Source organism: Rhinichthys klamathensis, unplaced genomic scaffold (assembly GCF_029890125.1).
Source record: "Rhinichthys klamathensis goyatoka isolate OS25496 unplaced genomic scaffold, OSU_Roscu_1.1 h1tg000242l_1, whole genome shotgun sequence".
In the NCBI taxonomy this organism is placed as follows: domain Eukaryota; kingdom Metazoa; phylum Chordata; class Actinopteri; order Cypriniformes; family Leuciscidae; genus Rhinichthys; species Rhinichthys klamathensis.
The window spans coordinates 225,509-369,687 of record NW_026606764.1 but is presented as its reverse complement, the minus strand read 5'-3'; the positions used below and the strand labels follow the sequence as shown (position 1 = coordinate 369,687).

The window sequence follows — 144,179 nt, the reverse complement described above, 5'->3', positions numbered from 1 at the left end:
TTCACGAGTCCCGCAGCTCGAGTCCGAGTCGAGTCTGAAGTCTTTCGAGGACGAGTCTCAAGTCGAGTCTGAAGTCACTGTGTGTGGGACTTAAGTCGCACTCGAGTCCGAGTCTCAAACTCGAGTCCCCATCTCTGGTGCCAATCACAACACATTGGGCCAGCTAGCCAATCACAGCACATTTCGTATTTCGAAAGGAGGGGCTTCTAAACGGCGTGTCCGGGCCAGACTGGGGAGAGTGCTGTAATACTGTAAAATATATGACAAAGAATGTGTTTTTTGAAGAATCAAGCATGAACACATACTCTAGTACACCCAAAAAACAAAAAAAAATCAAGACTTTGTAAAAGGACTTCGACCCCTTTAACCCCCTTGGGTCGGCGGTCGCTCCGGTGATACCAGCTTGTTTTTTTTTTTTGTATCAGTGCAAAAGAGACTCAAAATATTCTGTTGATTTTGATCTTACATATAAGTGTTGTACATCATTCGATCCTGTTAAGAGACAATTTTTTTTGTGTATACTCACAATAAAAACAAAGTGTTGTGGTTTTTGCCAAATAAAGAAAAATAAACATGATGCGAGTTCGGCCTTCTCTCTGTCAGTGAAGTCTATTCCGAAAATGAAGTAACTCAGCGAATACTCAGTCACACAGGCACGAGAGATATGTCTTTATAAAGCTTGAATTCTCTTCTTTTAAATGAAGTAATTTATAAATAAAAACAAATATTCTCCGTTTATGTAATCTGTATGAAAAGATAGAGAGATGTCAGTCGTTCTCATTATCGTTCTCACAGCTCATTATCTGCTAATGTGAACACGCCCACGGTGAGCGCAGGCTATTCAAACGCAAATGATCTGAGGCAATCCATACAAACCTGTGAACGCCCACATCAGCTGGATAAAACACATCAAGTTGAATCAGCTTAATGTACTCTATGTCGTCTTGCTACATTGTGAGGAATAATACTATGTAATAGTAATCCTGGGAAATTTACCTCAGAAGTGCCGGTTTAGTTTCACTTCGAGGAGCAACGGATCCAGCTGAGAATTGATTAATGATTGATTTTAATTTGTTTGTTTTCAACTGATTTGATTCTATGATACCAAAATTGTATTCTTTAGCCAATGGTTTTTGTGTTGCACTTTTTGGTGAAATCAAATGCTTAGTAGTTGTTTCTGCATATTAAGATAGGATAGGAGAAAGTATTTTAACATCAAGAAAATGACTCATTGCGTTTAGGGCTATTTTCTCACTTGGTTTGATCACTTGGTCCGAACCCAAGTTAGATTCCGCCCCCTCCACCCCCTATATTATTTATTAGTTCTGAACTGCATGACATTTGCAGTACTGTACATCAAAAAAGTTGCACACTTCAGCTTAAAGTATTCAGACATCTCCAAAACCAAGTTCTCATATTGGTTTCGGTCATGCCTTCATTTGTCACAAGAAAAAAAAAATTGTCCTTTTGGTTTTGTCGCTTTCTGTTGAACCCCAAAAACAGCTTTATTGAGAAAAACAACAATAAAATCACAATGAAAACTTCCCAAATCTTTGAAAAAATAAATCATACATGGAATACAAAAGCAGATGGATGAGAAGATTGTAACCGTCAAGCTCCAGAAAGCTCATAAAAGTTTCATAAACGGAGTCAACTCGTGCTATCTTCTGAAGTAATTTAATCGATTTGAATGAAAGACTGGAATTTAAAGTCGGCATGAAACAGAAGTTGCGAGAGTCTTTTCTTCCCTATTGTGACGCAGATCCAAGTGAAACGGCTTTTTCGAACAATTACAAATAGGCGGGACTTGGTTTTGTCCATGGGAAATTGATAGGTGACAGGCTGTCTCACCCTTGTGCCAGTAAACACGTCATCAAAGATAAGATGATATGTCACTGCAAAAAGGGAGGGGAAATTTGAAAAGAAGATTATATGGGGAAAAATGTATGCTAACTTTAAGCCACTCATTCAATGCCAGTCATTCAAATATTATGCATTAATGATACATGCAAGCACTCGACACGTGTGAAGAACTGTGTGCAAAGTTCATTGGTTCCCACGTGTATTGTCAGTGCGGTAGATTTAAATGTGAGAAAGTAAATGAGATTTTAAAACTAGAAAAACACCACACAGTTTGAAAACCACTGCTTTAAGGGATCAGGGTAAAGGTGGTACCTCAATAGACCTTCTCTGCGGCTGTGTATTAATGTAAAAATGTGTTGAGCTGAGCTGAATATCCAGAGGATTTGTTTCTAAAAGCATAGAATACATTATAGTGCCTAAAAAAAATCTTATAAGATCAAGATCGACTTGAAGTGTTTTAAACCCATTTATTGCTTCATTCCTGAAACACCTTATTGTGTCAGTCAGTTGCTTGCACGCTTAAAAAAAAAAAAGCATATTGAACACGGCAGGTATTAACAGCTGGAAGTAGAATGACATGGTAGTATTTTTGGGGCGGGAAGCACAATGACAAAAATAGAGGCCCTTCAATTCTCCATCTCGGCGCGCTTGATGTCAAAAAATCCTATTCTGTGATGACTCACAAAAAGGAAGGCTTGTGTACAGGTGTCGAGTTGACAGACTGAACACGTGCAATCAAAACACACCCTTTCTTTTAGAAAAGCTGCTCACACGGGACGTGCTCCTGCACTCAGATTTGATCTGGAACACAACAGAATGGATGGGTCGCAGGGGTCTTTAACTACTGTTAACTTCGACATGGTGTCCTAAAAATGTGGCACGTGTGCAAGGTGTCCAACTGATGCTTTTGTACAACAATTAAAAAATAACCATGTAATGTAATATCGTTGAAATATATTCAGTCACTATTATAATATATGTATTATTCAACATTTAATGCAATTGTTTGATTGCTTTTTTTAATCTATTTTTATACTTTAAAAATGTAACTAGTAGTTCTGAATTGGATGTTATGTTTATCCTAATAGAAAGCAGATTGCCTCATCCGACAGGAAAATAGCTTGATTTGCAGACAAATTGTGGTACTTCAATAAACAATCATATTCTCTATCATCCACGTTACTGTCGTCATTACCATAATTGCCGTCATTTAAAACTCATTTGCACTAACACCAAGCGTTTTGTGGTCTTCCCATAAGGTTGCAATTCCCACAATAGTAATTTAAAGAAAATGTCCTCTCATTTGTGACATTGTTAAAAACAAAAAAAAACAGTCTCAGTCTGTGTTCTGCTTCCGTTAGTGTCCATATGACAAATAAAAAGAACGTAGTTCAGTTTGCTTGAATATTTCACAAAAGAAAGGTTTGTATATGCTACTCAGCTCAGCTTTACATACATGTAAATTTAAGAAATGTTTGAATATGCTAATTTGATACTTTCAGTTCATTGTTCCACCTCTGATGTTTGGCACATCATTAACTCTTCACTTCGTTCACTTCACATTACGTTTTAATTGGAGCAATAATTATTGTGAATTACAGTAATTACCCCCAACCCCCCTCCCACCCCACCCCACACTCCCACCCCCCAGCGATAATTCTTCACCATCACTGTACAATCACTGTCTCGTATTTGTTATGTGGTTGGCGGGGGCAGTGTGGCCAATTTTCTGTCTTGATGTTTGCTCAGGTGAGTCAAAGAAGATAATTGCAATAATTAATGTGCCCACAGAGTCTCTAGTTGACCTTTGGTGGGGGGTTCTGGCCCCAAAGTGTGTCAAACCGATTTCAGATTAAGGTATGAAAAATTGAGATGGGGCAATTATTAAAATTCCTTTGACCATGCAGGTTTCTTTCTCAAATTCAACAGCAATATACAAATGCAGGCTGTAGTTTACCCTAGCTAAGTCATTATTTTTACATTGTACCCTACTGTTCCTTAGGCTGCATTTTGTTTTCAGTAAACTATTGTTTTTCAGTAAATATTATTGTGAAGTATTATCACAGATAAAATAATTATATTTAAAATGTTTTTTTTTCCCCTGCAAAGCTGAATTTTCAGCATTATTACTCCAGTCTTCAGTGCCACATGATCCTTCAAAATCATTCTAATTTGATGCACAAGAAACATTATTATTATCAATGATGAAAAGTTGTCAAAAGTTGTGTTGCTTATTTGAGGAAACTGTGATTTATTTATTGTATAATTATTTGATAAGGACACACACACATAGCCACTTGTGATTATTGCATAATTGAATGCATTAAAAATATATATTAATCTCAGTGACCCCAAACTTTTGAACTGTAGTTTGTGAGGTAAATGTAGTTCCTATCTTCATTGTCCTGTGTTTCCTTCCTCTTCTCATTCTCCGACTTCCTGTTTGTCCTTCTCAGGGCAATACAGAATGTGTTGATCATTTTACAGGGTCACCACACACTGCGTCAACGCTACCATGGCCTAATTACTCAGCTGTGGCCCAAAGACAGGGAACGTTGTGATGTGCAAGCCAAACAGAGGAGCTGTAAAGTAGGCCAGTCATTTCTATGTTTGGAAAAGCAAGCACAGGGTCTTGTTTTGAGTGCTGTTTGCTATTGCTCATACCTTGAACAAACTCCTGACCCCAGTTGTTTGTGCTACAGATATGAATAAGACCTCAAATCATGTGCTATTTATTTTCTTTTGTGTTCAAATTTGGGATTGTACATTACACTGGCACAGCATAAAACTGATGTAAAAAAAAAAGATCCTTGAAGCATAGAATGAGGCACATGAGTCATGTCTAGACATCAGAACATCATAAATACTTAGGAGTGGACTCTCAAGTTGACTTTGGCCAATCTCAAGTAGCACTCATTTCCTTCAGAAAATGTACAAATCTAATTGTTTTCTGTTGAAATGGCTGCACTAGTTGGTAGCTGTGGGTCATAATGTGATATAAATGCAGTGCTGCCATCTTCTTTACCCATTTGTGTCTGATTAATTGTGTCCTGCTTCTCTTGCAGTCTCACATTGTCAAAGAAGAAAAGGTGTTTATACAGGTGTGGGCATTGAGGGTGATGGGGCTGTTAACATTTTAGCTTACTATGCGATATTTCGGCCTATTAGTACTTCCTCTGCAGGATTTTATCCTTCATTCTCTCCATTTTTCTCTTGCTCTTCAAATTTTGAGTAAATTAGTATACCTCTGAGATATTATGCTTGCAAAATGGGACAGTTTTAGGCCATAGCAAACTGCTCCTGGTGAAAAATAAAACTGATACAAAGCTCATTTACTTTACCCCTTTATAGGGAGATTGACATCTGCCCCATGCTAAACATTATTTGCGGACTAAGAACTAGTTTTCTAAGAGGAAAAAAATAGGTAATTTCCTAAAATAGCATTATGTATTTTTTTTTTATTATCTAGACAGCTGCATGTGAAAATCAAATTTTCAATTACCTGAGAAATCCTGCCTCTAATTCCCATGATGCCTTATTATTATTTTGAGGTATGTTCAGATTTGGTTTGCCATTCTGCTAGCTTCTGTACAATCCTCTGGAAAATGTCTCGTGACCCCATTGAAGAGGAGCAGGTTTCTTTGACCCAGAGACTGGGAAGAAAGCACACTCAATGCTAAAACATTGAATCAAAGAGAATTTAAAAAAAAGCCCTGTCATGCTCGATATTTTGGAGTGCTTTTGATGTTCTGGGTCAGCCTTGGAGAAACCTCAGCAAAAGATCTGGAACACTCTAGTGCCAGCCAAGCAAGCAGGGTATTTTTCCCGCTTCTTGCAAAGTACTATCAAATTTCACTTTCAAAGCGAGGAAATAATGAACAAGGTGGTAATTCCAGGCACCAGTCAAAAATGAAGGATATAATGACAGAGAAAGATAGAGTGAAAGGTGGTCGATAAACATTTTAAGCAAGCCTTTGCGTATATCGATACGAAGACAAGGCAAAGCCCAGATGAAATTCATACGGAGTTCTTCAGTCCTCTTTTTTTTATACTCCAAATAAAATGTTTGCAGCTCATGATTCCTTTGTACTACAGGCACAACTATGGTCTATAAGTAAACAACTGGCAGTTTTATTAAATTAATTCAAGTCATAAAGAAAAAAACTACAAAAGTTTGAGGTCAGTACATGTTTTTTTTTTATTTTTTTAAGGAAATTAAATTAAAAAATGAACAGAAATATTAACAGAAATGACAATTCTCAGAGTGTTTGACATAGTAAGGGTTATGACAATGTTGATATGTTTGGTCTTGGGGGAATAGATCTGCTACTCTGCTGCAGCTGTTGGTTATTGCTGCTGCTGCAGATTTATTGCCAAAACATACAGTATGAACTGCTGCTGCTCCGAAGAGCCATAGGAATCGTATGTGTGGTGAGCAGGACGGCCGAGGGACGTGAGAGAACGTCGCGAGGCCGGTGGTGCGATTGCTAATGAGCAGCACCTGGGAAGCACACCGGTCTCGCATCTCTCACGGAGGAGCGGAAGCATAAAGGAGGAGCGACGGAGTGGATGATGGAGAGAGGAACAGGCCTGCTTTTGTTTGTGTTTTATTTTATTTCTATTTTGGTAGCCAGCAGTCGTCCGTGAGGGGCTGCTGGCAGGTAGTTATATTTTATTTTGGGTAGCCAGCAGTTCCGTGAGGGACTGCTGGCAGGTATTGTGTTTATTTCATTTAAATAAAGTTTTAATTTGATTGTCCGCCGGTTCCCGCCTCCTTCTTCCCTGAACATTGCTACAGTATGTATGCTAGCTACGTGTAACTGGCCCTTTAGTTTTGAGTATGAGAAATGAGGCATATGTCTCGGCGGACTAAATCTGCCTGTGCCGCTGGTGCTTAATACTTGTATTTTACTCCTACAATGAATGCAAGACTGTAGATAAACTTCTTAAAAAACTATGTTTTAAAAAAAAAAAAAGGTTTATGTTTAGACGTGAATGCCCATATATAATTCTGCCGGAAATGCAGCTGCTTGCGTACTTCGTATGTAAATAAGGTGAATACATTGTTTGCATTTTAAATCATGATAATGTTCACATTGCATGATAATGTTCGACTCGTTAGCAGCACGACTCATCTCAACTCAATTTAGCAAGACACACAGTGTCTACGTCTGCTAGCGTTCTTTTGCTGTTGATATTTGCTAACATTGCAATCTGAATTTGTCATACATGCTGCAGCTGCTGTTCAAAAATACCAGGAATTGCTGTAGCTCCATTTGATATGCAGATACAAAAGTGAAAGACTAGTTCACTGTAGTTCAGCAAAGCTTTGTCTCTGTATCCTCATGGCAACTACATTGTCTGCTTGCTAGCTGCTAATTTGCTTAGTAATTCACTCTAAGCATTAAAACAGGACTGTTAACATGACACAATAATTAAACCTTGTTTATGGTTACTTAAGGAATTGATAAAGCAGACCACACAAAAACACATAGTGATATAGCATAAGAAAGACTGTTCACTTATCTAGATGTTGAATTTCAGTGGATTTTTGAAAGCACACTGCACTGCTACGGCAAATGCTAACCAGGGCTGAATCAGAAATCTCCCCCATACCCTCAAATAGGGTACTATTTGAAGGGACAGCCATTTGTAGTGGTGTCTGAAACCATAGTGGATGTTATTGAGTGCACTCATTCAATCCCACATTGCACCGCAATAACGAGTGTACAGCAGATGTACGTTCATCGGCTGTCCGAATTCGCTCACTCATTTCCATTCACTCCTTCAAGTGAACAATATTATAGACTGACGTAGGCAATTAGTGAATGAGGGTTTAGGGGGCGATTTTGGATTCAGCCCAAGGCTGAGCACACGAGATCATTGGCTACTGATACAGCAGGAACCAATCAGCTGTGCCCTATAGATAACGATGTGATTGCAAGCAGGTTGAGTTAAGGCCTTAGCCTGTGCCATCTAGAGAGAGGTCGGTTAAATCTTACCGACCCCAAACTTTGGAACAGTGCTATGCATTTTTATATTTTAAGAAGAAATTGTGAGGGGTGCTTGCAGGCATAATGCTAGTGTGATGACATTGGTTGCCAGGGCATTGGGGTTAAGGTGTTTTATGTGTTTTTAGCTCATTGCTATGCATTTGCTAGAGTGTGTTGTGCTGAAGGTTAATACTTAGGGTTAGGGGTTTGAATAAACCCCTAACCGAACATATGAGCAAAAAGGAAATTGATCACACTATGCATAACTGAGTGGAATGCACTTATTTCTGTGGTGGAAATGAGTTTTACTGGGGTTTTATTGTAGACTGGGGGATTTACCCTGTGTTCTAGTAATCCTGGTGGTCTTTCATGTCTCTTTGGCACAAGCGTGGCATGCTCACAGTGGTGGCACAGACTGTGCCCGGGCTTTCTGCCACTGTGAAACATGGCTCCACCAACTGCCTCATGCTCCCGGTGTTATTTTTGGGTGCTGCTTGTCCAAAGATTCATGTGCATCCGTGACCTGATACATCAAAGGGAGATGAAGCATAACATGACACCTGCCTCAGATCAGGAGATCTATTAAATCTGTTGACCATGACTGTACTTAGCTGGGTGAAAAGTTATAAAATGAACTGGTGTGTCAACATTTCTTTGAAATAAAAAAATGCTGACACAAACTGACTTAAGTCTTGTAGAGATCCAACATATGTAGAGGAATAAGCATGCCACTTTCATCAAAGTGCAATACTTTAATTAACCTTTCCAATGTCAAGTCATTTTACTGTCACTGTGAGTGATGGCTGCTGCATTTAAGACTGGACATGTCAACTACTGTACTTTAGTGATGGAAGACGAGTTTGTGTGTGATTGACATTGCCATATTTTTTGATGGAGAGATTCCAGAGTGGCTGATGAACTATGACAGAAGCACACAAAGAGAAATGTTGTTTAAGGCCACCTTGGAGATTTATTATTTAAAGGGATAATTCACCCAAAAATGAAAATTCTGTTATTAATTACTCACCCTCATGATGTTCCAAACCCGTAAGACTTTCGTTCATCTTCGGAATACAAATGAAGACAAATGAGAGCTTTCTGTACTCTCCATTGACAGCTATACAACTACCACTTTGAAGCTTCAATAAGAACATAAAGAGATCGTAAAACTAATCCATTTCAATTGAGCGGTTTAGTTAAAATTTTCTGAAGAGACTTGGTCACTTTATATGATGAACAGATTTAATTTAGGCTTTTATTCACATTTAAACATTGATCAGCAGACATCAACAGAAGCTCAACTGAACCCGCTTGATACGCAAGAACAAACCTGATTGGTTCTTGCGGAAACTCAAACGTGCTGTGTAACACACGAGAATGGACCTGATTAGTTCTTGCAGAATCTCAAATGTGCTGCGTAAGACACGAGAATGAACCTCAATGGTTCTTGCAGAAGCTCAAACGTGCTGCCTAACACACAAGAATGAACCTGATTGGTTCTTGCAGAAGCTCAAACGTGCTGTGTAACACACGAGAATGAACCTCAATGGTTCTTGCAGAAGCTCAAACGTGCTGCCTAACACACAAGAATGAACCTGATTGGTTCTTGCAGAAGCTCAAACGTGCTGTGTAACACACGAGAATGAACCTCAATGGTTCTTGCAGAAGCTCAAACGTGCTGCGTAACACACGAGAATGAACCACAATGGTTCTTGCAGAAGCTCAAACGTGCTGCCTAACACACAAGAATGAACCTGATTGGTTCTTGCAGAAGCTCAAACGTGCTGTGTAACACACGAGAATGAACCTCAATGGTTCTTGCAGAAGCTCAAACGTGCTGTGTAACACACGAGAATGAACCTCAATGGTTCTTGCAGAATCTCAAATGTGCTGCGTAACACACAAGAATGAACCTCAATGGTTCTTGCAGAAGCTCAAACGTGCTGCGTAACACACGAGAATGAACCACAATGGTTCTTGCAGAAGCTCAAACGTGCTGCGTAACACACGAGAATGAACCACAATGGTTCTTGCAGAAGCTCAAACGTGCTGTGTAACACACGAGAATGAACCACAATGGTTCTTGCAGAAGCTCAAACGTGCTGCGTAACACACGAGAATGAACCACAATGGTTCTTGCAGAAGCTCAAACGTGCTGTGTAACACACGAGAATGAACCACAATGGTTCTTGCAGAAGCTCAAACGTGCTGCGTAACACACGAGAATGAACCACAATGGTTCTTGCAGAAGCTCAAACGTGCTGTGTAACACACGAGAATGAACCACAATGGTTCTTGCAGAAGCTCAAACGTGCTGTGTAACACACGAGAATGAACCACAATGGTTCTTGCAGAAGCTCAAACGTGCTGCGTAACACACGAGAATGAACCACAATGGTTCTTGCAGAAGCTCAAACGTGCTGTGTAACACACGAGAATGAACCACAATGGTTCTTGCAGAAGCTCAAACGTGCTGCGTAACACACGAGAATGAACCACAATGGTTCTTGCAGAATCTCAAATGTGCTGCGTAACACACAAGAATGAACCTCAATGGTTCTTGCAGAAGCTCAAACGTGCTGCGTAACACACGAGAATGAACCACAATGGTTCTTGCAGAAGCTCAAACGTGCTGCGTAACACACGAGAATGAACCACAATGGTTCTTGCAGAATCTCAAATGTGCTGCGTAACACACGAGAATGAACCTCAATGGTTCTTGCAGAATCTCAAATGTGCTGCGTAACACACAAGAATGAACCTCAATGGTTCTTGCAGAAGCTCAAACGTGCTGTGTAACACACGAGAATGAACCACAATGGTTCTTGCAGAAGCTCAAACGTGCTGCGTAACACACGAGAATGAACCACAATGGTTCTTGCAGAAGCTCAAACGTGCTGTGTAACACACGAGAATGAACCACAATGGTTCTTGCAGAAGCTCAAACGTGCTGTGTAACACACGAGAATGAACCACAATGGTTCTTGCAGAAGCTCAAACGTGCTGCGTAACACACGAGAATGAACCACAATGGTTCTTGCAGAATCTCAAATGTGCTGCGTAACACACGAGAATGAACCTCAATGGTTCTTGCAGAATCTCAAATGTGCTGCGTAACACACAAGAATGAACCTCAATGGTTCTTGCAGAAGCTCAAACGTGCTGCGTAACACACGAGAATGAACCACAATGGTTCTTGCAGAAGCTCAAACGTGCTGCGTAACACACGAGAATGAACCACAATGGTTCTTGCAGAATCTCAAATGTGCTGCGTAACACACGAGAATGAACCTCAATGGTTCTTGCAGAATCTCAAATGTGCTGCGTAACACACAAGAATGAACCTCAATGGTTCTTGCAGAATCTCAAATGTGCTGTGTAACACACGAGAATGAACCACAATGGTTCTTGCAGAAGCTCAAACGTGCTGTGTAACACACGAGAATGAACCACAATGGTTCTTGCAGAAGCTCAAACGTGCTGTGTAACACACGAGAATGAACCACAATGGTTCTTGCAGAAGCTCAAACGTGCTGCGTAACACACGAGAATGAACCACAATGGTTCTTGCAGAAGCTCAAACGTGCTGCGTAACACACGAGAATGAACCACAATGGTTCTTGCAGAAGCTCAAACGTGCTGTGTAACACACGAGAATGAACCACAATGGTTCTTGCAGAAGCTCAAACGTGCTGTGTAACACACGAGAATGAACCACAATGGTTCTTGCAGAAGCTCAAACGTGCTGCGTAACACACGAGAATGAACCACAATGGTTCTTGCAGAAGCTCAAACGTGCTGCGTAACACACGAGAATGAACCACAATGGTTCTTGCAGAAGCTCAAACGTGCTGTGTAACACACAAGAATGAACCTCAATGGTTCTTGCAGAAGCTCAAACGTGCTGCGTAACACACGAGAATGAACCACAATGGTTCTTGCAGAAGCTCAAACGTGCTGTGTAACACACGAGAATGAACCACAATGGTTCTTGCAGAAGCTCAAACGTGCTGCGTAACACACGAGAATGAACCACAATGGTTCTTGCAGAATCTCAAATGTGCTGCGTAACACACGAGAATGAACCTCAATGGTTCTTGCAGAATCTCAAATGTGCTGCGTAACACACAAGAATGAACCTCAATGGTTCTTGCAGAAGCTCAAACGTGCTGTGTAACACACGAGAATGAACCACAATGGTTCTTGCAGAAGCTCAAACGTGCTGTGTAACACACGAGAATGAACCACAATGGTTCTTGCAGAAGCTCAAACGTGCTGTGTAACACACGAGAATGAACCACAATGGTTCTTGCAGAAGCTCAAACGTGCTGCGTAACACACGAGAATGAACCACAATGGTTCTTGCAGAAGCTCAAACGTGCTGCGTAACACACGAGAATGAACCACAATGGTTCTTGCAGAAGCTCAAACGTGCTGTGTAACACACGAGAATGAACCACAATGGTTCTTGCAGAAGCTCAAACGTGCTGTGTAACACACGAGAATGAACCACAATGGTTCTTGCAGAAGCTCAAACGTGCTGCGTAACACACGAGAATGAACCACAATGGTTCTTGCAGAAGCTCAAACGTGCTGCGTAACACACGAGAATGAACCACAATGGTTCTTGCAGAAGCTCAAACGTGCTGTGTAACACACGAGAATGAACCACAATGGTTCTTGCAGAAGCTCAAACGTGCTGTGTAACACACGAGAATGAACCACAATGGTTCTTGCAGAAGCTCAAACGTGCTGTGTAACACACGAGAATGAGTGGGAAAATGCTCAAGGGAAGTCAAGGGAAAATGCTTGAGCTTCCGTTTAGTTACCACAACCGATGTTGGAGTTGATGAATGTTTATATGTGAATTAAGCCTAAATTTAATCTGTTCATCATATAAAGCAATCGTGTCTCTTCAGAAAAATTTGGACTAAACTACTCAATTCATATGGTTTACAATCTCTGTATGAACTTTTTGAAGTGTCAAAGGTTCAGTTGCTGTCTATAGAGGGACAGAAAGCTTTCAGATTTCATCAAAAATATCTTCATTTGTGTTCTGAAGATGAACGAAAGTCTTGAATCGACATTAGGGTAATTAAGAGAGTAATTAATGACAGAATTACATTTTTGGGTGAACTATCCCTTTAATGGTTTCAATGAAAATAAGACCTTTTTTTTCATTCCTATGATGCATTGTGAATGACGTGGATGCCATTATTATATAAATATCTTGATTTTTACTTGTTGCAATAGACTATAGATTGCAACAGTGCCCGCCCACTTTTTCTGTGGTGTTGGTTCCAATATTTTTTCCATAGAGATTTTTAAACTATTATATAAAATTGAATACTATGGAGAAATAATAAGAATTTAAAGTAGTTGAAATCTTTTTCACAGCATCATGGGTAATGTAGTTTTTACCAGGAATGCTGCTGTTAAACACTATTCTTAAAAAAGAAAAAAGGTAAAATAATGAAAACTGATTGCTTCAACAAAAGCATATACCATTGATCAACCAGAGAGCTCACAACAGGTCTGTCATTAAAGGTTTATAATTTATCATTTAAAATATATTTCCCTATGGAGAAAATGCATGCACTCTATTGTTGACCACTCTGAAGGTAGGAGACAGCAGCATTGCTCAGAGCAAAGCTGTCACAACTGGATGCTGGATGTGAGAATTAGCATTTGCCCAAACTACAACATGCATGTTTTGAAATTAATGAAATATGAGACGTGACATCAAAGGTAATTATAAATGGCAAATTGTGATTAGAGAATTGCATACTAATGGGAAAAAAAATGCAAATTAAGCAAGAGAAAAATAGCAACACATGTTAGTGTTAGTACACTGGGATTTATAAGAGAAAAACAGCAGAACAAAAAAGGAATAAGGGGGATTTAAGAGTGACTGGCAGAGGCAAAAATGAAAGATCCACACAAGATGATTGACTGGCAGTTTTACACACTGCTGCACACCAACCAGAATGCTGCTCTTAAACCTCTTCACTCACCTCTTCTTTCTCTCTCTCCTCTTCTTTCTCTTGCAGACGTCAATCCGCCTTGTGTCGTCATGACCAATACTAACCAGCCGATCAGAAAAGGCCTTTAGGTGAGGCTTTATGTTACTTGCATCAGTGCATTCTAAAAAGTGAACAACTATAACAACTATGCATTCAAAAGACCCCATAACCACAGGGTCATTTGGAAACATTTGTGCTTGCGTTGCATTCAAATTCAGGTCCAGCTAAGTCTAATAAACACATAACAATTGCAATATGTAATAAGAATTACTAAATTCTCAAGTTATAAAATAATAGTGACCAATAGTGATTCTCTGAGCCAAACTGTAGGTGTATTAAGAAAAATATCTTGTGTTTATTCACACATGATAAAACTAACTAGATATATAAATACAGCATCGAGTATTTATATATAATGTGTTCAAAGCTTTGTGCTGGTGATGGATGGTAACCTTAACAACTTTAAGGAACACTTTCCCACTGCAACGAGGTTGGTCTAAGTAAAGAGTTTCTGTGGTGGAGTTGAATAGACTATTGCTCTCACTGGTAACCTCACCTTTCCTTTGGTTGATGTCGTGGAGTATGGAGAGGTGTTTAGTTTGGCAAAGGTGGCAGGGCCTCTTCAGGTCACAGTCTTTGGCCACGTGGCAGCATGCACATTTCCAGCAGTACCATGCGGTACACTGGCTGAGGTAATTTTCTGTACTGCAGTATGGACAGGTGGCTTTGGGCTTGTTACGTGCTTTAGGATAAACTGCCTTGGGTTTGGTTAGTGGTTCTAAAACTTGTCTCAGTTACACGCCATGCAGTATGGTGGTTTGTTTTCTTTGTCCCCGAATTGCTGCCCTTTGATCTCGCTGTGTGGCTCTTGTCTCGTCAGCTGGGTCAAATTTCATACAGATGCAGCCAATCTGCAAACGCGAGGAGGGAGAACTTAGTCTTATCTGGGTTTCTCTGAGGTGATGCATCCTGAATTGGGTTTGTTGTGAACGAGGAAGATGATTCAGAAGGCGTTTCACATTTGACCCACTGTGCAGTTCTTCAATCCCATCACCCTTTAGGGCTTTGAGCATGGCTCTCCAAAGTATCTATTTCCATAAGTACGGACTGGTAGGGCCGACCATACTTTCTGTCAAGGGCTTGCAGGCCATTAGTATAAGGCATGACTGACTCCGCATGTGCTAACACCAGTCTGTGAGCATTAGGCACCTTCAAATGCTTAAAAAGGATGGAGTACTTATAATGCTCTGCTAATTGTGAGTGGAGCAGGTTGTCCAGAGCGATCCTTAGTTCCACATACTGGGCTCTGTCCTCTTTAATGAAAGCTGGGAAGGTTGGGCCTTCTACTGTTGGAAGCCAGTATGATGAGGGATGGGGGGTGTAGGGTACAGCTGTCCTTTCTCCACTGATTTAAGAAGCTGGGTCCTAAGTGTCTGATGCCAGGATGATGCTTGTGAGGAGTGGGCGGATGCTTGAGGAGTTCTGTGTAGCAGGACTTTCTCCAAGAGTTATGTTTGACGTCTAGCAGTCTTGCTCTGTTGCTTGGTAATTTCCATTATTTGGAGTATAAAGTCCTCTGTTGAACCAGCTGTTCCGAATGGGTGTTGAGAGGAGATGGGGGTTGAAGTCACCATTTCCTTCTCTTTAGGTCTAACAGCCTGCCCGGATGGGTTCTCAGCATAGTCAACCACATAGTCATCTAGGTAGACAGGCCTCTGAATTGCTCTACGTGGATGTCAGGATGAGGCAGGGGCAGACTTTTACAGTTCAGACTCTGGGGTTGCCAAGATAACGACCTGGCTCCGGCTCGAAAGACCAATAATGTAACGAAAGTGGACTGGTTCTTAGGTAAATTTGGTCATCACCAAGCTTAATCAGCTTACAAGTCAACTCTGTCAGACATAAAACCTGACGGAGTTGACGTCTGATTGAGTTGACAAAACTGAATATTTTTCCACCTTAACCACGTGTTGTACAGTAGAACAAAATTTTTTTATTTTTCCCCCAGTTGTAGCTGCCTTAATAAACATAAAAAAATGCCAAGATTTATCCCACAACTATTTACAGAAACTATAGGGATGATGAAGTTGACATGTTAAAGCTGTGACTGCAGAGACTTGAACGTTGTCTGTATTTTAAAACAAAAAGTTAAAACTTTCAGGATTATGTGTCCGTTACTGTGAGATATGGCTCCATGGTAAAGATGTCCATGGCATTGCCTGATTTATTCAGAGTTATAAAAACTCCTGACGGAGCTGACGCAAAGTGAGGACACAACTTTGAAAGGCATTTTCTTTTTAAATGGAAAATATAATTCAAGATTTACTTTTTGTATTGTTTGATATATATGACAGATCTCTGCCTTTCAATTTAAATGTATATATTTTTTAATTTGTTGCATTTTTAAACACTTTGTTTGGCAGTTTTACATTGTGACCTCTTTCTGCGGACAGGTTAAATTACATGTATTTTCCAAGTATAGAGCATGTATTTAAAATAATATTAAATACATTATTTACAAATAAAAGCAATAAATGTCCTGAGTATCCAGATTAATAAATATAATTTTATAAAAATAATATGCCATATTTGGTATTGAGTAAGGGTCTGTTAGTGATTGGGATTTCCATTAGATGGCAGCAAAGTCTGTCTTTATGAGTAAGTCAGTAGCAAAGACTTTTATATTGAAAGGGACTGAAACAAGGTTGTAAACAATAAGATGTAACTTACAAATGCATTGACTAGCACTGTTATTAGAAATCAAAGGCTAAAGGACAAAGACAAAGATATCGCTTTCCTCAGCGGACATTCAAACTGATTTTGTGATTATGAATATAAGATTGACTTGAAGAATGTCAGCTAGATGCAGGTAATGCACTCGCTTAATCGATCTCTCTCATAATACTCTACATAATACAATAAGCTGCAATTAAGCAACTCAGCGTTCCTTTGTTATTAGCTCTAAGCCTTGGGCTCAACTGTTAAATTGTCAACTTGAGATTTGAATCCGTGGCGGAAGTAAGTGGTTCCGCTCAAAAGAGGGGTTTTAAAGACACTCCGTTGTTGTTTCTTATTCATTTAGACAGTTTGTGCTGTTTAACTGTTGTATAAATGCATTATCACACTGCGATATGGCTCTTTATCAGTATGGCTGTGACAGCCATGCTGATATAGAGGAGATGGTCCTCACTGCAGAACACGAAATCCAGGGGGAGGAGTTGCATCCAGATCCAACTCCTCCTACCTTACACATACCTAAACTACCCATCTCCGCCCCCTGATCCCTAACCCCACCCCTAATCCTACTCATCTCCACCCCCTGATCCCTAACCCCACCCCTAATCCTACCCATCTCCACCCCTTAGATCTGGATCCAACTCCGCCCCCTGGATCTCGTCTACTGCAATGAGGTGCTACTGATATAGAGTGACATCGCATGGCAACTTGTGTGATACATATATACATATATATAAGGAAGTGACGCATGTGGATGCCAGACCTCGTGTCTCTGGAGTGACTGAGCAGTACAGAGCACTTAGGCGGCTGCAGCTTATTACCTTTGAGTAATTGAGGCCTTGGACAGGGGGTGGAGAAACCCAAGAACAGAGAAATGCACATCAGAACCTAAAGTACTTCATGTGAAACATCTATGGGCAACACATGAAATAGCACAATAATTCTGAATGATTATGCAATATATATATATAAAAAAGTTCACTGGTGGCTGTGCTATGAGTAAACAGCACTGTTGTAACCTGAAAATTGGATGTTTTTTTGGGGGTTTTTTTACAGTCCATTTCAAATATTATAATTGATATTTTATATAATGGAACAGATTACATGAGTTGATTTCAAGTTATAATCCTGATTAAACAGGAACACAAATATTAGCGATAGGGGATGGAAGGAGTCCACCAATTTCGGTAAAATGCAGTGAATGTGTGTTGAACATTATACCTAAATCTTAGCCCAGTTCAATTTCAATCATTATATAAGTTATGTTGATTATTTGTTCGTGTGTATAATTTTGTCGGGATTTGGGGATTCCCATTTGGGGAAATTATCTATTCAGAAGGACAGATGTGGGTAAGAACATTACAGGGGAATGAAACTGAAAAACACAATCTCAGAGTTGCCAGCTTTATGTGTGCGTCATAAAGCTATTTTGATTAGCATCACAGATTTTATCTGTAATAACCAAAAATGATAGTCATGATAATTATATTTGTAGTCGTCATCATCATCATAACACCCTCACTACCATCAACATATTTTTTTATCAATTCTTGAACAATCTAATTAAGCTTACTCATGAACATTACAGAAACATCTCATTATGAAATCCTGCGTACATTTATTGAATCCGCTCCTAACAATTTATAATAACTTATATTATGTACCTGTTGTTAAATATACAGTATATAGACCAGTAGTTCAAGTGCATTCATAAGTGGAAAATATAAGGGAGGCCCGGGCCATATTTGCACAGGAAAGTTGTCACAACCCTATATCAGTAACTACAAGTCAAAAGCAAATTACACAAATGCCTGGTGTCTTTGTTGTTTCCAAAGGTCAAAGTTTTCCAGAAATATAATTTGGGGTAAGTTGGGCTATCATTGGGCTTTACTGTATGCTGTCTATCTATAGAAATTGAATTTCAGAAATAAATATATCCTTTGAAATATTCACAGTAAAAGTGCAACAACTAGCTCCAGGTTCCCCATACACACCAAAGTTTGATTGCATATCTATTTTAATCTAGGTATGTCAATGACATATTTAGCATTATTTAAAGTAATAATGATTTTATAATATTAATAAATCATAATATGATTTATTAATATTATAAAATCATTATTACTTTAAATAATGATTTAAAGTAATAATGACATTAAATATAATATTATTATAGCGAGTTACCCCATAACCTCCCCTTCATTTTCATGTAAATTTGCAGAATAAAGGAATCCTGTCATCGCCACTGCCCACGTGCAGAGCTAGATTGCCCGCTGCAGGCAGAGCGCGGGAAGACAGGGCGCGGGAAGCGCGCGGAGCTTCACACAGCAGGACGCTATGGAATAATTTACCTCAGCTGCCTTCGCTGCAGATGAAGCCAAACTAAATGTTTCAAGAGGGGAAAAATACTTATTGCTTAGTTTTTTTTTTTTTTTTTCGTAATTTGTCTCTGTTAAATAGGAAACCTGGACACTTATTCCAACGAATGAAGTAACATTTTCTAAGGAAAAAAATATGAGAAATTGTGCAAAACGGAACAGAATGGACGCTCAAAGCCTCAGAAGAGTTCACAGATGAAGCTCGGTGCTAAATAAGCTGTGGCTTTTATCTCAGAACACGAATCGGAGATGAGATCGCCCTTAAACATAATGTTACATCGCTGACGAAGAAAAAGAGAGAGAGAGAGAGAGAGAGAGCGAGAGAGAGAGAACACACTGATGCGCGCGCGCTCCCGGTGCGGCACTCAGCGCGCTCAACAGCTCGTGCCTCCTCCATCCCAACCCTCTCCGCCAACGCCGTCTCTCCAATCTCTGCCCTCTCCCTCCCTGTTCGCTTTTCTTAAAGCTCATTTCCGTGACGATCCGAAGCTTTTCACCGACACGATGAGAGACGCGAGCAGTGCAGCAGTGGGACAAATCGAACCGAGCCGCTTCAAACGGAACTGAGCTCCAGAACTGAACGAACCGGCATCACAAAATAGAACCAAAAAAAAGGAGATTTCATTCAAATCACGTCTTCATCTTCTCTCTTCTTGGTCTTAGAGAGAGAGCGAGAGAGATAGAGGAAAAGCACAGGAAATCTTTAAACTCGCCGTTGTCGGATTCTCCGTTAAAAAAGGTGAATTTTGAGCGTTTCAGATGTTCACATACTTTTGGAGACGAGAGAATGACCTGGGTGATCCACAGCAATAATCTCTGTATTTAATAAAATGATGCATTGACTTGTTTCTGATGTAACTACGCAGACTGCTTTACAAATAGTACCAGCTTCAAATGGTACTTTAGCAAACGAATAATAGTAAAAAAAAAAAAAAAAAAAAAATTAAAACAACCTAAATACTAATAATAAAAAAATCTAAATTTAGTTAAACATTGGAATTTTCTTTATTTATGCGTACATAGGGAGATTTCAAATGTTTCATTCCAATGCATGATTTTTTTTTTCATCTTTTTCTTTTTTTAGCCACCCATCAAAGGCAACCTGGGACCACCCGTCTCCAAACCCTGGAGATGTAAAGTTGGACACCGCTGAAACCGAGTAGGTATCCGCTATGTTATCACTTGGGAATGGAAGGACATTAGAATTGATTGCTAAAGCCAGGACACCAGAGAAGGGTGGGAAGAAAATACAAAGTGCGCTATTCATGGAAAATTGCTGTCTTTTCTGGACGGAAAACAAGGATCTTGCGAGAGCTTTTGGTTTTTTTTTTTTCCGTTCGAGAGCCAAGAGATCCGCAGAGTGTGGCACTCTCAGCAGCATTTGGCTCTGAGTTTCTTCACTGATCTTCTGATAACATCTGCGCTAATTAAGTGCGTTCAGACTGTGGAAAGCAAATAACCTCCGTTATGCATTGAAGGTCTAATTGGTGTTTTGGCGACAGTTTTAGGATGCACCTGTCATTGTTTTTTTGAAATGTTAAGTGGATGCAGTGGTTGATTTAATTTAAGTATGTATTTATTTTTATTTCATGTTTTTATTGATCTAATGCACTTGAGCTTTGCATGAACATGAAAAAGGCTGATTATTCAGAAGTAACAAAAGTAATATTTTGCCAAATGTTTCCTGTTCTGCACTGTTTGTATGTGTGTGACAGCTGTAGTGAGACTCGAAACAGACTGTTTTAATGTTGAAGTCCATTGAACAGGTTAAATGTGCTTTCTTTCATGCAGTGCTTAAAAACATTAGTGGTGATTATGCCCTTGAGTCCTGCTTTTGGGTGTAGTGTAAGCTATCATCGAGTGAGAGATGTCCAGTCCAACCCATGATAATGCATGATCTTTATCGTAAACATGCAATGATGTGGAAGGAGGAGGTTTTTTATAGTGCAGAACGCTCAAAGCATTGCGACTGTCACTCGATGTATGAGCCTTCTCATCTCACACGCTTCTCTTTTTTTCTGTTTTATTGCAGTGCTGTGAAGTGGCTCTCAGCCTTAACTTCATCAGGACTCGGCGGAAGGATGCTGTGGTTTACCCTGCTAAGCACAATAGCTTTAGGATGGACTACGCCGATCCCTCTGTTGGACGAGTCGGAAGAAATAGATGAGCCTTGCTTTGACCCTTGCTACTGTGAAGTCAGGGAGGGTATTTTCCACGTCCACTGCGACAGCAAAGGATTTACAAATGTCAGCCAGATCTCCCAGACATGGACGAGACCCTTTATACTCAATCTGCAAAGGAACTCCATGCGCAAGCTGTATTTTAACAGCTTTTTGCATCTCAACAATGCTGTGTCACTCAATCTGGGGAATAATGCGCTGCAGGACATACATGTGGGCGCGTTCAATGGCCTGAGCATCTTGAAAAAGCTATTTTTGCATGAAAACAAACTGGAGGTGTTCAGGAATGACACTTTTATGGGGCTGGAGAGCCTTGAGTATCTTCAGGCGGATTACAACGTCATCAAGAGAATAGAGAGCGGGGCGTTTCGGAACCTGCACAAACTCAGAGTACTTATTTTGAATGACAATTTGATACCTGTGCTACCCAATTTATTATTCAGGTCCGTATCGCTCACGCACCTTGACTTACGTGGCAACCGCTTAAAAATTCTACCCTATAAAGGGACTTTGGAATACATCGGTCGGAGCTTGATGGAGATTCAGCTCGAGGAAAATCCATGGAACTGTGTGTGTGACATTGTGCAGCTCAAAACCTGGCTGGAGCGCATACCCTATACAGCTTTGGTGGGTGACATTACTTGTGAATACCCATTTCATTTACATGGTAAGGACCTTCGTGAGATCAAGAGAAGTGAACTTTGTCCTTTACTCTCCGAAGCCGAGCTGGAGGCCAAACATGGCATTCCTAGATTACCATTTAATAACGACAATGTCTGGCCCACCAAGCCTTCGTCTATGTTGTCATCCTTTCATAACACAGCCTCCTCAGTAGAGTACAGAGAGAGACACGTAAAGCCGACTAAACGGCCCAGACCCACAAAAACACCACCCACTCCTCGTAGCATTTACCCAGGGTTGAATCAGCCTCCAATTGCTGCCTACCAGACCAGACCCCCTATACCAATCATTTGCCCGACAGGGTGCACATGCAATTTACACATCAATGACTTGGGCCTCACCGTCAATTGTAAAGAGAAAAGCTTCCACAACATTTCTGAGCTTCTACCACGACCACTTAACGCCAAGAAACTCTATTTAAGTGGGAATTTGATTCAGAAAATTTACAGGTCCGACTTTTGGAACTTCTCTAGCTTGGATTTATTGCACTTGGGTAACAATCGGATATCATATGTTCAAGAAGGCGCATTTATGAACCTACCTAATTTAAAAAGCTTATATTTGAATGGCAACGACATTGAAAGGCTCACTCCAGGCATGTTTCGTGGTCTGCAGGCACTTAGTTACCTGTATTTTGAGTACAATGTCATTCGAGAGATCCAACCGGCTGCCTTCAGCCTCATGCCAAACCTGCAGTTGGTTTTTCTCAATGACAACTTGCTGCGCACCCTGCCTGTGGATGCTTTTGCCGGCACTTCCCTGGCTAGACTCAACCTGCGCAATAACTACTTTCTGTACCTTCCTGTGAACGGAGTACTGGAGCATCTCCACTCCATTGTTCAAATCGACCTTCACCAGAATCCTTGGGACTGCTCTTGTGACATCATTCCACTCAAGCAATGGATTGAGAAGCTCAGCTCCGTCATTGTCGTTGGAGAAGTGACCTGCAAGACCCCAGACTTCGCCCTTGGCAAGGATCTGCGCACCCTGGAGGCTGAGGTTATCTGCCCTGAGTTGAAATTCACCGCTTCTTCTCCAGTTCTCCCCAATGACATGACGGCCACCAGCGGCTCTGAATTGGGACAAGCGCCGGGAACGGGAGCTGTCCCTCTCTCTGTGCTGATTCTCAGCCTGCTGATTCTCTTCATCTCCTCTGTGTTTGTGGCCGCTGGTCTCTTCGCATTCGTCCTACGGAGGCGAAAGAAACTTCCCTTCAGGAAGCGACAGGAGGTGGACCTAACTGGCATTCAAATGCAGTGCAAGATCTTTGAAGAAAGACAGTCTGCCTCGCCTGAGAAGCCACCCCGTCACGTCTACGACTACATACCCCATCCCGTTACTCAAATGTGTAACAATCCCATTTACAAACCACGAGAAGGAGAGATTGAGGGCGAGCAGTTTGCAGAAACCAAGGAAAATAACAGTAATTATCGAACTCTTCTGGAGAAAGAAAAGGAATGGACGATGGCGGTGTCCAATTCCCAGCTCAACACCATTGTCACCATCAATCAGTCCGGTGACATGACTGGCTTTCACGAGAACGGAGTGCTTTGCCCTACCGTGATTGACAGCCAGAGGCCGACACCTACGGTTGGTTTTGTAGACTGCCTGTACGGCACCGTTCCCAAATTAAAGGACATGCATGTTGCACATGCACATCCCCCCGGAATGCAATACCCTGATTTACAGCAAGATGCCAGATTAAAAGAAACATTACTTTTCACTGCGGGGAAAGGATTCCCCGAGCAAACCCAAAGTGAATACCTCGAGTTAAGGGCGAAACTCCAAACCAAGCCGGATTACCTCGAAGTCTTAGAGAAATCGTATAGATTCTAATTGAATAGAAAAACAAAAGAGTAAACTCACTTTCACAACCCCTCCTCGCCCAAAAAGAATACGTATCAAAAAAGAAGCATGGCAAAATTATATGTTTCACACACGTACACATACACACTCACACACACATTTCCCCCAAGTCGCTTTTGGAGGAAAGGCCATACTCAGATTTTTCAATGAAGTGCCTTTTTTTTCAGAGTAGCCAGCAATGTTACCACCCATTATTTTTGTACGGAACAGATTTGTTGTTGAACCTCCGGAGCGCCTGGCACAGTTTGTAGAATATTTGCAGTTTGCTGCATGCATTCGACTGCAGATGGAGGTCATTGATAAAAAAACTTCACCTGCTATAGAGATACAGCGACGTATTACCCATTGAGTGGTCTATTTAATTTTCTATACAGCAAAAGACAGAGTTCTATCTCAAGGACGCACCAGAGGATCAATATTTGTGAATATATAATGACGCTTCAAGATTTTATGGAGTTCAACGCACTTTCTTAAGAAAAATGCTTCTGGATACTATCACTAACAGCTTTTTAGGAAGCACTTTTAATGTTTTCTCTCTCTCACAAAGATTTGACAAAGTTAAAAATGTGCATATATTTATTCTGTAATTTCAGTGAAAGATTTAATTGTAAAGGTAATGTTAAATCAATGTATAGTGATTATGCGTCTGGTATAGCCTTCTTAATAAAAATACAAAGTCTTAAATAAAAAGGGTACCAATGCATACTGTTTGTGAGAAATAGACTTGACGTATTGGTATGGCGCTTCAAATGACAAATTATAAAATGCACATTAACCTATCAAGGTCTCATTGCTGCTAGAAGAGTCAGGTTGAGACAGTCTGATGGTCCTGCCTGTATGCATGTGTCATCGATGGGTTTGGACAAGAAAAGGAGACCTTGGATTAGATTCGAGTCTTTCTGTAAGGTATGTTTTTATACCTGTCCACTGCTTACTAAATTACACAACATTTGAGATGAATATTTAATGCAATGTCACTTTTACATGTGTCCACAAGAGTGAGATAGAGAGACACGCTCGCATCATGTCTGTGGATGGACAAAATTGATGTTTGATTATTTGAGGAACGCCACTTATTTTTTCAGGTATGATATACAACTTTGTGAAACATATGACATTTGATTATAAATTCTGCTTGTTTGTGTTGGGGGTCTTTAATATTTTCTGTCGATGCATCACTCAAGTGACATGATTACGAACTAGAAAGTGATCTATTCGACAAAAACTGATTTTCTACTCCCCATTCGACAACAAAATGGCTATTTTTTAAAACCAAATATTTTACGTCTGTTTGCCAGTCCCAGTTACCTTGAAGTTCTATCCATAACCATTTAATACAAACATTGAAAGACAGTTCATTGAAGTATGATTATTTTTCCCGAGGCTGTCAAGGATGCAGAACATTATTTCTTTATTTGTTCTTATTATTCAGTTGACAAGTGTAGCTTCTGTTTCCTCTGTTCAATACCCACCAATAATTTTATTTATATTTTGTCCCTACATTCATCTTTTACCCAGACTGTTTTGTCAATATTTCAATAAATTTTGCTTGGTCCATATTTAACAGCACTCCCTTTTTGTGGAAATCTGTTTCACATCAATAATAATGTTCAAACAGAGTACATTTTCGGTCAGAAATATTCATAAATGGTTGTTAGTTTGGTGCCCTAAAGTGCATGCAAATGCCATTTTTCAGTATCTTTACTGGGTTTGTTTCATCTCTGCATTCTTTTTAGTACTGTGAATTATTCTTCTGTAGAATGTGAGGTGTAACTGTTGTAAGTGAATGTGTCACTTATAGATTGTGTAGTGATAACTAAAGATGTGTTCAGCTTTTGTCTGGATTCCTCACTGTGATGAAGAACTGCTCAGGGGACAGTAACGGTCATAGGGACAATGTCACCTTGCTGTGGATTACATCTAGGTTGCCCTTGTCTCTATATTTCAATGTAATGATCTTTATTTTTTGCTAAAGGGTAGAGAAGCTAATGATGGATGACGGTGGTGTCAACAGAGTTCTTTTTTTGAACGAATGATGTTCCATAGAGTTGACCTGGGTGAAATATGTAATTAGAACTGTCATTTTTGTCATAGCAACAAATAGTTGTTATTGTATTTTTTTTTAATTGCCTCCCTTATTGGTTGCAGTAATCTATATAATATACAACTCCAAAACAAATTAAGGACAATACCTCAAAAGAATTAAATGCACCGTTTTAGAGACTCAAGGGGAGTCTGGGCCATTTTATGACCATAGTTTTACATGTACTACCCAGATCAAATTTGCTTTTTGCTACTTTGTCCTTGCCGTCTTTTGCTGAAAAATATTTTTTTATGCTATGTTATTGACCTTCATTGCTTTTAGCTGTTCCTCTACTTGCAAATGTGTTTATTTCCCCCAAAGTCTTTTAATACATTCCCCTGAGGTCAGTCTTTGCTTGTTGGATTTATACCAGGGCAAATGATTATTTGGTTGGTTAGGGTTTATGTAATCTATACTTGACTTATGTCAACACAACGTAGCTCATTTGTAGTATTGAGCGATTTCCTACATCGATGTCATTGTTTTGTTTTGTGGCTTGGTCCTGACGAACCATCGACATGGCTGCCGTCCTTGGCTTGCTTGTTTTTTGATGTGGTCTTTGCTGTGGGGGTTTGTTGTGATTCATTCTAATTTCACTTACTTTCTGCCTCCTCTTGATGGTTTGTTCTTGGGCTTTTCAAAGGGCCTAATTAGCTAAAAATTATCAAAACCCAAGGAGGTGGATTGAGGGGGAAAATTAAAAAGGAAACGGGGTAGGAATATAAAGTTGAATTTAAACAGGCCAAGCATGTAGAATCAGATAGTATCAGATATTCTGGAATGTACCCAAAATTGAAAATATATTTGTTGGAGTGCAGTTGAATGAAGATCAATATGCAATCGATATGCAAGCGTTTCTGGGTTAGTTTTATTCTGTATGACATATTTCTTACTTTTTTACTTTTCTTCATAACATTCATTGCTCAATGTCTTTTAATAAGCTAGTGTTTTGATGATTTTTAGTGGAGATTTGAAATCAGTTCACCTTAAGTTCATACTGCAATGTAACAACAGGTGTAGTCACATTACCTACTGAGTGAGAGTTACATTTAATAGCAAATACAAAGTGTCAACATACTTTTTTCATGTTCCTAACAAAACTTGTTTTGTGATTTATTTTCCTGTTTTACTTTACTTAAAGTGTGTGTATGCCTGCTGGCTTTAAAATAAATGCCAGTTGCTTTGATATTTAGTTATCGAATACAATGGCATTCAGACATTTTAAGTGGGGTTTAAGTGTCCTTCTGGGGGTCACTGTAAATCTGTGTATATTCCTGTGTGAGTTACATGGATGCTTTTCATTATTTGCTGGCATTTTTAAAGATGTTGTCAGAATAGTGAAGATGGCTTCAGAGCCAGAGGGAATAGAGAATGTAATGACTCGTGGCAGTGCCGAAGGTTGCTGTCCAAGGTGCTGAAATCAATTTGCATGCAAAGGGAATGAATATAAATTAACTCCAGCTCTATCCCTAGGATTGTACTGTTTCAAAGTTTGATTTGCATCTGGTAAAACTCTGTATGTGAAGTCTTTAATTTAATTTCCCATTACCAAACAGCATTTAAATTCTTCTGAATTATGAACTGAGAGCTGAAATGTTTCAAATCCCATTATACATTCACAGTATTAATAATGCACATTACTTCAGTGCAAAGTTAATTAACGGAAATACAGCGTCATTTACTGTATATGAAAACAGTGTTTGTTTAATGTCAATGTATTAATTACAATTTTTTTTTCTGTGCAGCGGTGCAATAAGTCAGAGCTGATAAATATCAAACCTCCCCATGTGAGCAGCCGTTCACATGTCATGTCTATACGCATGTGAGAGTTTAGTTTAAAAGAGGATAGAGACAGTAGGAGGGAGGCAGAGAATTGAATACTGTGCTTGTGAAAAAAAGTCTCTCCCTGATTTTCGTTGCAATTGCAAGTATTGTGTTAGACAGCATTGTGTTCTGGCTGATATTAAGGTGTGAGCAGACAGCAGTTTTCTTTTTCTTCTTTTGTCTCCAGTTTTTTTTTTCTTTGCAGCTCGTTCATGTAGGACAAAGAATGAGAGCAGATAGATAAATGGAGAGAAGTGGGGGGTGTCATCCGCCGCGTGAATCTGCGGTGGCAGCAGTGTAAAAGCATTCGCACGTACTTTTCTGGATTCTGCTCTTGTTACAGGGCAACCTATGATGTTACTGACGCTTTGCCAATGTACATTTTTTCCATGTCAATACAGCTTAAATGGATGGATGGATGGATGGATTGTAGGTACGTTGATGGATAAATTGGTAGGCTAATAGATAGGCCGATCGATTGATCGACAGGCAGACAGACAGATGCTCATTTATGAGAGACGCGGTGCTGAATATTCCTGGAAATGTTCTGATCACATTACCAGGCGTTCTTGTGCTATAATGCATCAGAGAGGTTTGTGTGAATGCTGGAAAGAGGGTGTTGTGTACTGTATTGTAGCAGGCAGTTAACTTCCTTTGGCTCTCGGAGCTATTAGAATGCACCTCAGAACGGTACAGACACAGCTGAGTGTATCGATCCAAGCTGGCAGCGCCTGCCACCGCTCAATAGAAATATCTATGCAAGCACTTGATCGTGACTGTGTGTGTGTGTGTGTGTGTGTGTGTGTGTGTGTGCACTTTCTTGTGATGTAAGTTCTTATGGTGGGAGGGGGGAGGGAGGTTTCAAACTCATTGCATCTGTGCAACACTGAGCCAGGGTTGTGCAGTTTATAGCTGTGTTCGCGAGTGGGTTAATGGTGGAAGTGTTGCATAAGCAAGGTCACTTGCGTCATATGTCATTAGGTGATGATGAAACCCACATCAATCATTTTTTTCAGCGAACCCTTTCGTACCTGCTTAATGCAAATCAGAGCATTGTTTGTTTACATTTGCGTGCGACAGCTGCACGTAGCCGCATCATTAATAACTGCAACGCTGACATTTACTCCTCAATCTGGCACTGTTGACTTCCTCTAGACGGTTAGCATGCAGCGGATGCACAAGCGGAAGTGTTGTGTGCTTGTGCGTTTTGTATGCATGTTTTTTTTTGGGGGGGGGGGGGTTGTGCACACGCATGAGGTATTCTACAGAAACAGGACTTTATGTATAGAACTTCTCAAAAAGGCTCTTACGAATATGGTAAAGCTTTGAATTGAGTGTCAAAAAATTCTTAGTAAAAGAGAGCTAAGCTAAAATAAACTTTCAGAAAATTCTAAGAATGACTCTTGGTGCTAAATGAGGTGGCACTCAGGACACTACAATGATGTCAACCCAAAAAGCCTGGAAGGGTACGGTAGCACGACACCAATCATTTGATGGAATTATAATAAAATCATTATTATTATCATTATCGTAAGACACCGAAACATTTAATATTTCAATTTATTTTAGATAATTGCATTGTGCAAAATTATCACGGATAAGTATTGATGATGTGGAATCCTTTTCTATTGATATATGTCTCCTCAAAAAGAATACCTTGGCGATCATGCTTGTATCGTTTTATTAAATCCCTGTCATCATAACTCCAATACATTGTCTTTTTCAGAAAATGTGTGGTCTCCTCCTCTCTGCTGCCATCTTGTTACTCGAGTTGAGACCTCGTCTTAACACATAGGAACCTTTATGAATCACACGTATGCTTAAGTTTAGGAATAAGACTAAAATTACATCATTCTTAGAATTTTGACACGCTTAAGAAGACAAAAATTTTACTCTGAGAAGCTTAATACAAATGGCAATATTCCAACCTAAAATCGAAAGAAAAATTATTAAACAAATTTTGGGATATTTTTATTTTGTTTTTCAATTTTTTTCTTCTTTTTGGGGGTCTTATTTATTGGGATGATTTTCAGTTTTTTAATGTACTGAAATAATGTAATGTACTGTGTAAAGATTGTTTCTTCAAACATTTTGTAAATACTGCCACAGTGCATACATATTTTATCATTTAAGTAATATATATATAGCTTTAATAATTTATAATAGCCAAAAAATAGGTTATATGATTTATTATTATTATTATTATTATTATTTTGGGGTGAAATATGACACAGACATAGTCTTGACAGGATTTGTCAGATTCACCCAGAGGGGTGTGTCTGTGTGTCTGTGTGTGTGTGTGTGCGCGCTTGTGTGTGTGTTAAAAATAGGTACCTAAAATAGGTAATAAAAAAAGCTGCTAAAAGGAGCTGCTTAATTAATTTTTTGTCCTGTTAAATTATGCTGTAATCAGCTCTGGTTCAGCCTAAGCATGTCAGATCTTATTGGTGTTAAGTTCTGTGTTTGGTTGATTCATAAGTGGAAACAGTTCTTCTCTGAAAATCTGAAAAAGGACCTGCAGGTTAATTAACACAAAAACACTCATATTTCACCCGTCCTCTCGAATCTCAGGAGACTTAATGGAGATGTCAATTATGTTTTATTTAAAGGGGTCTTTAGCAGATCGAATCTTAAGCCAATCAGGACACGGTGCGTTTACACCTGTCCACATCAAGTGGTTTCTGTATCTGGATAACAGATCGGTTCTCGCATTCCCGCGAAAAAAGAAAAAGAAAAAAGGATGGCTCCGGTGCAAAGTCAAAAACAGTTTTCAGTCGGGGTACATTTTACAAATCTCGCAAAATGAGGAGGATGAAGAGGCTGCACGTACTAATAATGTGGATGCCATAATGGACACGGTACAGAAACGTATGGAAAAATGCGTGTTCTTTACAGAAAATGAAGGATTTTACAACTTTAGGGTGCGTAAGCAAACATTTCAGTATATTTGCGATGTACTTTGCACTCGACTGTATAGTAAAACGGTAAACCACACAGCTACGTGCAGCAACTCCTGGAGAGAGGAGGTGGAATAATGACAGTGGGCCGGGTTTTGTGTGACGTCCACCTGTGAATGCAGACACGTTGGCTGGATTGCGTTTACATTACACTGAGATCCGATCACAAAGTGTCCTCGACTACCTCCGAACCCGGACACGCTGATCGGATAAGATTCCGATCAGAAGCGCGTTTACACTTGTCTTTTCAATGTGTATGTGGACAACATCCGGATACAGGTCGCTTGTTAATGCCAAGTGTAAACGTAGTCTAATGTGTGAGTGGCTTCTCTTTTGTGAATATGAGGATGTTCCTGCTGCCACTTCAGTGACGTCAAAGCTGTTATTATTTATTTATTTTTCTCCAAAATCTAAGATCAGGAGGGTTTGAGTACCACCACACTGAGCGTAACCAATGTACATTGTAATATTTTCAGTGAGAGTTTTACACACCATTGAAGTAGAAAAACTATGCAAACAAGCAACTAAATAGTTATTGGTTGAAATAGCTTTTCTGTTTTCAAGCTCTAAAACATTCTCTTCCATGTGAAGTGTACAAGCAACATAATTTTGTAAATGGACGTTATACACTCGCAGTCAAGTGTTTACAACGCTCTTTGGTTTTGAAGCACTTTCAGGAAAGATCTGTTATTGCACATGCCACAGTCAAATTGAAGGTGGGTCTTACTGAGAGCAATATATGTTCTTTTTCATAATGCAAAAATAACAGTTTCTAAACTGAATTAACTGAACCTAAACTGAGTTTAGGTCATTCTTTGCAAAATGAGAACACTTGAGACACTTTTATTTGTTTAACTAGATAAAATCAGAATATGATATGGTGGTGTGTTTTTAATGAATGATTCAGTGTGATTTTTATGTACATGAGATGTACAGTGGCCACACTTAAAGTATGTATGTCATTTCATTAGATAATAAAATGTCAAAGGAAGTGACATTTTCACTTGCCACTTGATTTCGTATTGTATTGCATTCATCTAATGCAATGAAATTCATACATTATAGTGGCCTGAATGTCCAAACACTTTTTGGGACTGCTTTTTATTGTAGCATTGTTTAGGTTTAGTTTTACACAACACCGTTTTCAACTAAAAATTGAACACTTTTTATGCGTTTTGCCTGTTCATTTACACGACAATTGCGTTTTGGGAGCCTGAAAATGCAAACATTTGAAAACGCGTTTCAAAGTGGATGCGTTTTGCAATAGCGTTATCGTCTTCGTGTAAACTACAAAAACGTGAATTTGTGAAAACGGTGACGTCATGTAGGCTATTACGTGCTCAGTCTGTTGGCACGTAGTGTTTATTTACAAAATGCATAATACAGTGTTTTTTACAGATCCGTGTGAACAGGAATCGTTTTGACAACTTTGCTGTTTGTACGCGTATAACGCAAAGGAAAAACGTTTTTGCTTTTAGAACATTGTTGTCGTGTAAGTGTACCATTTAATTGTACCATAATTTTGTGTGCATTTCCTATTCCTGTGACAGAAAATGTACAAGGATGACTGACTGGCTTCCTTTGACAGAATGAGAGATTATCTCATCATTTGATTTAATTGTAATTAGCGAGTGTTGCTCTTATTAACAGTATGTTGTTTTCACAACCTAATATGTGGAAATGGGAGCAGAGATCAGGCGTTAGACTGCAGCCGTCTGTCAGGTTGTGTCATCATGTATGACTGAATTTGACCCCCGTACACTAGGATTTGGCCAATAGAGTGCCGAAGTGATGACGTCACTTAGGACAACTCGGAAGCTAGCGGCGCATGGGTTCCCTCGATCGAAAAGCTATGCATTTTCCCCATAGACTTTTGGAAAATCGCAAAAAAAATAAGATCTGTGTTTAACAAAGAGTTGTGACCCTTGCATGTTTTGTCTATCAAGATAATCTTTACAAGTTAATCCAAAATTTATACATTTTGAAGCCTATATAAAGTTTTTAAAAAACACAAGCAGACACAATAAAGTTTAAAAAAAACACAAGCAGGTTATAACTCTGTGTTCTATGTCATAGATCAAAACGTGAAAATATTTAGAGCCTTTGTTCACCACAGACCTTATTTCAGGTCTTCGATTTAGCAAAAATCCCATAGACTTTAGAGCGTGGGAACCGGGAGTGCTAAAATGCTAACTCACTTCTGCGTTTTGGCCTACAGAGTGACGTCGTAACTTCGGCACTCTATGACTCTTGAGTCATTTCTGCAATAACTCACAATGATGACCTTTCATACATTTTGCAACGTCATGTTAAAAGTTCCACAAAAGGGGAAGTCACTGGCATTATATCCATTTCCATGGTAACAATTACTTCTCTGATTGTAGGATGTCACTTTTGGGATTCTAGGTTAAGCAGTTTGGGAGCATGAAAGGGGTCCTTGATTCAGAAAGAGTTTTAAAAGCCCTGCCCTACAGAGAACCTTTACTTCAAACTCTACCATATTTTAGTGCAAATTCATGCATTGAATAATTCAGGTGACAAAATACACAGGTTGTGTGACTTGTTTGTGTGATGAATTATTTGCCGAGAGCATGCAAACATTTAGTATGTTTTGCCAAATTTTCTATTCATCGATGCTAACGCATTAGGTCAGTCTTTTTCACATTTTGGTGACCTATTCAGTTCATGCTTATGAGTCATACAGATCTAGCTCACATCCTCTGCCTCTCTGGCTCTGTTTAAGGGCTGATGTGGACAGTGAGTGTATCTGTTTGGGGTGATTCATGACTCCAGGCCTTCCCTACTGACAGCCTTCCGCTGCCATCTCTCTCTCTCTCTCTCTCTCTCTCTCTCTCTCTCTCTCTCTCTCTATCCTGACAGTAGGCTTTTCTGAGCATACTTGGACGCAGCGTACCAACATTTCCATTGCCGTCTGTGTCCGTGGGGTCAGCCAGGCACCCACCGATCCCGCCGTGATCTGCCTTACTGATCCGCTTCTGTCGGCTACAACGGTTTGTGTGTGCGCGAGGTGTGTGTTTAAGTGTGTTTCATTCACCATCTGCTTTTCTTTTTCTCTAGTTGACTCACTTGCCTTTCATTTCAGGAAAAACTTTTTTTTTTTTCAGCGTTTTAGTGTGGGATCCTTTGATGTGTGTGTTTGCACAATTCTGTGTCAGCACAAGGTTGTTGTTTTTTTTACTCTTGAGGCCACAGACAGCTGAAAACTTTGCTGTGTTTGCGTATGTGTGTGTGTGTGTGTGTGTTTGCATGTCTCAGCACACCTCAATGTAGAGCTGGTTGCTTTAAGACTTCACGGGATGCACGGATAGCAAGCATTTATTTATTTATCAATGACATCTCTGTACAAATATATTTATTACAAATAATATATTATATAAATATCTTCACTCCTACAGTAACTCTTTCCCCGGCATTGACGGAAATTTCTGTCTATGCCCTATTTTAACGATCTAAGCGCATGGTCACTTAGGGTGTGTTCGAATCCACTTTTGCTAGTTTAGCGACGGGAAAAAATGGTCCGTGCCCGGCGCATGGTCTAAAAAGATTGTCCTGATTCTCTTAATGAGTAATGGGTGTGTTTTGGGTGTAACGTGCAATAAACCAACCAGAGTCTCATTTCCCATTCCCTTTAAAAGCCAGTTGTGCTCGCGCCATGACAGATTGCTATTTACATGATGGAATTTGCAAGCATAAAAACTGAACTCTTCTCTCTAGCGAGGAAACAGATCTGCTCGTGCACGCGGTTAAAGCACGCATATTACTAACATGCTCTTTAAATAACAAAAAAATAATAATATTGCACCATTGAGTTTAGACCAGGTTTTTGTTGGTCAATGGCGCAGTCTATTTCAGTTGCCTCAAAATAGCAACGCGCCAACAATGTGCCTGAAGTCAAGTCATTCAAGTCACCTTCATTTATATAGCGCTTTTAACAATATAGATTGTTTCAAAGCAGCTTTACAGTGATAATAGGAAATTAAAGTAACTGCTGTTTTGGCTTTACAGCAGCTCTAGAATGAAGTTATTGTCCAGCTAAAGTTAGTTTTGATTGATTCACTTCCGTGGCAAAGATCATTAGTTATTAACTTAGCGAGACTAATATTAGCATAGATGCCATTCTTCTTATGATATAACGAGTACATCAGGATTTTTTTTAATTTATGAACACACGTTGTTTCAGACCAGCACGCGCATGTGCGCGCAAATGGGCTCAAATGCATTTGCTATTTAACAAACGATAACTGCGTCGGGCTGAAACTAGCAAAAAAAAATAAAAATTGCATCGTGCCTGGCGCCGCATTGCGCTGGGTGTATGATAGGGCCCAACGCTTCACCGCCATTGACTGAAATTTTCGGCTTTTCGGTGTTTTCACTGTTATACGGTAGGGTGCGCCATTAGGCATCTTCTGAAAGAGGACTGAATCTCCTGTTTAAAACACAGGCAATGAAGAAGCAGAAACAAGCGATATCATGTAAGCATATACATGTAAGTCATCACCATTAAATATTGGTTAAATAAATGTGTTATATGTAATTTTTTAATATATATATATATATATATATATATATATATAATGAGGAGGGCGTTTTAAAATAATACAAATAAAAAATTTAAATACTTAAATAATATATCTCAGGACATATTTGTCATTTATAAGTTTACATCTGTGATTTTCTTCTTGAAAAGCAACAGCTGTAACTGCTCAAGTCTTTTGTTGACTGATCATAACTGCAGTGATGTACATTTGTGTGCCATTTTATGTTAATGAACATATGCAATCCCCCCCCCCTCTCTCCCCCCTCTCTCTCTCTCTCTGTGTGTGTGTGTGTGTGTGGCTGCTGTGGAGTGGAGGCTGTTTCACTCTTTCTCTCTTGCTCCAGAAGAGCAAAGAAATGTTGCACTTTGATCCACCTCCATCCTACTGGTTTGTGTCTGTTTCTTTGATTTGTCAGTCTTTTGGGTTCTAGTCTGCATGCATGTCTGTGTGTAGATATACAATGTGTGAAACTAATGGTTTATCCTACTTGTAAAGGCCTGTAGGGAAGGTGACATCTGAACTGAAAGCAGCACGGGGTGGGCTACTCTCTGGAACTGGAGGCTGCCTGACCTTGTAAAGGGGGGATTTGTAGCTTCAAAGTGACCAGAAGTCATTCAGCTTCAAAGAGAGTTGGCGATTTGAGATGCCATGAGGTGACAGCAACCATTGGCAAAGTGACAAAGTTCATACGAATGCACATCAATAAGGCGACAACCATTGGGAGCTCAGAGTGAGTCCATCATGATCCACCACAATGATACAAGAATTGTCTCAATTTTGATAACAAAAAAAAAATAATCCCTTAAAGGATAATAATTGAATAATTTTGGTATAAAGTTGTATATCTTCCATGAAACAAAAAATAAGTCCAAGCTGCTCTTTTTCATCCAATAAAAGTGAATGTTGACTCATAATGACAAGCTTCAGAAATTACAATAAGCCATACAATTACTAGAGGTGCATGACCTGAAATATAGTGTCAGTAATATGGTGCTATAATCTAAGTCTTCAGAAATGTTTGAATATATTTTACACTCACAAGTTGACGTTGCACATTTGAGGCTAAAAATATGTTCTACACACAGAGTTGTAATTTTCAAAAAACGTTGGATACTTTTCACTAGTCATATGGACGTTTGGCATTACTTTATAATAAGTAAACAGTAATAAAGTATTTAAAAATCATTTGCAAACTATTCGTTTATAGTGAATTCATAGTTAATATATTGTAGTCTTTACATTGTTAATATATGAATAGGCTATATACAAATACTGAGTTCTTCATTTATCATCACAATTACTCAAATGAATATGCTTTAAATAAATACTTTAAACCAACCTTAGAAATGTATTGCATTGGTATTAAGTGTTTCTTTGTTTCTTTAATATATATATATATAAACCATTACGCCTAATTTATTTGTAAACATTTTAAGGAACACTGAATATGAATGCAATTAATGTCCATTAAAATGACAAAAAAAGACATTTTCCCATTTTCTGTAACCTAATTTAAAGTGAGATCTTTTTACTTCTAATAAACCATTATCAGGACTCTTTATCTCATAAACAATAATAATTGTGTGAATTAAAATGAAAAAAGAATGAAAAACTCTTATTAATATATTATTAATATATTATAATCTTATTAATATATGAACCCCAAAGAAGAGACTACAATTTATAAATTATGAATGAATACACTATAATAGTTGTATTAATGATTTGTAAGTACTTTATAATAACTGTATGTTTATTATAAAGTGTTACCAGAGTGGGTCATCATTTCCAGTTACTCATATTCATTCAGTCTAAAATAAGTTGTCATGCTTAAAATACATTGACCTGCCCTTTATTTCTTGCTCATTATATTGCCTTCAGGTTATCCTTTTGAATTCATCCTTCAGTTCCTCCGACTTCTTCCGGTTCTCCCCTCTTCCTGTCCTTTGTGCGTAATACTTGTGTCCCATTCAGTGTCAGATGGGCTGCGCTGAAGTGGGTCACCATAAACACTGAGGACATCAGAACAAACCTCTCTCAACGCAGTGTGTCACATCTCAGTGACAAACAACAGACGCCACACCATAATTCATTAGCACCATAGTTCATAACTGCTGCATCATCTTTCAGCTCGTACGTGTGGCACAAACGTTTGTGTGTCCCGATGTGAGTGGAGATATGAAGATATTGATCCTGTAGAGACTTCGAGGCTTTGATACCGGTATGATCCTTCTACAAAACCCTTGATAAAATCTAGCCAGAGATGCTCACTAGGCTCAGAAGTCTGATACCTCTAGTACTTTCATTATTATTATTATTATATTATTATTATTATTATGCCCCTTTTTACAAGATAGTCTCAGGTGTCCCCAAATTGTGTCTGTGAAATTTCACCTAAAAAAAGCCCCTACACGTCTAAACTTCTGATATATGTTTTTTTGAGCGCACACATCCGAAGCATGCGAACAGAAATCGATGTCAGATGGCACGTGAATGAATGTGAAGCTGCGTCACGCTGCATTGCATGCTGGGGCGGTACCGAGGATCGCTCTCTGCTACTGGTACTGAAATTAATACGGATACCTGTTTACCTTTTGTTTTGTTTTTGACTTGAAGTTAAATATTCACATTCTCCATGGAAACGATGCCATGGAGAATGTGAAAAGCTCTTTTATCACATTGCTTGATCATTTGATGTTTTCACTGAATTCCGTTCACATTGTTGATCTGGTTACCATGAAACCATGTCACACGCTGGGCGCTCGCTGCTGCTTCATCCATCATATGGTAGAAATGAAAACACCATCAACAAGCTGATAGAAGTCGATCCATTTCTTTGTAAACGTGTAACTGAAGTTGTATTGTTGTCATTTGTAAATATTCACTTTCCCATATGGCCAGAGAGGGGAATCAGAGATTGTGGGTCACATTCAGCGGACAGACACCGACACACTGTATTTTTTGGCATTTATTTAAACAAATGACAACCAAAATCAAATCCATAGAAGCCTGTGAACAGTTTTGCAGTGGTTGCATGCAAGTTCTACTAATTCACAAGCCGAGTGAGACTTATTCATAGAGTCATAGTTATTAAACCAAACAAAATACTAAACTTTCAAAAACACTCAGCAATGTGATGTTGGGTTTTATCAGTGACTTTATTACTAGATTTGCAATCCTTGCTTTCTTGGTGTTTTTACGAAATGCGGAAAAAAAACATTACATTGTCCAGTTTTCTCTCTGAATGATGATGTGAGTTACTATGGCAATTCTCGATGCCGCATGAATGACCTACAATGCCAACATTTTTCACAATCACGACAGAAAATCTAAATACTGCCCCTAAACTCAATAGCTGAAAGTGCGATCCTCCCAGTATGGAGGAAAAAAATAAACAAAGCAGTTACCCAGAGGTGTGACGTCAACTTCACATTCTCTATTAAGAGACTCAAACAGTATGTCGGTTGAGCTAGAGGTCAAAGCCCAGCTACACAAATAGGACCAGTGCTTGTAGAGCAGGGATGTTCAAGCTATAAAATCTGGCAAAGGTGGACGGCGAGGACCAGCCGGCCGCCGCACAGAACACCTTAGGTACATAGCCATGTCTTGGTTTGAGGATGACTTTGCAGTAGTTAGGCCCAAATTCAGGGCAATAAGCACTCACAGAGAGCACTTCCAAGTCGCCCACTCGCTTGACTGGCTGGCCACAGGAGCGTGGAATGCTGCTATGGCCGCCACACAGACCTTGAGCGTGGAAGGGGTGTGACCCTTGTCCACCAGATCATTCCTTTTTCTTGGGAAAGGAGGTCCTTCCTCATGGGAATTGGCCACAGGGCTGCTGTCAGCAGCTGCATAAATTCTGTTGCATTTGTTGAAACCACCTTCCTTCTGGAGACCATTCCCAGGTCTACGCCAGATTGGAATCGACAAGGGTCCTTCCAAGGGGCCAAGGCCATGATGCAGGCGAGGTTCACCATGATACGGAGGCGTTCGTGACGCCAAGCTCCAGTTTCAGATTCAGCAAGTACTGTAGGGGCCGCATGTGTAGGAGGCCCAGCTGAAGTAATGCTGATACGGAGGCCATAAGGCTCAGCATCTCCTGAAATATTCTGAGGGGGTATGAAACCCTGACCTTGAAAGATGCCGCGAGCTGATAGATCCCCAGAGCTTGCTCTGGCGTAAGCGCGGCCCACATTTGGGCTGAATCGAGAACTGCTCCCAGGGACGAGATCCGCTGGCTGGAAGACAGTGAACTCTTGGAATCGTTGACACTCGTTGAGTCCAAGGCATTCCAACTGGCTGAGGAGAAAGGATCTGTGAGCATCAAGCTCGGCCTCCAACTGGGCTAGTACGAGCCAGTCATCGAGGTAATTCAGGATGCGCACTCCCTTCTGTCTCGGGGGGGGGGGGGAGAGGGCCGCATCCATGCTTTTCTTAAAAGTGCGTGGTGACAGAGACAGTCCGAATGGAAGGGCCGTATACTTCTCAAGAACGGTCTGTGATGGGGGGCTATCTGGATATGAAAGTAGGCATCTTATCCACTGAGGAAAAATCCCCCGGGCACACTTGCGAGAGGATTTGTTTCAATGTTAACATCTCGAAAGGCCGTTTTTTATAAGGGCATGATTTAGATGCCTGAGATGGAGGATGGGCCTGAGGCCGCAATTCCTTGTTTGGCACGAGTAAATGGAGAATGTAAAAGCCTGACTCGCTGTGGGTCGGAAGAACAGCTTCTACAGCCCCTTTCGCCAGTAAATTAACACATCTTCCCAATGCGTCTGACGACACAGTACGAATGAACCGTATCGATAGGGAACAGCATATTAGATTAAATTTTAAAATGTTTTCAAATGGTAAGAATATATACTGTCATCCAAAGGCAAGGTGCAGTAACTACACATTTAGTCAAAATTGAGTTAACCCCCTGGGGTCGGCTATCGCGCCGGCGCGATTGTCTCGCTTTTTTTCTTATCAGTGCAAAAGAGACTCAAAATACTCGGTTGATTTTGATCTTACATATAAGTGTGATACATCATTAGATCCTGTTAAGTTTCTATTTTTTTTGGTGGATACTCACAATAAAAACAAAGTGTTGTGCTTTTCACCAAATAAAGAAAAACAAACATGATGCGAGTACTGCGTTCTCTGTCTGTAACGATCACCAGCTGGAGTGCCCTCGAGAGCCACCAGAGGGCGCTCCACAATAGACTATGATCACTTCCTCACAAACTACATTTCCCATACTCACTGCCTGGACTCATCATCACTGATCACATTCACCTGTACCTCATTGTCACTGATTGTATTCACCTGTTTCTTGTCATCCTGCTAGTCTCAGTCTATTTATACCATGTTCATTCATTCACTCACCGCGAAGTCTTGTTGTACTGTGTGTCTGCATTTCCGAGCGTTTTCCCGTGCTTGTTTTTCTGTTTTTGACTTTGGATTGTTCTTGGACTCTGATTCTTGCTGCCTGCCCTGACCTCTGCCTGTTTCTTGGATTCTCTCTGTGTATTCTCTATTGTCCTGTTTGCTGATTCTTGACCCTGCCTGTACGACTATTCTATAATAAAGCTGCATTTGGATCTTCACCTCCAAGTCTCGGAGCAGTTCATAACACTGTCAGTGAAGTCCATTCTGAAACGCTTCCTAAAATTAACTGTAACTCCGCGATTACTTGTCACACAGGCACGAGAGATTTTTCTTTATGAAGCTTGAATTTTCTTCTTTTAAATGAAGTAATTTATATAAAAAACAAATATTCTCAGTTTATGCAATCTGTATGAAAAGAGAGTGCTGTCAGTATTTTTTTTCCCAGCTCATTACACTTCATTACGCGTTAATCTGACACGCCCACGGAGGACGCGCGCTATTCAAACGCAAATGTCGAGGCAAGCCATGACAATGCCCACATCAGCCGTTCCACCGCGGCGGTAAAATGTGTGGTGTATTTGCTGCCTTTTACCGCTAAGAGGCGCTACAATCACAGACTCTGAAAAGTGTTCGTTTATTCCGGTTTATTCTCTCTAATGCGTAATCTGCTGCCGCACCGCGGCTGATTCAGAGCGATTGAAAGCTGGTAGCAGATGAATTCAACAAGTGAAACGTAGTTAAAATAATTCATAATCACAATACTGAAATCAGGCTACTGAAATGTAATTGAATAAATAATGAAAACATTTCAACATAAAACATTGCAATAAAAACATTTAGGCTACATCAATGAGGCTTTACAACTTTAACAGCGTACAGACGGTAGCTCAGTGATCAACGCAACAACACGAGCTTCGAGGAGCTTCAATCGACCCGAGATCGAATCTCACTGCACAAACGACAAAAACTGATGAAGGAAGATTGTCAGCCGATTGCGTCAGAAAATGAAAATGAAGATGCTCGTCTTTAGTCTGCTAAATTATTGTGTAATGTAAAAGAACACTAAAATTACTTAAGTTTGAAACCAAGTTCGAACATTTCAAGGTTTAAATAAAGTGTCGGGACAGTTTTTTTAAATTTAAAAAAGGGTTCCATCGGGTTTAGAGTTTATTTCTTTTGCGATGCAAAATAAGAAACACTAGGCTAATCTTATTCTTGCGACATTTTAAATGTGTATTGCCAAATAAATTACAGCTAAATTAAACAATTAAAACAGTACAAAACGAAAATTGTCCAAAGAAACATAATTAAATTAAAAACATGCGTTTCTCTTTGCCTCTCTCGCGCTGGATCTCTTTTTAACAAGTTTATTTAGTCTCCCTCGCTGCGCGCGCCGGGTCTCTCTCGAAATTAAAAATTTCAGGGTAAAAACACATCATACAGCTGATAATACTGTATATGTCGCTGCGTGTCAGCCATACAAATCACGAAAAAATTATTTAGCCATTAATTGTTGCTTCAAAGACACAGCATGCCTTGTTGAATTCACCTTACAATAACTTCAATTGAAATTTTGTGTGAAAAAAAACTTTAAATAGGCTACAATAAATAAACTACAATATTTATAATTTAATAAGACATTTGGACACAGATTTATCCTTACAATAATTTTGCCTGCTCATCAGGCTGGCTATCCGACACTCTCCATATGAAAGAGGAACATTAACACCTTTGTCCAGCAACTGTCCCTCCAACCCCCCCACAGGCTATCGGAGTCTGAGGCTGACTTAACACAAAGAGAAGTCGCAATTCACACTTAAATCGCTATTTTAGACAGTGTTGATAATGAAGGAATTAAATGATTTAAGTTACATGTAGCCTAGTGATATTTCTGTCATAAAAGTTTATTACTAAATATTTCATTATTTCAATAATTGATGAAATAAAACTGGTTTGGGCCAGCTTTTTCCAAGCAAAACTAAATATAATCTGAAAAAACGCATGTTAATTTGTTGTCATGAACAAAATGTTCAACTCAATATTAAAGTCTACAGGGATCTTTGGATCCTTACAACCAGGCATGCAATTTGTGAATTAAGTTTTTATTTTATTTTGTATTATTCAAATAAATATCGAAACACAGTGCTTCGTGGTAATGCTGCTAAATTAAATAACATTTATAGAATAATTATGAACTTAAATGAAACAATATCGCAACATTTCGACAAATACATTATTTGATCTGTTTTTACATTTTAATTCAGGGCGATTTAGCCTACATTTAATTAGAGCGAGATTTTCACCCTTGTCTTGTCATTTTCTCTTTGGGAAGCGCTTACATTACATGTTTGAGTAGATCCTCTGTACCTCTCGTTTTCATATGGATTAGCCTACATAATCAGATAACATTTATTAGCCTAAATATTTAGACATTTAAAGGCTTTAGACATAGCCGATTTCTTATCGTGACTGAGCTGAAGTGGCTTTCGGTTCATTTTTGTGACGCGAGGTTCCCGGAGACAGAGACGACAGATATACTGTTTTTGTCGTTAGCCTAATATGAATACAAGTTTACAGTTTTGAACGATGTAAGCTACTCTACTCTTATCTGTATGACCAAAAAATTACGGAGTCGCCTATTAAGTTATTTTAGCTGTAATAATGAGAAAAATAAATTAATCTAAATGAACGCGCCGCCGCGTTTGTCGAACACTAACTCACCATGCCAGAATAAAACCCGACTTTAGAAAAATGCATAGGGCCACTCGGCGTGGTGTGCCAAAACACTTAGTTATAAACTTCAATATTTAATTCAAAATAATCTCAACACGCTTTGTGAAATTTTGAAAAGCCGTGCATGCATTAGGGCCACTGGAACTAATGAACAACTGAAACGCTGGTTTTGATTTTATTGTTTGTCGTTTAAACGTGCCTGTTGCATATCTCTATTTTATATATTTGATATTGGTGAAGTAGCCTATAGCATTGATTAGCTGTGGAGGGAGGGGTGTGGGGATTAAAATAATTCAGCAGAAGCAGGGATGTTTAGACCAGAAGGAAATCCTAGTCCCCCCTGGCAAATCACACTTTACTTAAAACTATGTTTTTAAAAACTATAGGTTGTAGGGAACAGACCTCTCTGCCATGCTCGCGCATGGTTTGGAGCACAATATCTGTCTCGCATGCACGCTCGCTCTAGATATATTACGGGATATTTTAACTAATTTGCGGTATAACTAGTCGATCACGAGTGGCTCAACAGGTAGATCTATAGATAAACTATATCTTTTAGGAATTTGACCGACCGGGTTGACACTTCAGCGTGAGAAATCGGGTGTGTGGCGTGAGAGCGTGAGATTTGGGTCAATTGCGTGAGTCTCACGCTCAATGCGTGAGAGTTGGCAGCCCTGAAAAAATTTATATATATATAGTATATATATATATATATATATATAGGCTATATATAATTTATTTTTTAAAGAACTGCTTTTGAAATTACGATTGGTAGCCTATTATTATACAGATGCAAAGTCGTTCTGTTGCATACTATTTTGTTCCTTAGTGTAAAATGGAAATGCATGATAATTGTATTTTATAAATATAAGCAAAAAAACTGTATGGTGTAACAGAGTTTTAGAGCTAGACAAATCTAAATAAATATAAAACTTACAACAGACCATGTTTGTGTGGGATTTGAACCCGTGTCATCTTGATTATGAACCGGCTATGAATTCTCTCACTGAGAAATACCCAAACGTCCGTTTCTCACATGAGCGAGGAAACGTTTTGTCTTTAGCCTGTGAGTGTAGGCCTATACTTTAGCCTTTTACAGTTTTAAAAGATTATATCTTATCTGTATGACCAACAATTACGGAGTAGGCTATAAATGTTTGTTGTAGGCTTATTTGGAAATTACCATAACTTGTAGTATTTCATCCTTAGGCTACAGACATTAGCCCCACTTACGTTTTGCTAAATGTCCCTTTGCGCCACCTGGCGGTCATTTCGTGAACGACTTTGAAATGCGACTGGTTTATTTTTACCGCGGTGGATGGCTAAAAATGGTATGTGGATGGCTAAAAGGTGTGACTAAAAATGTGCTTTTGGCTTTCATTTATATTTTGATTGTTTGTATATATATATGTGTGTGTGTGTGTGTGTGTATAAATATTTATTCATTTATTTATATATTGTCCTTGCATTCTTTCTTGTGTGACACCCCTGAATGAAAGGCTCATTAGTATGCAGTCTGCTCAGGTGAGAACTGCCTAATTATTCAAGAGGGGGTTGGGCCGTTCCGCCCATCCGCATATTGCCTTTGCAAACAACATTTTTTTTTCACAATTTAAAACAATCTATTGTTTTATGTGAATGATTAGGCAGAATGATTTTCAGATCAATTTGAAGCAAAAACTCTAGGCGACAACATCCACTAGTCAAAAGTCTTGTGGACAGATATTTAGTATGTTATTTGTGGCCTTATATTAGAAACTTTATTTTTTAGTTTTTTCAATAACCACGCATAAACAATATTCTCTCAAAAATACAAACATGTACATACATGTTGCTCACATATTACGGTAGCCCTGTTTGTGCTATATAGAGTGTAATTTCACCTGTGCCATTAATATGTTTATAAGCAACTGAAAAAAGCAGAAATGTCAGAGCATGCCAAAACATCTCAAGGACCCCGAAAACACCTCAGACCCCAGAGGGTTAAGGCCTGAAATGGACTTTATGAAATCTGTTCTGCCTTGTGACAAAGTTTCATGATTCAATTTTGTTCAGTTTCAGAGAAACGAAGGTTTCAAAATTGCAGTAACTACAAAATCCATGCTAATACCAAGGCAAACTGCAGTAAGTGATGTTACTGCGTTCTAGCTTTGTTTTTTTTTCGACTACCTGAAGATACTGCGGTCTGCCTTGGTAGCCTTATCCCAGAAGAGGATTGTGATACTGTTTGCCCGGATCGTAACACTCACACAGAACCAACAAGCCAACCACAATCGCTCGGCAAAATGATGGTTTAACTCGCGTTAAAACCCAGATATTCAAAGACGGGTAAGGAAGATAGCAAAATATTAACTCCTAGCAAGGCAAATGACAGATTTATAATCAGTTAACATTAACTAGACAGCCGCTAGCAAATTAGAGAGACATTCACCTGAGCTGCTCCATTGAAGGAAATATCTACTTGACAACGTGATGATGATACGAATTATAATCGAGTTGATGTTTGTTGATTCCGAAATCTCTCCTCGCTTCAGCTGTGCACCCGGCAGCAACAGAAGCAGTTTTGAAATAGCTGTCAAATCCGCCTGTGCGATCCGCAATTTGCAAACCACGTTAGATCACATGATTGAGATAGAATATTGTTAGCTTTCTTGATCACCAATGAAATTTAAGGGTTGCCAACCATAGCTATACATCTCATATCAATGGATCACATGCATTTGATGTGAGTGAGTCAGACAGGAGCTCAGGTTCTGCCTGATGTTAGCCGGAAAAATCCATTGACTTGAATGCATCTACCCTTATGAAAAGAAAATATATTTTCCCTATATGAATGATCAATATATTAAATGGTTCAACAGTATATTTGAAAATATACAGCGTAATACATTGTGTTAATATATTACAATATATTGAATTATACATAAGGAATTTCCGAACCACAGGCTCTACTCTTCAGCACAATGGTGACCCGAAAAACTCAGACATAAAAGAAAACCTTTTAAATTCCAAAATATTAGAACATTAAACACCAACAGATCTCCCCCTACATTAATAATTGAGCAAAACACATCAAATAACACTTCATTTTAACATTTGCTCTTCTTTAACAGTCAGAAGCAAAGCATGCTGGGAACTAGAAATATGTTGTAACTCATTCCGTGAATGTGTATGTATGTGTGAACATACATTTACATTTATATGGGAACATGTATGTGCAATATGTACACAATGAAGGATACAAACTTTGTGAATATTACATGTAACGCTATTTTTGTCTTCATTTATACATATTGTATATGTATTAATATATATCCATACATGGTCATGCATATACTGCAATATATTGACAAATATAAGCACTAGTTTCTCATATATGGAAATGTATAATGTAATATATCGCATTATGTTTTGCAGTATATTCCCATATATTTTTGTTCCGTAAGGGTACATGCCCAACACACCTGTTTTGGTTAATATCATGCCATGTCAGCCTTAAATTGACATCAATAAAACTATTAAAGTTATTAAAATCTATCAAAATGTATAAGAAAGTTGGATAAACACCTTTAATTTGTAGTTCACATGAACATCAGAGACAGAAAATGTTTGAGGCAAATTCAAACACTAAATAATTGATTAATGACTATAGACAAACATTTAAAGAAAAAGAGACTTTCGATTACTACCTGGAGTGCTGAGAACAGTGTGTGTGTGTGTGTGTGAGAGAGAGAGAGAGAGAGAGAGAGAGAGAGAGAGAGAGAGAGAGAGAGAGAGAGAGAGAGAGAGAGAGAGAGAGAGAGAGAGAGAGAGAGAGAGAGAGAGAGAGAGAGAGAGTGAGGGGGAGGGGGAGGGGGAGGGGGAGGGGGAGGGGGAGGATTGTATCCCTGTATTGTGAGACTAGTACAGGAGATAATTAGCTGTCAGAGTGTATTACTGCTCTCAGCTGGAGCTGATAAACACAGGAGAAGAGCTCTCACCTACACAGCCATACTCTGTTTTCATACTGTGAACACACAGAGCATCCAGAATTAACACTTGCCAAGTGCCAACTGCGAGTAAAATTTGTTGTTGGCAAGTAAATATAACATTACCAGTTGGCCAGAAACTTTTTATGGTTTAAATTGCAATGTAAGAGACATATTTTGAAGTTAACAACCCAATAATGTTTAAGAAAAACAGAGAAGACATTTTCTAAGACTATAGTGAGACTTTTTAATGATCTGGTATATTTTCTCAGATATTAAATATAGAGTAATAGTAAATAAATAAATAATAAATTAAGTTACATTTATTTAAAGTATGGGGTCAATAAGATTGTTAATATTTTTGACAGAAGGCTGCAGTTATTTGATAAAAATTACAGTAAAATCAGTAATATTGTGTAATATATACTGCCCTACAAAGGCAAAGTGCAGTAACTATGCAAACACTGAAACTGAGAAAAATGTCTTTAAAGTTTGTACACTAGCCAGTCAAGCATGTTGTGGGTAGTGGTAATGCTTTCATGTAATGCCCTCTTAGGAAGAATTGACCACTGATGTGACCTTTGACCCCCAAAATGCAGATATTGCACTCTGCCTTTGTATGACCTTAAACAACGTCTCGGTTACATATGGTAACCCTCGTTCCCTGAGGGAGGGAACGGAGACGTAGGTCAGACTGACCAATAGGAATCTCGCTAGAGAGGCCAATCTACTTCGAGTGAAACTAAAACAAGCCAATGCACATTGGCATGCAATCATTTGCATCAGCTGCGCGTCCTCGTCAGCGCGGGTATTTAACAGCAGCTGTTATGATTGCACGCTAGTTTTTTGCTGAGGAGCCAAACCTGAAAAAGCTGGCCGCCCCAGCGGGCGGCAGCAGATGTGGCGACGGGACCTACGTCTCCGTTCCCTCCCTCAGGGAACGAGGGTTACCATATGTAACCGAGACGTTCCCTATCGGTCAGTCACTACAACGTAGGTCAGACTGACCAATAGGAATCCCTACCAAAGCGCCACAGCTGCTGCACCCCATCCAGCGCCCCATGCAAGCCTCTACACCTTCTTGCCTAGAAGGACGATAGGAGGAGGCTACACACAGAGTGTATCTGTCACTGTTGTTCCGTAATAACCCATACAGTGAGATTATTGGATAACACTGGGAAAGCGTGCCCTTCAGTTAGGAAGGAGGACGCTGCGGAAGCCACTTACTTCAAAGAGTTATGTGGGGAATACATATGGACTAGCCCGAAGGCTGTACTACATATGAGATAGTGGGTGACTTAGCCCAAGGGAAAGACACGGGCTTCCGTTAGGAGCAGCCGTGGAAAATATACACATATGGGATCCCCGTAGGGTCACACATATGGAACCCAGCCCAGATCCGGTTCTCAAGGATTCAGCGGATAAAGGCCTGGCACCTGGACGCTCCGCCATGTCCGGGCCGAGGGGTTTTTGGAGGACTCAACAGGTTTTTCACTCTGGAGCAATAAGGGTGCACAGTAGGGTGCAGCAAGCCGACAGAGCCGGGCCTCTCGGTGCTTCTACCCGTTTAGGGTGAGAACACGGGAGGAGACCGGCTCTACACGTAGGCTATAATATCTAGCGAACGTGTTAGGTGTCGCCCAGCCCGCAGCTCTACAGATATCTGTTAGCGAGGAGCCACGTGCCAGCGCCCAGGAGGATGCAACGCCTCTCGTGGAGTGTGCATACAACCTGAGCGGGCAGGGCACGCCTTGAGCTTGGTAAGCCAAGGCGATGGCATCCACTATCCAGTGGGCCATCCTCTGCTTGGAGACAGCCTTTCCCCTCTGCTGGCCTCCGTAACAGACAAAGAGCTGGTCTGAGGTCCTGATGCTTTGAGTTCTGTCCACGTACATACGCAGAGCGCGAACGGGACAGAGCAAAGCCAGGGCTGGGTCTGCCTCCTCCAAAGGCAGCGCTTGCAGGTTCACTACCTGGTCTTTGAAGGGAGTGGTAGGAACCTTGGGCACATAGCCAGGCCGGGGTCTAGTACCACATGGTTGTCACCCGGCCCGAACTCTAGGCACGATTCGTCGACCGAAAATGCGTGCAGGTCTCCTACCCTCTTGACAGAGGCCAGTGCAACCAGTAGCAAAGTCTTCATGGAAAGAAGCTTTAAGTCTACTGACTGCAGAGGCTCAAAGGGAACATCCTGAAGTGCTCGAAGCACCAGGGAAAGATCCCAAGAGGGTATGGAGGGGGGTCGAGGTGGATTTAATCGTCTCGCCCCCCTAAGAAACCTGACGACCAGGTCGTGCTTCCCCACTGTTTTGCCATCTATGTGGTCGTGATAAGCTGAAATAGCGGCAGCATGTACTTTGAGGGTGGAGGGAGACAGCCTTCGCTCCAACCCTTGCTGCAAGAAGGAAAGCACAGACCCTATCGAACATCTCCGGGGGTCTTCTCGGCGAGAAGAACACCACTCGACGAACAGGTTCCACTTCAGGGCGTAAACACGTCTCGTGGACGGCGCCCGTGCTGAAGTGATGGTGTTAAGTACCTCAGGGGGTAAGTCACCTAGAACCGCCGCGTCCCGTCCAGGGACCAGACATGGAGTTTCCAGAGGTCTGGACGCGGGTGCCATAGGGTGCCCCGTCTCTGAGTCAGAAGATCCTTCCTCAGAGGAATGGGCCAGGGAGGGACTGTCCCAAGGAGCATGAGTTCTGGGAACCAAGTCCGGGTGGGCCAATAGGGAGCCACCAGAAGGACCTGCTCCTCGTCCTCCCTGACTTTGCACAGTGTCTGTGCAAGTAGGCTCACTGGGGGAAACGCATATTTGCGGAGGCCCCGGGGCCAGCTGCGTGCCAGTGCGTCCGAGCCGAGTGTTCCCTCGGTCAGGGAGTAAAACAGCTGGCAATGGGAGGTCTCTGAAGAGGCAAACAGGTCTACCTGAGCCTCTCCGAACTCTCTCCAGATCAGCTGAACCACCTGGGGGTGGAGTCGCCATTCTCCCGGAAGCACAGCTCGTGATAGCTCGTCGGCCACACGGTTGAGCACGCCAGGGACATACATGGCTCGAAGCGACCTCAGATGCTTCTGACTCCAGAGGAGGAGATGGCGGGCGAGTTGCGACATGCGACGGGAGCGTAGACCACCTTGTCGGTTGATGTACGCCACGGTCGCAGTGTTGTCCGTACGGACCAGCACGTCCCTGCCCCGTAGCGGCCTTTTCAGGCGGCTCAGAGCGAGATGTACTGCTAGCAACTCGAGGCAATTGATGTGCCAATGCAGTTGGGGAGCCGTCCACACCCCTGACACTGCATGCCCGTTGTACGTGGCACCCCAGCCGGTGGCAGAGGCATCTGTGAAAACCACAGCATGCCTGGAGACCTGTTCCAAGGGGACTCCTGCCCGAAGGAACGAGAGGTCTGACCACGGGCTGAAGGTCTGGCGGCAGGCCGGTGTGATTGCCACCCGGTGAGTGCCATGATGCCACGCCCATCTCGGGACTCGGCCGTGAAGCCAGTGCTGAAGCGGTCTCATATGAAGCAAGCCGAGCGGAGTTACCGCTGCTGCCGCTGCCATATGCCCCAGGAGCCTCTGAAAAAATTTCAGTGGGACCGCTGTCCTGCCTTTGAACGTGTTCAAGCAGTTCAGCACCGACTGAGCGCGCTGCTCTGTGAGGCGCGCTGTCTGTGCGACCGAATCCAACTCCATACCGAGAAAAGAGATCCTCTGCACAGGGGCGAGTTTGCTCTTTTCCCAGTTGACCTGAAGGCCCAACTGGCTGAGGTGCGTGAGCACGAGGTCCCTGTGTTCGCATAACTGATCTCGAGAGTGTGCTAGTATAAGCCAGTCGTCGAGATAGTTGAGGAGGCGAACGCCCTGTTCTCTCATGGGAACAAGGGCCCCCTCCGTGACTTTCGTGAAGACACGGGGAGACAGGGACAGCCCGAAGGGCAGGACCTTGTACTGATATGCTCGACCCTCGAACGCAAAGCGCAGAAACGGCCTGTGTCGAGGAAGAATCGAGACATGAAAGTACGCGTCCTTCAGGTCGATCGCTGCAAACCAATCTTGGGGACGGATGCATCCGAAAATGCGTCTCTGCGTGAGCATTTTGAACGGTAGCTTGTGGAGGCTCCGATTCAAAACTCGCAGATCCAAGATCGGTCGTAACCCACCACCTTTCTTGGGTACAATGAAGTAGGGACTGTAGTGCCCTGACCTCATATCGGCTGGAGGGACCGGCTCTATCGCGTCCTTCGCCAGTAGGACTGCGATCTCCGCACGCAAGACATGGGCATCGGCTGCTCTCACTGTAGTGGAGTGGATGGCCCGAAACTTGGGGGGACGCCGGGCGAACTGAATCGCATAGCCGAGCCTGATGGTCCGAATGAGCCAGCGAGACGGACTGGGGAGCGCTAACCAGGCTCTCAGAGACCGTGCAAGCGGGACCAATGTGACTGTAGGCGTACCCGGAGTGGGGCAGCGAGGTGGAACACAGGGACGTGGCTCGGGAGGCTCTCTCTGGGAGGCGGCCCGTAGCAGGGTCTGTGTGTGCTGTGCAGCACTTACCTGGTTCCACGGGGCAGGAGGTGCAGGAGGCGGCTCGGTGGCGTTCTCGAACTGCACACTGCTGCTCACTGGCGACAGAGGAGGCGGATGAGAGTGGTGAGGATTCTGTTCCCCCACTGCTCTCCGGGTCCTCTTCGGACCCAGAGATGGTAGAAACTGCTCTTTTATTGAAAATTTGGGTACCGCTGGTTTTAAGGCCAGCGGCGGAACAAAACGAAACACAGGATTTTCCACCCGGCCCTCTTCCGGGGGAAGGAGCGATGCGGTCATCGTCTCCTGGAGAGCAGTCCCTTCCATCTCCGGGTCGCCCGTCCTGGGGCCGCTTACCTCTGGCTTTGCCACCCTTCTTGGCGGGGGCCTGGACGGGCGGGGCGGCCTGCCTGCGACTGGCTCCACGGCGCCGTTTAGGTGGAGGCTGCTGCTGCAGCGCGGGAGCAGGGGCAGACGCAGGAGGACGCCCCCGGCGACGAGCAGACTGAGGAGCCGCAGGTGGTGGGTTGGAGGCAGCAGCTGACCGCCGCGGCAGGATATGCTTGATGGCCTCAGTCTGCTTTTGTACAGCCGAGAACTGCTGGGCGAAGTTCTCGACCGCGTCGCCGAAGAGGCCGGTCTGGGACACGGGGGAGTTGAGGAACCGGAGCTTCTCAGCCTCACTCATGTCTGCCAGACACAGCCAGAGATGGCGCTCCTGGACCACCAAGGTGGACATCGCATGACCCACTGACCGCGCGGTGACCTTCGTCGCACGAAGCGCGAGGTCCGTTGCGGCACGAAGTTCCTGGAGAACTTGTGGATCATGACCACCCTCGTGCAGGTCCTTCAGTGCCTTGGCCTGATGGACCTGCAGCAACGCCATGGCGTGCATGGCAGAGGCAGCTTCCCCACAGGCCTTGTAAGCCTCGTCGAATAGGTCCGACGAGTACCTACAGGCCCGGGAAGGAAGACACGGTTCTCCGCGCCGAGTGGAGTTAGGGCACAGCTGCATTGCAGCGGCCCGCTCCACTGGCGGGATGCGCGTGTATCCCTTAGCTGCCCCGCCATCAAGGGTGGTGAGGGAGGAGGAGCCACCGGAACGGTTTCTGGCAGTAAAAGGTGCCGTCCACGTTCCCGTAAGCTCCTCATGCACTTCCGGGAAGAAAGGCACTGGGGTGGGTTGCTGAGAACCAGCGCGCGCCACCCCGAGATACCAATCATCCAACCTCGAGGGTTCGGGACACGGTGGAGGATTCCACACGAGCCCGACCCCGTTGGCGGCCCGGGAGAGCATGGCCATCATCTCCGGGTCCGTCTCAGGCACCACTGGCACCCCCGAAGGAGGCAGCGGTGCCGAGTCGTCGTCCGCAGAGAAGTCTGACCCACCCTCCGATGCAGCGATCGACATCTGGTCACTGGGAGCCCCAAAGGAGACAACCGGTACACACCTCGAGGATGGTCCAGCTTTCTCCAATGGAAGCTCAACTGGCTGCGGAGCATGAGAGGGGTGAGGGCTCCTAAGGGGTTGGTTCCCCGAAGGAGACGCGCTCACCGTGATCCTCAGGTCACCCGCGCCCCCGCCCGAAGCAACCCTCTGAGGAGGATTGGAACGAGGCAGAGGCACGGGGACTCCGCCCCTTTGCAGGAACAGGAGTCTCGACCGTAGCTCCGCGATGGTCATCTTCCCACAATGGGTACATGACTCATCCACAAACGCTGCCTCAGCGTGTTCAATGCCCAGACACACGAGGCAGCGTTTGTGACCATCCTGTGAGCCCAGGTAACGACCGCATCCAGAAACACACAAATAGAAAGTCATCTTTTTCTTTTTAAAAGACGCTCTCTATTTGTGTAAGCTCTTTTAGGGACTGCTCTCACTGGTGCTGAAACACGCAGGGGAACAGTCACTGCGAACACAGACAGGAATGTGCACCTGTCTGTGCGCGATCTCTCTCTCTCTCTCTCGCTGTCTTACCAGCTGTGAAAACAGCTTTTGAGCGCTCGTACGGCGCACCTTACCAGCTGTTACAACAGCTTTTTGGTTTGCTCAACACCACAGACAGGAGAGAGAAAAAGACGACTGTTCGCGCTGCCGTGCTGTAACGCCCGCACCGGGAAGGAGAGGTCCAAAGAAGAGGCTCGCTTAGTAACACTCTGTAGGTTTAACATGAAGCGTTTGGCTCCGAAGCAAAAAGCTAGCGTGCAATCATAACAGCTGCTGTTAAATACCCGCGCTGACGAGGACGCGCAGCTGATGCAAATGATTGCATGCCAATGTGCATTGGCTTGTTTTAGTTTCACTCGAAGTAGATTGGCCTCTCTAGCGAGATTCCTATTGGTCAGTCTGACCTACGTTGTAGTGACTGACCGATAGGGAACTAAAACACTACAGCAAAAGCAAAGTGCAGTATCCATTAGTTACCCCCTGAACACCTATAAATCACATTGTTTTACACTGAAATCCAGGTGGCACTTAGAGTTGGACATTTAAGAAAAGTAACAGACACTCTTTTTTTTTTAAACGTGAGTTCACTTTTAACGGTGACCAATGATTACGTGAGCCAAAATGATCATAATTATAATATGATAATTTAAAATGAATAATAATAAATAAATAAAAAACTTTCTCTGCAATAGAGTGGGCTCAAGGTTAATCATATCTGCAAGTGCAGAAGTGATAGAGCCTTATATGAAAAATTTACACAATTAGACCTTGGCCTCTCTAAACACACCATGCATAGAGTTCAACACATACATATATTAAACATTACTATGGATCCTAAACATACTTTATACTGCCTCACAGATCCTTTTATAAATACTAAATAAATCACACTCAATGTCTCATTACCCCGTTTAAAAAAAAATCGTTCATGTCATGTTCATTTTGATATAACCTTGTGTGTATTTGACAGTTTAAGCGCAATAAGACGTGAAAGACAACTTAGTTTAATGTCGGGCGTTTACCTCACCCTACCTATTCTTCCCTGAGATAACGGGAACGAGTACTGCATAACTTGCCATGCTATCAAGCAGCAAGACTCGACGTTTGTTGCTTCTGTCGAATTGTCCTGAGTTCCTATGACAGAATGCCCACAGTATATAGAGGGATATCCCCACCCATAATGGCGGGCTCTGGCTTTCATATATATACAGGGTTTGAAATTAACACCCGCCAAAATGCCAAATGCGGGTAAAAATCAACTGTGGTGGGTAACGCTCTCAAATCACTAGCCAATTTGGCGTGTTATTATGTTTACTCACTTTGTTGGGGAAGTTCATGTAAGCCAAATCTGCGCAGATTTAGCGCAAATACTCAACTTGTGAGTCATCATAATAAATTAAATGCAGCGCATTGCGCAGAATCTGTGCATATCTAGCTATAACGGCACACGATTCATTTGCACTGAAGCAATAGCAAAGATTTAAAAAAAATAATAATAATTTGGCGATACTTCCCGCAGACCAGAGTTCACACAGTTCACACGCAAAGACCGAGCTGAAAAACTTACTGATATGGCTGAAGATGAGAGCTCTGAGGACATTTGACAGAGGATAAAAAAAAATACATTTTTGGTGAAAAGGATGAGGATGAAAAAGAAAGGGAGGAGATGGCTAGACAGGATTTTGGTTGAATAAGGAATCAATGTATGAAATTCAAATTGTATATATATATATATACTGGGCAACGATAATTTTTTTTTAATCGCGATAAATCGCATGATTTTCTTGCGATTAATCGCATTGTTACGCGCACAATTGAATAATGAATTCTAAAGTAGTGTATTGCGCACTTTTGATTTAAATGTACTGCTATATACACAAAAGTGCAATAACATGTGGTTTGCAAAAACTTTAAACAAATAGCCTAATGTGCTTTTTACCAGCAGTATTCCCTTTACACAGTAGCAATAAAATATTTATTGTAAATCTTTACTTAAACATTAATGTAATCAAATCAAATATTAAACCAAAGCTATTTGTCACTGCCAGGGCATTACCTTTTATCTAGCTTGTTAAAACAAGTTACCATCAGAGTCCTTTTTTCTTGTTTTTTTTTCTGAACCGGTATCAACAGGTATCTTTTATCAGGGAGCAGCAGATACAGTCTGTGTTCAGTAGCAAGTTTCCCTGTTAGAGTGAGGTGAAATGGTCGAGCAAAAGGTGCAGCGACAAGCGGGTGTGTTCCCATGAAACTGTCACACGCCCGCCCACTGCCGAAGTTCAATTGTCTTGAACTTTTTGTACACAACGCGCAGCACAAATCATTGGAAGAGAGACTGATAAGTTAAAAAGGCTGCAGCTGCGCACTGAAGCCGTTGCCATGGTTACTATCTATAGAGCGCCTGCCGTTCACTCGCGGAGCGCTGTCTCCCTTTCTGTTCACCTGAGAGAACCTGCCGAGGCCTCCCTCCACTGCTTGGCTATTTGCTGGCTGACCAACATCCCACCCCTCCTGTGACCCATGGTTTGATTGTAGGCCTATGTGTATTCAGAGCCAGTGAGCAACGGACTTTCAAAATAATAATAAAAAAAAACTGCGTTAGCGTGCGAAAAATAAATTGTCGGCGTTAATTAATAAATGCGTTAATGCGACAATAACGCGTTAACGTGCCCAGCCCTAATATATATATAAGATACAACGTATAGTTAATCTGGTTTATTTTTTATTTTTTTGGCTTGTAGAAGTTCTGAATGGCCGGTGTGGCGAGCAGGACGAGGTCGAGGGACGTGAGAGAACGGCGCGAGGCCGGTGGCTTGATTAATGATGAACGACACCTGTGAGACGCACCGGTCTCGTATCTCTCACGGAGGAGCGGAAGCATAAAGAAGGAGCAACGAAAGTGAAGGTCGAGAGAGGAACAGGCCTGAACTTACGTTGTGTTTTGTTTTATTATATGTGACAGCAGTCATCCGTGAGGTGCTGCTGTCTTTTACTTTCGTTTTGTATTTGTTTTATTTTATGTTATTAAACTTGTTGATTGTTCGCTGGTTCCCGCCTCCTTCTTCCCACAACAACAAACCTCGTTACAGCCTGTAACTTACAAATTTAGTATATATATATAAGCCAGGTCGCGGTCCCATGGCCAAATAAGTTGATAACCACTGCCACCAGAAGATAGAGTCCAAGATAAACTTTGACAGGTGGCTTGCATGTGATTTTATTGTATTATACACACGTTGTACTATTATAGACACTAGCATTATTGTTCTATCATGAGCTGATAAGGAAGGTTGTATGTGTTTATGCAGGTACAATTAAGATTAGGAGGTGATATAAACATCAGTCAAGTTCAGGTTAGAAAATGTGTCCAGGATTTTCCTGTTGGAAATTAATTATCTAAATTTTATTTCTAATGAGATTTTCTTATTGGATGCTAACATAACTCAAAATAAAAACTTATAAAAATAAATCTTGTATGATTCTTTTGATTTTTTAATAGAAGAAAATAGTTTTTTAGGGCATCAAAAGGAATGTAAAGAAAATATTTTATAGGATTCGAAAACTCCAGTTATCTAATACAGTTAGAGCTCTGATTAAAATGACACACTATCCAAATAAATTATTTTAATAATCAAATAATAATAATAATAATAATAAATGTGTAGGAATCTCATATGTGTCACAGCTCTTATTGTGATGTTCTGTTTTTTTTCCTTTAGTTCCTGTTTCCCTGCTCTGTTTAGATTTGGTTCCCTATCACTGCAACGTAGGTCAGACTGACCAATAGGAATCTCGCTAGAGAGGCCAATCTACTTCGAGTGAAACTAAAACAAGCCAATGCACATTGGCGTGCAATCATTTGCATCAGCTGTGCAGCCTCGCAGCGCGGGTATTTTGATTGCACAATAGCTTTTTGCTTCGGAGCCAAACGCTTCATGTTAATTCTACAGAGTGTAACTCTACGAGCCTTCGTTGGATCTCTCCTTATCCGGTGCGGGCGTTACAGCACGGCAGCGCGAGCAGTCTTTTGTGTCCTCTCTCTTCTGTCTTTGTCTGTTTTTGTTGAGCAAATTCACAAAAGCTGTTGCAACAGCTGGTAAGGTGTGCAGTTGAGCGCTCAAAGGCTATTTTCACAGCCGGTAAGACCTGCCAGCGAGAGAGAGAGACAGCGCACAGACAGGTGCACATTCCTGTCTGTGTTCGCAGTGACTGTTCCCCTGCGTGTTTCAGCACCAGTGAGAGCAGTCCCTAAAAAAGCTTACACAGATAGAGAGCGTCTTTAAAAAAAAAAAAAAAAAGATGACTTTCTATCTGTGTGTTTCTGGATGCGGTCGTTACCTGGGCTCACAGGATGGTCACAAACGCTGCCTCGTGAGTCTGGGCATTGAACACGCTGAGGCAGCGTTTGTGGATGAGTCATGTACCCATTGTGGGAAGATGACCTTCGCAGAGCTACGGTCGAGACTCTTGTTCCTGCAAAGGGGCGGAGTCCCCGTGCCTCTGCCTCGATCCAATCCTCCTCAGAGGGTTGCTTCGGGCGGTGGCGCGGGTGACCTGAGGATTACGGTGAGCACGTCTCCTTCGGGGAACCAACCCCCTAGGAGCCCTCACCCCTCTCATGCTCCGCAGCCAGTTGAGTTCCCAGTGGAGAAAGCTGGACCATCCTCGAGGTGTGTACCCAGTGAAGAGCAGATGTCGATCGCTGCATCGGAGGGTGGGTCAGACCTCTCTGCGGATGACGACTCGGCACCGCTGCCTCCTTCGGGTGTGCCAGCGGTGCCTGAAACGGACCCGGAGATGATGGCCATGCTTTCCCGGGCTGCCAACGGGGTCGGGCTCGTGTGGAATCCTCCACCGTGTCCCGAACCCTCGAGGTTGGACGATTGGTATCTCGGGGTGGCGTGCGCTGGTTCTCAGCAACCCACCCCAGTGCCTTTCTTCCCGGAAGTGCATGAGGAGCTTATGGGGACGTGGACGGCACCTTTTACTGCCAGAAACCGTTCCGGTGGCTCCTCCTCCCTCACCAGCCTTGATGGCGGGGCGGCTAAGGGATACACGCGCATCCCACCAGTGGAACGGGCTGTTGCTATGCAACTGTGCCCTAACTCCACTTGGCGTGGAGAACCGTGTCTCTCTTCCCGGGCCTGTAAGTACTCGTCGGATTTAACCGGCAAGGCTTACAAGGCCTGTGGGGAAGCTGCCTCTGCCATGCACGCCATGGCGTTGCTGCAGGTCCATCAGGCCAAGGCACTGAAGGACCTGCACGAGGGTGGTCACGATCCCCAAGTTCTTCAGGAACTTCGTATCACGACGGACCTCGCGCTTCGTGCGATGAAGGTGACCGCGTGGTCGGTGGGTCGTGCGATGTCCACCCTGGTGGTCCAGGAACGCCATCTCTGGCTGTGTCTGGCTGACATGAGGGAGTCTGACAAGCTCCGGTTTCCCAACTCCCCTGTGTCCCAGACCGGCCTCTTTGGCGACGCGGTCGAGAACTTCGCCCAGCAGTTCTCGGCTGTGCAAAAGCGTCCTCCTGCGTCTGCCCCTGCTCCCACACCGCAGCAGCAGCCTCCACCTAAGCAGCGCCCTGGAGCCAGTCGCAGGCAGGGCGCCCCGCCCGTCCAGGCCCCCGCCAAGAGGGGCAGCAAAGCCAGGGGTAAGCGGCCCTAGGACGGGCGACCCGGAGATGGAAGGGACTGCTCTCCAGGAGACGATGACTGCATCGCTCCCTCCCCCGGAAGAGGGCCGAGTGGAAAATCTTTTGTTTCGTTCCGTTTGTGTTCCGCCGCTGGCCTTAAAACCAGCGGTACCCAAATTTTCAATAAAAGAGCAGTTTCTTCCATCTCTGGGTCCGAAGAGGACCCGGAGAGCAGTGGGGGGACAGAATCCTCACCACTCTCATCCGCCTCCTCTGTCACCAGTGAGCAGCAGTGTGCAGTTCGAGAACGCCACCAAACCGCCTCCTGCACCCCCTGCCCTGTGGAACCAGGTAAGTGCTGCACAGCACACACAGACCCCGCTACGGGCCGCCTCCCAGAGAGAGCCTCCCGAGCCGCGTCCCTGTGTTCCACCTCGCTGCCCCACTCCGGGTATGCCTACGGTCCGTTTGGTCCCGCTTGCACGGTCTCTGAGAGCCTGGTTAGCGCCGTCTCGCTGGCTCATTCGGTCCATCAGGCTCGGCTATGCGACTCAGTTCGCCCGGCGTCCCCCCAAGTTTCGGGCCATCCACTCCACTACAGTGAGAGCAGCCGATGCCCATGTCTTGCGTGCGGAGATCGCAGTCCTGCTGGCGAAGGACGCGATAGAGCCGGTCCCTCCAGCCGATATGAGGTAAGGGCACTACAGTCCCTACTTCATTGTACCCAAGAAAGGTGGTGGGTTACGACCGATCTTGGATCTGCGAGTTTTGAATCGGAGCCTCCACAAGCTACCGTTCAAAATGCTCACGCAGAGACGCATTTTCGGATGCATCCGTCCCCAAGATTGGTTTGCAGCGATCGACCTGAAGGACGCGTACTTTCCTGTCTCGATTCTTCCTCGACACAGGCCGCTACTGCGCTTTGCGTTCGAGGGTCGAGCATATCAGTACAAGGTCCTGCCCTTCAGGCTGTCCCTGTCTCCCCGTGTCTTCACGAAAGTCACGGAGGGGGCCCTTGTTCCCATGAGAGAACAGGGCGTTCGCCTCCTCAACTATCTCGACGACTGGCTCATACTAGCACACTCTCGAGATCAGTTATGCGAACACAGGGACCTCGTGCTCACGCACCTCAGCCAGTTGGGCCTTCAGGTCAACTGGGAAAAGAGCAAACTCGCCCCTGTGCAGAGGATCTCTTTTCTCGGTATGGAGTTGGATTCGGTCGCACAGACAGCGCGCCTCACAGAGCAGCGCGCTCAGTCGGTGCTAAACTGCTTGAACACGTTCAAAGGCAGGACGGCGGTCCCACTGAAATTTTTTCAGAGGCTCCTGGAGCATATGGCAGCAGCGGTAACCCCGCTCGGCTTGCTTCATATGAGACCGCTTCAGCACTGGCTTCACGGCCGAGTCCTGAGATGGGCGTGGCATCACGGCATTCACCGGGTGGCAATCACACCAGCCTGGCGCCAGACCTTCAATCCGTGGTCAGACCTCTCGTTCCTTCGGGCAGGAGTCCCCTTGGAACAGGTCTCCAGGCATCCTGTGGTATTCACAGATGCCTCTGCCACCGGCTGGGGTGCCACGTACAATGGGCATGCAGTGTCAGGGGTATGGACGGCTTCCCGACTGCATTGGCACATCAATTGCCTCGAAGTTGCTAGCAGTACATCTCACTCTGAGCCGCTTGAAAAGGCCGCTACAGGGCAGGGACGTACTGGTCCGCACGGAGAACACTGAGACCGTTGCGTACATCAACCGACAAGGTGGTCTACGCTCCCGTCGCGTGTCGCAACTCGCCCCCCATCTCCTTCTCTGGAGTCAGAAGCATCTGAGGTCGCTTCGAGCCATGTATGTCCCCGGTGTGCTCAACCGTTTGGCCGACGAGCTATCACGAGCTGTGCTTCTGGGAGAATGGCGACTCCACCCCCAGGTGGTTCAGCTGATCTGGAGAGAGTTCGGAGAGGCTCAGGTAGACCTGTTTGCCTCTTCAGAGACCTCCTATTGCCAGCTGTTTTACTCCCTGACCGAGGCAACACTCGGCACGGACACACTGGCACACAGCTGGCCCCGGGGCCTCCGCAAATATGCATTTCCCCCAGTGAGCCTACTTGCACAGACACTGTGCAAAGTCAGGGAGGATGAGGAGCAGGTCCTTCTGGTGGCTCCCTATTGGCCCACCCAGACTTGGTTCCCAGAACTCATGCTCCTTGTGACAGTCCCTCCCTGGCCCATTCCTCTGAGGAAGGATCTTCTGACTCAGAGACGGGGCACCCTATGGCACCCGCGTCCAGACCTCTGGAAACTCCATGTCTGGTCCCTGGACAGGATGCGGAGGTTCTAGGTGACTTACCCCCTGAGGTACTTAACACCATCACTTCAGCACGGGTGCCGTCCACGAGACGTGTTTACGCCCTGCAGTGGAACCTGTTCGTCGAGGGGTGTTCTTCTCGCCGAGAAGACCCCCGAAGATGTTCGATAGGGTCTGTTCTTTCCTTCTTGCAGCAAGGGTTGGAGCGAAGGCTGTCTCCCCCACCCTCAAAGTACATGCTGCCGCTATTTCAGCTTATCACGACCACATAGATAGCAAAACAGTGGGGAAGCACGACCTGGTCGTCAGGTTTCTTAGGGGGGCGAGACGATTAAATCCTCCTCAACCCCCCTCCATACCCTCTTGGGACCTTTCCCTGGTGCTTAGAGCACTTCAGGATGTTCCCTTTGAGCCTCTGCAGTCAGTAGACTTAAAGCTTCTTTCCATGAAGACTTTGCTACTGGTTGCACTGGCCTCTGTCAAGAGGGTAGGAGACCTGCACGCATTTTCGGTCGACGAATCGTGTCTAGAGTTCGGGCCGGCTGACAACCATGTGGTACTAAGACCCCGGCCTGGCTATGTGCCCAAGGTTCCTACCACTCCCTTCAAAGACCAGGTAGTGAACCTGCAAGCGCTGCCTTTGGAGGAGGCAAACCCAGCCCTGGCTTTGCTCTGTCCCGTTCGCACTCTGCGTATGTACGTGGACAGAACTCAAAGCGTCAGGACCTCAGACCAGCTCTTTGTCTGTTACGGAGGCCAGCAGAGGGGAAAGGCTGTCTCCAAGCAGAGGATGGCCCACTGGATAGTGGATGCCATCGCCTTGGCTTACCAAGCACAAGGCGTGCCCTGCCCGCTCAGGTTGCATGCACACTCCACGAGAGGCGTTGCATCCTCCTGGGCACTGGCACGTGGCTCCTCGCTAACAGATATCTGTAGAGCTGCGGGCTGGGCGACACCTAACACGTTCGCTAGATATTATAGCCTACGTGTAGAGCCGGTCTCCTCCCGTGTTCTCACCCTAAACGGGTAGAAGCACCGAGAGGCCCGGCTCTGTCGGCTTGCTGCACCCTACTGTGCACCCTTATTGCTCCAGAGTGAAAAACCTGTCGAGTCCTCCAAAACCCCTCGGCCCGGACATGGCGGAGCGTCCGGTACCAGGCCTTTATCCGCTGAATCCTTGAGAGCCGGATCTGGGCTGGGTTCCATATGTGTGACCCTACGGGGATCCCATATGTGTATATTCTCCACGGCCTTCCCTTGGGCTAAGTCTCCCATTATTCATATGCAGTACAACCTTCAGGTTAGTCCATATGTATTTTCCACATAACTCTTTGAAGAAGTGGCTTCCGCAGCGTTCTCCTTCCTAAATAGAAAGGGCACGCTTTCCCAGTGTTATCCAATAATCTCACTGAATGGGTTATTACGGAACAACAGTGACAGATACACTCTGTGTAAGCCTCCTCCTATCGTCCTTCCAGGCAAGAAGGTGTAGAGGCTTGCACGGGGCGCTGGATGGGGTGCAGCAGCTGTGGCGCTTTGGTAGGGATTCCTATTGGTCAGTCTGACCTACGTTGTAGTGACTGACCGATAGGGAACGTCTCGGTTACATATGGTAACCCTCGTTCCCTGAGGGAGGGAACGGAGACGTAGGTCCCGTCGCCACATCTGCTTTTTCAGCTTTTTCAGGTTTGGCTCCTCAGCAAAAAACTAGTGTGCAATCACAACAGCTGCTCGTTAAATACCCGCGCTGCGAGGCTGCACAGATGATGCAAATGATTGCATGCCAATGTGCATTGGCTTGTTTTAGTTTCACTCGAAGTAGATTGGCGTCTCTAGCGAGATTCCTATTGGTCAGTCTGACCTACGTCTCCGTTCCCTCCCTCAGGGAACGAGGGTTACCATATGTAACCGAGACGTTTTCTGGTTTACTGATTATATCCTCGTTTGTTTCTATGGCTGTTATATGTTCAGTCCCTTGCCAGTCTTCGTTTATGATTTTAATGTGGTTAGCAGTTATCCCTGACTAAAGCCGCGTTTCCACCGCAGGAACTTTCCCCAGGAACTAGGAACTTTGGGGTGGTACTCCGTGTGTTTACACCGCAGGAACCAGGGTCTAAATGAAGTTCCGGGTAAAAATTTCCCCCCCAGAAAGTCCCTGCTGGCGAGGTAGTACTTTTTCAGAGTTCAGGAACTTTCGGGGTGGGACTTGTGCGCTGAACATGCTGATTGGTTCTTTTACCTTGTTCTCTCTGCCGGATGGCGCGCGTTCGTCCCATCCATCTCACGGTCATGCCCGCTATAGCTGATGTTGTCTAGTAAACCAATAGATCGCTCACAAAAACAGCACAGCTTGAATCTCCTCAATACTTAAAACTCAAAACAAGTACGCGCAGACTGGGAGGAGCAGTCGCATGCAGTTCAACGTCACCAGACTAATCTTCCCGGTACTTTAGTCCACGGTGTAAACGCAGTGAGCAACCGTTCTGGGGCAAAAAAAGTTCCTATGAAAAAAGTTCCTGGGACAAATAGTTCCTGGTAATTGCGGTGGAAACGCGGCTTATGTTCTCATATATTTTGAAACAAAGACTGTCTAGTTGGTTCTGCTTCTTGCGTGCTTATCACATCATTACAATAATGATTTCCATTGCGTTTCCTCAAGATGATTATGTCGTTGTTGTTATTATTATTATTATTATTATTATTACTACTAAGATTACACATGCACAAAAGAAAGGCTTTTCATAATAAACTAATCAATTAAGATCACAAAATTTACAAATAATAAACTAAGAATAACATTTTTTTGTAGGAATCTCATTTTAATTTATATTGCATTCCTACAAGATGAGGACTGGCATCCTTACATTAGATTTTTTGTAATATTATTATTATTATCATTAATAAATAATTTATCTCCACATTTGCCACACACAAATGTATATAATATTAAATGACTGAATCTGTATTTCTAATGTTAGTTGTAGTTGTTGTTAGCAGCAGTGGCGTGCATGGGGGGGGGGGGGGGGGGGGGGGGGGGGGGGGGGGGGGGCATTTTGCCCTTTTCTGATAATTGTAAATAATAATAATAATAATTATAAATATTATACTAAATAACAATACACTTACACACCCTTGCCACTAACAATAATAATACAAACAAATATTATATTTAAAAAAAAAAATAGCGGAGAAGTGGTAGGCGGAGTTTCCTTTGCAGCGCCTCGTACGCATTTAACGGTTCTGGTAGCTACGCACTATGCAGCAGTTCGCGCGAGTCTTCAAACGAGCAGCAGGTAACGTTAAAGCTAAAACGGAAAATTACATTTATTCTACGATCACCATGCTACTCTAAAAGTTGCGGCAGCATGCGAGTTATTCTTAACTATAATAAAAGTATAACTCGATTTCAGACGCATTCTGAGTGACAATGTTTTTCGTTTTTATCCAAGGAATAAAAGTGCAAGGGGAAATACATCTAATTAAATGAAATCTTAAGTCAATGTCCAACTCTAAATTGCAAGGAACTTATATCTTTGATTTCATAGTAACGCTTTACAATAAGGTTCATTTGTTCATTACTCATGTATGAACTAGCATGAACTAACCATGAGCAACACATTTGTTACTGTATATCTTAGTTAATAATACAACTGTTAATTGTTTATTCATGTTATGTCACAGTCAGTGCATTAACTAATGATAATAAATACAACTTTTGATTTTAATGTTTTAGTAAATGCTGAAATAAATATTAACTAAGATTAATAAAGGCTGTAGAAGTGCAGTTCATTATTAGCTAATGCTAACTAATTTAACTAATGAAACCTTACTGTAAAGTGTTACTGATTCATGATAGCTAACACTGTCTTTCATACATATAATACATACATTAAATTTACATCAACAAAACTAAAAATTAATTTTCCATAAAATTATTAATTTTACCTTCTTGATTCTCACTGTTTTGTTTGCTAAAGTAAATAATATTTAGTAATATTATCATAATTTCCCTCTTTTCATTTGATGTGTTATGCATTCTAATAATTGTAAAAACATATTTTCTTAGAATGCCAAGGAAAGAAAGAATAAAAAAATAAAAAAATCAAGGAACTCTCTGATGCAGCCAAAGGAAGCATCCCTCTCACAAGTTAGCTGAATAGAGAGAATAAAAATCCAGGTACTGTTAAATTAAATAAAATAAAAAAAAATAGTGCCCTTTTTGGTCCCTCCGCCCCTGCCCCTGAGGAGGTCTGTGCACGCCACTGGTTAGCAGTAGTAATAATTACTACTATAAGTAGTGTGTCTGATTAATAATATGTAATCAGTTATTATATTTCTTATATTCTGGGATGTTGTCTCGTCATCTTCCATTATTATCCACTGCAGTCTCCGCACACAATGCAATTTGGCTGGATTTGTGAATTGTGAATCTGTTTCAGTTTTGCTCCGCATCTATTTTCCCACAGCCGACTCCAAATCTATTCTCTCACACATTGGACCTGCAGCTCCAATCCAATTCTAGTACCTCAAAGTAGAACTGGCAATTCAATCCCGAGGTATTGATTCCTTCAGTTGGAACCAGCTTTCAGCTCTGATAGCTGCTTGCGTTGCTCTTAACCTGATATGGCCATCAAAGCTTGACTGCGGGCGTATAGGCACATCTGGAGAAATCGCAATGCTAGCTCATTGTGGCTCATTGTGCTAGCGCTAGAGAAAGCATGATGCAGTCAGCACTAGCTCTGACTCTAAAGGTATCATCACCACCAAGTAGTTTTCAGTGAGGTGAAAGAGAGCTATTATACCTGAGAGTTTGCTTCAGTTTCGAGTGCTAGCACGCAATAGACTCTACGGGTCAGGTTAAGCAGAGTCCCTCACGCAATGCTTTTCTGTAGAGCTGATAACCCATGGTCTGAAATAGGTAAACAAGGGGATCTATCTATCTATCTATCTATCTATCTATCTATCTATCTATCTATCTATCTATCTATCTATCTATCTATCTATCTATCTATCTATCTATCTATCTATCTATCTATCTATCTGTCTGTCTGTCTGTCTGTCTGTCTGTCTGTCTGTCTGTCTGTCTATAAAAAAAAACAGACAGGCAGCAAGTAACAAAACACCTTCAAAAAGACCATTTTTCATGCATGTCTCATCTCTTTCAGCTCAAAGGTCAATCCTCAGATCATAAAACAATCCAACTTAATAAAGTCTTAAAGAAGCCCATGAATGGCACATGTAATTGCTTCATTAAAATATACTTATTAGTCAGAGAATAATTGTATGTCTCTAAGCTCTCATTCAACACATCACTGAAAGGAAATCGCACATTTCGAGCTTAAATCTGAACGTCTCATGAAGCCAGTCTTGTCTAATTGCTTCTTTGAAGCAGTTTGAAAGTTCATGCAATATTTTTGGAACGGAAAATATCTTGTAAAATGATTTTTATTCAACACAGATGTGGTGCTAAAGACTTTCCGTAACAGCTCGTTCATTTGACAGCTAAATTCGGCATGGGGATTTGTAAAATGTACTGATAAACAATAATAGTAATAATAAAGTGCCCATTAATATCATTGCAGGTGAATGAGATAATATAAACATCATCAATAAAGAAGAAATGCTTTGTCATGTTTACATAAACTAACAGCACAGACTTAGTAACATCTTGTTAAGTCATTGTCTGTGAATGATTCTTGAATGGATACAAAGACACTTGTCTCAAGGAGCACTACTTTATAACCACGACCTTTGGTAGAGGCCAATCAAGCAAAACAAATCATAGTTGTAAAGCTGTAAAACACAAACACACCTACTCAGGATTTTAATTTCATTCGTTTGCAATATAAAGCAGACATTCCAGCTCTGCTCTTCTTTAGTGTGCTCTGACTTCAACTGCACACACAGGACTGATAAAGAAGGAATTAACAGCAGTGAATTTCCAACTAACAACAGTGAAGGTAAATATAATATATTTAAATGAAACATTTTGTAAAAAATCATTGAAATTTGATATATATTATCAACTACTTTAAGATGTATAAATTCAGCTGAAATACATAGCTGTCGAAAGATGATTTTTGTTATTTCATAGGCCATTTGCTGCATGTACAAATGTTCAGTTGTTTAGCTTGACAAGAATGCTTTCCAAAATTTGTATCTCGATAGGATTGTTTCAACCCACAAGCTGCTGTGAAAATGAAAAAAAAAACAATCAATTTAACTTTGAAGTACTGAAATTAAATCGAGACTGTTTGATCCATAATAACAATTTTGTCGCTATTCTTTTTTGTCATGCAAATCAATTCAAGTGAACAATATTTTTTTAAATACTGAAAGATTGGGTGTTTTGTTGAAAAAGACAGAGTTGGGTTCAAAGAAAAGAAAAGACAATACAAAGTGTAGATGGTACAGTATCAAAACGAAAACAGATTGTTACTGATGCAGCATGAAGTTTCTCTTTTTGAACGAAACAAAGCAGAAAATGGAGAAGAAACACCATTTCTTCTCCATGCTAAACACCATTTTGGACAACATTAACAGACTGAATGCAGAACTGACAGAAAAGACAGTGTGTGTGTTCCAGATGTTTCTGAATGTTTTGTCCTGTTGTTGTTGGATGTTTCACATCTTTAACCCTTTCATGTGCAAGAATACATCTCAAAAAGCAGTAACCTTAAACTTAGTGACGAAGAAATAAAATATGGCAAAAGTGAAAAACCTTTTGAATATTATTCTCTGCATTTCATACACAGACTCAAGGACATGCACTGCGTATGTCAAAGACGTGCAGGAAGATGAATTACAGGATGATGTTTGATTATACTTTGTGTGTGTGTGTGTTAATCAGATGGGAAAGCGACACTTCTCAGGGTTGGAGGTGACCCTGATGGTGTTGTTTTCATTGGTGCTGGTGGTCGCTGTCGCATTGGTCGTTGTACTGGCCACTGGGGAACCAGGGGTGATGAGAGAAGGTAGGTGATGGGATGCCAGTATTATCTCTTTGAATGACGAAATGCAGAGACACGAGCACACATGTATAAACTATGCATGGATTAAAAAAACAAATTGTTCAATTATTTGTGCTATTGTGACAAAATAAATAACCAATATGATTTCCCACTTTACAAGTTGAATATTTCATTCAATATAGTACTGTGATGTTTAACAGAGATATTACACACACTTTATTACCTCAAAAAAGTATTGTGGATCGAGGGCGAACATATTGTCCAGTGGGACTGCTGCTCTCGAGGAGTAGTTTATTAACAACAAAAATCTGCGCCCACTTCGTCAAGGACAGTGAAAAATGCTGTTCCACTAAAAAAAATAAAAAAATATCCACCCTGATTGTTATCAAGGACACCCAGCAGTGAGAAAACCAAAAGCAGAGACAGTATACAGAGACATTGGTGAATGGCTCACATGGGGACAAGGACTCAAGCACGCACAGACAGGGCTATTATGACAGCTGTCACTCTCAATTTCAATTTACCGCCCTGATGTTGGTCAAGTAGTTTATATTTAAAGGGAACAAATTGAGCCTAGGACAGAGGGGGGAGTCTCTATTGTGTCATGCATATGACCTTGTTTTAGGGGTACAGGGTACTGATGGAGATCAGGTTACAATAGCAATATATACAGTATATGCATATATATATATATATATGTATATATATATACACACATATTTCTTGTAACATCATGCAGCTAATTTAGATAAATGTGGTGTTTGATATATGATTATCAGATTGCATACTGGTCAATGATTACACAATAATATCTGTTGGGTTATGAACTATGTACGTTTGAAGAATTCTGACCTTGTAAATGTGTGTTGTATGGCAATAAGCCAGAGTCTGGTTAGTGATTTGTGCAACGGTTTAAGGAAGGGGTTTAAAGACATTCGTGTTAAAACAGCTAAAAGATGTTTACGTTTGCCTTGAAAACTGTGGTATTAACATCAAATTCAACTGATGTTTGGTCACAAGTGTTTTTATTTGTTTTTATTTATTTTTATTTTATTATTTTGACATATAATGAGTAATGTTTTTTTAGCAGCTAATCAGCATATAATAATGATTTCTGAAGCATCATGTGACACTGAAGACTGGAGTAATGATGCTGAAAATTCAGCTTTGCATCACAGGACAGCTAACAGTTATTTTAAATTGTAATAATATTGCACAATATTACTGCTTTCACTTAGCCTGGGAAAACCCAGACAACTTCCGGCAAATTTAGATTAGTTACAACTGAGAATGGTCTGGTTTTAACCAGGCTAGCTTTCACTGTATGTTGCTTAAAATCTGTTATAAATAGACCATCAAGTATATCATGATGGTCATTCGCTATTTTTTATTTGTCCCCAACTTCAGATTCAGGATCAGACATCGTCCCGGAATGTCCCAAAATTCCAGATGGAGAGAGAGTGGACTGTTTTCCAGATGGCGGTGCTTCCCAGGTAAACTGCAGTGGACATGGCCTAGGCCTACTACATTCCATAAAGACTCCCAGCATGCTTTTCTGAATCCTCCTGTGTGTCCTTACAGCAAAAATGTTTAGAAAGAGCATGCTGTTGGAGCCCCCTGAATGAGACTAACGTCCCCTGGTGCTTCTTCTCCAAAAACCACGGCTACAGCGTGGTCAGTGAAAACAAGCCTGACAGCACACGTGAGTTCAGCCTGAACTGAGACATTGTAATACAACAATATGACACGTATCATTGGAGATAAGTCTTTTGTTTAAGTTTAAGATAAGTCTTTGTAATACCTCTTTTGTCACGAGCCAATTATACGGCTAATATTTTAAAATTGGGAGTGGTGTGGAATAGTGGATGTCATCATGAGATATCACCATTGTACCCTTGATCAAGGTTATATCCTGTGGAACAGTCTCTTATTCTCTTATTCTTATTCTTATTCTTATTCTATTATATGTAGATATTGTGTGAATCAAATTCCACTGACCCTGGTCTTGTGGTGATAAATAAAGATCATTGAGATATCTCAAGGCTTAAAAGAAGGCCTTTTTTTAAGCAGTGTTTTCTTACCATGACTGTTGCTCATAATACGGGTTTAGGATACACTCTGTTATACAATTTGTAAACATTTGTATTATGGACACAAGTGATACATCATATAAAATTCCATTGACATTGAATGAAGGACCTGAGCCACACACCTTACATTTTCTTCAGAAAATGCACAAATCTACTTTCCATTGCTCACTGATTTTTTTTTTTCGAAATTGTAAATAAATAAAAAATATATATATATTACAGTAGTTCATGTTAGTTAATACATTAACTAATGCTAACAAATGAGACCTTATTGTAAAGTGTTATCAAAAATATTATTTAAGTTTTCTACTTGGTTTAATTCAGTGTTTCTTTCCCATTTCGTTGTAAAAAATTAAAAAATAAAAATCAGTGTGCTTTGAAAAGTTTTTATTTGACCATGTAGTAAGTAAAGCAGACGATTCACCAAGACCTCATTGGAAAATGTTTTGCTGTAGATATTGAGGCCAAGCTGACAAGAATGGATGCTCCATCTCTATTTGGAGCTGATATTAAAGAGTTGATCTTCTATGCTGAAATGCAGACAGAAAGCCGCTTTCGATTTAAGGTCTGTTTACCAACTGACACATTTAGCCACGACATCATGTCAGTGTAAACATGTTTAATGGCATTTAATGTTCTCATGTTTCCAGATCACTGATGCAAAGCAAACCAGGTATGAGGTTCCTCACGAGCATGTGGAGAAGCTCCCTTCCAGTCCTCCCACCGGCACCCTGAAATACAGAATAGAGCTGATCCATAAGCCCTTTGGACTGAAAGTTTGGAGAACAACTCCCGAAAAAATCCTGTAAGTGGCATCCACTTGGGAGCTTTTTGTCTTTTCTCTTCCTTTTCACAGATGGATTATATGTTGACTCTTTGTGAGCTCAGTGCATCGTTAACAATACAGCACAGAATCATTTTAAAATGTTTCTTTGACTATATAAAGAGCAATCACAATAACACCAAAAAAGACAGAAATTAGAAGCATGAATAGAATGAGGGAATCCGAATAGGTCTGAAAGAAGCCTGAAGCAATGCAAACAAGCTTTTTGTAAAGGAGCTGGTCTTCGTCTCGCTGTCACAATGCCGTTTGATGGAAATTGTTTTGTTTCCTTTTGTTATTGTCTGCCGTCATCTGTGCGTTTTTTTTTTTTTTTTTTTTTTTTGTAAACTGTTGAAAAAGAAATGCAGGAAAATGGCCAGTCCTGATTTCTAGTTCTTACACGTGTTCAAGTCGAATTTGATTGTTTGTAAGTCACAGTGACTATCAGGCCAGCTTTATGGATGTTGCATCTGTCACATAAGCAATGTATATTCAGTTTGGGGGCCTTTTTAAAGCAGAACTCATTCATATTAAAGGGTTAGTTCACCCAAAAATGAAAATTCTGTCAGTAATTACTCACCCTCATGTTGTTCCAACCCCGTAAGACTTTCGTTCATCTTCGGAACACAAATTAAGATATTTTTGATTAAATCTGAGAGCTGGATCACTCCTCCATAGGCTTCTTAACGGATCGAAACTGACCGGCCCAAAAGTTATGAAAGACATCGTTAAAATAATACGAGTGACTACAGTGGCTCAATCTTAAGTTTATCACGCGACGAGAATACTTTTTGTGCGCAAAAAAACAAACAAAAATAACGACTTTATTCAACTATTCATTTCCTTCTCTGTGGGCCGTGATATTTCACGTACACTGTAAAAAGTAATACCTAGATCTAACTTATAAAAAGTGAGGCAAGTGGCTGCATTGGATGTTTTGTGTTGATTCAACTTGCAGCCTTTTTTAAGTATATTGAACACTTTAAAATTACTTTATACAAACGCAACAAAATCAAGTTGAGTTAACTAATAGTACTAGTATTACTCAGTTAGATAAACCTACTTTTCTTGGTACAGGTAACTTATTTATGGGTTGCTACAAGTAACCTGTACTCATTTTAATTAGGTTTTATGAACTTTATTTTCTTAGTAAAATTGACTTAATCATATGTGAATAAACATTTTAATATAATTTTTTTAATTGTCAATAACAATTACAAATTCAATTGAAGAAGAAAAAGATGAGAAGATAGATTGAAGACAATATTCAATTTATTCAATGTCAACCAGTGTCACTTTTAACAGTGACTACAAAACAGCAAATAAATGTGGCCGCACATGTACACTCTAATATAAAACAAACACTGTAGAAGTGTATTTTCAACCTGTTCTGAACAGTACAGTGAAATATCCAAACTGCCCAATCTGAAATGTTTGGATCAAGGTAAATGTGAGCCATAACATCACATTGTATCACACTGGAACTGCAATGTCAAAAATGACATGATGATTGTTTAGGACGCACAGGGTCCAATCCTACAAAAAGCCTCTGATATATCTCAAGTATACACCAGTTTTGAGGGAAACTAGAGGTCGAGAGGCAAACAGGTTAAGTTCAAACAGGAGGCAGCATGCTTTCGACAGGTTTGGCACACCTCTGACCACGGGCTGTCCTTATATGATAATCCCAATCGTGTCGGGGTGATGGCACATGTACATTTTCAGTGGGCAACTCCCAAGCTCAGCGTGCACCTCTGTTTCAGCCCGACTCTATTGGTGGAGACAAAAAAGAAACAAGAGTTTGGTCAGACAAATAGGAAATGAGATGAATATAGCAGACAGGTAGAAGAGATAAGACACAAAGTCCAAATTGTACTTTTGTTGCTAAAGGTGGTGGATACAAGATGGATACTGTGACTAGAACATGTGGCCAGAGTGAAGTCTACCATGACAATGCCATAGAGTGTGGGTACTAAAATATCATGATAGCATGAGTGTTGTATTTTTCTGGTTCAAAGGATGCATTACAATAAAACAAATGCAATTGTCCTTGCCTGTACCTGATTGGTCATCACATTACTGTTAATTAAGCTACAGAGTTTAAATATCTTTCGAGAGCAAACGTAATCACCCCATATCAGCACAATATTAATAAACCCACAAAGCAAAATTATGTCCAAAAGACATCTTTTCGACGTCTTTGTCACAAAGACGTACATTGAAAAGACGTCCACTGAGGAGCCAGAATGAAAGTTTTTAAGACTTTTTTTGAGGTGTTCTGTAATGAACGTTCACGGAAGCTCCATTCAAGGTTGAAAACTAGTTCAGATGTGGACAATGTGGACAATTTTCATCATCATTTAAGCTCTCATTTGGACAATTTATACTTATTCTAGACCAAATAAACACTCTCAGGATATATTAAATTAAAACTCACATTTATTTCAATGTAATTTCCAAAGCAATTCTGCAAAGCAATTCACAGACAGTGAAGTTTCTTTTCATGATTTTTGGACAAACACGCACTGACACCTTTAGACAGCTTAGCATCTATAATTTATACATATTTGGATCGTGAGAGAAATCAGATTCGAACCAGGGACCTTAAGCTGCCTGCCCTAAGTAGACAGTAATGATTTCATGATTTTTGGACAAACACACACTGTCTGTGAGTTGCTTTGCGATTAGAAATTACGTTGAAATAAACATGAGTTTTAATTTAATGCATCCTGAAAGTGTTTATTTGGTCCAGAAACAGTTTAAATTGTCTAAATGAGACATTAAATTACATAAAATATGTCCACATCTGAACTAGTTTTTAACCTTGTATGGAGGTTCCCTGAACGTCTATTGGCGTTCAGGCGTTCAGAACACGTATAATCTGATCAAATTGTAATTGAATCTATTCTGAAGTTTGTCTTACCTGGATGTGAAGCTTGAAGACCCCAGGTAACAAAAGTGCTTGGGTATCTAAAGACCAGGAAAATGTTAGATGTTAGAAATAAGGTTAAAAAATCAGTTGTAAATGTAACTTCTTTAAGTAATAGGTTAGAAATAGTTTAAAAATCTAGACCAAAAATCTGTCATTAATTGACTATGCAGCATTAAAATAACGTGGATCAAATCTCTAAAATCAGACAGACTACTAAACATACATCTCTACAGTCTAATCTGTGCATCTGCTTTAGTAATGCAAAAGTATAATAACATATTCTCTGAGTCCTGTTTTCCCTTATTTTCCCGCACAACTATTGCCTGAAGGCTCGAGAAATTGCGACCGTTTCGATCGCATATGATCCCGCAATTGAATCTGTGCAATCTAAAAATATAACTGAGGCATTTGTGCAACTAATTATTACATACGTAACTTGCTGTTGTCTGCCGATCGACCACACTGTGCAGCCATCTTAGCTTGTGCAGGATAGCTAGCTATACAATTAGCAAACCTAACCTCAGCTCCCTAGTGGAGTAAGCGATTTTGCGTGACTTTAGTTTACATCACCAGTCATTCGGCTAAATTTGCTCAACTTACCGTGTTAATCAGACCCTGAAATTCAGATCCGCTGCAGCGACCAAACAGTTGAAGTGCCGAGGAAGATATTGCATCTGCCTGGAGTCCCCGCCAGTGGAAAAGGGATAATGCCAACTTATAAAATTTAAAATATTTACGTTTGATGAACACACCTGTCACATCGACAGCTGCTCAAATAAATTGTGCATTGTCAACTCACTTTTATAACATTTATTGTACACAACAACCACATACAAATAACTACCCAAATAAATTGCATGGGTTTTATTTAAAATATATTGTTATATAAAAACTGATATATTTTAAGTAAAGAGGAAGTATTTTGATACTTTTTTTGTATAAAACCAATAAAATAAACTAGATTAGAAATATTTAAAATATATTAAACCTACTTTGTGGGTGTAGCACTTTTTACAGTGTAGTGGAACTACGCAAAGCTTCTAGGTTGTACGTCACGCATCACACACATGACCAGCGCCGGCCAATAGTGAGCCTACGTGTGATGTGCAACCTAGAAGCTTTGCGCAATATCACTGCATGAAATATCACAGCCCACAGAGAAGGAAATGAATAGTTGAATAAAGTCGTTATTTTTGTTTGTTTTTTTGCGCACAAAAAGTATTCTCGTCGCTTGATAAACTTAAGATTGAGCCACTGTAGTCACTCGGACTATTTTAACAATGTATCTTATAACTTTTGGGCCGATCAGTTTCAATCCCTTAAGAAGCCTATGGAGGAGTGATCCAGCTCTCAGATTTAATCAAAAATATCTTAATTTGTGTTCTGAAGATGAACGAAAGTCTTACGGGGTTGGAACAACATGAGGGTGAGTAAATACTGACAGAATTTTCATTTTTGGATGAACTAACCCTTTAAGTAAGAGAGCATAGAAGAAGCAGCAAGGCAAGGGCAACCTTTTAGTGCACTGTATACTAAAACTGAGTGAGAATGCCATTTAAACTTTGTTGTCAATACATTTTTGCAGTACAGACATGCAATACATGATGCTTAAGTAAATTAATTGACATTTAAAAATGATAGTTTACAAAAAAAAAAATGTATTAGTTTTCAAACTGACAACCATTTCATTATTTTTGGCATTAATCAAAGGAAATCCTCAGTGTAGCAAGCTAGACATCAGTTTATTTCCATTACAAAGCTACATTTCTGTTTTACGCTGTGAAAGCTCAATTTGTGACCGCTGTTGCAATGCTCAAACACTGCAGATGCAATATGTGTGAAACGGACTTTATACGTACATCAAATGATCCGAATTAGATGCTTCTTTCTTTATTAAAACTTTCAATAGCAAGATTGCCCATTGAGAAATGGGCCTTATTTCCAAAGAATAGGGAACCACAGTCAACAAAAGCCACATTTCCCTTTACGTACAATTTTCTTGTTGTCTGTATGCTGCAAAACAATAAATGATCAGTAATCTTTTATCTTCTGAATTGTATTACTTTAAAGCCTAATAATAATGGCTTTAATCATAGAAATGCATGATTCATATAGAGGTTTCAGCATATATTGGTATTTCATAAGACGTGTAGTTGCGTAATATGCTGATTGCCTTATCTTTAGTGATATTATTTTTAAAACTCCAAGAAAAAGTTTAGATAAGAAGATGTGTTTGTCACAGAAAGATTCTTAGCAGTCAGTTTAGATTTGTTTTTGGGAATAGGCAGTAATTTTCCTTACGCTACAGAAGATGATCCTTCCGATCCTATCAGTCGATAGTTGTGTTTTCATGTGTTTTGGACGTGCATTCTCAGTGTTTTTGGACCCCTCTTGATGACATGCTGAAAGGATGAATCTGTACACATGTTCTTTAAAGGGTTTTATGACATTCACCCACAACATGAACTATAAACTTACTATTTACAACATTTCTAAAACTCTTGCTCCATCAGGTTTGACACAACCCTTGGGCCGCTGGTTTTTGCTGATCAGTACCTTCAGCTCTCAGCTAAACTCCCTTCTCACAATATTTATGGACTTGGAGAGCATGTCCATCAGACCTTCCGCCATGACACCAACTGGAGGACCTGGCCTATCTTCACAAGAGATGCTTTTCCCAATGGCGTGAGTCACAATATTTTCACCATTCCAAACCAGTATGACTTACTTTCTTCACTGGAATACAACGTTTTAGGCAAGTTTTTGAGGGATATCCTGGCCTTTCTGGAATGAACGACTAAGGATGTCAAGCTTCAAAAAGGATGCAAAAGCATCATAAACTAATCATAGAAGTAGTTCATACACATCATGCAACATATTCCAAATATTCTGAACTGAAATTAAATTTTCATTGTTCACTGATAATTGCTGCAATCGGATCAGTGAGTCAGCGTTGAATGTAAGAAATGAATCAGTCTGAACAACATAGCTATTTTTCCGAGATCTAGGGCGGATATCAATATTTTCAGTGAATTACAACTTAAAATTATTGTATGATATCAGAGGACTTAAAATATACAGCATAAGTTTTATATGTCTTCCAGAGAAGAAATTAGGATGACTAAATGATGTCTTTTTATTGGTTAACTTTACCTTTAATGAGCTATTTGTAACTTATTCATATAAATTACTTTTGTTGGAATAACCCAATGTAATCAAGTTCATTTAGTCATATTACCATGAAAAAAAACAGTTAATTTAAATATTTAACATGAAGCACATTGTTTAGGTTACTTAACAAAACTTCTGTGTGGGACTAACTTTAGCTGGAAATAACATTATTCAAAAATCGCTATAAAGCCAAAACAATCTCTGTTACCGTAAATTGTATGTTTATCTCTGTAAAGCTGCTTTGAAACAATCTCCATTGTTAAAAGCGCTATATAAATGAAGATGACTTGACTTGACTTGACTTGATTAGCCCTGGCATTTGTGTTCAAGACAATGCAACATACAGTAAATGTTCTAAATTGTCTGATCAACTGATAAAAGGTTGAAATTTGCCATTACAAACACTAATGCCTTTTCCTACCCCAGGGCACACACAACCTGTATGGACACTACCCCTATTTCACATGTCTGGAAGATGGGAGCGGCCAATCCATTGGAGTTTTCCTCATGAACAGCAATGCTATGGGTAAACAGTTGTTTTATTTTGTCATTGCCATTGCTTTTTTTTGCATTCCCAGTCACACACATGAGCTTTGCCGTGGGCTAAAGTCATAATCTTTAACAACATGATTTGTAATGTCTGTGCACAGCATATATAGTGCGTCTTGATGTGCTTGTGTGTTTGGATGGCTGCTTTTGCTTAAGGTTAGCAAATTAGGGCAATTTCAGTTTTTTTATGTCTGTGTGCAGAGGTGACTATCCAGCCTGCTCCGGCTGTAACCTTCCGAACTATTGGGGGAGTTTTGGACTTCTATATCCTGGTTGGAGACACACCGGAGGCAGTGGTGGACGAGTTCACGAAGGTGAGCGTTGCTGTCGCATATAAATAGAAACACTAATGACACTTGTTGACGAAATTGTCTGCATTTTAGAAATGCTTTTACATGTTAGATAGAGACATGGCGAGGTAGGGCAGTACACATGTGGGCAACCCGAGTCCGATCTGAAAGCAAAAAAGAGAAAGTGGTAAAACTTTATTTCGATAGTCCACTTCAGACATTCTACTAACTATAAGTAACTTTGCAACTACATGTCAATTAGCCATTAGTCATTAGAGGATTAGTAGACTGTCTGCTTAATATCTGCTAATACTTTATTTCTTGTACTAAGAAATGTTGCAAGTACAACTTATTCTACTAAGCCTAACCCTAACTTAACCATCTAATACTCTAATCAGAGTTAGTTGAGATGTAGTTGCAAAGTTATTTATAGTTAGTAAAATGTCAAAAATAAAATCTAAAAATATTTTTTAAACATTTCATATTGTAACAGAGTCAGAAGTTGAATGCATCAAATCTTGTATAATAATAATACCTTTTATAGATTGTTTATCCATTCATATTTATGAATTGTTACATATTTTTTACTGTGGAAATATTTTAAACAAAATACTAAAATGTATTATGTAAAAATACTGATTGGTCAGTTATAGTATTCTGCAGTCAATTATTTATTTATTTACTTTTTGGAAAATGACAGCTAAACCACTATATTATAAATTATAAACATTATAAAAAAAATATTTAAGGAATGTTTTATTTTCTATTAAATTTACAACAAAAATGTATTACACAATTTTCTGGAATAGTTGATTCTAATTGGCAATTTGCTGAATGGTGCCTTCACATGTTTTTGCACAGTATATAACCATTAAATGGTATGTTATTAATTACAAATATTATTAAATTCAAAGATAAAACAATAATGAAATATACATAATTTATTGTCCTCCCTATTTCTCCACACTCTCTTTTTGCTCACACAATACAACTATTTCAAATCACATTGACATTTCATGACCATTTCAGGGTTGTTATCATTAACAAAAAATAAACGTAAAACTAAAACCATTGAAAAAAAAATTGTTACTTGAAATTAAATAAACATAAGCTGATATATAAAAGAAAAAAAGCTTTTTTTTCAGCTAGCTGCCAAGACATAATTTTTCATGTTCTTTGTAGTACTCAATCTGAAATAAAAATGGATAAGACCTATACAGTCATATATATATTAATAATAATACTAATAATAATAATGACAAAAACACACAACAAAATCATTAAAACTTTAACTAAAATAAAATGAAAAATATAATAATGAAAACTAAAACAGAATGATACCAAAATAACACCTGTCCATTTATTTTTATTTATTTTTTGTTAAGCAGCCGTAATAAGTCATTGCAAAATAAACTTTGACAGGGTGACCAGGAGAACGCCATCAGTTCTTACCAAAACCTCATCCCTGCTAATTGATGTTATCCCGTGCCGAAGTTTAACCCTTTCATGCATAGTGGTCACTACAGTGGACAGCTATTAAAAAAGCGTTTTCTTGAATTTGCAAGGGTTTTGATGGCAAAGTTGCACATCAATCTCTTCAGTGGACCCTGGTGCATCATCCTATACATTGCAACCAAGTTGCAAGCCGTTGTGTTTCGAGTTTTTCCCCCTCCAAACCAAGATGGCCAATGGTCAGTCAGACATGCCAAGTTGCTCCGGAATATCCACCCATTCCTTCTATCCTAGGAGACTCTTGTAGGTAAAAAAAATATTGCAGCATCAAGCAATATCTAATGAGTCATATGACAGTAAAATTTTCCAAGTTTTGATTTTAGATTGGGAGAAAAATCTGATGAATCACCTGTCCACTATAGTGGACCTCATGCATCAATGGCTATATTTCAGCTAATTCATACTTATACTGTGAATATTGTTTTTGAAAATACTTAATCTGCAGTGACGTTTTTTTACTGTAAAGAAATGTATTTGTATTATTAGAATGTTAATTTCATTGACATCGAAAAAAGTTATGTGATTACATAATTTATGTGACTTATGTATTACTTTACTCATTTCATCAAAAAAGTAATCTAATTATGTAATGCATTACTTGTTAGATCAAAAAGTTATCTGTTTACGCAATGAATGTTGCTTGTAATGCATTTATTTACTCGTAACATCAAAAAGTAATCTGATTACGTAATGCATGTTACTTTTAATGCATTACTTTACTTGTTAGATCAAAAAGTAATCTGATTTCGTAATGTACTATATTGTAATGCTTTTCTTTACTCGTAACACCAAAAAGTAATCTGATTACGTAATGCATGTTACTTGTAATGCGTTACTTTACTCGTAACAACAAAAAGTAATCTGATTACGTAATGCACATTACTTGTAATTAATTACTTTACTTGTTAGATCAAAAAGTAGTCTGATTAGGTAATACATGTTACTTGTAATACATTACTTTACTCGTAACATTAAAACAAATCTGATTATGTAATGCATGTTACTTGTGACACATTACTTTACTTGTAACATCAAAAAAGTAATCTGAATGCGTTATGCATGCCCCAACACTGCTAATTTCAGATGAGATTGAAAAATACGTATCGCTAGGTTTTCTCAGAAGAGGCCTATGCTAGAAATGTGTCTATCTTGAACATAATCAGAATTATCAGCTAATAAAGGTAAATTGACATACTCTGGCACACTGGAGGGAGCATCTGAGTGGTTTCCACTGTTGTACCTTGACAGGCTGTAGAAATTTCTGATGGAATCACGTCCTCATGTTCTGATATCAAAGATACACGAAGTGCAACTTGTATGAAGTTCAATTGCATTTGCAATATTTCGGATTTTTTGTATATATTTTATAGTTTTCACATGATTTGATATAATTGTATTGATTAGTTTGTTAAATACACATACTTTATCTGTTTGATTATTGTATTATGTTTAATATAGTATCTCTTCAGTTTAAACCATAAATGCATGCTGTCCACTCAAGTGGACACCTGAAAATCTCTTTGGAAAATTTGTAAAAAAAAAAATTCAAAATCAAATCTTGTTTATCATGCCCTAAGAGCAATAAAAACACATAGGAAAAAAATCCTGACTGAGGTTATCATAATTCATGCATGAAAGGGTCATATAGGCCCAGATGAACCTTTCGCCTGAGGGAGTCCAATGATGTTCAGCGTGTTTAACATTGCTTTATGTGTCTCCAGCTGATTGGCAGGCCTTTCATCCCTCCATACTGGTCTCTGGGCTTCCAGATCTCTCGCTGGGACTACGGCAGCCTGGAGAATGTGAAGACAGTCGTGGAGAGGAACCGACAGGCCGGCCTTCCGTATGTAAGTGCCAGGAACAGAAGGAGGGGTCCACGCTTTGTTCTACAAAAATTTGATTCCATCCTGCACTTCAAAGCCACGATCGGGAGCACGGAACAAAGCTTTATAAATAATAACTTCACATATGTGAATTTCACCTGTATACGCAGTTAGAAACGTTTAGTACCTTATGGTAGGGTTTTAATTGCCGAAAGATGTATTGAAGCTCAATGTTTGATGTAATTCGAACAAAGAGGGCATTAGCATGTCAGGATATTGCATCTCCGCCTGATCAGCATGAGCAAATTACTGGCAGGAGAATCTCACCATCTGCTGATGTTTGATGGAAGTCAAGCCTTCAAAAATCAAAAGTGACAACAGTGAATGGGCAATGTTGGCATGCAAAAGAGGCATAAAGGATTAGTTATGGACAAGACTTCAGCGAAGCTTGACACAAATATTAACATTGACAACCTATTTAACATCCATGATTTGATGCTGAAGTGAAACAGGACGTTCAATGAGAGAAGAAAACTTTGATTTTAAGGGCCAACCCATTATTTATGTCCACATGTTTTGTGTTTCAGGACGCCCAGATCACTGATATTGACTACATGGAGAACAAAAAGATCTTCACCTATGATATGGATAAATTTAAGGAGCTGCCTCAGTTTGCTGACTACATGCATGATAAAGGGCAGAAATACATCATCATACTGGTGAGCCATTGCTATCGAAGTTATATTTATGCTAAGGTTTAGAGTTTTATAGGTTGGTTATTTCATATTTTTGGACAGTAGGCAATTGCAAGTTTTGAGTCATATATTTCAGTGTTTTCAGTGTTTTTTGAAAGTGTTTAAAAGTACCCTTTTTGGTAGGATCCTGCTGTGTCCACAAGTCCAAGGATAAATGGACCCTATGAAACACTTGACAGGGGACATGAAGCTAAAGTTTGGGTTACTGAATCAGATGGGGAAACAGTTTTACTGGGAGAGGTAAGATCCTCCAAAGATACTCCTGATCGTGGTATTTTGTTGCTTAATTGTTGCGAGGGTTGGAATTGAAAACCGGCTCTTATTTATAAAACTTACTGAACTGAATGATTTTTACGATGTTTGGTTTTAGTAATTGGACATCTGCATTTTTACTCGAATGGGCACCGATAACATACAGGGTAACCAGAGTAGTCTGATCTCTGACAAATTTTTGGTGTATTGGTAAAAAAATATATATATATACATATATATTTTTTTTTTCAAAAAAAATTTTTTAGCATGGCCATGCATGCATTAGGAACTCGTTCCCACGAATTAAGAATTTGTTCTCTCGTTTTAGTAAATTATATAATTCATATTAGAATCATTTCTAAAGGATCATGTGACACTGAAGTCTGGAGTAATGATGCTGAAAATTCAGCTTTGCATCACAGAATTATATTCAATTAAAAAAAGTTATTTTTAATTGTAATAATGTTTCACAGTTGACTGATTTCACTGTATTTTTAATCAAATAAATGCAGCCTTGATGAGCTTAACCCTTTAAGGTACTACTCGACCATTTGGTAGACCACACTTAAAGTCACTATATTTTATTGAAAAATGCATCAAGCTTAACTCAACCTGAATGAGCCATCTCTACCGTTTGGTGTAGTTGTGCAATGCTAAAAAAATCCACTAGATGGCACTGTGTCTGTGAGCAGCATGCCATTTCAGTGTTCCTTCAAACAGCACATGACACAGCGAAAATTTGCTCCTCTTTTGATAACGCATATCGGCGGGACTTTTAAAGGTAAGACTATTTGGTTGACATATTATCGTTTCAGAGGAGTTGTTAAACAGAATTATGTAACTTAATTAAACAAAAATAAGTCTTATAAGGGTCAAATAATTTTGTTTAAACATGCTCTACCAAACGGTTGAGTTGTCCTTTTAAGGTAGTAAAAATTAGCTAATAAAATTAGCTAATGTTGGTAAAATTAGCTATTTACAATGAACAAAAGGGTTAGTGTTGTTAAAATGATTAATTTTAATATTATTCAATTACATATTTGATAAAACATATTTGATCAATATCATTTTTTCAGCATTTCTGTACTGTATTATGGTAAATATCAAGAATACATTTGAAGAATTAATACCAATTCTGGTGTTACTATTAATTTCATAATTTAAAATTGACTATGTTTGTGTATTACTATATGACTAGCATTGTAAGAGCCATCAATAGCAGCCATCAGATTTTTTTATTGGTCAAGAAAATGCACTTAATATGACTTGTTCTGAATGTTGTTCTTTTATTATGAACAGACGTCTCAACCGTTTGGTAGAGGATTGTATCTAAAATACTGTAAGGTCTAATTAAAATTTTTTTTTTGATTGTTGTTATTGTTATCATAATTGAAGAAAAAATGCAAAGAAATAATTTTTCCTTTGCTTTTTTCATGGTGCGTACCTTAAAGGGTTAAGAGACTTATATATCTTCTTTCTCTATATACTGTATATTAAGTATAATTATCAACAGTTTACGTTACAGTTTTGTGGTGGAGGATTGGTACTACAGTACTTACTCAAAAGAACTAAAAGCCTGTAATCGTCAAGTTGGATGCGGGGCCGTTTACGCAACACTGTTTTCAACAAAAAGCTGAAAACTTTTTATGCGTTTTAGCCGTTCATTTACACAACAATGTCAAATGAAAATCATTATTGTCTCTGTGTAAACTACAAAAGTTTGAATTTGTGAAAAGTTGACGTCATGCGCATGTATATTACGTGTTTAGCATACCTGTCAACACTCCCGTTTTTCCCGGGTTTCTCCCGTTTTTTAGCCCTATCTCCCGGACCCCTCCCGGTTTGTTATTTCTCCCGGGAATCTCCCGTAATGTGCATGTCCCAAACTCCTTTATGAATAATCGGACGGACCAATATGTTTGTCTAATGTTGACCAGTTGCCAGATCTTGTATTAAATGCATTATATTCACACAATCCACACACCATATACAATTTCAACCCGTTTGTCATCTCAGCCTGGCAACCTATACCCCAGTTGCGCAGTCACGGACCGCTTAACCCGAAAGCAAGCACACACAGACACACACACACACACACACACACCACCACCTCAAATCTCCCGGATTTTGAAAACCAAATGTTGACAGCTATGGTGTTTAGTCAATAGGCATATAGTATTTCTTTACAAAATGACATCGCCAACAACATTTTTAATCCGTGTGAACGGAAATCGTTTTGACAACATTGTCGTTTGTACGCGATAAACGTAAAGGAAAAACTTACCATCCACCTTTTAACCCATTAAACATGATTCATTTACCAATTCTATTTTAAGAAACGATTATATTGTATTTACTGACTTAGTTTAAGAATTGATCTTGTGGTGTCATGTAAAACTTTAAAAAATTAGAATAGGTATTTATAATGAAGTAGAATAAGTAAAGAGAAATCGAGTAAGTGAAGGACATTTGGAGTTACCATGTGATAGCCATGAGAGCGGCCATTAATTTAACATCTGTAACCTTGAGTTAGATCATTTATTAACCACCCCTCAAGGCAACAAGACACATATCACATGGCAATATCACTTGTGATTATTTAGCCGATTAGGCAGAGGCAGATGCTAATTGCTTTTTTATAGTTTTATTTCAGGTCAATGTGTGCATTGATTTTGCATTAGAGTTTAATATCACGCTTTCATGCACCTCAGAGCCATTTGAGATGAGGAAAAGAAAAGAACACAAGAGGAAATGGAAACGCCAGTGGCTTAAAAACAAAAATACATAAATGAAAGGAAAGGGGCAGTGCTAAGTGTCATCTGTGAAAGATTGTGATGTTTGTGATTGAATTTCCTAAAACATGGACATTTTACCCAAATAACCCAAATAAATAGTATACTTTTAATAAATGCATATTTATTTATTTACTCTATAATGACAGTTAAGCATATTTCCTCCTCCCCTCTCTCTCATGTCGCAGGTCTGGCCAGGGGAAACCGTGTTTCCTGACTACACAAACGAGGCTTGCATTGATTGGTGGGTTGATGAAATTTCGCGATTCCACAAAGAAGTCAAGCATGATGCTCTCTGGATTGTAAGTAACCCACAGAGATCATTACCCGTGACCAAATATTGAACTTGATCATTTTACGACTTGGTAGAAAGGTCGTGAAAGGTCATGAAAAATATTCTGATTCCTATCTCCAGCTTCCTACAGTCTCCGAATCAATATGATATGTCACTGACTCAATATGTATTAATCATGATGTTCGAACACAGCAAAGCTCTATAAACATCGCTGTAGGATTTTAAACTCCATCTGATTATACAGAACAGTATAAACTGCAAAAGCTTTAAAGTCAACATGATATCAAAATTTCAATTAATGTTTATTTGTATAGCGCTTTTTTCAGTATACATATTGATTCAAAGCAGCTTTACAGAAAATGCATTTTCAAAAATATTAAAATCTAGAGGCCAGTGAAGACACAAACTTTACACCATCCAATCAATTCCTGGTTGATAAAATCAAGTTCTGCCCATCTTGTTTTTTTCCTCACTAAATATTCTGACTTGCATTCTGAAAGTAAAATGGTTGCGAATGCCATTTCATGTTGACTTTAAAGCCTCCCTAAAGGGTGATGCTTTAATCTCGAGATAATTAGCTGCCTGAATTAGGGAGCGCTGATCTAATTGCTGTTTTATTTCTAAGGACATGAATGAGGTGGCCAATTTTGTGAAGGGAGGCATTAAAGGCTGCTCTGATAACAAACTCAACTATCCGCCATTCACCCCACGTGAGTCTGAAATGCATCTACTGTTAGATTTATTCATAGCAGATTCATATCAGCTAAGCATTTCCTCACCACCTGTAAACATCCGGACTCTTTATTTCCATTCGGCTCTAAAGATGTCCTTGATGACCTGATGTACAGTAAGACCTTATGTATGGATGCTAAACAGAAATGGGGGAACCACTATGATGTCCACAGTCTCTATGGGTACTCTATGGTCCTGGCCACTGAGAAGTAAGTTTTGTTTTTTTCCACACTCTATATGCTAAAAAGCAACTTTAATAGTGAGAATTGGACCCTAAACTAAACCAAAATGAATTGAACCATCTTTTGCACAATGTTGCCTCTGTATAACAGGCTAATTTTCTTAATTTTGCAAGCATGTTTTTAAAGTTGGAAATAAAATGCTGGGACTTTCTTGATCATATACCCTTGATGTCATTTTTAAGATCTTTTTTTTCTGGCATGAGACATTGTGGAGGATCCAAATTTTTGCTTCAGAAATATGATTCACATTTTTTTTTGCGAGTACACATTTTAAAACAGCTGGAGTCATATAAATTATTTGTGCATTATGGGGAATTGCTTAAATGTCTTTGTTCTCTTAAAAATTGTGTGGCAGTGGAATAGATATGAATCCTGTGGATATGGATGCAATGATTGCAGATGCTATAGAGAATATCAGAGTTATGCAATATTGTTGTTATTTTTTTTTTTTAATCCATTGGTAAATATCTTTACCTACTATTTTAGTATTTACTTTACATTTAAATGACAAAGTTAAATGGTAATAAGTTAATAATCATTTTTGTGTCTCTCAGCAAAAAACTTTAATTTATTTCCAAAGAATTTGCAAAAAAATGTTTTAGGATCTCCAATGGGCTATATGCACGCATAAGTTCCGCGTTTGACGCAAGGATGCTCGTGCGTTTCCGGTTGGGGAGATTTAAAGCGGAGGAAAACCGAGGAAAACGGGATTATGGCAGAGTCTTCAACATTTACTGTCCTCTCGTCTTTGAAACGAAACTTTAATACGTTTAGATGTAATTTTATATATAGTTATGTTTTTTCAATATAATAAACAAAGAAGCATAAACAAAATGAGGGGTGTCTGTTTTGTCTGTTTTTGTGACTAACGTTTCTTTAGTATAGCAATAGAGTATAAAAACCAATATAAATTCTCAGAATAGCATTGGACTCTACGATCGGCGGAAGTAATCCAGCATCCTTAGACCTTCACCGGAAATACCGCCGTGCATAGAGCCCATTAATACAAGAAAACAGAACCATTTATTTTGTACATAGTGTATATGAATGCAAGACAATCGAATCCATTTTTTTCTTTTCGAATGCAAGCAATAGGGAGAATTAAGAAAAAAAGTGAGTGTGTGTGTGTGTGTGTGGGGGGGGGGGGATTATTTATTTGATGAATGTAGGATAGCACACGACAGCTCTGAGTCAGCAGTAGTGACTCAAGTAGCATCACGTGTGACTCAGTGTTTCACTGTCATATGGCAGGATGCTTTCCTCAAAGGGGGGTGAAGAGAGTTGAGTTGTAACATGCTTGCTCCTTTTATTTTCAGCAGGAAATCTGTTTTACTCATCTTGTAATTTCTACATCATTGATTTGTTCCACTCTCATTCCTTTTCGCCCCCTCTCTCATTCAGCTTAACTCCCACTTAACTCCTGCTTGCATGTCTTTTCATCTCTTATGGTTTCCTGGGCCACCCTACTTGGCGTTGTTTCTTTTAAATGCCCTCCTTTGTGTCTTTTTATTCTGGTGCCAACACTCCCTTTAGCTCTAAAATTGTGTTTTTGCTTCCAGGGCGGCGAAAGCAGTGTTTGGGAACAGCCGTTCCATGGTCTTTACCCGCTCTTCCTTCCCCGGGGTGGGCAAATACGCTGGGCACTGGTTGGGCGACAACGGTGCCAACTGGAATGACATTAAGTGGGCCATACCAGGCATGCTGGAGTTTAACCTCTTCGGAATCCCTTACGTAAGTGGTTTCATTCAGTTTAAGTGTCCAAATAAAATGACTTTTCAAACATGGGTAATTGATTGTAGACACCAGTCTTTCTTCAAAACGCAACAGCCCCACTGAGAGACATGGAAAGCATTTAGAGAAAGCTTTTGGTTTTGATTGTGTTTCCATGAAACGCAATGAGAAATTGAATGGGCGTTTGGACTCAGTGTTCAGGTTGAATTGAGTTAACATTGACTGGCTGAATCAACAGTCAGATCCAATGAATTCATCATTGGACGGATGATGTAAACATCTCTTGCTATTGCTGCGTTTAAAAAGCAGGCCTTGCACAATATTATCTGATCACCAAACTTACTGTGATTTGTACTTTGAGGTAAATCGTTTTTAAACCACTTATTTTTATTGTCATTATAACAGTATACTTAACTGGCCCATATTGCCCAGAATTTGATGTGAGTTCTCAAATAAAATGCAGTATATTACAGTATATTGCATTTTTATTTAATTATCTACACTGTCTCAGATGTTTCTCAACAAATTCCAACTAAACTAAACTTGGTTACTAAAAGTAGCCACAAATTACATACATTAAGAGTGTAAAGTAGAAGAGCATTAGAGTTGCTAATAGATTTTTAAGATGAAAAATTAACGTGGAGAGCATCTCAGATCAGTTGGGCTTGATGAGAAATATTTGATCACATTGAGATTTCTCATTTTCGATTTCAGACTTTGTGTCTTTGCAAATCTGAGCACTGTTGTTAAGATCTCTTATGAAGAATCGTGAGTCTTTTTCTCAGTAGAAGCATCTAAGAACTAGGAGACTTCAGCAAAACTCTCCACTTAATCTCAACTGAGATTGAATTTTTCTTTCAAAGATCAGGAGATATTTTGCATGTATGTGAAAAAAAAAACCCCGGTGAAAACGTGATTGAATGCATTATGAGTGATGATTCCTATTAAAAATATCGAACGTTAGAAATTAATAATTTTGCTCTCCTGGCATACATTAAGAAATTAATGTCACTGCAAACCAGATTTATCATAAACAGTGGTCAAATATTAAAGCTGGAGTCTTGAATATTTCTAATGCTGCTCAGTTTGTCTAGATCAAGTAAGAGTGTGATGTTTTAAAGGGTAGTGAATGTTGAACAACAATAATCTGGGGCCGTCTGTGATCTTTGCCGCGAAAGGGGTCAAGTAACTTATTTTGAGAATCTGCCTCTCTGAAAAGTCCATAAGCCAGTCAAAAATAAACACAAATGAGTCACTAATTTTATAATAATATCTAAAGTTGACTATCTAAGAAAAAAAACCTTCTAAGAAAAAAAAAAAGATTCACTTATGGCGCTTTTCCACTACACAGTACCAGCTCGCCTCGGCTCGGCTCGGCTCGGCTCGACTTGACTCGCCTTTGTTTGGTTTTCCACTGTGTAAAAGTTGTACCTGTACCTGCTTTCGGGTACTTTTTTTCGTACCACCTCCGGCGAGGTTCTAAGCGAGCTAAGGCGATACTAAAATGTGACGTGAAAACAATGCCGACTGCTGATTGGTCACAGAGAATCTGCGTCATCATTGCACGCGCCAGATGGAGTATCCAGAATAACCCCGCCATTTTTAAATAGTTTGGCCAGAGATAGTTACTAAACTTACTACTATTATTATGGCAACTCGGAAGAATACGCCGTGGTCAAACGAGGAGGTGCAGACATTCCTTTGTTTGGTTGCCGAAGAGAGGATCCAGCGAGAGCTTGATGGGGCAACGAGGAACGAAAGGCGTCGCTATGACGACCGGGTACTATTTGTGGCGGTACTTTCTGCAATGGAAAACGGAGCGAAAAGCGAGCCGAGTCGAGGCGAGCCAAGGCGAGTCGAGTCGAGCTGGTACTGGTAATGGAAAAGCGCCAAAATAAACACAAATGAGACAATTCGGTCTTGGAATGAGTTCATATTTGAGGCTTTTAATAGCAGACTTTGGTATTTTGGCAAAAAACAGCACATTTTTGAGCTCTTTTCTTATAACGTTACTCTAGTGAGACGTTTAAGAGTTGACTGGTGTCTTTTTCATAAAAAAAAAAAAATGTAACCTTAAATTCTCAATTTAATCACCTCTCTGTTCTGGAGAAACTGGTTTCTCTGTTCATTGTGATTTTTCTCTCCTCTGGAGAGATGCTGAATCTCATGATTGTATTCGACAGAATGGAGCGGACATCTGTGGGTTCTTCGACGACTCACCAGAGGAGCTTTGCAGACGTTGGATGCAAGTCGGCGCGTTCTACCCCTTCAGCCGTAACCACAACGCACAAGGTTACAGTGTACGTCCCGGCCTCTAAATACCAACAAACGTTCAGTCTAAGTGTACAAAGCGTCTTCTCTTCTAACAACTCTGCTATGTGTTACTAGCCCAACGGCAATGCTCGGAATTACAAACGTGTCCTCTCTCTTTAAATGCTATTTGTAGAAGATTTATTTCTCTAATCATCATTGTGAGATTGGCGTGAGAGAAGCAATCAGACCTCTGGAGCGAGAGTTTGAGAGGGCAAATGAGGATGAATGGAAAATGATATTCTTGGTGAAATTAGATGAATAAGATTTGACCTTTTAGTCAGAGAGTAATCATTCCTCGGCTGTCTCCGGGACCGATGGCTCTCCACCATGATGAACATATTATCAGTATCCACACAGTAAAATCCATTTACCTCTCAGTCTCTCTTTGCTCTTCAGCTTACTCTCCATGACTAGTTTGATGTCCCTTTTCTAACAGGACCAGGACCCTGCGGCATACGGCCTCGACTCCCTCTTGGTGAACTCCTCCAGGCATTACCTTAACATCCGATACAACCTTCTGCCGTACCTCTACACGTTGTTCTACAAGGCCAACGTTAATGGAGAGACCGTAGTGCGTCCCTTGATGCATGAGTGAGTTCGTTAGCATGTGCAAACAGTGTCAGCCTCAACAACAAACATTTGTTTTGTGTTTATTACCTTCATTTACTTCTATATGCGATCTCTCTTATAAAAAAAGAGGTGTGTAGAACTTAAAACTAACGCAGTAGTGTGAATGCCTTTGGGTTTAATTCATCAACTTAATTATTTTAAGTAAATACACAATCGTTTAAATGTTTGCAGTCAGTACTTACAAAGAAACTTTTATTTAGTAAGGATGCATTAAATTGATCAAAAGTGACATTAGAGACTTTTACCTTGTTACAAAAGATTGCTATTTCCTATAAATGCTGTTCTTTTGAACTATTCATTTATCAACAAAAATCCTGAAAAAAAATGTATCACAGTTTTCAAAAAGATATTAATTAGCACAGCTGTTTTCAACGTTGATAATAATAAGACATTTTGAAGACTGGAGTAATGGCTGCTGCTAATTTGGCTTTGACATCACAGGAATAAATTACATTTTTATATTTTCAAATAGAAAACAGTTATTTTAAAACGTAATAATATTAATAAATGCAGCCCCAGTGAGCTTAAAGCTGCTGTCCGTAACTTTTTTGGGTTACAAATTATCCAAAATAATAATAATTAAAAAAAACATAACCAGCCAGTGTTCAAAACTATCTGCTTGCTTTTGCCCGATTCAAAACGGTTAGCTTGTAATAATGATTTTAATTCCAGTGGTACTGGTGGATTTCCGCGGGAAATTCGAGCATGTCTTTGCGTCATTACGTCACATCTGTACACATAAAGAAGGCGTCCCGGCTAGTCGGCTATATTGCGTGAGGATGTTGGAGGTGGACATTTTTAGCCTTTTCTCACAGCATTAAATAATTAAACTTATGGCGGATCCAGAAAGGTTCAAACGACAATCACCAGTGACAACTGGACATTCACCACTTGTAAAACCCCAAATAATTCGGACTTCGGAGTGGGTAACGTTAGAGAAAAAAGAGACTGCAACTGGCCCACGCGAAAACAAGGATAAACATCGGTTCAAAACGGACGCAGAGACGGCTTTTTTTCTTTTAGGACAGGTAAGACATTTCAATAGTTCAATCGTGTAACAGTAGCACACTTGTTCGCTTTATTCACACAGTTACGGAGTTTCCTGTCTTTATTCGTTTAGCTATTATGGTAAATATTTTGTGCTAGCTATGAGAGGGAGCAATTCACCTCTACTCCAAGCAAACCAAACCGGCCTCCTCCGAAATTATATATAGTTTTAAATATGCATCGGATTACAGATACGTGTTTTTTTTTCTTTTTCTTTTCTCAAAGAAAACCAGTAAAGAAACATTAATTTATTGGTATGACAATTAGAAATTAGACTGCACAGAAATAGAAACTGAACTACAGGGTAATCATAATACACATTAAATGCAGTCACAATGCTGATGTTGATAATTTGAGAACAAAGTATAATTTGAAAGGTTTGACGCGATCGTTATATTTAATCAGCACGATTTACTGCAAGGCTTTCCCCCCTTAGTTGATGTGGATGTTACTTACTTGTTCAGATGACATTTTCCGATGAAAATTCGTATGTTGTCATGGTCATACTGTAGGCCTACTTCCAAAAGTAGAATGTGTGATTCTGAATGCCAGTTTCCACATCGGCGCGGTGACTGACAGACTCGCAGTCTCAAAACATTGTGTTCATCCGCGCTGTTTCATGCCGATGTGCAACTCACGCAAAGTTAATAATTCCGCGAATAACTGCAATTACAGATTTCAAACAGAGATGGCGACAAAGAGGAAAAATGCCGGACTGCAGCTTTAAGAGACTAACAAACATTTTAAAATCTTACTGACACCAAACCTTTGAATTATAGTGTATATTTACTGGTTAAGTTTTTAAACATTCTTGAAATTACCACATTTTTTTTCAAACAGTTTATGTATGTATACATGTATGCATGTATGTTTGTATCTATGTATGCACATATGTACAGTATGTACGTATGTATATACAGTATGTATGTATATGTATGCACATATGTACGTACGTATGTATGCATGTATGCATGTATGTATTTGTGTATGAATGTATATAAAGTTGTATTAACCAGTCAGCATCCAGGAACTAACTACAAACTGCTTTATAAGATAGTTTTGTCGCTCTGCAGGTTCTATTCCGACAGTGAAACCTGGGCGGTGCACAAGCAGTTCTTGTGGGGAGCACACCTTCTCATCACACCTGTGTTGGATCCTGTGAGTGAACACACACACACACACACACACACTAACTGAGTTGTATGACTTCCTGTGAGCACATGCAGATGACCTCCTCTGGGACAAATGCGAGGAAGATGGGACTTTTTTCTCACTCTTTTCATTTCCATCTCCTCCTTTTCTCTCTTTCTAATGAGTTCGTCGACCTCATTATGAAGAAATTAGAACTGAATATAGATCTCGGCCATGTGAAAATGGGTGATGAATTGTTTGAACAGGCTTCGTGAATTTTATCAACAATATGACTGAAACCCTTCATGTTCAAAGAGCTTCCCACGAGAACATGGCAAAAGGCCCGTTTTGAGAAAGTTTGATGCGCATACGTCAAGAGACGAGAGTGTTGGGTTTATTTAAAATCTTTAGGGAGTGCATGTGATGTAAACACTTCAATCAGCAGCAAAATCCATATGCATCAGATGCATGAAAATGATAATTACTGGACCATGTGGTATGAAAAAAAAAATGTTGTTAGGCGCTAAAACAAGTTGCGGGGAAGAAAAACTGCTGTTGTTTTTCATCTCGCAAGCATTAATTTAATGACACCCGACATCTAACTTGCAGATCAGTTGAACTTTGATCTTCTCAACATGGGTTTTGACTAGGGAAATCTATTCCCACCTTCAGAGATTTTGTCATCTTAGCCATCTTTTTTAAGTGCTCAAATGTTCTCGCTCATCTTCGCGCTTTCAATTAAAGAGTCAAGAATGTTGGTGAGCTTCAAAGAGGGAGAAGCCACCGCTGTGTGGGGGTCAGGACTGCTCTCAAATGTCAGATAATAATAATAATATTAACATATAAAGGAAACTAATTTATATATATAATAACACAATAATATATTATATAATAATATTTAATAATACTAATTATTATAAATATGTATATATAAAAATCCGCTTTGCATCACAGGAACAAATTACATTTTAAAATATATTGCATAATATTTCACAAAATTAGTTTTTTAGCCATCACAGGAATAAATTACATTTTAAACTATATTCAAATAGAACTGTTATTTTAAATTGCAATAATATCTCACAGTATTACTGTTTTTACGGTCAAATAAATGCAGCCTTGGTGAGCAGAAGAGACTTAAACAAATCTTACAGTCCAAACTTTGTAATCATAGTGTATTTATTTATTTATTTGTTTGTTTGTTTGCTTGCTTGTGTGTTTGAGTTGTTTTATAGTTACCCCTAGGGTTTAGGATTAAGTTAAAAAGGACAAAATAAATAAATAAAAATTTAAATAAAATACAATTTCCATGGACCTTCTGCTGATTAGTTTAGTTACTACCTGTAGGCTGTTTATGTTTCCCAAGTGTTTACATTTACAGTGGCGTCAAACGTGTTAATCGGGTTAATCATTATTTGGAGTATCTCTCGTTTTAGGAAACACTGTTCCTGTCTTAAAGTCACCCAATTCCTCAGTTCAGATTGCTTTCAGCTTGATATGAATATCATATTAGAGTGCCACCATCAGAAATGTACAGTTGGTTTTCCCTTAGGCACAGGCATGAATCATCTTTTCTTTTGGTTCGTTTGCTGCTCCTCTTTCTGTCAGCTTCTTTCTCTCCAGTATCTCGCTCGTATTCTCTCTTTCTGAAGCTTGACAGGAGGACCAAATCTCTCGGAAAAAAAAACACCATCCCTGATGGCCTGCCCATTAGTTTAATGAACAATGCTCATTATTAAACCATTAAAATCTTTTCTGTCATTATGTTCAACATGCACATTAGCATTTACGTCTTTAACATGGCTAATTCTTCTGTTTTAGGGTGTTACGACTGTGGAGGCCTATATCCCAGATGCTATCTGGTATGACTTTGAGACGGTAAGACCATCATCAAAATTGTACATGTTTGTGTGAATTATTCCAGTACAATCTGTGCTTGAAACTTCCTCTAGAGGTTTTCGTTTAAGCCCCTCTAGAGTGTGGTTAGTGCTCTAGCCAGATCAACTACGAGCGATCAGATCACTGATAGGATTGGTCCCTTGCGTCTATGTGTTGTGCGTCTCAGAACGGGTCGATTACAGAAGTCGTGATTGGCAAAGCAGGTCTTAAATGACCCTGGCAGAGGAAGAGAGAGTTTGATGGAGAGGAGCTACACGGAGAACCTGATTGGATCTGAAATGACTTATGGATAGAGCGGAGACTCAATGTCTGTCTCGGCATTGACCTAGTCGCACAGTCAGAGAGAGAGAGGGGTGGAAGAGACGGGGAACTCAGCCAGTGTGAGACGAATCAACAACAATGAAAACCATGATGAAAATAAGCATGATAAGCTCAGTTTCTGCTGTAATATTATAGTGATAACAGTTATTACGGTAAAATCAATAATAAATTAATATGGGATCTATGTCAAATAGTGTAAGAAACTTTTTATGTCCTTTTTATGAAAGTGATGGTGAATACCAAGTTATGTATAAATGATGACTCTTATCCTAAATCTAATTTGTTGATTCTTAATAAATCTATATTTTAATTAATACCTAAAATTAATAAAAATATCTTGATGTAATTTCAAATGTATTACTTTTGTATACATATTTTACAGTTAGGTAAACACTGTAGTCGCCATCATATTTTTTTGTTTGTTTTTTTGTTTTTAAAAATAATTTTAAGACTATCAAAAATTATTATTTATCATTTTTGTCTAAATACATTTGATTCAAATTTATTTAAATTCATGCATTTAGTTGCTAACTAAATGTCTGCTATCATCTGCTTAATAAGCTTCAGGGACAATTACAATATTTTGAAATTAATAGTGATTCATTTCAGTGATTCATTTTTTTAACAGTGATTAAAAAAAAGAATGAAACTAATATACCATTCAAAAGTTTGGGGTCAAAGATTTCAATTTAACATGCTGGTTTGATGCGCAAGAAACATTTCTTCTTATTATTATCAATGTTGAAAACAGTTGTGCTGCTTAATAATTTTGTGGAAACCATGATACTATTTTTTCTTTGATGAATAGAAAGTTTAGCGGAATTTGTTTTTAACATCATAAATGCCTGCCAACTGCCTTAACTTTTGAACGGTAGTGTATTATTTTTATAGTATATTTTTTGTAAAATACAAGATTATTTTGTACATTTTATATTATATATTTATAAATATATATAGATATTTTGTAACATTCATATATATATATATATATATACATATACTGTTTATATTTACAGTGCAATGTTTTGATTTGTTCTGTAGGAGACAAAGATTACAGAACGCAAAATGAAAGTTAACATGAATCTGCCCGAAGATAAACTTGGTTTACACCTGAGAGGCGGAGCCATTCTGCCTGTTCAAAGACCAGATGTCACTACCACATACAGGTAATGACGGGTACCTCAAAAAAAAAATATATATATATATCTGTAGACTTCACCTGAAAATACACAAAGCATTAAATGGCAAAAAAAAAAAAAAAAAAAACTCATATTAAACCACTGTAACTAAACTATATCCATGAAAATACAGCCAATTGCCTTTCAGTGAGTCTTTTAGCCCCACCCACTTTCATCAAACACATCTGATGCCCAGTACAATAGTGTCCATGTTTTTTTTTAATGTTTTTTTTGTACATTTACCATTACACGGCCATAATATTATTTAAGTTACCTTAGCATATGAATATGATCATCATTTTGCACTATTGTAACATGATTTACAACATCACCATAATATGATTAACAGTACAATGTTTATTATACATACAAAAATGTTGATGTTTTTTTTGTGCACTTGCCTCTGTGTGTTTCAAACACTGTGCATCTTTTTTTATTTTTCCTCTCAGAGGTAGCTCTGTGTTTTCATTCATCTCATTCCTGTTCATCTGCATGAGGCCTGAGTTTCCATTAAACATTAGGGAAAATTGTTCGAATTTCTCTCAATATATTATCCCTCTGAATATATTACACCTTCAACAATAGACATGGACATGTTCTGAATCTTTCAAAGTATATTTTGGGGTGTGCTTGCACAAAAAATAGGGGTGACACACGAAGTCCTCACAAATACAAGGTGCAGTACAACTTATTTAAAATTCATCCCGCTTTGCTGTACGGTGTCTGTGACATGTTATTCACAAACAAGAATCCCATCTAAACTTCAAAGGATCCGTTTTCTATCTGCTTTTCAGTTTCTGGTAAAAAAAAAGAAAAAAAAAAGTTGTACGTTTGTGTGATGAAAGTTATGTGTTCCCTCAGCCGACGTCATCCCATGGGACTGATCATCGCTCTCGATGACAACCAGGCTGCGTCAGGCGAGCTATTTTGGGATGACGGAGACTCTCGAGGTATTTTTGAGGGACTTGCTATTAATTAGAAGTTGTTGTTTTTTTCTCTCTGACAGTTCACTGTCAGAAACAAAAATCTACCTTACAGAGGGCTCAATAATACGGATGATTTTCTGCAAGCCCGGTTAAGCCGGAAGTTCAGATTTATACTGATACTTCCAATATTTTCACTTAAAAATTATTTAATCCTTAGCTACATTTTTTCTTAATCAGAACAAAATGTATTTATATTTCATTAAAAGTTAGATTTTTACTTTGCAAGAATATCTATAATTTAACCCCATGGCAAATATAAATTCATACAGTAAACAAACATTTTGCTTGGATTCATCCAAGACTTGTACGTCACCTTGGTTTTTACATTAGCAGAATTTGCAACATCCGAATGTTCAATTAATTTACAGTGCGGATAAAAACAAATGTTAGAGTTTGCAAGGCATAACAATACATGGATATGAGCAACAAACTTAAGAGCATCACTGGCCTAAAACGAATTCAAATTGATCTACGCTAATGTTTCTTGAGAAAACAACAGATAACTCTTGTATGACTCATATTTATGTTTATTTGTCTCTCATAACTTATCTTTTTCAGATACTGTTTCATCCGGCTCCCACATTCGCTACCAGTTTTCAGTGGATGAAGTACGTCATCGTAATGTCACTTTTTTTTGTCCTTTTAGATGGCATTATAGTGTACAGTATGTCCAAAAAACAACATTTAAGTAATTTTTTTGAATTACATATTGTAAAATTATAATCTGTATTAATATCTGATATTTTTCTGCTGGATCAGGGTGTCTTGTCAATGCATGTTGCCCACAATGGATACACGGATCCAAACAACTTGAAGTTTGAGAACATCACTGTGATGGGAGTGAAAACTGAACCCGTTCTCGTGCTTGTGACTGCCGGTTCCACTAGTAACCCTCTGTTGTCGTCCCAGATTCACTACAATTCTACCAAACAGGTAATCATATAGTTTTAACATCAATGCGTTTCCTGTTCACCACCAAAATCAAAATGAAAGTGTTTTTATGAGCAATTACTATTTTGATTTTGATTCTATCTATCTATCTATCTATCCATCTATCCATCTATCCATCTATCCATCTATCCATCTCACAAATACCACCATGATACGTTTGCAATGAAAGTAATGGTATTGCAATATATATAATACTTCCATTAAAAGCCAAGGTTTTCTTAATAAAAAGACCTCTGAAAATAGCTGTCCTTCTAAGGGCATCACAGAATTCTCAGAAATGTATTAGCTAATTTGACATTCGTAAAATATCTCTAAATGAAGTAAGAAAATGCAAATTAACAAGAAAAAAACTGTAATTTTGACAGTGAGCCAGTCCAACAAACCATGTCCACAAAACAGAGCCTGACTTGTGTTTAATACGGAGCAGGATTCCCTAGGGTACTAGGAGAAACCCTGTCATTCCAAGTGAGTGTCTAGGTATGCTCGCGGACCAGTGATTGAATTTGTCAGGGCTCTCAAAAGCACATACATATTAGGCTATGATGAAGGGCATTGCTTTCTCCCAGAGCTCTAGGTCTTGGAATGACAACACGAGGACGTGTGGACTTCGGTCTTAAACTACATAACACATTAATATCAGCTGCTCAAAGTAACACAAAGAGACTTAGTGAAACGGTATTTGTTATTCGCATCCTTTAACTAGAGGAGTCATTGGCGCCGGCTAGGATTCTGATGTAAATACACCGGCTGTCTTTTGTGTGATATAAATCATTGGGTGTTTGTGGTCTGCTAGGTGATGTATTTGAGGAATCTGGAGCTGGAGCTTGGGAAGAGCTATACAGTCAGCTGGGATTCCACATCCACTGGAAATTTCGACTGCCACCCTGAATTTGGCGTCGATGAGTCCAAATGCCAAGCCCGCAACTGCATCTGGCAGGTCAGAGAGAGATGAGATTTTATATTTAACTCTATTGTTTTCAAAGAGACTGATTGGTCTGAAGTCTATATACAGAAAGGCTATTGTATTTCCTGTTATTGTAGTTTTTCTGCTTTTGCTGTCATGTAATTGCTCCATATGTTTTTACTCTATTTTGTAGCCTTTCAATTTTCCCAAGTGTTATTACGCCGAGACCCACGGCTACACATCCAGCAATGTGGCTAAAACAGAATCAGGCATCAGTCTAGATATTGACATCAATAGTGCTTTCTCAAGTCAGCGTTCTCTATCTCGAGACATCACCAAGCTACGTGTGGAAATCACATACCTTAGTGAACACAGCCTACGTTGGAAGGTATGGTTTTAAATTTTCAGATTAAGACAAAGACAATGACTAAACATACAATTTAAATGCATGCATTTGGCAGACTCTATTATCCAAACAACTTACGTTGCAATCAAGAAACACTGTACTTTGTACATGCGTTCCCTCGGGTATTGAAGGAAATACCTTGGTGTAACCACGCTCTATTGTTTTTTTAACAAAAAAAAAAAGAAAAACAATGCATATATTTAATATTAAGATAAAGACTAAGATTGTTTTGGTCCTGTTCATGTAGATCTACGACCCTGCCAATGCACGCTATGAGGTCCCCATTCCCCTCAATCTACCAGCTACACCAGAGACAGAAGAAGCCAAGAGAATGTATGAGGTCAACATTAATACCAACCCATTTGGGATCCAAGTGATCAGAAAAAGCACAAGAGAAACTATGTGAGTAATATCCCTGAATTACTATGGTAACATGGAGTCCAGAGAGGTTCTGGCATGTAAATCAAGACCAAGATTTTAGTTTAAAATTGATATAAATAGATAAGGGAAAGTGTATATTTGATCTGACTGGACGTCACTCTGTAATACATTTATTTGTATACATTTTGCATTTACATTTATGTATTTGGCAGACACTTTTATCCAAAACGACTTGCATTGTATTCAGCGTATACTTTTTGTCAATATATCATGCATTCCCTGGGAAATGAATCCATGACCTTGTTTTTGCTAGCCCACTGTTTGAGTCAAATAAATTGCATGATTTTACTTTTTTTGATATATTCAATAAAATGCATTAAAAAAAAAGAAATTATTTATTTTATATATTATTTTAAAATCATACATACAAAAAAAAATAGTTAAATGCTATTTAAAATCATTTTAGATTGAGATTATCTTGTCAAAGTTCCCAAAGGTATTACAGCTGCAAAGTAATTGAAGAAAGCAACAAAGAAGCAGTTTTGTAGATGAGCACAGGAGTTTAGTGCAGAAATAGCAGTGCTGATGATGCACTTTTTTAGGGGTTTCTGGGAGTTTTAGGACTATAAATGCACAGTTTGCTTTCTTAATGAAAGGAACTTGTTTTTTCGGAAGGCAGAAAACATCTTGAGTGTTCTCGATCTTTTGTTAAATCTCATTTTCTCGCTAGATGGGACTCTGCCGTGCCAGGCTTTACATTCTCCGATCAGCTCCTTCAGATCTCCACACTGCTCCCCTCAAACTATGTCTATGGTTTTGGTGAAACAGAGCACCCCAGCTACAAACATGACCTCAACTTTCAAAAATATGGCCTGTTTGCGAAAGACCAGCCTCCAGGGGTGAGTGTCAGAACCAGTGGTGATGTTTTACAAGCCTTCCTGCATTGATATGCCATCCACACTTCACACATCACTTTACTCAGCTGACGCGAGTGTATAGCTTGGACCTCGTTTAAGGCCAATCATATTAAACCCAATATCAAAAGAAACATATATATAATTTGCATATAGATAAATGAATGTAGATGAATTTATTTATAAAGTAATGGAATCTACCTCGCTCAGACAGAATTGTTTTAATGTGTAGGTCAAACATGCGCTGAATGGGTTTGAGAGATTATTAAAGTTCAGCACGACTCATGTTAAATTTGTATATTAGTTGTCTGTTTGCACAACTGATTATGTCAGATTATTATTTTAGTTGCTTTTCATATTAAAGTTATTATTAATATCTGTTCTTTAATTTAGAAAATGTAAACTAATACAATTAATACAAAAGAAAATGTATATCATCAAAGCTACTTGTATATGTATGTGTCTATATAGTAACCTTTAAAAATACTTTTATTCTGCAAGGATGCCTTAAATTAATCAAAAGTGACCGTAAATACATTTATAATGTTACTATTTAAAATAGCCTAACACTGTTCTTATCAAATTTTTCACAAAAATCAAGCAGCACATCTGTTTTCAACATTGATAATAAGAAGAAATGTTTCGTGAACATCAAATCAGCATATTAGAATGAAATCGTTGACCCTAAAACTTTTGATCAGCAGTGTATATTTCGCAATCAGCATATTAGAATGATTTCTGAAGGATCATGTGACTCTGAATATATATATATAATTTTTTTTATTTTTTTTATTTGAACAATATTTCACAATATTACTGTTTTGACTGCATTTTATATTAAATGGAAGACATGGATCTGCCCTCTGATAAGCAGTATCTCTGCTCCCAGGAGTGATCTTAAAGGAATTGCATTTGACTCATATAAGTAGGTTTTAAAAAGTGACATACAAATTATTCACTCCATTGCAGTGACATTTTTCCATCTCTCGGCTGAGGCCTACTAACCGCCCTGTTATTGTCAGGGTTATGTTTGGTTTAGTTGTCTCATTTGCTGTGTCCGAAATCACGTACTGTCTGTATGTGGGACTCATATGGGTATGAAATGGGCTGAAATTTGGGCCTCGTATAGGATTGCCTGCGGGTTCCATAATGGCCCCATGTTAATTGCCCATATGGATTTCATATAGGATTGCAGTTGCCACTAGGTGGGACCCAACTGGGCAACATATGCAAAACCCATCTCGGTCCCAGCTTTATTTGAATTTGAGTTTACTTTGCAGCCGTTTAAAAAGTATGCTCTATATAGTATGAATATAGGTAGTGTGAATGAAATTCGGATGTACTACATCCGCCATGTTGATACCGTCACGTGACCTACCAGCACCAGTTGCGTCGCTTCACTTCCATTCATAAATCTCTCCTGTAGCCTCATGGGATAGTAAAGTGTCCATCGAATGTGCACTTCAGAATCTCGGCAGAAGAAGTATGTCATCCGGAGACTTCACGCCTGCTGTTTTTCGAACTCTTTGTATTTGTATATTCTACTATTTTGGCGTAATGTTTTTCGCATACTAGCCTATATAGTAGGGAAGTATTCCATTTTGAATGCAGCGATCGTTTCTGTGTTTATGTTTCTTGTGCTTCAGATTAGTTCTCTTTCATTGGTTAATTATTAGGTCCTCTATATTTACTTATTAGTTTTACCTGTGTCTAGTTTGGTTTCCTTTGTTCTTGCGGTGCATGTTCACGTCATGTTGAAATTACCGTAATTTCGAGGTTTAAAATGCGCTCACGTCTTGTACAGCTCATAATTACAGCTTGTAAATTGGGACTTTTCTGAGAGCTCCTACTTGACCACTGCAGATTAATTTAGCTATTGATAGTGTCACCATAGAAATGCATAATTCCCAGTCCGAGGATGTGAAGTGAACAGCTCAGAATAGAATGTCACGTGTTGTCATCTCAAGCCTAGGGTGATAACGACAGGGCGTGATCGCAGTATACTTTGCACAGTATATATAGTCCTGTGTTTTCAGTTGTGTTTGTCGGTTCTCGTATTTTTCTAAGGAGTATGCTGCTTGTTCATTAAAGGCTATTTGTATTCATTGCCTGTGTAGAGCGTGTTGGAAAGCCACACTACAGAACGACACAGTTATTGGTTGTCATTCATCCATACTGGACACACTAACAGCCTTAATCTCTGACTCACTTCATGACACAGAGAAAGGGAAGTAAAAGAGAGAGCTACATGAAGGAAGAGAGAGAGATGCAATTACGTTAATGAAAACAGAGAGATGGGATTTGCAAGGTTCATTCCTTTAAGCCAAATAAAAATCTCTCATTGACACTTAATTGTCTGTTTAACACTAAGAACAACTGAAATCACATCACAAACTCTAATCTCTTTCTCCTCATCTATAGTATAAGCTGAACAGTTACGGTGTCCATCCTTTTTACATGGGTCTGGAGAAATCAAAAAATGCACATGGTGTCCTCCTGCTCAACAGCAATGCCATGGGTGAGTACAACCACATATACTAAACATTTGTGTCCACTTGGACCCACCAGCCACAACCTGCGTGTTTTTTTTTTTTCTGCTTGTAGGCTGAGACTAAGCTAAGCCTAAAATGGTTTGCTAGTTTAAATTTGACTAATTGTTCCCATTTAAAAGCACAAAAACAAGACTATAGTCTGATCAGAAAACCAATTTAGGCTAATTGGTTTATAGGCTTTGTTTTTCAGATGCAAATTAAAATTAGAAAGATGGATAGATAGATAAAGATATAAACTATGTTCCTCCACCTAGTGTGCAGAACGTAAGGGATTATAGACACACTTCCAGTACTAAATTATGTTTTATTAACAAAGTTCAGGAGGAGCACGTTTAAATGCATATATATAGATAGCCGACTCACCTCCGTTCCTCGACAGTCTTTTCTGCATCCCTCCGCCACCCTGACTCCTCACTCTTGGCTAGTTCTGATCCCAGCCAGGGAGACAGGGGAGTACTCTGGGTTCGGGCCACATTCCGAGCTCGGAGCCCTTCCCCGGACAGCACGCCAAATACATATACTATTTTAATCTAAGTGTTATGTAAACTCGTGAAATCTCTTTCAAATAATCTGACGCAGTATTATGATGCTGTAATATACCTCACTGAGAAGACAATCCCACAATGCATTGGGATGAATCGAGAGAAACGATTAAGTTTTTTTTAATGTATTAACCACTGCAATTGTAGAAAACATCATTTGAATGTGCCCTTCAAATATATTTTTATGTAAAGAGCATTACTGTATGTCCGGGAACAATGTTTTTATTGCCTATTTATGAGTCTAAACTTGGCCAGTCGGCCACTAGCTGCATCTTTAGTATTGGAGCAAATAAATTTGACGCTCACCACTGGCTCCAACACTGACGGGAGTTTGTCAGCAGGTCTTAAGGTCGTGATTAGAGTAGGTGCTATTTATCAGAGGCGAGAGGCTGTCGTTGAGCTTTTGTGTGAGAAGGTTATGATGATTGCAGATCTTTCTCTTGAGCTGCTTTCACATAATGGTGGTGCTACAGCGTGGCTTTTAACCGAGTTGTGCTCTCAGAAAGTGTTCTGCATTCAACTGCTGTCTCACAAGTGCTCACACGTTTTAATTCTTACATAAACGCACACACACAGGCAGTAAATGAGCATCCTGAAAAGCGCAGCAGGATAATAGCTTTGATGCGGTTCACTTTACCAAGAGAAGTGCCCTTTAATTTGAATGCAGATGTTTAATTCCTCACTGCATACATAACAACACAGAAATGGATAGTAAACTTGACGTGAACTGTAAAGTTGTCCCTCAAATCTGATTGGTTGATTGGAATGTTATTCCAGGATCAAAAAAGATGTCGATCCAGGAACATGTTGTACTTGGTGAAATCAAGTTTACCAGAAAAGGAAGTCTGGAATGTACATATTGAATATTTTTAATATAGCCAATAGTGTTTAGTTTATCACAGTCCAGTATAGTCACAATTTGCAGCTTGTGCATGACAAAAGCAACTTTTAAAATGAATAACTTACAGCCAGTTACTTTACAACTAATTTGTGGTTAGAAAAGAAAATAATTTAAAAATAATTTTCTCCTGTAACACATTACAGGATAAATTTGTTACAAACTTAACTCCTTTTCTTTAATCAAAATATAATTTGGATTTATGATTTTGGGGTGAAATGATCAACTCAAATTGACAAGAACTTAAATGGATAGTTCACCCAAAAATGAAAATGTTGTCATCACCTACCTCAAGTTGTTCCAAACCTGTATGAATTTCTGTCTTCTGCTGAACACAAAATAAGATATTTTTAAAAATATGGGTAACCAAACAGCTAATGGAACCCATTGACTTTCATAGTATGGAAGAAAACATACTATGGATGTCAATGGGGCCCATCAACTGTTTGGTTACCCATATTATTCTAAATATCTTCCTTTGTGTTCAGGAAAAGACATAAATTAATACAGGTTTGGAACAACTTGAGGGTGAGTGATCACATATTTTTATTTATTTTTTTGGCTGAACTATGCCTTTAAAACAACAAAACATCATCATATACTGTGTTCAATGTGCTCTGTGATTTACTGTGATTGCTCTGGTATAATATTGTTAGAAGGAATCCACCAACTATTGCCGTTAAGAGATTGCAAGTGTAGGTGGGTAAAAAATGAGATGAGGCGACACATTGAGTCACAAGGATGATGTAATCTCTCTTCTTTTTTTGTTGTTGCTTGTTTTGCTCTTAGATGTGACCTTCCAGTCTACTCCAGCTCTGACCTACCGCACCATTGGAGGTATCTTGGACTTCTACATGGTGATAGGACCTACTCCAGAAGATGTGGTTCAGCAGTACACTGAGGTGTGTGTGTGTGTGTGTGTGTTATTCCTGGCTTTATGAGGTTTAGCAGCTGGAGTCTCTATGCCTCATTGCCCACAGTGTACTCAATCTAAACACACACACAAAATAACATCCAAAAAACTCACATGCATAAATGAAATACATAAATATTTATCTAAAAGAAGCTTGCTTGTCACATAGACAGAAGGGGCCATTAGATTATCTTAAGCCACTTGAATTTTTATGTTCTAAAATGTATTTGCATAAAATGTAAAACATTTTTCTCTCGTTTTGTGCATTTTGTCTGACAGATGATTGGCCGCCCGGTTCTTCCAGCCTATTGGTCGCTTGGATTCCAGCTTTGTCGCTACGGCTACGCCAATGATAAGGAGATCGCAGATCTTTACAACGACATGAAAGCTGCTGCAATTCCTTATGTAAGCAATCTCATCTTTTAGTGTGTGCATGTGTGTCTTTGATTTATCCCCCTGAACGCAACAATAAGCACGGTTATGTAACTCTCGCCGACCTTCAGAACTTTCATTAGAACTTCAGGAATATTACGTTTCTTGCTGTAAATATCTCAACCAGTTATTTGGCTGTAATGTGCAACTTGAATGACAACACATAGTAATCTGTGACCGTATTAAGACTAAGGGCCAGAATTACAGCTTGCGCCAGCACAAACCCTCTTTTGGCATTAAAAAAAACGACTGTCCGTATTTACAAAAGACATCCAGGGCAAAATTAGCACTGAAAAGGTGTTGACTGAGTTGTTTTTGAGGCTGACCTTTTTGCATATGCATTTGTAGGAGTTTCCCGTTTAGATGCAAAATTTATGGGTGGAGAGTATTTAAATGCAACGTGATTTACTAATGTTTGCGCTAGTCAATTTACTGGTATTTGCGCCATTATTTAACACCTCAAAAAAACATGTCTTAACCCATTTTGCGACATGGCTGCAATTGTTGCTGCTAAGAGGAGACACCGCAGAGAACAGAGAGCGCGTGGTAGAAATTATAAAATAATTTCCACTCGTATTAATTTCTTTCTCTGGTAGGCCAGAAGAAGACGTAATCCGAACATATCGTTTGCCAAGCCATGTTATTTTTAATTTGCTCCAGGAAATAAAATACGACTTGGAACCCTCAACTACAAGGAGTCACGCAATACCTGGTGCATCAAAACTTCTTGCAACGCTTCATTTTTTTTTTTTTTTACCTCTGGCTCTTTTCAACATTCTGTGGCTTCTTTTGCTAGTATTTCACAGTCCGCATTTTCACCAGCGTTATCCGTGGTCTCAACGCTAATTTGTGCTGCTCTTGGTAGATTGCGTTGGTCGTTATGTAAATGATTTGACTGAGTTCTTTAATTTGTGTGTCAGCAGTAGATCACACGCAAAACTTGCCACTCCCATCGACACATTTGTGGAATTGCGCTCTGACACTAATTTGCCCCATTTAGTAAATCTGGCCCTTAAAGTGGTACCAGGAGTGAGTTAGTGACTCATTTATTGGCAGTTATTTCTAAGACAAGCATCACTAGTAGGATTTGAATGAACGACTAACACCATGTATTAAAGTTCATCATGTAGCTTTTCCTGCTCCATTTGTGTTACTGATAATGAATAATACTTCAAATGTTTGGCTTGTTTAGAAGTCTGCTGTTGCTTCTACGAGGCAATTTTTGCAAGGCATATGATTAAATTGTGAAAATTTCCAATAGACTTTTGACATGGGCCAGTTCACGAGTTCGCCTGCCCGTTCAGTCTTAATAGTTAATGGTAAACAAACTTGGCTTGCTGTCCTTGATGGAGGCTCGAATCTGAGGCTCGGCTCGAGCTCTAAGCTAAACCCCCACTATAACAGTACTGCGCAGAGGAAGAATAAGAGAAATAAAGGAGGAGATGGGGAGGAGGAGCGATGTCGGAAGAATTGTCGCTGGGATGGTGCAAGACTGCTTCTTATATACGCTCATAATGATGATTGACAGGACTGAATGTTTAGGCTTCTCCCGAACCTATGTTTGGAACTTCATTAAGTAACCACCTATCATCTGCATACCATCACACCGCCTGCATTTGCAGTAAAGTTTCATGTTTCAAACCAAAGCATTGCTATTTTTGCACTAAATTGTTCAATAATTAACTTGGAACTTCATATTCAGGTTTAATGATCATGATATTTGACATTTGATCCCTTAAAGGATGTGCAATATGCGGACATTGACTACATGGAGAGGCAGATGGACTTTACGCTGGACCAAAAGAACTTCAATGGACTGCCTGCTCTGGTGGACAACATGAGGGCTGAGGGGATGCGTTTCATCTTCATTTTGGTACAAGCAGTTCTCAATTACTGGAAAAACAAAGTTGTTATCATAAAGTGGTAATGGACGTTTAACTGTAATGAGAGCAGAGTTCATAAATATGGATTGATGTAGTCTTGACACCAGTCTGGTCTTATTCTGGCCAGGCGCATGCAGTGAGATGCATTCTGTACCTTGTCAGAACTACACGCTTTATTTGTTTGTGTGCTTCAGGACCCGGCTATAGCGGCCAATGAGACGCAAGACTACCCTGCGTTCCGACTCGGGATGGAACAAGACGTTTTCATCAAATGGCCTTCTGAGCTCAGCAGTGACATTGTGTGGGGCAAGGTATGACAAACGAAAAGAGGAAGAGGAAAATGTATTGATTCTGAGTCAAAACCTCGTGGTTCGCCATTGCTCAGGAAGAGTTTGACCATTAGTTTACATACTAACGATTTTTAGATAGTACCAATTTTCTCAAACAGGATGGATGTTTAGAGTGAAACAAACCACATAATACCACAACAAGCACTAAATTCCTAAAATCCATTGCCATTCCTTACTGATGTTTGTGCTGTTGTTTTCTTTCCAAAAATGATGTCACTTCCTAGAGGACGATGTCATTATGTTTTGTTATGCTGCATTCCGCAGGACTAAACATGAATTTTCCCAACTCCTAATTGGAAATAACCACTGGAATAACACCTCAAATTAATGAACCCCCTACATCAGTGATATATTTTAATCAATGTCATCTCCAAAATGGCGTTGACTGAAGCAGAATTCTGTTGATTATTTTCAAGTGTTGCTGGAAGAATTAGGATTTCAGAGTTGCTGAACTCTCAGGAAAAAAAAAAAAGTGATAATGAAGACATTTCAGGAAAAAAAGTATAACTTAATCACAGAATAAAACCATATTCCCAAGAAATATTGATTTCTTTGAAGACATAGTATGATGATCTAGTATGATGGGGCCATGTACTGCAATAAGGTATGATCCTTCTAGTTTAGACTAACCTGAAACACAGATTTTAGCTGTTTGTGTCTGTTATAGGTGTGGCCTGACTATCCCAATGTCACTGTGGACAATTCTTTGGACTGGGATACTCAAGTAGAGGTATGTGCCCCTCCCTCCTCCCTTTCTCCCTTTCTCCCTTTAATCAGAGAATCAGACATATTTTTCTCTTGTTCCCGCATATGCAACTCTATTCATGCTGAAATCATCAGTACAATGGACTATAATTGCAAATGCAGTCAAGAGAGATGAGTGTGACATCTTAGAATACTATCAGCCAATCGGCATGTAGAAGACACATTATCTGCCAATGAGCACATTGTACCATTCTACTAGTATGATTTTATATCACCCACTAGTATATCAGCCAATCAGCATGTAGTAAACAAGTCACAGAAAGTCAAGTCATCAGATTCAGAACATAGCAGACCCACTGCTATAAAAGTGAATCAGCACATTATTTAAACAAATTAGCATTTTTTAGTTGCACTACTGTAATATCCAATTACTGAAGCACAGACCATAGCAATGGTTAAATCACTTTGCCCAAGTGTAGTAATAGTTAAAGCACCGTTATTCAAATGTCTTTTTCATTTCATCAACTTTCAGCTATTCAGATCTTTCGTGGCATTCCCTGATTTCTTCAAGAACAGCACATCACAGTGGTGGCAGAATCAGATTAAAGACTTTTACAACAACATCATGAAGTTTGACGGACTTTGGATTGTGAGTGCTTTGTCATTTTCATATTTAATGTTGGAATGCAAAGTAAAGCAATTTCAATAATTACAATTGAGCAAGACGTTCTTTGAGGACATCTGTGTTCACTGTCCATGCATATAGAACCATTACACAACAACATTTGTTGCTCTTGAAGCAACATAACCCTAACCATAACAATTCAATACCTGTAAAATCAAATGTGAAATATTAAATTTTTTAAGAATGTTGTTGAAACAAGGGTGTTGATTCCGAAAAAAAAAAAGTCCTATTTGAGAAAGTCATGGTAAGCATGCAATGAGTGTAGGTTTAGCATAGCCACACCCACTGTCTATGTACATATGCATATACTCAATGTTTTAATCCTTTGCCTTCATTGTCATTGTCATTTCCTTTCTGAAGGACATGAATGAGCCAGCCAGTTTTGTGCATGGCACCGTTGGAGGAAAATGTCTAGGGCATCCCAATTTAGAAAATCCTCCATATATGCCCCGTAAGTTCCAATGTGTGCGCCCCGACATGTATACTAGAGAGATTTTACAACACAGATGGTCAACACATGTATTTAGCACTGTGCATCTGAAATGAATCTGCTCATATCAATACTTATTCCCAGCACTGGAGTCCATGCATATGGGTCTGAACCATAAGACTTTATGCATGAACAGCGAGCAGATCCTTGCTGATGGCAAACGTGTCAAACATTATGATGTCCACAACTTGTACGGCTGGTCTCACACGGAACCCACTTATAAGTGAGTTTTCTGTTCATCCATATTCACTAATGTATTTATTTCTTGGTTGTTCTGGAATGAGTTTTAACTTCTCTCTGTGTGTGTGTGTGTGTGTGTGTGTGTGTGTGTGTGTTTGTGTATGTAACAGAGCTTTGCTTAATACCACTGGCAAGAGAGGTGTCATAGTTACCCGTTCAACGTACCCATCTAGTGGTCGGTGGGCAGGACATTGGCTGGGAGACAACTACTCTGCCTGGGACCAGCTTCTGAAGTCCATCATTGGTATGAGTTTATTTATTTGTGGTTCTTGGGAAAATGCTGTTCTATTAAACTTTTTAATTAACAAAGAATCCAGAGAAAGTATCACAGTTTCTACAAAAAACTTAAGCATCACAATGATTTCAGTAATAAGGAAGACTGGAGTGATGATGCTGAAAATTCAGCTTTGCCATCACAGGAATAAATGACATTTTAATATATAAACATCTATTTTGTCTCCATTAAACCTCCAATGTTTTTTGTTGGAAGGAAGTGTTGAACAAGGTCTTCTGTACTGAAACTGAAAACCATCCTCCCATTCTCTCTTTCTTTCTGTCTTTCAGGCATGATGGAGTTCAGCATATTTGGCATCTCTTACGTAAGTGCCTCTCTCGTCCTACCGCAGCACTTGCTATTGATTTTTCATTTGTGCTTTATTTCCTATCAAACAATGTTTTAGTTATTTTAGGTGCATTACACTAGCATGCAGCCATTACACTGACTCTGAGTTTATTAATGTTTTGGAGTTGGCCCTGTTTTTACAGAGATCTATAGTTGTGTTACTCTCTCTTACCGTCTCTTTTCCCTTCTCGTTCTCACTTTCCGGTTGTGTTCCAGACCGGTGCTGATATCTGTGGCTTCTTTAACCCTGCCGAATACGAGATGTGCTTGCGTTGGATGCAGCTTGGAGCTTTCTACCCATTCTCCAGAAACCACAACACCATTAACATGCCAGTAAGGACACACACAGCACCTTGCTTTGTTAACCAAAGCAAATATCTTATTCTAAGCTTTGATACGAGGTTAGTATGAGTTTACTCAGTCAAATTGTTTCAGACCTCTTTTTCCTTTTGAAAACGCATGTTTAACATCACGTTATAATAACGTTGGATCTGAACATGGGAATGGGATCTGAACATTGGACAAATATTTGTAAGGCTGCACAGTTTCGGGGAAAATATCGTTGTGATTTTTATGATACAAAATTGCAGTTTAAAAATCCAAAAAACTCCAAGGTTTGCTGTGCTTGTTTGCAGGGCTTCACATTTTGGCCAAAATAATTGTGATTATATATAAATATGACAATAAAATAATGAAATAAATAAAATAAAATATGTATTAATATTATTTAAATCTGCAGTCCGCAGTTTTTCCTCTTTGTCGCCATCTCTGTTCGAAAACTGCAATTGTAGTCATTCGCGGAATTATCAACTTAACGTGAGTTGTACTTCAAAACCCTCGACACGGCACAGCGCGGATGACACAATGTTTGAGGAGAGTGTGCAGCTGTCAGTCACCGCGTGGTGTGGATACTGGCATTCAGAATCACAGATTATTCTTTTTGGAAGTATGACCAACATAAGAATTTTCACCGGAAAATGTCATCTGAACAAGTAAGTAACATCCACTTTTGTTCTGGTTCTGACATTCTGGCAGTAAATCGCGCTGATTAAATCTAACAATCTCTTATCATATCACGCAAAACCGTGCAAATTTACTTTGTTCTCAAATTGTTAATGTTAACAACGTCAGCATTGCGTGACGTCCTTCCGATAGTATCCTTGTTTTCGCATGGGGCCGGTTGCAGTCTCTTTTTTTCTGTAGCCACTCCAAAGTCCGAACGAAGTCTTTTGCATTTTACAGCGGGTGAATCTGTTGTCACTGGTGATTGTCTTTTTAACCTTTCTGAATCCGCCATCAAATTGATAAGTTTAATTATATCAAGTGCTGTGAGAAAAGGCTATAAATCTCCACCTCCAACATCCTCACACGCAATATAGCCTACTAGCCGAGACTCCTTCTTTATGTGTACAGATGTGACGTAATGACGCAAAGACATGCTCGAATCTCCCGCGGAAATCCACCAGTACCACTGGATTTAAAAACATTATTACAAGCTTACCGCTTTGAATCGAGCTAAGGCAAGGAGATAGTTTTGAACACTGGCTGGTTATGCATTTTCTCAAATATGTATTTTGGATAATTTTTAACCCAAAAAAGCTACGGACTGCAGCTTTAATATTATTATTATATTAAACAAAATAAGAAATGCTACTATTGTAATATTTCACTGTGAAGAACGATTACGTAAGAGAAATAATAATAATAATAATACTTTTATTGTGTACTTTTACTATACTAACTATAATACTAATATTTATGGCTGTCTTCGTAACTTAATTTTCAAACTTTAAATAATCTATATACTTATTTAATTAAATTGCAGCCTTTACTATTTGTTAATTGTCATTAACCATCAACAATCCCGATTTTGGTTTTATTTTGATTATTCGTGCACATCTAGAAATTTGGTCTGACAGAAAATTGATGGACGTGGCAATGGACGTTTGGGACCATTGTTCAGCAGACAGCGTGAAACGGACCCTTAATTGAGATTTATATGGTGTTAATCCTGATAATCACTGACATTGAGTGACAGGCATCAAAATAGAGGGTGAAACAAGATAATATTACTGTACGGACAGCCATGACAACTTGCTACATGACGATGAACTTTTGTCTGTGTGGCACCCTGAGGACGTATGAAAATGATCTCTGAATCCCTGAGACAGACAGTAGTCCATCACGAAGCCTCAAAACACACGGTGGCACTTGAAAAGGGCCCCCTGCACAGGCTGCTGACTAATATCTGAGACCCGTAGACAGGTGGGCTGTCAGGTATTCACTCTGGTACTTGTTTAAAATGTGACCTTTGCAAGTGCTGGGACCTGTCACAAAAATCCAATAAGCCTGGGGAGTGAGTGGGATCGATATGGCGTAGGGGAAAATTCTTCAGTGAGAGGACGTGGCAGCTTTGTTGCTAACAGCTACATTTGGGGGGTATAATTAAATGCTCAAAGTTATCCAGAGCCCTTCTAGGCTTCAATCATTTAAAAATGGCTTTGCTAATGGGTGATTAAACAAAGGACGTACAAATAGAAATAGGGTTTGGAGTGGAATTGTAGTCTAAAAATCCTAAAGGATTGTGCACATAATGCCTTAAAGGATCCTGTAGCTCAGGTGGTAGGACATGGGACACAAATGGTCTGTCAAAATGAATACATGTAAATGTAATCCTAATGGGAATCAGAAAAATAGAAAACTCCTGTGGATCTTATTTTTATTCTTATTTGATTTTTAGAGAGTTCTGTAGAAAGTTGAAAGTAGTTTTTTTTTTTTTATTATTGTTATATTTTGTATATTATATTTTAAGTTATATATATTGTATTTCGATTTTATATATCGATTTTTATTAACCAGAAAATTATTTATATTATTGGAATAATGTCTTGCTACTGAAATCTGCTACTAATGGAAATCTGTAGGGAAGCTGTGGGATTTTTAAAATCTAAAAAGTATTTTCTTTACATTTCTTGTGCTATCAAACAAAGTTTTTGTTTTGTGTTATGTTGGAATCATATATGAATTCAGGTTAGAATCCTTCAGGATTTGTTCAAAATTATGATATAAATTGGGGAGTTGGAGACATAGCGTTTGCTATCTCTCCCTATGTTTTCACTATCGCTAGTCCAAAAATAGCTTTTATTGAAACCAAGCTGCCAAAATGACTCGTTTCAGATTTTGTCTCATTATGATGTCATAGTACGATGAAAGACCAACAACTACTTATACATCCTTACCTCTTTAGCCCTGTCCAGCGTTTCATGCATGTAATGTAGTAGTAAATATGAGAGAGACACAAACAAAAGGTTACTCCAGTAACTAAACCATATACCGTAGATGCCGGTCAGGATTGCAAGACGTTTTGGAAAAACATTATCTTCCTTGTGATCTTAAAGGAGAACTCCGGCGCAAAATGAACCTTTGGTCTAATTACACATTGTTACCTAGTCAACCGTTATCTGAGATTTGTTTTCATGATTATCGAATGTAAATAGTTTTATCTCTACAAACAGTTTAGCCTATAAAGCTAGTATAACGCTAGTAGATTGGGCATAGTGTAATGACAAATAAAAATCGCTTGTTAATACCACTAAAAAGGCTGAAAATAGCCCCACACTAGCACGGTAGCATAATGAGGGTCCCTACCTTCAAACCGAAGCATTGAGAACTTTGTCAGTGTCCAGACAGTTTAATAAGAAGATATTTTAAACATACAGTCAACTTCGCGTATACAGGCAGAAGCCATCTTTGAAATACAGTCTTTACCAGTCAATCTACGAACGCCTATTGAAACTCGTCGATTGTAGACGAGACCCGATTGGGTCTCGTCTACAATCGACGTCCCCATACGTCTACAGTCGACCTTAGTTTCTCTGGGTCTCGTCTACAATCGACGTCCCCGAACGTCTACAGTCGACGTTAGTTTCTCTGGGTCTCGTCTACAATCGACGTCCCCGAACGTCTACAGTCGACGTTAGTTTATCTGGGTCTCGTCTACAATCGATGTCCCCGAACGTCTACAGTCGACGTTAGTTTATCTGGGTCTCGTCTACAATCGACGTCCCCGAACGTCTACAGTCGACGTTAGTTTCTCTGGGTCTCGTCTACAATCGATGTCCCCGAACGTCTACAGTCGACCTTAGTTTCTCTGGGTCTCGTCTACAATCGACGTCCCCGAACGTCTACAGTCGACCTTAGTTTCTCTGGGTCTCGTCTACAATCGAAGTCCCCGAACGTCTACAGTCGACCTTAGTTTCTCTGGGTCTCGTCTACAATCGACGTCCCCGAACGTCTACAGTCGACGTTAGTTTATCTGGGTCTCGTCTACAATCGATGTCCCCGAACGTCTACAGTCGACCTTAGTTTCTCTGGGTCTCGTCTACAATCGACGTCCCCGAACGTCTACAGTCGACCTTAGTTTCTCTGGGTCTCGTCTACAATCGATGTCCCCGAACGTCTACAGTCGACCTTAGTTTCTCTGGGTCTCGTCTACAATCGACGTCCCCGAACGTCTACAGTCGACGTTAGTTTATCTGGGTCTCGTCTACAATCGAAGTCCCCGAACGTCTACAGTCGACCTTAGTTTCTCTGGGTCTCGTCTACAATCGACGTCCCCGAACGTCTACAGTCGACCTTAGTTTCTCTGGGTCTCGTCTACAATCGAAGTCCCCGAACGTCTACAGTCGACCTTAGTTTCTCTGGGTCTCGTCTACAATCGACGTCCCCGAACGTCTACAGTCGATGTCCCCATTCAATAATATTTATACTCGGCCGACCTACAGTCGACATCGGCCGAGTTCGCATTCCTTAACTTGTTCCCCTAACTAACTTGCTCCAACTTGCTGCGCAGCAATAATAACCGACAGACTTCAGACAATGCCTTCGAATATGCTTTAATCACGGCCGGAGGATCTCGAGCATTCCTCAGAGAATCCAACCAGCAATAGGAATACAACATTTTTTATAGAATAGGAGCATGACAAAAATTACATTAAACATTACATACTTTCCATACAATTTGATTGGTTCTTCATATGCAAACCCTTCTGTTACTAGGTAGAAGCAAACTTAGATCTCAAATCATTAGAAAAATATAGAAGTTAATTTGATTACTCAATATGTCATGACACAATGCAGTCAGTATATTTTTTTATATTGTCATGGTCAGCACTTCAGAATTTTCCATGGACAAAATAAGGACACAAAGAACAGAACGTTTTAGCACATTGTGTTTCAAAGTGTTAGAATGTTAGGCCTAAAAGGGGAAGTAAGGTTGTTTACTATCTAAATCCATCACACAGTAAAAATGACGCAAAGGCATACGAAAAATAAAAGCATTTGTGCAATAATCTATGTGTATAGTCTTTTGGGATTTTGGCTGGAGAATGAAAAATAAAAAACACAAAAGAAAAATGCTAACAAAAAAACGCTTTTAAAATGGCATGATGTGTATTAATTCCAGTTTTAGACGAGCTCTGACAGTGACCAGGGAATTTAGAGGGCTTTATTAAAACAAAAGTGCACAGCAGCACTTGCAAGACAGTATGTCTGCATATTTTTTTCCGATTTTATACTGCCGAGTCATTCACTTGCACCGGTGTGGATGTGCCCTCTGCGTGTCTCAATGACAGTTCCAATAAGAGACTATCCTCAGCTCGCCTCTACCCCTGTGACCGGACGTGTTTATCCCTGCACGTCCCCTTGGTGCCGTAATTACCCCTCCAAGATGTCATTAGCTTTAATGTGGCTACGGAGGCAAATGGAAGGTCATCCAGAGACAAATGGCAAAGGATGGAGGGCGTCAAGGTGGCCTGAATTACAAAGTGATAGAGAGAAAGACATGTTGGATATTGAATAAGATACAGAGACACTTAATGAAATAAAAAAAAGGGAGTTTTAGAAACTTTGGGCCCTATTTAATGATCTAAGCGCATGGTCTAAAGCGCACGGCACAAGTGCATTTCCGAATCCACCTTTGCTTGTTTAACGACGGGAAATGTTTGGTAAGGGTGGTCTAGAAGGGTTGTCCCTATTCTCTTAATGAGTAATGGGTTAGTTTTGGGCGTAACATGCAATAAACCAATCAGTCTCATCCACCATTCCTTTTAAAAGCCAGTTGCGCTCACGCCATGGCGGATTCTCTATTTACATGGCGGAATTTGCAAGCGGAAAAACTGAACACTTCTCCAGAGCGCAAACAGATCTGCTCGTGCGTGCACGCAAGCAGACCATCTACGGGACAAGCTGGATTTCTCCATATCTTTATGTACACAATAATAATCTTTTACATTGTATTCCTTTTATTTTTAGTATTTGGCATGTTTGTGTGCTGCTGCACGTCCCTGTGTGTGTAATAAGCAGAGTGTACACGCGTTGTGCACCCGCCTATAGGCTCATACTAATGCGCCCTTTAAATACAAAATACTGTGCCATTGACTTTAGAGCAGGTTTTTGTTGGCCAATGGCGCAGTCTATTTCAGTTGCCTCAAAATAGCAATGCGCCAACAATGCGCCTGAACACCTCGCTTTCAGACCAGCAGCCCATGGGCCCATAAATAGGAACAAATGCATTTTCTATTTAAACAACGTGGCGCAGGACGTGAAAATGATAACTGTGTCGGGCTGAAACTAGCAAAAAACACTTGCGTCTCGCCTGGCGCCGAATTGCACCAAATGTATGATAGGGCCCTTTAAGTCTGTGTCTAAGCTCATCTGTATGGTTGTGTACTCTTGAAAGCTGATTAAACTCTCTGGGGTCGGCGGTCTCGCCGGCGATACCAGCTCACTTTTTTCCTTATCAGTGCAAAAGAGACTCAAATTACTCTGTTAATTTTGATCTTACATATAAGTGTTGTACATCATTAGATCCTGTTAAGTTTCTATTTTTTTTGTGGATACTCACAATAAAAACAAAGTGTTGTGCTTTTCACCAAATAAAGAAAAACAAACATGATGCGAGTTTTGCGTTCTCTCTGTCAGTGAAGTCCATTCTGAAACGCGTCCTAAGATTAACTGTAACTCCGCGATTACTTGTCACACAGGCACGAGAGGTTTTTCTTTATGAAGCTTGAATTCTCTTCTTTTAAATGAAGTAATTTATATAAAAAACAAATATTCTCAGTTTATGCAATCTGTATGAAAAGAGAGTGCTGTCAGTATTTTTTCCCCCAGCTCATTACACTTCATTACGCGTTAATCTGACACGCCCACGGACGACGCGCGCTATTCAAACGCAAATGTCGAGGCAAGCCATGACAACGCCCACATCAGCTGTTCCACCGCGGCGGTAAAATGTGTGGTGTATTTGCTGCCTTTTACCGCTAAGAGGCGCTACAATCATAGACTCTGAAAAGTGTTCGTTTATTCCGGTTTATTCTCTCTAATGCGTAATCTGCTGCCGCACCGCGCTGATTCAGAGCGATTGAAAGCTGGTAGCAGAAGAATTCAACAAGTGAAACGTAGTTAAAATAATTCATAATCACAATACTGAAATTAGGCTACTGAAATGTAATTGAATAAATAATGAAAACATTTCAACATAAAACATTGCAATAAAAACATTTAGGCTACATGAACGAGGCTTTACAACTTTAACAGCGTACAGACGATAGCTCAGTGATCAACGCAACGACACGAGCTTCGAGGAGCTTCAACAGACCCGAGATCGAATCTCAATGTAGCATAGATGTTGTTAACCGATGTTGTCCTACGTTTATATTTTCCCACCTTGATGCTTAAATAGGTAACTGTTTATATCTGTTTACTTATTTAAAGTCAAGAGTTTTGTTTGATTATCATTACAACATAAATTTGCTACATTCCTGTAGAACCGCAGCCGCTGCACAAACGACAAAAACTGATGAAGATTGTCAGCCGATCAGAAAATGAAAATGAAGAAGCTCGTCTTTAGTCTGCTAAATTATTGTGTAATGTAAAAGAACACTAAAATTACTTAAGTTTGAAACCAAGTTCGAACATTTCAAGGTTTAAATTGTTTAATTTAAAACAGGGTTGCATCTTGTTTAGAGTTTATTTCTTTTGCGATGCAAAATAAGAAACACTAGGCTAATCTTATTCTTGCGACATTTTAAATTTGTATTGCCAAAGAAATTACAGCTAAATTAAACAATTAAAACAGTAGGCCTACAAAACGAAAATTGTCCAAAGAAACATAATTAAATTAAAAACATGCGTTTCTCTTTGCCTCTCTCGCGCTGGATCTCTTTTTAACAAGTTTATTTAGTCTCCCTCGCTGCGCGCGCGGGTCTCTCTCTCGAAATTAATCATTTCAGGGTAAAAACACATCATACAGCTGATAATACTGTATATGTCGCTGCGTGTCAGCCATACAAATCACGAAAAAATTATTTAACCTTTAATTGTTGCTTCAAAGACACAGCATGCCTTGTTGAATTCACCTTACAATAACTTCAATTGAAATTTTGTGTGAAAAAAAAACTTTAAATAGGCTACAATTAATAAACTACAATATTTATAATTTAATAAGATATGGGGCCTACATTTGGACACAGATTTATCCTTACAATAATTTTGCCTGCTCATCAGGCTGGCTATCCGACACTCTCCATATGAAAGAGGAACATTAACACCTTTGTCCAGCAACTGTCCCTCCAACCCCCCACAGGCTATCGGAGTCTGAGGCTGACTTAACACAAAGAGAAGTCGCAATTCACACTTAAATCGCCATTCTAGACAGTGTTGATAATGAAGGAATTAAATGATTTAAGTTACATGTAGCCTAGTGATATTTCTGTCATAAAAGTTTATTACTAAATATTTCATTATTTCAATAATTGATGAAATAAAACTGGTTTGGGGCAGCTTTTTCCAAGCAAAACTAAATATAATCTGAAAAAACGCTTGTGAATTTGTTGTCACTTAATATTAAAGTCTACAGGGATCTTTGGATCCTTACAACCAGGCATGCAATTTGTGAATTAAGTTTTTATTTTATTTTGTATTATTCAAATAAATATCGAAACACGGTGCTTCGTGGTAATGCTGCTAAATTAAATAACATTTATAGAATAATTATGAACTTAAATGAAACAATATCGCAACATTTCGACAAATACATTATTATGTTTTTACATTTTAATTCAGGGCGATTTAGCCTACATTTAATTAGAGCGAGATTTTCACCCATGTCTTGTCATTTTCTCATTGGGAAGCGCATGTTTGAGTAGATCCTCTGTACCTCTCGTTTTCATATGGATTAGCCTACATAATCAGATAACATTTATTAGCCTAAATATTTAGACATTTAAAGGCTTTAGACATAGCCGATTTCTTATCGTGACTGAGCTGAAGTGGCTTTCGGTTAATTTTTGTGACGCGCAGTTCCCGGAGACAGAGACGACAGATATAGCCTACTGTTTTTGTCGTTAGCCTAATATGAATACAAGTTTACAGTTTTGAACGATGTAAGCTACTCTACTCTTATCTGTATGACCAAAAAATTACGGAGTCGCCTATTAAGTTATTTTAGCTGTAATAATGAGATAAATAAATTAATCTAAATGAACGCGCCGCCGCGTTTGTCGAACACTAACTCACGATGCCAGAATAAAACCCGACTTTAGAAAAATGCATAGGGTCACTCGGCGTGGTGTGCCAAAACACTTAATTATAAACTTCAATATTTCATTCAAAATAATCTCAACACGCTTTGTGAAATTTTGAAAAGCCGTGCATGCATTAAGGCCACTGGAACTAATGAACAACTGAAACGCTGGTTTTGATTTTATTGTTTTTCGTTTAAACGTGCCTGTTGCATATCTCTATTTTATATATTTGATATTGGTGAAGTAGCCTATAGCATTGATTAGCTGTGGAGGGAGGGGTGTGGGGATTAAAATAATTCAGCAGAAGTAGGGATGTTTAGACCAGAAGGAAATCCCAGTCCCCCCTGGCAAATCACACTTTACTTAAAACCATGTTTTTAAAAACTCTAGGTTGTAGGGAACAGACCTCTCTGCCATGCGCGCGCACGGTTTGGAGCACAATATCTGTCTCGCATGCACGCTCGCTCTAAATAGATTACGGGATATTTTAACTAATTTACGGTATAACTAGTCGATCACGAGTGGCTCAACAGGTAGATCTATAGATAAACTATATCTTTCAGGAATTTGACCGACCGGGTTGACACTTCAGCGTGAGAAATCGGGGGGGTGGCGTGAGAGCCTGGAATAAAAAAATAAAAAAATATATATAGCCTATATAAAACAAAACTGTATGGTGTAACAGAGTTTTAGAGCTAGACAAATCTCTCTGCAATAATAAATATAAAATATACAGCAGACCATGTTTGTGCGGGATTTGAACCTGTGTCATCTTGATGATGAACCATCAGTTCTACCGCTCGGCTATGAATTTTGTTACTGAGAAATAACCAAACGTTTGATTCTCACATGAGCGAGAAAACGTTTTGTCTTTAGCCTGTGAGTGTAGGCCTACTTTAACCTTTTACAGTTTTAAAAGATTATATCTTATCTGTATGACCAACAATTTGTTGTAGGCTTATTTGGAAATTACCATAACTTGTAGTATTTCATCCTTAGGCTACTGTTAATAGACATTAGCCCCACTTACGTTTTGCTAAATGTCCCTTTGCGCCACCTGGCGGTCATTTCGCGTACGACTTTGAAATGCGACTGGTTTATTTTTACCGCGGTGGATGGCTAAAAATGGTATGTGGATGGCTAAAATGTGTGACTAAAAATGTGCTTTTGGCTTTCATTTATATTTTGATTGTTTGTATATATATATATATATATAATGAGCCTTTCATTCAGGGGTGTCACACAAGAAAGAATGCAAGGACAATATATATATATATATAAATAAATAAATATTTATATACACACACACACACACACACACACACACACATATATATATATATATATATATATATATATGTGTGTGTGTGTGTGTGTGTGTGTGTGTGTGTATATAAATATTTATTTATTTATATATATATATTGTCCTTGCATTCTTTCTTGTGTGACACCCCTGAATGAAAGGCTCATTAGTATGCAGTCTGCTCAGGTGAGAACTGCCTAATTATTCATGAGGGGGTTGGGCCGATCCGCCCATCCGCATATTGCCTTTGCAAACAAAAAAATGTTTTTCACAATTTAAAACAATCTATTGTTTTATGTGAATGATTAGCCAGAATGATTTTCAGATCAATTTGAAGCAAATACTCTAGGCGACAACATCCACTAGTCAAAAGTCTTGTGGACAGATATTTAGTATGTTATTTGTGGCCATATATTAGAAAATTTATTTTTTAGTTTTTTCAATAACCACGCATAAACAATATTCTCTCAAAAATACAAACATGTACATACATGTTGCTCACATATAATGGTAGCCCTGTGTGTGCTATATAGAGTGTAATTTCACCTGTGCCATTAATATGTTTATAAGCAACTGAAAAATGCACAAATGTCAGAGCATGCCAAAACATCTCAAGGACCCCGAAAACACCTCAGACCCCAGAGGGTTAAATTCACTTATAGCAGACATAGGCTGCGTTTACACTTGGCATTAGCCAATCAGGACATGGCGCGTTTACATTTGTGCACATTAAGTAGCCTCTGTATCTGGATAACCGATCGGATTTCTGTTTCCTGCATAATATTTAAATTAGGTCTGTGGCACGACACCAGATTAAGAGTAAAGATGATACCAATTAAACAATGTCCCAATTGCTTTCACTCACTCACTTTACTTTCCTGTGCAATCTCCAGTCTTAGATCAAATGAATTTTTTTGAACGAAGGAATACTTCCGGAGTTGATCATACAAAAATAACTGGGTTGATCATCTTAAACAAGTCACATCATCGATCATCTGGGTTTAAGGTTATAGCGTGCAATGACTATATTGACAGAAATGGGAGATTGATAAACATGCTGAAACAATAAAAACATTCAACATTTAAAACATTAAAAAAATCAGATTCCGATTATTCCTCTGCAAATCAGCGTGCAGCTCTTCATTAAGATCTCATGGCTGACTGTACAGACGTTCAGATAATGTTGCACAATTAAAATGAAAAATGACACACATAGTATCACGTAAGTCTAAATAAACTGTTTTTAAAGATTGACATTTATTGTAAGGTTCAAATAAGTTTAATTTCTTGTCTAAACAGCGTCTGGCCATTATTTTCTGACAGCCACGCGGGGAGACTGAGCGGGGATTTATATGACGTCCACCTGTGAATGCAGACACGATGGCTGGATTGCGTTTACATTACACTGAGATCCAATCACAATGCGTCCTCGACTACCTCCGAACCCAGACACGCTGATCGGATAAGATTCCGATCAGAAGCGCGTTTACACTTGTCTTTTCAATGTGTATGTGGACAACATCCGGATACAGGTCGCATGTTAATGCCAAGTGTAAACGCAGCCAGCATAATCATTTAAAGTTTTTCTTTTGCAGGAAATTGACTAATATTAATGACCAAATATTTGTCAGATGATAACAAAAATTGTTCATGGCTATGATGTAAACTAAAGCTTACTAGATATATATATATAAAAAAAAAGAAGTTCTGTTTTAATAGGAAGTGTTTGCTCAGGCTAATTCTAAAAAGCAAAATGGGAGCAAACATAAATCCCACATAAGGCAAAAAACAAGAGGTGGGAGTTAACAGATGAACAGACGCTGAAAGAAGTTTGAAAAGACCATCTTATTTACTCCTAATATCTTGCAAAGTCAGTTGCCTGTGCAAATGTTCCCTGTGATGGCAGCTGCCAGAGAAAGAGAGAGAGATAGTCCAGCTTCTGCAGCGAGGGTCATAATTCTTAGGCTCCTGCCAAGGCTTCCAAGTTCGGCTGTCTCTCCATCAAGCTAAGTCACATGCTAATGGAGTCAGAGGGCAGTACATTTGGAATAATTTAGCTTTTTTGTCTGTGAGCAGCAGTTAGCTCTAACAGGAGGAAGGTCTAGTTCATTCAAACACATTAACACAGAGATATTAGCTTTTCCCATTACATTAGGAGAAGGAGTTTTCACTCTGTGCGGGAGAGAGGAGAAAATACTACAGATTCTACAGGCCAAAAGGGCAAGAACATTAAAAGCCAAAGAATGCAGTGTGTTTACTAAGGCTAGCATCACTATTATTATTTTACAATTGTTAGGTCTTTTGAACAAATTAAATTTAGTTGTCCCACACAGTGTTATTTTCGTATAATTGAGATACTATTGTAACTTTTATCAATAATTTAGATTATTATATATATTTATATTTTTAAAATATAAATTATATTTCTTATTACTTTTTAACTTATTTCAGTTAACATTTGTTTTATATCAATGTAACAATTTTATTTATGGTTTTAGTTTTAGTTTATTAACCCCTTGTCCTACAAATTTCACATTTTTGTTTTTTTGTTAAAAAATTTTAAAATAACTTTATATTTTTTATATTTAACCTAATTTTACTAATATATGTCATAAACATTTTTTAATTATATATTCACCCTTGAAAAAAAAAAAAAACTCGACAATATCATGTTCATATGCACAAATAATTTCCTAAATAATTGTTGTGTTGTTTAAAAATATACTTAAAACAAGATAAATGTATCTAAAAGTCAAACTGCATAATATATTAAGGCTCATTTTCAGATAATTTATCTTTATTATAAAGTTGATTTGTCTTGATGCAATGGCATATTTTTTCACTCCTTTTAAACATGAGCAGAAGACAAATTTGTCAGTATGACAAGACAAAATATACTTATATTCAAGATACATTCTCTGAAAACAAGCCTTGATATCTCACACAGTTTTGCGTATCAGGTAAATGTGTCTTGTTAAAAGGACGTTTACAGGACACAAACAGCAGTTTTTAGCCTTGGTATAACATACAGAAACTGTGAGGAGTTCTCACTTCATAAAGTGTTTAGTTCATGTTTAACTCCTTCCCCGCCAGCATATTTATGTTATTATTGCCACCCAGCACCAGCATTTTATCCATTATTTTTTTTCATCAACACTTGAATGTAGGTATCAATCAATCAAATAATCAATCAATCAATAAAAATAATAAAAAGCCGAGAAAATTGTGTTTTTGTCAAAGACGATGTCCGGATTGGATTCAGAACGATCTGAAAGACCTAGTAGATTGTCTAATATTAACACCCTTAAAGCTTGCAGAGTCCTATACGTCTTCTTGGGTTCGACGTTTCAATCATTAGGTGACATTAGGCAATTTTGATTGATATGCTGTTAAATATTTGATAATCGTGTTAGCTTACATGTGCATAAGCAATGCTTCTATAGCTTGATTTTGCTTCTTCACTTGTTTTCAGAACCAGAGATTCTGTATTATTTCAGAAGATGCGTAATAGCGCCCCCTAGTAAGAACACGGATTTCCTCTTGTGCCGAATTTCGACTCTCTGCCAAATTATTATCCCCTTAAATGAAGCCGTTACCTGATAATTCAAACCCCACCCCCCTAACCCGAACCCACAGCTAATCCTAAACCTATACTCCACCTATACTGGAGACTACAACACCGGTACATATTCCGTCAATGGCGTGGAAGTGTTGCGTAATAAATGACGGAAAATTCCGTTAATGGCGGGGAAAGAGATAAGTGTTAGCATGCACGCATTAGCGGTCAGACCTGTGAACGTGTGGTACTTGAGAAATAATTATCAGATATGGTTCACCTTTATATCTGTGAGCACATTAACTCACACCCACCGCTCTTAACACCACTCATTGTGCCACCGAGGGGGCAAACTGATTCTCTGTCTGGCAGACAATTAACATTCTGCCTGTATATGGAGTCAGATGCTCACACACACGGGCACAGATGCTCACTGTGGTGTACGGTTACATCTGGATTCAGCAGGACACAGCTGTACAGATTTGGATCATGCAAATATATTTCTGGGCTAAAGTATTTATTCCCATGGTCTCATAATGAATAATGTAGGATATGTGGTGTACCAGTTTGATTTGTTTGGAACTGGATCATAAATGAATGAATTATAGAGAGAAAACAAATATTTACTGAAAATTTGATATTAAATGAATGGTTCACTTCAAAATGAAAATTCTGTCATCATTTACTCACCCTCAAGTTGTTTCAAACCTCTATGAATTTTTTTCTTCTGCTGAACACAAAATAATATATTTTGAAGAATGTCGATAACCAGACAGTTGATGGACCCCATTGACTTCCATTGAAGAAAAAAAAAATACTATGGAAGTCAATGGGGTCCATCAACTGTTTGGTTATTCCGAGGTTCTTCAAAATATCTTCTTTTGTGTTCAGCTGAAGAAAGAAATTCATTCGGGTTTGAAACAACTTGAGGCTGAGTAAATGATGACAGAATTTTAATTTTGAAGTAAACTAATCCTTTAACTCTGTCTGTACAGACCAAACTTCTACTGCATGCAACTTAGTGTCAACATGTTTTTATAATAAATATGGTTGCAAAGCAGCTTTACATAAAATAGTTCAATACAATTACTGAGCAAGCTTAAGACAAAACCTGTGAGGAAGACATTTATAAAAGATGTCACCAATAAATATGTACATTACAATGAAAACCCTTAAGAAATAAAGCATGCAAAAATGTTTTTGTTGAAGTGATGCCATAGAAGAACCATTTTTGATTCCCTAAAGAGCAATTCAGTGAACTTTTTCTTAGTTTGAAGAACATTTTAATAATCTAAAGAACCTTTTTCCACTATAAAGAACCTTTAAACGTTAAAGGTTCTTCATGGAATCATAGATGCCAGCAAATAACCTTTATTGAAGAATAGAATACTAGGATGCACTTAAAGGACCCAGAACACCCGGGCAATCACTTAGTAATGCTCTAGCAACCTGTCAAACACTGTAGTGACGAGGTTTGCAGGAGAATCCATTCACGTTGTCTTCAGAAGTGTGTTGTTGGATATTTCTAATCTGACAAGATTTGTGTAATCTTTCACAGAGGCAGGATCCCGTGGCCTGGGGCCCAGAGTTTGCTAATATGTCCCGTGATGTGCTGAATATTCGCTATACCCTCCTGCCATATTTGTACACACTGATGTATGAAGCTCACGTTAACGGAAAAACTGTGGTCAGACCCATGCTGCACGAGTGAGTGTTAACCAGAACTCATGTTTCTGAGTAGTTCACCCAAAAATGAAAATCATTTTGTCTTCCATTTGCTGACCCTCATACTATTTCAAAACCATGATGTTTAACAGAATGTTCATGCTATTATTTTTCCATGCAATAAAAGTAAATGTAACAGTGCCTGTGAGGAAATGAGGACGGAACTTCCATTTTTGTGTGAATTATCCCTTTAAGACCTTCTGCTTCTCAATTTCCCTCCAAATATATCTTCATTACCCCATATTTTCTTTCTGACACTATTTTCAATCCATCCTTCTCTATCAATTACATCTCAATCATAGGAATGACTAATCAGAACTTGGGCCAAACCTCGGGTCTTATGTTCCATCTAATGCATTTTTTTTTAGCCTGCTTTGATATCAGTACTTTTCACTTTCCTGTTGTCCTGTGTAACCTTCCTCTTCCACTCTGTTTTTAGAAGCCTGAACTATTGGACTGAATGTTCTATGCTCTATTGTTTTCTCTCATGCTTTTCCATTACGATCTGCATGCACTGTGTTGTATACATAATGTTCTCAGCGCTGTGTTCTGTAATGTAGGTTTGTCCATGATGAAAACACATGGGAAATCGACAGGCAGTTCCTCTGGGGTCCCGCCCTTCTAATCACGCCTGCTTTGGACAAGGTATGCTCACAAAAACACCTTCGCTATATTCGGTCTATAAGCAAATCACAAGTCACACACTGTCACATAGCACTATATTCAATCAGTAAAAAGAGAGATTGACAGTTCTAATTAGTGTTGTTTATGTTGTTATTTATTATTTTGTTCTCATTGATTTTGTTTTGTGAAGGGCGCCACTGTGGTCCAGGGCTACGTGCCAGATGCCCGCTGGTACGATTACCACACGGTAAGCATTCTATCAGCATGCAAGTGCACATTTTATTAGCAAGCATGCAAATCTTTATTAGCAAGATTTAGTTGGCATGTGAATTAAACAACCAGTCATAATGCAACTGGCTTCCAAACAATTTCTACTTGCGGTACTTTGCCCTCTATATATTGGGGTCTCTTATCTGCTTGTTTGCGATGTATCATCCAGGGCAACGCTGTTGGAGTGCGAGGACAGTTTGTGGATATGGATACACCATTAGAGAAAATTAACCTGCACGTGAGAGGAGGCTACATCCTGCCCTGGCAGAAACCAGAGAACAACACACACTACAGGTGAAGCTACCCTTCATCTTTATTAAGAGTTGTTTAATGTATAATTGGGCCATGTTTCTATAAGCTTCATAGTATTTTTTTTTTTTTTTTACTTTCAAAAAGTCTCTTACAACACAGAGTAAATGTTCTTTTATATGTCCATTTTCCACCCTCTCTCTGTGGCTTGACTTCACACTGTTGTTTATCAAGATGACCAAGATTCTGAACACTGAATAAGTAAATGTGGGTGTTCATGTGTTCATGGTTGTGATGTCGTAACATGAATGTTGTGTTCACAATTTTGTTTTGTGTTTTTTCTTGTAGTCGTAAGAATCATCTGGGTCTGCTTGTTGCTCTCGATGATGCAGGTTCAGCACATGGATCCCTGTTCTGGGATGATGGAGAGGGAATTGGTGGGTTATGTTTGGTTGTGTCTGGGGGTATTGGGGGAGATGGGAATCATGTGGAATTAAATAGTTTTGATTTAGCTTGATAATTCTAGTTCCATTGATGATTTCTTCAACCCAGACTCAACATTTCTACAAAACGATATTACGTTGTTTCTTGCACTGTTTCGCTTCAAAGTGAAATGTCCAGTGAGTGGCTCTAAAAACGCATTCAGTTCAGTGGTTGTTGTACGTATTGCAATAGTTCAGAAATGTAATGTTCAGTGAGTGGTACTACAAGGTTAATTCTCCATCCCGTTCGAAAATAACGTACCATCTACACTAAACCCGACCTTAAGGGCCCTAATTTAACGATCTAAGAGCATGGTCTAAAGCGCACGGCGCAAGTGCACTTAGGGCGTGTCCGAATGGTTGGCGCGCCGGGTCTAAAAGAGTTTTCCCTATTCTCTTAATGAGTAATGGGTGTGTTTTGGGCGTAACGTGTAATAAACGAATCAAAGTCCCATTCCCTTTAAAAGCCAGTTGCATTCGCACCATGGCGGATTTGCTATTTACATGGCGGAATTTGCAAGCGGAAAGACTGAACTCTTCCCCAGAGAGGAAATGGATCTGCTCGTGCTTGAGGTTAAAGCACGCAAGTAGACAATCTACGGGACAAGCTGGATTTCACCATATCTTTGTTTTTGTTGGTCAATGGCGCAGTCTATTTCAGTTGCCTCAAAATAGCAAAATCGTTTTCAGACCATGACGCCCATGGGAGCACAAATGAGCGCAAATGCATTTGCTATTTAAACAACGTGGCACATGACTTGAAAATGATAACTGCGTCAGGCTGAAACTAGCAAACAACACTTGTCTCGCACATGGCGCTGCATTGTGCAAGGTGTATGATAGGGCCCTAAACCGAATTATTCTGTTAACAAAGGCAAACGGGAGATAAAAACACATTTTTACTCTGCACTGCAAGTGCACTAAGGTGAGCTAACGGACAGGTTTACTAAATCAGAAAAGTCATACATATGGAGCTGGTTATGTGACGCACATATCAAATCATGCACAAAGTATTTTGAGGTAATCATAACGTAATAGTGTGCAAGGAACTGCTCGAAAGTAAGTTTTTATTCAATTATAATCTGTCCCTGTAATCAGAATTTGTGAGAAAAGGAATACAAGTTGGTGTTTTGCTTTCCCCGTGTGTTCATTTCAAAATATAGATATGTTTTTTGGAGATTTGCAAGAAATGTTAGTAACTTTTTCCACACAGTAAATACTATTACTGATAACATTTTATTTTAATAATAGGTCTCATTACCATTACATGCAATAAAATAAAATGTTCTTAACATGTATCTTTATATATAAGTTTGTGTATTTTTTCCTTTCTAAAATCATAATTGTATCACAGTGTTTTTAAAATGGCCCTTCCCTGTTCTTCTCTTAATCGTCTTCTTTTTCCTGTCTTTCTCCTTACAGATACTGTTCAGAACAACCGTTACCTCTTGACAAATTTCAACGTGTCTTCGGTATGTTCATATGTTTTAAAGAACGCTATGTGTGCAGTTCTTTCAGATTTATTTGGATTGTGGTCATGCACAGTTGCCATTAAAAACCTATAGGGACTTCAAGATTGTCCATCTCACTTGAAGCCAAACATCTGTGCCCACTCTCATTTTGGAAACAAAATCCAGATCCAAAACTATTTCATGCTGTAGCAGCTCAAGGCCCCTTGGCCCAGGTCAGAGCTCTATGGACTTCCTGTGGGTTTGATGTTATATGTGGGGAGATTATTTGAGCGGTGAAAACAAAACAAAAAAACAAGGCCCTATGGAGTTGAGAACTGTTTGTAAAAATTAGGTCAAACTCAGCTAGTTTGAGTTGTCTCGGCACAGATGTTACATTAATACTGAAACAACACAATTGTCTGTTGTTTTTCATTCTGTTCTAGTCAGATCTAAATGAGTGAATCTCAAGAAACGGGTCATATTTTCGAGTTTTTGAGATTATTTGTGATAATTAAGTACATTTCCCCCACAAATATGCATTAATATAATGTATCCAGATGTTTTACTTTCAGCAATTATCATTTGCAATAGCATTTTTGCTCTTAGTTTAAATATGCATGTGTCTGTATCTTGTGTAACAGCTGTGTGTGTTTATATTTATAGGGTGTTCTTACTAACACGATTCCCACTGATGGTTTGGCCGAGGTTGACAGGTTAACCCTGGGTAATGTGAAGGTGTGGGGTGTAACAGCGCGCGTCACTAAGGTTACCATGAGTGTAACTGGGAAGCCTGATGTCGACTTGGCCTTTAATTACTACGAGGTGAGATTCTTCATGCAAACATATACTTTAGCCATTGATATTGTCAGAATCACTGATACAATTAGGAGGACAAGAAGTGCTGCTTAAAAAAATCTATTTCATTTTTATTCCGTTTTAGTCATTTAAAAATAAAAATGTAAATATATCACAATGTTTAAAAATGTAAACTGTAATTTAAGTATACAAATTATATTTAATAATTATTTAATAAATGCCAATATTTTTATTTGGAATTTTTTTTTTAATGAAAAATAATGTGTTTGCCAAATTATAAATTTATTGATTTTCAAGTTTTCATTTTGAAATTTACTTTCACAACTGGTTGAATCAAAATTCACCCCAAAATCAATACAAAGAAATATGAAAATATATTTTATTTAAAATATAAACATTTTAGTTTTAATATTTCAAGATATATTAGTTTCATGACACTTGAGGATATTATAAAGTATTATATTATTTAAATTGAAAATTATCTATACATCATGGAAGTATTTGTTTGCTGCCTTTCATTGATCCTGGTCGCATTTCACCCCAAAATCAATACAAAGAAAGACAAAATTATATTTCATTTAAAAATATTTTGTACATTTTTAAAGACATTTTAATTTTAATACAATTTAACAATTTATTTTGTTTATAATAATTTTATAATAATTCAAATTATTTGTAATACATGATTATTATGCATTGTGGAAGTGTGTTTGCTGCCTTTAAATTATACTGAGAAGAAAAAAAATATTTTATCACAGTAATGAGAATCACTAAAATATCTAAGAATACTTTAAAAGCATTTATATTGTTTATAATATTTTTTATAATAATTCAAATTATTTATAATGATTTTTGTATGCATCATGGAAGTATGTGTTTTCCGCCTTTAAATTATGCTTAGAACGATAAAAAATGTTTTTATTACAGTCATGAGAATCATTCAAATATCTAAGAATACTTTAAAAGCTAAACATCTGAATGCATTCAGCTAATTGATTCCTCCTTGTATTTTGTAAGTGTCTCTCCTAGTCCTCTATATCTTCAGCCTGTGCAGTGAGCTTGATGAAATACAGAGAGGAGTTTACATTCTGACAAAAAAAGAAAAAGAGATGCCTTTTAAAAGTTGTGTGCGCATCGACCGTTTCTATTAATAAGAATGCAGGCATGAGCTCCAGAGACTGAGATTTATACCAGCCATGAGAAGAATCGAAGGGGGGGAAATGACAAAGAAACTGTGCGCATGTGAATCTGAATAACTAGTGTTCCAGCCCACACCAAATCATTTATCTTTCTTAGTATTTCCCGACTGCATAATACGTCTGAAAGAGGCGAGGCAGCTCCATCTGTCTCCATGCGTGCGTTTGCCCTCATGTCAGATCAGAGGTGGCGTTTTCCAACGATTCGCTCGAAACACCATTTATTTTTCTTCATCATGCCATTATGAGGTCATTGACGGAACCAGCCTGCAATCACACACGAGTTTAAGCTTCTAAAGAGAATGTGTGCAGTAACTCTTGACCATGAGTGTGCGTTTTAGCTTTCGTTTCATCTGGAAAGTTGCATCACAAACTCCTTTGTGCCATTTTTCTGTTCCAATAACCCTCTCTTTCTCTCCTTCAGAATCAGGAGTTGGTGATCGACGCAGCACCACAATCGCACACCATCGAAAAGCCTTTCACAATCACCTGGACAGTATAGACATGGACGCAAGTCTAAGCAGACGGGCTTTAGCCAAGACGCACGCGCATGATTATTTCTGTTTATTTATGACTGTTCAGTCAACTAGTAATTTATTTAAGAGCTTTTTGTGGTAAATATTTAAAATCTGAAATGATTTCTTCTAAAATAAATGCTTTGTTCTGGAAGATACGTTGATGTCGTTTTGATTTGGATCTCATGTTCGTTTTTAGTTGTTGTTTTTTTAGCCTGAACTTGGAAGGCTGAATGTCTAATGCCGGCATTTGGGGAAGTGGGAATATAATGATAACCCTTAATTATCAACAATCACTTCTTTTTAACGAGAAACCTCTCAGCGGCGGCTACCTGCCGGGCCCGCTTCATGCACGACTTCATTTTGATGTAATGATACAATATTCGATTATTCATTCTAGAGTAAACATAATGATATCAATTAAGCAATGGAGACTATAAATTGATTTCTGCTCTAATGGGCAATCATCGCGAGCTAGAAACATGGACGCCGCGGGGAAGGGGGCGTTCAGGGTGTGCCTTCGATATTTAGACACTAGCCTAAAAACAATGATAATTAAGAACTTTTTTTTAATCCAAGTGTGAAAAAGGATGGAGCCGTTCTGACTGAGACTGTAATTATTTGGGTTTTCAATTACGTGAAAGGTGTTTATCCAGCGGTCCTGTATTCTGTTTTTTTTTTGTGTGTTTTTTTTTTACAAGAAAAATAGTAACATTCCTTTTGTAGTCGTTCATGAGGAAATGTACAATTGCTGTCCATTAAGAGACGTATGAAATAATCACACATCTGTAACATGAAGAAAGATTTTTAATAAAGTGATTTAAACCTCAGGAAGGTTGTGACTTATTTGACTGGCTGATTTTATGATGATGTTTCCTTTAATCTCTGAACCTATTGTTTCTTTACTGCATGCAGGCAAACCAGACATCAGTCAAAATTCAGGTGCATTAAGACAATCAATCTGATTCAGATAAATCAAAAACAGTCAAGAGAATGTTGTCTTGATTCAGCCAACCCTCCAAACAAAGCCTGTTTGTTAAAGTACTCATGTAAAAAAAAAAAGGGACAACAAAAAGACAACATGAAAGATGAACCGTACACTCAAGTGACTTCAAAGCATCAACATGTGATTCTAAGTGTTTGCTATATCTGCATGCTGGAATACATTAGAAAGAACATGGACTGGGGTCAAAACCGCAAAGAAAACATTGAAATAACCAGAATACTCAAACTTTGTTTGTTTGTTTTTCTCAGAGGTTCCTACTGTTGGGCAGTTGGTGTGAGGTTTTCACTTGGAATTAAAATAAAATAACTACATTATCATGATGAAGAATAATGTGTGCTCAGTGATCTCAATATCATGCAATTATTCCGGTGGTGAGACTTACACTTAGGTAAAAAAAATTAACGCATTGGCTAACATGAATTAACAATACGTTTTTTTATGTATCTTTGTTAATGGTTAATACAAATTAAATTGTTCGGAGTGCACATCTCTAGATCAAAGGCCCGAGGCGGCCCGAGGATAGTGACGGGAAATATCGGCCCGACCTCGGGCTCGGGCAGAGAATCTAAACTCTAAGGCAGAGGCGGCATCTATCTAGGTGAACCGAACGCGAACAATGGTGTAATGATTCAGTTCGACTCCCAAGACAAGACTATGCTCACCCGACTGGCCAATAGAAACGTTCCAATAGGAAAAAAAGAACATGGCCCCGCCCATGACACAATTTTCACAGCTAAAGCAAAATCCTGACACGAGAGCAAAAAATTGCATCGAGAGCAAAGAAAAGCGTTTTGAGAGAAACACTTTTTTTTATTTTGAGAAAATGTTTTCACACTGATTGAAAAAAATCTCTAATATATATATTTTTGCTAAGTATTTTGAGAGAGATTTTTTTCTCAGAAATAATAAAAAAAAAATCTAATTTATATTTTTTTATGTTCTATGAGAAAATACTTACTCTCAAAACTTTTTCTCTCAAATATTCTTTTTTCTCTCAAGAAATGCTTTTTTGCTATCAGTGTGATAAGTTTTTCTTTCAAACTTTTTTTTCTCTCTCAGATCATTTATTTTCTCGCATGTAATAAAGACACATTTCTAGCTCCATACATGTCCAAATATGATTTATAGAATAAATAAATAAAATTGTCCCCAGTTTCCTAAAATAAAACTTCTAATGAAGCTTGTTTTTTAGTAAGACATTTGATCAAATAAAACTACAAGACTAATATTTTTCCAATATGCCAATTTGGTAGCAATGAAGCTAATACAAATGTTCTAAGATGCACGTTTTTTTTTTTTTTATGTCAGTTTATTTCAGCACACACACACACACACACACACACACACCACACCACACTGTTGTATTGTCAGTCTTAAAGCAACACTAAATTGCTGACAGGCCCAATAACAGGCCGTCTGAGCAGTTTCTCACGAGTCATTTCACCACGTGACACTCGGTGACACCGCGGCGCGCCCACACAATTTTCCCTTCACTCGTACGCCAATTACGGCTGGCCACTGCCGACAGGGGGCAGAGGGGGCCGGTACCTGGTAATTGCAGCTGCTTATGCTTCAGTTCACACCGGCTATGACAGGTGTGTGTACGTGTGCATGTTTTTTGACTCTAACTGAATACTATTCAGTCTGATTTGACTTTCATTCCTGTATGAATGTGTAGGTAAACAATGTTTAAAATGCATTGTGTGTGCTTGAGTCACCAGTGTTGCTCGCATACTGATTTGTAGTTTGCAATGACAAATAGAAATTTGATGCAAAAATGCTGCCCGACAGGCCATCAGAACATGTGTGTTTAATGTACACTTATGTGGAACAGGGATTTTGACCATTTCGATTTCGCACAAACGGTTTGAGGTTCTTAAAAATAGCAAGAACACAAAGGATGCACATTTAATCAAAAATGTGGGTTGTTTTTTTTAGCGACTGACGTCCGATTATATTGTAATAATACAATATAATATTTGGCATAATTCTTATTTGAAATAAGATATTTTTGTCACTTTATACACAAACAATTTAGCCAGTTTATAACATTATCATTCCGAAATGAAGGCATTTGGCATTGAAATCAATAGATTTTCAATGGGTGTTATTTATTATAAGTTAGTAGGTCTCAAACATAAAACGTTGTATTGATGTGGCCTCTCTGTTTGACCCTCCACATTCATTTTGTTGTGATTTTATCTGCTTTTAGTTTCGATTTTGCCCTGGCGAGTGTTTATTTGGAAAACTCTATGTCTTTGACGGTCTCCTGAGGCCAGATAAATGCGCTCACAGTCAGGTTATTTCTTTTAGACACAGCACTGTGTGAACCTTTACATTTCAAACCAGATGTAACTCATTTACAGAGTTGGTTCTGCTATAATTTCTTCATTATACCCCACAGTGTTAATCTCCATTCCAGACTAAGAATCATGCTTTCAGCTATTTTGAAACACTAGTTTAGCTACATTTGTAATTTTATATAATCAACAGATAATATAATTGGAATTTAAGCAGTATTTAGGTAGCACGACATTAATTGAATAGGCAATCTCGATTAGGGTGAACACTTTAAAAGATAAATGTACACTAAATAAGACTAACACACAAAACACAATGATGAACAACAGCAGCTTTCAACTACATATTTTACAAGATTAGGGATTTGAATCTGTAATTATTTAAAATCGTTTTTAATGTCCAAAAGAACAACTTTCCACATTGCTACTCAGAAAAATTATGTTGTAACCAAAAACTTTCAATATTTTGGAGACAGCAACACTGTGTAAAATGTTTGTATACAATTTACGGTAAAAAACAAAACAAAAAAACATTGTGTTACAATTTCAGTTATTTAGTTAACGTTTATTGCATAATTTTAGTGTTGCGTGTTACACTGATGCCGTTTTGTCTTTGTGTGTATGACCCTCTGCACGTCTATAGTATTGACTTTTTTTTATGAACAGGCTGCTTACAATGAACTCTGATTCATCATGTGGCTTTCTATTGTACACTTGTATTATTATGGTGGTTATCTGTACATATTAAGTTAAAAAAGGCAGATTTTGGTAGTTAAAGTAGGTAGGCCTATGTTAACATTATATCACGTAATAAAATATACACTTATAAAGCCTCCTGTAAAATTGGAAACAGTGTCACAGTATTTTTACGGCGAATCTGGCAAACACAGCTGCCTATTTTTTTTTACTGTAAATTTAAATTTCTTGAAAATTATATTATATAATATTATAATTTTATATTTATATTTATTGTTTTTGTATTTTTATAAAATCTATAAAAAAATGGAATAAAAATAATCATAATAACATATAATAAATATAATTATAAAATTAAATAATTTTATACATATAATAACGTTATTGCCAGGGGTGCACATAGCTGGTGCGCATGCGTGGTAAAAATAAATGATACACCAGAAAACATGGAGGGAGTACCAACATTTTTGGGGACAGGGACTACTTACTGGAGTAGGATTTTTCTCCATCTCTGGTAAGATAGAAATCATAATGATAAGTGTGTTCATTAATTATTAGGGGTGCAACGAATCGCAGTTGATCCGTGGTCCTTACGGACCAGGCCCCTTGGTTCAGCATGCATGTGATTCACGGATTAACTGCTAAGTTTGACCATCAAAGAGTGAAAGTTTATTATTTGGACGTGTTTTGTCTGGCAATTTACACATTCAAACAATTTTAAAAGTAGAAGAAGAGGCATACACACCCGAAGCGCGCGCATGCAGAGAGAGAGAGAGAGAGAGAGAGAGAGAGAGAGAGGGGGGCGCGTTTCAGACAGCACTAGAACCCCAAATTGATTCCTCTTTCACATTTACTTGCGCTTGAACGGACACATACACACAAAATTATGTCAAAATACCCATCTCGGCAAGCATTCTCTCAGTTATGTTAAAAGTGAACAGTTGAGAAAGAAACCGGATGTGTGTCTGTATGTTCAATTCGTGCATGCAGTCTTAAAGTGACAGCAGCCTAATATCCGTGTACCATGTTTGAGAAAAAATAAGACAGTGAGGAGAGCAGTCAGGAGAAAAGTGACACGACAGCTTGTAGGATAAGTGTGCCGCGTAACGTGTGAGTACAAAGCATTATTTTAGAGCCCGGAGCCATTTGTTTTGAGAATAATGGCTGGCTGATGAAGTTATTGGCTGGCTAGCCGGCTCAGCCAAAACCTAAATGGCTGCTGCAGCCGCCAAACTTTTCATAGCTGCAAATGGCTCAAGCAGGTCATTTTGAGAAAACGGCTTTAAAGATTTATCATCAGCCAATGAGATCGCGCATTCAGTCTTTTTACTTTCACGATTGGTTGCTGATAAAAAGGAAATGACCATATTTGGATCCAACAGGATTGTACAGAAGAGAGAGAGCTTCCTAACGGTGCGTGTGATGAGAGGGTGACGGCAGAGATCGCGGAGAAGTATGCTGATTAAGAACGCAAACTTTTGTTGAATTTTTGAGAAATCTACAGACGCAAACTAAGTGTAGCAAAATAAAGACCTAAATGTGTATTTCGGACTTTTTTTCACCACAAGTCTGAAAGAAGACATGTTATTGAAGACAAATATCCAAAAATCTCAAAATTGACCAGTAAAAAAACCCCGATGTTTTTGCCTGCCGTGTCTCGCCTTAATATAAACAGTACACACACTGTTATCAGTATTATTTTGGACAAAGTTTTGCACATTTCACTTCAATACACTGAAGCATGCGTCGTGAATTAGCAATGTGCCACATCACACACAAGCCAGCAGCCACATCACCCTGTAGCCCAAGACTGGTGTCCCACTGAAGCTAAGCAGGGCTGAGCCTGGTTAGTACCTGGATGGGAGACCTCCTGAGAAAAACCAGGTTGCTGCTGGAAGAGGTGTTAGTGAGGCCAGCAGGGGGCGCTACCCCTGTGGTCTGTGTGGGTCCTAACGCCCCAGTATAGTGATGGGGACACTATACTGTCAAAGAGCACCGTCCTTCGGATGAGACGTTAAACCGAGGTCCTGACTCTCTGTGGTCATTAAAAATCCCAGGATGTCCTTCGAAAAAGAGTAGGGGTGTAACCCTGGCATCCTGGCCAAATTTGCCCCTTGGCCTCTGTCCATCATGGCCTCCTAATCATCCCCATATATACTCATTGGCTTCATCACTCTGTCTCCTCTCCACCAGTAAGCTGGTGTGTGGTGGGCGTTCTGGCGCAATATGGCTGCCGTCGCATAATCCAGGTGGATGCTGCACATTGGTGGTGGTTGAGGAGATTCCCCCCTTCCATATGTGAAGCGCTTTGAGATCCAAAAAGCGCTATATAAATGTAACGAATTATTATTTATTATTATGTGGAAACGGTGGTTTGTTACTGCAGTAATAGCACGTTCAGTGCTATATATATGTTCAGTGCTCGTGTATTGTATATTTCGTGTGTGTACGTCTCTATGTGATAGAATTATTATTTGATGCAAATAATTCTAGCCGGCTCAGCCAAACTTTATCAGATGGTGGCTCAATTTGGCTTATGAAATTATTGGCTGGCTGGCGGTGGCTGAAATTCTAAATGGCGCAAATGGCGGCGCCTGGCGGCGGCTTCGGGGTCTACATTATCTCCAGGTGCTCCCTTGAGAACCAGACCAAAAAAGTTATGTGCAACCCTGGTTATAGCTCATATATTAAAAAAGTTCCATGACATTTCTTCAAAAACCTTCTATAAGAATTTTGCTGAAAGACTACAGTTCCCGCAGTGCATCCATCCATGACCAACCAACTGAGATATGCATTTTTGTCTGAAATTGCTGTTTTCGCTCCACAACAGTCCCTGAGATTGAATGGGATTCCAGTTGGCAGTTTAAATCACAGGGTATGCCAAGAGACCCATTTCATTAATAAGTGTAGCACAGCACCTGACATAATGGCACTCAGAGTGTCAGTTAAGAGAGTGTTGTGCAAAGTCAACCACTGCTGTGGATGGGCATCAAGCGCATGAGGCCAAAGCTAAATGTTTTAATTAATACACACATCTGCTGTCCTCATAGAACCGCAAGGTGAGTCACAGGTGAGCAATCAGTGTTACCATCATTTGAGCAGATTGCAATGTCCATAAACTTTAAATATGAATGTTTTAATGGGGCGACATTCATCGGGACAATTCTACAGCCAATCAAGACAATTTATAGAGCGACAGGTTCTTGACGGATTCTCGCTTTATTTTCCCCTTTACCCAGGTCTAAACTGTTTTTAAGCTTCGGACCTGTGAAGTGAAATTTGGATCCATCATTTTTAGACAGATTTCAGAGTGGGCCTGAGTGGGTTTTAGTTCCTGAGCGGGCCTCAAAATGGTCTAAGGAGGCCCTGTGCATCCCCTAGTGCACCTCCTCCTAGCACCCAGGTGGTCCATTTTCGGCTGGACTAACCTCAAGCTGAAGGTCCAGAGGAGGAATGGATCGGTGTTCTGATTTTACAAACAAACAGTCACTTAAATCCTCGTCCACATTAAAACCTCTAGGAAAATAGAAAAAAAAAATCAGGACTTAAAATCTGAAGAATTACAAAATATTTAATATTAGGATTTCAGACACGTATTGTGTAATCTATGTGAACAAAACAATTACATATTGTAGGATTTAGTTTTTTTATAGGATATCGGTTTTTTTTCCCAATACCCATTATCAGTGTTGCATGAAACATGTTTCTCAGAACGTAGATCAGATTTGTTGTTTGAGATTGTTTGTGTTTAAAAATGAAAGGGTCATTGATGTCTGAAAGTTAATGACGGCAGCTTTGCTCATTAGATATATTGGAAATTAAAAAGGGAACGTGGAGGCACACAAATAGACTGGACCAATTAAATCCAGCCACAGCAAATGTGCAAATACTGAAGCAAACTATTAAATTGGTAAAATATTGAAGACACAACCATAAGATGGCATTAAAATAGCTGTTAAAATAAATTTTGGCACACATATTCCAGACACTACAAATTAAGTTCTTACTTCCTATCAAAGCATCTTAATCCCAGCTAACAGGGAACATTCTCGGGACATTCTGGAAAGGTTCTCTCAAACTTAACGTTAATGGAATGTTTGTTCACAGTTATCTGGTCTTTAATAATGTTCTCAAAACGCTGGCACAAAAATTATTTATACATCGTTCGTACAAGTTTTTTTTTTTTTTATGTTTCTTAAATGTTAATTAAAAGTATCCCATAATGTTTGCAAAATGATAAAAACTATTTTTAATGTTAAAATAAATTATCTTAACCCAGTTTATTGTTATTGACTATTAGTATGCCATAATGGGTTTATCTCCCCCAAAAGCAATAATTTCCCTATTATTTTAGGGATAAGTTATGGGTAGGGTTAGGGTTGGGACTACATTTTCGGACAGGAATGTTGTTTTAGGATCAACCAAATATGTTGATCCAGGAACATGTCTTACTTTGCAAAATCCTGTAAACTCAAATGTCTTTTTGGAAACCATGTGTCCTTCTGTTGAAAACTGTTGAAGTGTTTCTGAACTCTTCCTGTGCTGAGTTCAGTTTAGCTAATGGATCTGTAAATGTTCACGTTTATTTTGTTTCAGGTGTAATTGAGTCAGAATATCAATCCGTATTTTGGCGGTGCGGTTAAAGGGAGGTCACGCCATCCAGTGAGTGAGGTTAAGGTAATTTGGGTGTCATTGTGGAGTCTTTAACTACAGCAGAACTGGCAAAAAGCCATGCAGTCTACCACTGACGCTGGGTTATTTGCATGTGTTTAAGTGCTATTTGGCTTTAAATAGAGAGGCAAATGAAAGACGGCTCATAAAACATCACCTTTGCCTTATGGAGATGTGCTAGCAGCATCTAGCCACATGCCAGTCATCAGCTTCCAGGAGATGATGTTTTTTTCCAGACATGAATGATAGTGTGATGTATCAGGTGGCTAAGTGTATAGTTTTATTCATAGGAGACATTTTGTTCCATGATTGAGAAAATGAAAATTGCACTGGTGCTTCTGATATCAGGATGGAATTGGTTCCCTATCAGTCAGTCATGTTCGACGTTATGTCAGGGACTGACAAGTTGGGATCTTACCTATCACCTTTGAGTGGTAACAAAACAAGCCAATGGACATTGGCAACTGAGATTTGCATCGCAAACCACTTCCCGTATTCACGGGTATAAAGGCAGTGTGCAAACACTCAAACAATAAGCTTTCGCTTCGGAGCCGATCGTTTCTGAACTGATTCATCTTGACAATCATCGTTTGTTTAGTACACGAAACCAGGGAGAAGTTTTACACAACATGTTGGCGTGACAATGTGTCAGCGGTGGTCACCTTCCTGAGAGAGCTTTGCACACTGTGCAGCTTTCTAAAAGAGTATTGTGCACTCTGTGCAGCCTTGCTAAATGAGTTTGCATGCTATGTAGCAACCTTTCCCCTGTGCGCTTCAGCACTTAAAATAGCTTTTTCCCTAAAAGAGCAAGCGGACAGCGAGTATCTTTTTAAAGACGCCCCTCTGTCCGTCCGTGCATTTCTGGATGTGATCGTTTCCTGTCCTCATCTGACGGCCACGATCGCTGTCTCACATGCCTGAACGAAACGTCAGTCAACGAAACGTGACTGGAATTCGGGCCGGCCAACTCTTGCTTAATCCCAAGACCCCCGCCTGGATACGTGCCCAAAGTTCGCACCACTCCCTTAAGGGACCAGGTGGTGAACTTGCAAGCGCTGCCCCCGGAGGAGGCAGACCCATCCCTTGCGCTGATGTCTCCCGTCTGTGCTTTGTGTTTGTACGTGGACAGCAAGCAGAGCTTCAGAACCTCAGAACAGCTCTGTATCTGCTATGGAGGCCACCAGAAGGGAAAGACTGTCTCTATTCAGAGGTTGGCCCACTGGATAGTGGAAGCCATCATACTGGCATACCAGTTCCAAGGTGATTCGGCTCTACTCAGTGTTGCCTGCACCTAGGCACTGGCCCACTGTGCCTCGCTGGCAGACATCTGTAGAGCTGCGGGCTGTGTGACACCTTTCTTCCACCCCACCAGCTGCGGGGGGATTGAGCGGCTTACACGGGGCGCTGGGAAGATTGTGGCATTTTTATTAGGGATCCCAATTCGTCAGTCACTGACGTAACGTTGAACGTAACTGACTGATAGGGAACATCTGGGTTACTATTGTAACCCCCGTTCCCTGAAGGAGGGAATGGAGACGTTATTATCTCAGACGAGATCTCAATTCGTCATCCTCTGGCGTAACGTCTCCGTTCCCTCCTTCAGGGAATGGGGGTTACATAAGTAACCTAGATGTTCTTCAGATAAAAGGAAAACTTTTTTTTTATATTTTATCAAATTTGATGTGCCTATTTAAATGAACATTACCCCCCAGTTTCACAGACAAGGCTTAAAGCTGCTAAATGTAACTTTTTTTCTAAAATGACACA

At 39.4% G+C, this 144,179-nt stretch overlaps 2 protein-coding genes across 3 annotated transcripts; both read left to right on the top strand.

Annotated features, from left to right (window-relative positions):
• Positions 1-19,371: 19,371 nt before the first annotated feature.
• slitrk3a (SLIT and NTRK-like family, member 3a) lies at positions 19,372-25,277 on the top strand. The gene is made up of 3 exons (XM_056265945.1): positions 19,372-19,732; positions 20,078-20,152; positions 21,026-25,277. Exon 3 carries the CDS (start codon positions 21,075-21,077, stop codon positions 23,688-23,690), a length of 2,616 nt encoding a protein of 871 aa, XP_056121920.1. The 5' UTR covers positions 19,372-19,732; positions 20,078-20,152; positions 21,026-21,074; the 3' UTR covers positions 23,691-25,277.
• A 42,204-nt stretch (positions 25,278-67,481) lies between these two features.
• si (sucrase-isomaltase (alpha-glucosidase)) lies at positions 67,482-132,136 on the top strand. 2 transcript variants are annotated; one of them, XM_056265944.1, is made up of 47 exons: positions 67,482-67,592; positions 68,483-68,606; positions 70,017-70,096; positions 70,185-70,305; positions 71,149-71,258; positions 71,344-71,498; positions 76,962-77,133; positions 78,046-78,145; positions 78,370-78,482; positions 81,692-81,817; positions 82,381-82,512; positions 82,672-82,788; positions 85,781-85,894; positions 86,513-86,597; positions 86,711-86,828; positions 88,421-88,592; positions 90,776-90,892; positions 91,342-91,496; positions 93,656-93,740; positions 95,535-95,591; positions 96,975-97,099; positions 97,973-98,061; positions 98,656-98,705; positions 98,857-99,030; positions 99,842-99,985; positions 100,146-100,340; positions 100,606-100,760; positions 101,470-101,638; positions 104,075-104,171; positions 106,435-106,547; positions 106,838-106,963; positions 108,732-108,863; positions 109,068-109,184; positions 109,891-109,953; positions 110,461-110,577; positions 110,974-111,064; positions 111,188-111,326; positions 111,454-111,587; positions 111,908-111,942; positions 112,182-112,298; positions 127,970-128,118; positions 128,697-128,781; positions 128,951-129,007; positions 129,200-129,324; positions 129,628-129,716; positions 131,184-131,233; positions 131,876-132,136. In XM_056265944.1, the coding sequence occupies exons 2-47, from the start codon at positions 68,483-68,485 to the stop codon at positions 132,119-132,121; spliced, it is 5,436 nt and encodes a 1,811-aa protein (XP_056121919.1). In that variant the 5' UTR covers positions 67,482-67,592; the 3' UTR covers positions 132,122-132,136. The 2 variants fall into 2 exon arrangements, with proteins under 2 accessions (XP_056121919.1, XP_056121918.1); XM_056265943.1 differs by having other exon boundaries at positions 70,011-70,096.
• Positions 132,137-144,179: the final 12,043 nt, after the last annotated feature.

Bases quoted from the DNA above. Each gene is read 5' to 3' on its own strand.
- slitrk3a (XM_056265945.1), top strand. From the start codon at position 21,075: ATGCTGTGGTTTACCCTGCTAAGCACAATAGCTTTAGGATGGACTACG.
- si (XM_056265943.1), top strand. From the start codon at position 68,483: ATGGGAAAGCGACACTTCTCAGGGTTGGAGGTGACCCTGATGGTGTTG. The intron at 88,593-90,775 runs GTAAGTGGTTTC...TGTATTCGACAG, and splicing joins ACCTCTTCGGAATCCCTTAC to AATGGAGCGGACATCTGTGG. The intron at 100,341-100,605 runs GTATGGTTTTAA...CTGTTCATGTAG, and splicing joins AACACAGCCTACGTTGGAAG to ATCTACGACCCTGCCAATGC.